This window comes from Aulonocara stuartgranti, assembly GCF_965226115.1.
Source record: "Aulonocara stuartgranti genome assembly, chromosome: 12".
NCBI lineage: Eukaryota > Metazoa > Chordata > Actinopteri > Cichliformes > Cichlidae > Aulonocara > Aulonocara stuartgranti.
Window position 1 is genome coordinate 29,600,936 of NC_138948.1, and position 144,179 is coordinate 29,745,114.

Consider the following 144,179-nt stretch of genomic DNA (forward strand, 5'->3'; position numbering starts at 1 on the left):
CTACTACTACTAATTCATCACATACCACAAATGTCAAGCATACGAAACAGAAGGCTTTAAAGTTACTTAAATACAGTACCTTTATTTAAAGTCACAATAAACATTGTACTTTTGAACTACACAGCGAGTACATAGTAATTCATTAATGTTGTACAATTTTCAGTGTTGACTCTGTGTGTCAGCAAAATAGATTTGAAATAAAACTATTTATACTGTGCACACTCTCAGCTTACATTTAAGGGGGCTGTTGAGAAAGTTTAGCCTATATATTGTGAAATGAAATACCAATTTAATTCAGAAGCTGTGTATGTGAGCCATTTCTTCATTATCTCTTCACACACACACACATATATATACATATATATATACACATACACATATACATACATATACATATATATATACATATATATATATATATGTATATATATATATACATTAGGGTTGCCAACTCCCTGAAAAATAAATAAGGGACACCTCGTGTCTTCACCCTTCCCAGTGTGGTAGCTCTTTTTTTTGTGTGTGAAATTATTTTTTAACCATTTGACTTGAATTTGATTTAAGCAGATGCATATTCTTTGTGATATGACCATATGGGAAACAAATGATCATTTAGCCATTTATTTTTAGCTCAAAATGACAACATTAACACAGTAAAACAGGTCTCTTTCTTAAACAGAAGCCTGTCATGCTTAGCTTTTGAGGATATAAGTAAATCTTTCTTTAAAAGAACTCTGTCCTGCTTAACTTAAAATTATATAAATTAATAGAAAACAATAGAACAAAATCATTCTTGTAACTGTGCACATTTAGTGCATTTAGTACAACTGGCTTCAGTTGAGGTATTATTTCAGCTTTTCTAAAGCTAATCAGGTTTGTAAACCCACTTGTTCCCATGATTACGCATCATAACTCATCATCATTATTCATCCATGTATTACTTTTATGTATTAGTGATCTATTTGTTGTAATCATCTATCCTTGCAGTTGTTTATTACACAAAATAAGTTATATTATCACACTTCTGGCCACATAGCGCTGATATTCACTGCACATGCCCATATTAACCTTAACCAGAGGGTTTAAACAACAAACCAGTGTTTACATACCATATCTGCTTCTGCCGTGGCCTGGTGGACAAGAAATTGGTTAAGGGTTCCCCGAGCTTTCACGCCCCTCATGTTCTTCATGTGCCCACCACTAGAAGCATGCCTATGGAAAAAGTGCGCCGGCACACAGTGCAGTGCGCTTTAAAGGTGTTATGGTGTATTTTCCCAGCCAGGTGTTTCCCTTTTCCCATTCCTCCCAGTACTTTTGCAGCCTATTTTTCTTTCTCTGAGCGAACAAACATTGCTGCTCTAATGCTGGGCTTACACTGTGCGATTTTTGGCCCATTTTGAGCCGATTTTTGAGTCGTGCGACCGATTTGGTGATCGGCCCGATTTTGGCCTTCATCGTGCATCGTGTAGTATACGTGGGGTAACGAGAAGCGATTAACACCTCGAGCAGCTCCCGATCATCAATCGCTCGTGAGCCGCTCACACTGCTCACGCGCAAACACGTAAACGTCGGTGAAAAAGACGGCGCAGCACGGCAGTGCAGCGTGTGATCTGGACACAAGTGATGGAGGCACAACTTGTAGAACTTTGGAAAGCTCATCCGAGCCTTTTCGATGTGGCATCACAAAATTATCACGACCACAACAACCGTGAAAATAGTTGGATCTACACTGCTGCTCATTCACAGCTGCCTGATAATGTTTTTCATTAGCAATTTAGCAAAGTTGATGGTGGTGGTGTGTCTGTGTGAGTGAAAGACAGAGAGAGAGAGAGCGACAGATTTTCTGTTATAACCTTCATGTTATGGAGGCACAGTGTGAGCACTCAGGTCGCATCAGAGCATCGGGCCGTATAGTGTGAGACCCTGCATCGTGACCTACCAACTTCTAACCCCTGCGAGTCAATCGTGCAGTTTGAGCAGGAGCTGAATAACGTGACTGAAAATCGCACAGTGTCTGCCCAGCTTTAGGTGTACTGTCGTCCGAGACTTGCACCGCAGTGTCGGCGTTTGTTTCCCTGTTGGCCATGCTTCTTGTTGTGGTCATCTGTTGTCTTCCGGTATTTTCTCCGTAAGCGACCTTTCATCGACCAATGAGATGAGCGGTAATCTGAATTGTCATACTCGAATTGTCATAAGTGTGCTGTCAGCTCATTGGTCACAAAGCAGGAGAGGGGCTGGGAATTATGCTTTCCAACAAAGCGTTAATTCCATTAACATTTATAGACTACTTTTGATTCTCACTGTATTACGGGACAAAGTGCGTCCCTTATTAGCTCAATACGGGACGTGTGCTTTTGTTTCTAAATACGGGACGATTCCGTATTTTAAGGGACGGTTGGCAACCCTAATATACATATATATACGTATATATACATATATATATATATATATATACATACATACAGTGGGGCAAAAAAGCATTTAGTCAGCCACCGATTGTGCAAGTCCCCCCACCTAAAATGATGAGAGAGGTCAGTAATTTGCACCAGAGGTACACTTCAACTGTGAGAGACAGAATGTGAAAAAAAAATCCATGAATCCACATGGTAGGATTTGTAAAGAATTTATTCGTAAATCAGGGTGGAAAATAAGTATTTGGTCAATAACAAAAATACAACTCAATACTTTGTAACATAACCTTTGTTGGCAATAACAGAGGTCAAACGTTTACTATAGGTCTTTACCAGGTTTGCACACACAGTAGCTGGTATTTTGGCCCATTCCTCCATGCAGATCTTCTCGAGAGCAGTGATGCTTTGGGGCTGTCGCCGAGCAACACGGACTTTCAACTCCCGCCACAGATTTTCTATGGGGTTGAGGTCTGGAGACTGGCTAGGCCACTCCAGGACTTTCAAATGCTTCTTACGGAGCCACTCCTTTGTTGCCCGGGCGGTGTGTTTTGGATCATTGTGATGTTGGAAGACCCAGCCTCGTTTCATCTTCAAAGTTCTCACTGATGGAAGGAGGTTTTGGCTCAAAATCTCACGATACATGGCCCCATTCATTCTGTCCTTAACACGGATCAGTCGTCCTGTCCCCTTGGCAGAAAAACAGCCCCATAGCATGATGTTTCCACCCCCATGCTTCACAGTAGGTATGGTGTTCTTGGGATGCAACTCAGTATTCTTCTTCCTCCAAACACGACGAGTTGAGTTTATACCAAAAAGTTCTACTTTGGTTTCATCTGACCACATGACATTCTCCCAATCCTCTGCTGTATCATCCATGTGCTCTCTGGCAAACTTCAGACGGGCCTGGACATGCACTGGCTTCAGCAGCGGAACACGTCTGGCACTGCGGGATTTGATTCCCTGCCGTTGTAGTGTGTTACTGATGGTGACCTTTGTTACTTTGGTCCCAGCTCTCTGCAGGTCATTCACCAGGTCCCCCCGTGTGGTTCTGGGATCTTTGCTCACCGTTCTCATGATCATTTTGACCCCACGGGATGAGATCTTGCGTGGAGCCCCAGATCGAGGGAGATTATCAGTGGCCTTGTATGTCTTCCATTTTCTGATGATTGCTCCCACAGTTGATTTTTTCACACTGTGATGGATGCATGCAACCACACAACTGAGATACTTAGGTAATATTCATGTGGTCTTTTGTCTTATGTTTACGTTATGCTCTAAAGCTTCTGTGATCATAAGTTAACTAATTTGATATTTTGAGTTACCTGTAATTAGTGATGGGACGTTCTGTATCGAGGCTTCGGAGCGTGTGTCGAGTAATGGAGGGGGCGTTTCCGCGAAGCGCGTATCGAGGCTTGCTTCATTTATGGGAGGAGCTGAAAATGATGACGTCCGAAGCCTCGCTGCCCGGCTGTACCACGTGACTGGTTCATGAAGTGGTTCGAACTTTGCCGCGAGCTATGACAGCGATATAAACCCCTCAGACTTCATTCAAAAATGTGGGTGTTTGATGGAGAGTTGCGGTTAGTGTGAGTTTGGAGACCGTTTGGAGGTTTATGAGAGTGAGGAGAGAAAGTCTGGAGAGAATGGAGCCAGCTAAGAAGAGGAGGATGTCCTCCCCTGTGAGGGAACATTTTGATCTTATTCCTCCCAACAAGGTATGTAAATTTCTACAGAAGATGTATTTTCATGATACTGATGGTGCAATACAATTTATGTTAAGCTGTCTTTACTTTTGTACAAGGTGAAGTGTTTGCTATGTGCCAGGGAGCTGGGATATAACAACAACACCTCATCCATGCTTAGGCACTACAGAGCTTTGCATGAGAATAAGGGGAACACCGATTGTGGAGCAAGACCAGGTGAGCCATCAAATGCCATGATAATATAGGATGCAGTAATGTTACTAAATGATATAACAATATTATACAACTGTTATAAGTTACGTGTGTGATATTTATATTTGTGCTTTGTCTTTATTGTCTTTCCTCAGGAGAACAATCTCAAATAGATGAAGACCTGGTCAGCATGGTGATTGAGGACTCACAGCCATTTAGCATTGTGGAGGACAAAGGATTCAAAAGACTTGTTAAATCATTAAATCCTAGCTATGTTCTCCCCACTAAAAAGGTCGTAAAAGCAGTGAAAATTTAGTTTTTACAGAATAAAATGTGAACAGGCAGGACTGAGGCTCAAAGCCTCAGTGTGTAGCTGTCCATACCTCAACGTTACAAAAGCACAACTACTGTCCACACCCGGTTGGGGTGTGGACAGTAGTTGTACCACACCTCACCTCACAGTAAATGATCATTTCCATTTCAAGCATTTCCAAATAATCATTTCCCATACTGCCACTATAAATATACACAGTATACTGCCATCACTACAATATACATGTTTTACACACTCCTTTTGTTGTTGACATTTACAGGCTGTGTGCAAAATGCCACACTCTTCAAATTCATGCCAGCTATTATTTTTACGTCCAGTAGGTGTCCTGCTAGAGCAAATGAAGCTTCATGAAGCTTCGCGTTGGGGTGAACCAATTGGATGAAAAGCTTCAGTGCTTCATGGGGCTTCATCTGCCCATCACTACCTGTAATGCATGACAGCACTAAGCTATAGCCCAAATGGTGGCATAGACTTTGCTTTGCATTGTTTGTTATTTTATATAGGTATATGTTATATTGATTATATTTCTGCTCTTTCTGAGTTACCTGACCTCCACTCCAGTCCTTCCTGGTTTGGCTGAAAGAGGAGGCTGAGGGTGGAGCTGGTTTAAATGCAGAAGCCAATAAAGTGGACTGAACCATCTATTGTGATCATGCAGGGGGAATGGGGTTCTTCTTGAATGATGGTTGGCTGTTATCTCTTTAGTTTTCACCTTTGGTGTATATAATGGTTTATTCATTTGCTATATAACTGGAGCTGTTTCTCATTTGGGCAGGTCAGTTTGTTGAGTTATGTTTTTGTTAAGTGACTTTTGAGTAGCGTTATGTTATGTTAACCTCTTTTACGGGCCCACTTGGTTCTTAAAAACTTTATTTTTGATATCTTGAATTTTTGTAATCATCTTGTCCTTTTTGGGGGTATAATAAAACCCATTTTTTGAAGATTACATTTGTGCCTGTGTGTTCCTGGCTGCTTGGATCATGACAATTGGTGGCAGCAGTGGGATACAGCCAGTTTAAAAAAAAAAAATACACACACAAAAAAGGTACAGTTTTTTTTTTCCCCCACTCCTTATTAAACCATGCAGAGAGGAGCAAGGAGTGTGAGAGTGGTCCGAGGAGATGTACCAAGCCAGCAAATGGGCTCAGAAGGACAAGTCGATGGAGGACAAGAGGAGAATGGAGCTTCTGGAGGGGTAGACAGCACTGAGGGCCAAGGTAAGGAGCCAACGATATCGGATCTGATCTCTCTTCTCCGTTCACATATGGGCCAGCAGGAGGCCAGAGAGGCTAAACAGACGGAGGAAAGTGCAAAGCAAGAACAACGTTTCAAAGCACTTCAACACCAGTTTCAGTTGTTACAGGTAGAAGTACAAGCCCGCACTTCTCCTGTGCCTGAAGGTCAGGCAGCTGAATCACCTGATCCAGAATCTCTAGATGATGACATTCTTCCTCAAGCTGGTCCCAGTATATCAGTTACTGGTTCATCAGGTCAGTCCCATTTTCTGGAGCCTAAGTTACAAAAACTCACCGACGAGGATGATATTGAACATTTTTTGATTACCTTCGAACGCATTGCAATGGCCTGTCGGTGGCAGAGACATGATTGGGTTTTTCATCTTGTATCGCTGCTTACGGGCAAAGCAAGAGGTGCATATGTACATATGGATGTTGATGATTCTTTGGATTATGACATGGTTAAGGCAGCTATTCTTTATAAATATGATATCAATCCTGAGACCTATAGGCAGAGATTTCGATCTCTTGATGTAAACCCTGCAGAAAGCCCTAAAGAGTTGTATGCACGGCTGAAGGAGCTTTATGTAAAATGGGTCCACCCTGAAGATAAAACCATTCAGGACATTGGGGAAATCATCATCCTTGAGCAATATTTACGAATGCTATCTCCTGAGTTGCAGGTGTGGATAAAAGAGCATAATTCACCCTCTGCTGCAGAGGCTGCAAAGCTGGCTGATGTTTTTGTGGCGGCACGGAAAAAGGGACAGCCTTGGAGCTTCATGGCTTGGAAAACGAAGGACAGCCGGAAATCACTCCCGCAAAGACCAGCTGCCAATGTGAGTAGGGCTTCATATAGCCACCCACCCAATGGGTCTTTGAAGTCCCCGGCCAAAACCTTGGTATGCTATCTTTGTGGAATGGAAGGTCATACAAAGCTCATGTGCCCTGAAAACTCAGCTAAATTAACCCAAATGTGCTTTGTGCCTCGAAACCATGATAACTCTGAGATAAAATTAGACAGAGGGTTAAAGATGACATCAGTTGAGATTAATGGGCACTAATTGATACAGGTAGCACACAGACTCTTGTACACAGACAGTTTGTCCGCTTAAATAGTATTAATATGACTGAAAAGATTCCTGTTTGTTGTGTTCATGGAGATGAAAAGCCTTATCCAACAGCGGACCTATACATCAAGGTGCAAGGACAGGTTTACCTCCTGAATATTGGGGTTGCTGATAATTTGCCATTCCCTGTTATATTAGGCCGAGATCTACCTGTGCTGTTTGACCTTTTGGATTATAGCCACACATGCAATGTTGCAGTAACTAGGGCTCAAGCTAAAGCTATGAAGCCAGCAGATGCCACTCAGACCCTTAGTGCTCTGCCATTTTATGAGGCAGAAGTAGAGACAGCACCCGGGAAGTTGCGCAAGTCCCGCATGGAGAGAAGGTGAGAGAAATTTCATCATACTATTGTGAAAGCATCTCCCGTCTGTGAGCCTGAAATGTCTTTGGACTTTAGAGTCCCAGCTAATATCACTGAGATGCAACACAATGATCCAGTATTAGCACCCTTTTTTCAGAAAGCTAAAAAGCAAGGACATGAGATGGAACCAGATATTAACAGCAGTGAGGATTTTTTTCTGAAAGATGGCATTCTTTATCGCCGGCAAAGATCACAGGTACAGCTGATGGTTCCTAGTGGAGTCAGGGAGGTGGTACTGAATTTGAGGCACTCTGTGCCGTGGGCAGGACATTTAGGGAAGCATAAAACCATGGCTCGCATTAGGAAGTATTTCCACTGGCCGGGCCTGCATGCTGACGTGACCCAATTTTGTAAAAGCTGCCCTCAGCGCCAAAAGACTTCCATCAAAACCCCCTCCAGAGCTCCATTTCAGCCTTTGCCAGTTATTAGCACCCCATTTGAACGGTTGGGGATGGATGTTGTCGGACCTGTTGAGAAAAGCAGGGCAGGAAACCGTTACATGCTGGTAATAACTGATTATGCCACAAAGTACCCTGAAGTTTTTCCTCTGAAATCTGTAAAGGCCAAGTCTGTGGCTTTTTGTCTGGTGCAATTTTTCTCAAGGGTGGGATTCCCTCGTGAGATTCTGACAGACCGTGGGACTAATTTTATGTCAACTTTATTAAAACAGGTCTATCAGCTTCTTGGCATCAAAGGGCTAAAGACTACTCCATTACCATCCTCAAACAGATGGCCTGACGGAGCGCTTTAACCAGACCCTGAAGCAGATGTTGCGCAAGTTTGTGAATGACACTGGTACTGACTGGGATCAGTGGCTGCCTTACCTCCTCTTTGCGTATAGAGAAGTACCCCAAGCTTCTACTGGCTTCTCACCTTTTGAACTGTTATATGGTCATGAAGTAAGGGGGCCCCTCTCTTTGCTGAAAGAAATGTGGGAGGGTGACCAGAGAGGGGCAGGGGCTACTAATGTCATTTCATATGTTATACAGATGAGGGAGCGACTTGAGAAGATGACTGAGCTTGCCCAAGCTCATATGGTAGCTGCCCAGCAACATCAGAAGGTCTGGTATGATCGGTCAGCTCGGGAGAGGTCATTTGAACCTGGACAAAAGGTACTTGTACTCCTTCCAAGTGATGACCGTAAGCTGTTAGCTAAATGGCAAGGACCTTTTCAGATTCAGCAGAAACTGGGAGCTACCACCTATCGGCTGGCAACTCCAGGTCACTCTCGCTCCAGTAGAGTTTTGCATGTAAATCTCCTGAAGGAGTGGGTGGAGAGGCCGAAGAGAGCAGAAGTTCTTTTGATAAGGGAGATTCATGAGGAGGAAGAGGTAGAGGAGCAGTATCTTCCTTCAGGTGTGCTCCAGCATTTGGATCTTAATCACCTTTCAGAAGAGAAACAGCTTCAGGTGAAAGAGTTATGCAGCTCTGGGGTGTTTCAGGAGAATCCTGGGAGGACGGATGTTATTGAACATGACATTGTATTAAAGGATGGAGCGTCTGTGAGACGTATGAGTTATAGGATTCCAGAGCGGCTGTTAACATCATTGAGGAAGGAGGTGGATTTAATGTTGTCTCTAGGGATCATTGAACCATCTAAGAGCGAGTGGTGCAACCCAGTGGTTTTGGTCCCAAAGAAGGATAGTAGCCTGCGGTTTTGTATTGATTTCAGGTACTTGAATGCCATCTCAAAGTTCGATTCATACCCTACACCTAGGGTTGATGATCTGATTGAGCGACTTGGCAAAGCCCAGTACCTGACGACTCTGGATCTCTGCAAAGGCTATTGGCAGGTGCCACTTACTGAACGCTCAAGGGAACTGACTGCCTTCTTGACACCATGGGGGCTATTCTAATTCACAGTCCTGCCTTTTGGTTTGCATGGAGCCCCTGCAACATTTCAGAGGCTGATGGATCGGGTACTGTGTGGTTTGTCAGAGTTCACGGCAGCATATCTGGACGATATTGTGATTTACAGCCAAACCTGGGAGGAGCACCTCAAACATCTAGAAAAGGTACTAGAGCGTCTCAGAGAAGCTGGGCTGACTGTTAATTCGTCAAAATGTGTTTTTGCCAAGGCTGAAACTGAATACCTGGGATTTGTCATAGGTAATGGGGTGATAAAACCACAAGTGAGCAAAATCAGTGCTATTGAATCCTGCAGTTTGCCACAGACAAGGAAACAACTTAGATCATTTCTTGGCATGGCAGGGTTCTACCACAGATTTATCCCTCATTTCTCTGCCAGGGCGTCTCCCCTCACTGATCTAACAGGTTCTAGGTGCCCTAACCAGATTCAGTGGACGGAGGAGGCTGAGGCAGCTTTCCAGGACATCAGGCAATCCCTCAGTAAGACACCAGTCTTGTATAGCCCAGATTTTGAGAAACCTTTTATTCTTCAAACTGATGCTTCTGATAGGGGTCTGGGGGCTGTTCTTCTACAGGGACCACCCAATGAGCGACACCCAGTGGCTTTCATTAGCCGCAAAATGTTCCCAAGAGAGATGAGATATTCAACGGTGGAAAAAGAGGCTTTAGCAATCAAGTGGGCACTTGATTCCCTCAAGTATTACCTCCTAAGCCAGGAATTTAAACTGGAAACTGACCACAAGGCGCTCCAGTGGTTGGAGAAAATGAAGGATACGAATGGACGAATCACCAGATGGTACCTTGCGATGCAGCCATTCCGTTTTACCATTCAGCATATTGCAGGCAAGAACAACTGCACAGCGGACTATCTCTCTTGCTGTTCCAGCTCACTGCCTAAGGGGGGGAGTGTGTGATGGATGCATGCAACCACACAACTGAGATACTTAGGTAATATTCATGTGGTCTTTTGTCTTATGTTTACGTTATGCTCTAAAGCTTCTGTGATCATAAGTTAACTAATTTGATATTTTGAGTTACCTGTAATGCATGACAGCACTAAGCTATAGCCCAAATGGTGGCATAGACTTTGCTTTGCATTGTTTGTTATTTTATATAGGTATATGTTATATTGATTATATTTCTGCTCTTTCTGAGTTACCTGACCTCCACTCCAGTCCTTCCTGGTTTGGCTGAAAGAGGAGGCTGAGGGTGGAGCTGGTTTAAATGCAGAAGCCAATAAAGTGGACTGAACCATCTATTGTGATCATGCAGGGGGAATGGGGTTCTTCTTGAATGATGGTTGGCTGTTATCTCTTTAGTTTTCACCTTTGGTGTATATAATGGTTTATTCATTTGCTATATAACTGGAGCTGTTTCTCATTTGGGCAGGTCAGTTTGTTGAGTTATGTTTTTGTTAAGTGACTTTTGAGTAGCGTTATGTTATGTTAACCTCTTTTACGGGCCCACTTGGTTCTTAAAAACTTTATTTTTGATATCTTGAATTTTTGTAATCATCTTGTCCTTTTTGGGGGTATAATAAAACCCATTTTTTGAAGATTACATTTGTGCCTGTGTGTTCCTGGCTGCTTAGATCATGACACACACCAAGCTGCTTGCCTATTGTAGATTCACTCTTCCCAGTCTGGTGCAGGTCTACAATACTTTTCCTGGTGTCCTTCGAAAGCTCTTTGGTCTTGGCCATGGCGGAGTTTGGAGTCTGACTGTTTGAGGCTGTGGACAGGTGTCTTTTATACAGATGATGAGTTCAAACAGGTGCCATTCATACAGGTAACGAGTGGGGGACAGAAAAGCTTCTTACATAAGACGTTACAGGTCTGTGAGAGCCAGAGATTTTCCTTGTTTGAGGTGACCAAATACTTATTTTCCACCCTAATTTATGAATAAATTCTTTACAAATCCTACCATGTTGATTCATGGATTTTTTTTTTCACATTCTGTCTCTCACAGTTGAAGCGTACCTCTGGTGCAAATTACTGACCTCTGTCATCATTTTAAGTGGGGGAACTTGCACAATCGGTGGCTGACTAAATACTTTTTTGCACCCCTGTATATGCAATACGAATAGGGGCGTAATTTCCAAGGTGGTTTAGGGGGGTTATGACCCACCCCAATAATTTGACCCAATCAATATAACCCTCCTCAATAAAATTATGAATTATCTTGCATAAATAGGCTGTTGGTTTTCTTTGCTCATTTCAGTTATTACCAGCAAAATAGTTGAAGTTGCATCTTCAAATTGAAAGTCATCTCACTGTCTAAAAATGTATGTATTTCATCAGGTGCAGCTGTTGAGTTTTTTCTGTTTACAAGTTCAGCATATGAACCAACTGTAGGCAACACCTGAAGGTATGTGACAGGTCTATGTGCAAGGACTTGTATTACTCCAGTATTTGATATGCATGGATCACTCTTCATAAGCAATACAAGTAGCTTTAATTTAGCTATGGTTCTCAGCTGATACAGTGTCCCTTCATAACACCACTAATTAGTCAAAAGTGAACAAAAAGACTAATAGAAAATAGTAAGATTTCCGGTTAGATTTCCACAGAAGGACTGCTGTTGCTGTGAGGTAACAGTACTAACCATCGTGCTGCATCTTGTTATTATTCTGGTGTAATATTTTTCATTCTTTGCATCACTGTCTCAGTCACATTTTGATCCCATGTAAATGAATTGCCTCAATTATTTTTCTGAAGTCTAGGTTTGCCTTGTATTTCTTTCATGCAGCTATCCCTGATTTAGTAGAGATCCCTTATCTGGTGGCTCACATTTCAAATTTTAAAACCATAACTGCTACACTTGCATCATAAAAAGGTCATATGGATTGATCACTGCATTTTTCCCAGATTAAAAAACATCATGTGTAAGAGTTTAGTTTGTCTTGTGTTGGTACACAGGTACACAGGAAACAAAGCAAAACATGGAGAACAGAAAGTCCCGTCATATAGGTTTTATTTTATTATTTAAAAAGCATATGTACAAAAATGTAAGAAGTTCAAGTCTAGACTATACATATGTTTATATATATATATTAATATATATTAATGTGTATATATATATATATATATATATATACACGCAAGGGGAACAAAAATTGCAGAGTAATCATAAAGAATATTGATTGTCTTGTATTTCCGGTGAGACTGAATGAGTCCTTTTAGTTCAACACCAGGTGTCACTTCTGCTGTGCAGTAGGAGTGCAGCGTGTTCGTCACGCAGTGTCTTATTTAGATTGCAGCAGTACTCTGACCAGCAGTCGTGGTGCTTACAGCTCCTTTCTTCCCTTGCCTGAAGAAACAAGTGAGATTATCAGTGACAAGCAACACAGACCTTTAGTTTGTCATCTTCACAGAGTTGTGCGTGCGTGTCATTCTGAATTTGGCTTACTTGTTGTGATTTTTTAGAATGTGTCGTCCAAGTGGGGACTCTGGATTCACACACTTCTTCATATCTGCTTTTGTGGTAACACTGAAAGATTTTTAAAAAGAGGTGTATTAGGAAGGAACTGGAGAACACAGCAGAATCATACCTCAGGTCATCTTGTGGACTCACATGATCTCTGTATGTGGACAGAAGATACTTGGGTAGTGTATCACTGGCTCAGTCTTGATGAGCTTTGGGCTGATCCTGCCAATGTAACTGTAACACTTGCATTTATTAGATTTGCTGGCTGGTTGTCCTGTGTAGGAAAAGACAAGAGCATTACCTGTTGATCAGCAGCCAAAATATCCATAAACAGGATGAAGGGGAAAAAAGAAACAAAGAAGGAAAAAAAATACGATTTTCACAGTACCTTGTGCACCTAGGATAAGCAGGCAGGCAACGAAGGCAGTGACTGAGTTCATAGTTGTGGCTGTAGGCAGATCCGCTGTTCACCGTTTCTGTCTTGAGTATGGCTCCTGATGCTGTGAAGCAGTAAGCAGCACGCTTATATACACTGCCTGCACAAAGTGGCCCCACCTCCAAGAGGTGTTTTGCAACATTAATTTCACTTTCCAGAATGCCTTTCACTTTCTTCTTCTTTTTCCCCTCTGCAAAGCCTGTTTCCGAGAATCGCAGCTATTGAAAAAATGCCTACAGAGGGAAATCTTTTAGGTACATAAATGACATTAATAAGACAGCTCATGACAAAAGCAACTATATATTAATTTAAACTGTTTTGTACACTGCTATCCCTTACACTTTAGCTATCACCATAAAGCTTCCAGTTGCATTTTTAATGTGAGATCTGATTTAAAAAATAAAAAAAAAACAGCAAAAATGATTTTCTCAGCTATGTAGATCTATGTGATTACGCTGACCTCTGACTGTGGCCTTCCACTTTGTCTGTTTAGGTTTTTTCTTTTTTCTCAAATGTTCTTGTTAGGCTTAAGGATTAAAGAAAACAAATATCCTGCAGAAAGGCTTTCCCCCCTGGTTTTTGTTTTTGGGAGCACTTATGCAAATATGTGATGTCTTGATAAATCAAGCAAATATTTGAAGTTTACACAGCACTATTCTCGCATGAAAATATCTTAAAAGTTTATTTTGTGACCCGGAAAGAGTAATATTTCAAACTCCGCCACTCTGTGTTCCTCCGCCACTGCCTCGTTTGAGTTTTGGACGAAATGGATTCTGGGATATTGCATTTTGTCATTTCGAGCTGATTGGAGACCAAAACAGCCAATCAGATTTTTTTTCATCCAAGTCTGTGATTGGCTGGTTTTGTGGCACAAATATAACGGTGTACAGAAAGAGTTGAGCGCGCACAGGCAGAAATATTGAGAGCACAAGTGCAAAAACTGAGTGACAGGGGCTGCTATTGTGTGTGTATGGATAATAGCAAACACAGAAATACATTTTTTGCACGCAGCAATGAATTTTGTTCACTCAAATTTAGCTTTTCTTCACTTAAAATAAATTTCTCCTCAAATTGCAACACTTACATGTGCAATTTATTTTACGTGGTGGTGTCTATGAACAAGATTGTAAAAGTTTCGAACTAACTCAATAAAAACACAGCAGTTCATGTCAGAAAGCCACTCCAGTTACAAAAATGTATTCACCAGACTGAGATTACCAAATGGTAAATGGACTGGTTCTTATATAGCATTTTTTTACTCTATCTGAACACTCATTCACACAAACACTTTTTTCTATGCTCTTTCATGCTACTACTACTAATTCATCACATACCACAAATGTCAAGCATACGAAACAGAAGGCTTTAAAGTCAGGGTACCTTTATTTAAAGTCACAATAAACATTGTACTTTTGAACTACACAGCGAGTACATAGTAATTCATTAATGTTGTACAATTTTCAGTGTTGACTCTGTGTGTCAGCAAAATAGATTTGAAATAAAACTATTTATACTGTGCACACTCTCAGCTTACATTTAAGGGGGCTGTTGAGAAAGTTTAGCCTATATATTGTGAAATGAAATATCAAGTTAATTCAGAAGCTGTGTATGTGAGCCATTTCTTCATTATCTCTTCATATATATATATATATATATATATATATATATATATATATATATATATATATATATATATATATATATATACACACATATATATATGTATATATATATACACACACATATATATGCAATACGAATAGGGGCGTAATTTCCAAGGTGGTTTAGGGGGGTTATGACCCACCCCAGTAATTAGACCCAATCAATATAACCCTCCTCAATAAAATTATGAATTATCTTGCATAAATAGGCTGTTGGTTTTCTTTGCTCATTTCAGTTATTACCAGCAAAATAGTTGAAGTTGCATCTTCAAATTGAAAGTCATCTCACTGTCTAAAAATGTATGTATTTCATCAGGTGCAACTGTTGAGTTTTTTCTGTTTACAAGTTCAGCATATGAACCAACTGTAGGCAACACCTGACGGTATGTGACAGCTCTATGTGCAAGGACTTGTATTACTCCAGTATTTGATATGCATGGATCACTCTTCGTAAGCAATACAAGTAGCTTTAATTTAGCTATGGTTCTCAGCTGATACAGTGTCCCTTCATAACACCACTAATTAGTCAAAAGTGAACAAAAAGACTAATAGAAAATAGTAAGATTTCCGGTTAGATTTTCACAGAAGGACTGCTGTTGCTGTGAGGTAACAGTACTAACCATCGTGCTGCATCTTGTTATTATTCTGGTGTAATATTTTTCATTCTTTGCATCACTGTCTCAGTCACATTTTGATCCCATGTAAATGAATTGCCTCAATTATTTTTCTGAAGTCTAGGTTTGCCTTGCCAATTGCAACACCTACAGCTGCAATTTATTTTACATGCGCTCAGAATAGTGGCACAAAAATAACGCCATACCACTCTGCCCAGCGCAGAGCACAGGGCTCGCGTGCGGAGTGAAGTGGGGGGAAAAGTGTGAGAGAGAGAAAAAAAAAAAACACGGCTCCTTATGGCTTACGTTGCTCACTTCAAAGAGTCGGCTCTAAGAGCCGTTTCGTTTGCGACCGACACATCACTAGTTTAAAGCATCTTGCCATGCGATTGCATTTGTCTCTAACCATCAGGAACCCTCACGTTAACTTTTATCGAGTGGAAAAATGTTAGCATTCATCCTGCAGCTTCACTGTTTATGTTATGCTAACATAGCTGTGTCCCTAGCGATCATGTAGCACAGCATTATATACCAGCTAGCCCAACTTCATTAACCCTACAAATGTCACTGCTGTTTAGTTTTCTGTCTTCATTTATGTTGGAAGTTATAGCAGAGCTGTACGTTTTAATAATTTCAGAAATCTTTCAGTGAGAACATGCTATATCATGCTAACTTCTGACTCTGTTAAATGTAATAAATTTTCATGGATGCCTGGATGTTAAACTTAATTGTTACACCTGGTAAAGCAGCAATGCTGTTCGTTTTATTAAAAATGAAAGAATTTAGACAGTTTTTAACTAGGGCTGTGCAATATGACCAAAATCTCACATCCTGATATAAGACATCTATCGTCCTGATAACGATATAAATCACAAAGATTTAACGTTTTCTGTAAATTCTGTGAATCTCGGGCACCTCGACTTGCGTGAAGTGTTTCCAGCTGGGCGTCATGTACCTGGAGTCGAGTGTTATAACCGATGCATTAAAGGATGCATTTTTAGACATGACTTGTAACAGTCGCCATTTTCTTTGTGAGTATTTATTACACAGCGTGCTGTGGGGAAAAGCCTGTTCTAATGTTTGAGTCCAAGGTTTATTTTTTAGCACTCTGCAGACTCTTTCACGCAATTCAGTTTAGTTTGAAAAGTCTCAACAGGATCTGGAGCTTTATTGTGAAAGGTTTATGTGGAAAATAAACAACCGGACACGTGATGGTTTTACCGTCATTGCTGCTCACGACAACGCATAAAAACCAGGCGCTTGTCTTTCCGTAGTGTGGTTATATAAAATATAAGAGAAAGAGAGAACTTTAAGAAATTAATATAGCCACTACAGTGACCATCAAAACGATGAAAAAATATTGCCATAAACAGTTTATTTTGCGACACCACGAAACAAACGATAGCGTAAAATGAAACGATAGACACTGTTATATCGTCATCCGATATATATCATTATATCGTACAAGCCTGTTTTTAACTCTCAGTGATGCCGCAGTGTTCGTTTGACTTTGGGACCTCAAGCTGACGGAGTTTTGGACCCAGATTTACGAGCACCTTAGTCCGGCAAATACGGCAATAACGACTGCCTGCTTGCACGTTCTACAAAAAAAAAAAAAGTGCTTTGGTGGGTATCTGACGGACAAACACCAAACCAGTTCCACACCACTGAAGTTGCACCATTTTTACAAACCAATTCTGTTTCATCCGTTTCACTCAACGTTCCGCTTTCCCTCTTCTCATTCTCCGTTGCTGCCATGCTTTTTCCGCAATGTGCATATGAAAACAAAGGCACTGCGCATGCGCATTTTACCCATATTCTATCGCATTATTTTATTTTCGTATCGTTGTCTAACATTGTACCGTGAATGATATAATATGGCCCAGCCCTACATGTACGTATTTAAAATAAAAATATGAGTAACTGTATTCCATTACAATTACCGTTAAAAAGGGTGGTATTCAGAATACAGTTACTTTGTTGAAATAAATGGATTACACGGTATTTTCCTGTTTCATGTTAGGCTAGGCTCTCTCTATTTTTGGTAATTCGACGCCGGTGGAAACCCAAACAAAACACACAATACGAGGCTCTAATGCATGTGTCTCAATCAGAGAGTGTTAGAGTGTTACAGGCAATAACCCTAAATTATGTAGCCTCATTGGCAGTGTAGTCCATGCTGCAGGGAGAATGGACTGCCATGTGAGCTCAAGGGAGGGAGAAAAAGGAGAGTCGAAAGAAAAGTACGAGTTGTCACCGACCACAAACGGTAGATGGAAACATGTAAATATAATAATAACCACTGCAGCCAAAAAGAGAGCCTGACGAGCCCAGTTGTAAGTAAGCTATTAAGACTCGACAGTACGCTGTGTTCGTTTTCCTCCGAAACGATAAATTCCGTTGGAGCAGCCTTTCAACGCCTCTCTCTTTCTCTCGTTAGCAAAGCTGACCCAGACAACAAAGTAAAGCTAGTTTTCGGCTACGAGCCCGACACGGAACCCGACGAATTAGCCAGAGGTCCCTTTACTACGGTTCGGAGCCGGGGACCTGTTTTATATACGCGCGGAATAGTTTTTTATACCAGAGTGCTGCAAAAACTGCAGCCTTACATAATGTCATCCCAACTGTTACTCATTTTATATTAAGATTTAAAAATCTAGTTGGTATTGGTATGGTATAGTTGAATACATTTTAAAAGTAACCTTCCCAACACTGGTCATGAAGTAACCTCTATGCTCAGTCACAACACAACTGTAATTTTGTCGCTTACTCGGCATGTTGTTTTCTAACTTCTGCTTCTGTGAAAATGACACTGACAATATATGTTGCAGCTTTTTTTTTTTTTTTAATTTTCAGTAGATTCCTCAATACAGCTAAAGAAGAGGAAATGAAATTGAAAGAAACATGCTGATGGAAAACCCCAGTCCCAGTAAACTCCGCAATGTACCTTAAAATACTAAAGTGGTGACGAAACATATATTCACATGTCATTAAATCAGATGTTTTCCAGGAAGAGTTGCTCCTGTAGTCTGAAGCTCACACTTCTAAAAATTATGACATCTGATTTGGATGCAAGTGTAGCTGTATTTGTAATTGAGGCATGTAAGTGTGCTATCACCTTGTATCTTTTTTTTTTTTTTTACCTTTTTCGCCAAACTATGAAAAAGAAATAATAAAATGTTATCTGGATTACAAAATGACAAAGCAACATTTTAATTACTTGCATGGGAGTGACCCTTGTCTAGAGCAGGACGATATAACCAAAAATATTTATCACAATATACATTTGAAAATTTGCGCTAACAATATGACTGACGATATAATTGACACTAGACAAAATGCTTTACAACTCCACAACTTTATTAGTGCAAAAAACCCCATCAATGTATTTTCACGTAAACAAGCAGCTGTTTTTTATGTGCATTAAAGTTATATAAAAATGTAACAGTGCAAATTCCTTGCTGACAGTTTAACCAAAAGGCATTTCCAGTGGAAATTGGCCGACATATCCTCAGCATATTCACATGTCATTAAATCAGATGTTTTCCCGGAAGAGTTTTGTTTTGTGGATATTATTATCCACAAAACTTAAAAAGAGGTTATACACACACAATACGGTAATATTATGTTGAAGCACAGTACGTATCACTCCGCGAGGCTCCTGCCTACGATAGCCGTAATGCTCCGACAATCCATCATGCGGTGCGGGTTCGTAGCTTAGCAAAGTCGTACTAAAACGTGACAGATTTTCCAGCGCCGTGTACCACATAAAATCATTTTGAGGTCAGTAAACACAACCAGAAGTCATACATAAGGCACACAGGATTATAAGGGGCACTGTCGATTTTCAGAAAAAACAAAGGATTGATTTTAAGTGTGCCGTATTTTCCAAACAACACGGTAATAACGACAGCCCGCTAGCATGCGCTACCAAAACTAGTGCTTTGTTGTGTATCTGACGGACGAAAGCTAAACCAGTTCCACACCACTGAAGTTTCAGCATTTTTACAAACCAATTCTGATTCATCAGTTTCATTCAACGATCCGCTTTCGCCCTTCTCATTCTCTGTTGCCGGCACACTTTTTCCGCCATGTGCATATGAAAACAAAGGCACTGCGCATGTGCGTTTTACCCATATTCTATCGCGATATTTCATTTTCTTATCGTTGCCCAACATTAGTAAAAGTAAGTAAGTATATAGCGGTTTTCACAGATAAAAATCACAAAGGAAATGAGAATATAAAAACAATATAACAGTAAATAAAACAATGTAAAACTATAAAAACAGCATAAGAAGAAATTAATCAAATGCTTTTCTAAATAAAAATGTCTTCAGCTGTTTCTTAAAAGAATCAATGGAGTCCGTGCAACGAAGAGACAGTGGGAGAGAATTCCACAACCGTGGTGCCACAACCTGAAAGGCCCGATCACCACAAGTTTTAAAACGAGTGCGCGGTACCACCAGCAGTCTCTGATCTAATGACCTTAAAGCCCGAGAAGATGCATGTGGTTTCAGCAGGTCAGATAAATATTGAGGAGCCTGACCATGTAGGGCCCTAAAGTTTAGAACTAAAATTTTAAAATGAAACCTAGGGCTGCTCGATTATGGCAAAAATGATAATCACGATTATTTTCACTGAAATTGAGATCACGATTATTTGACGATATTTATTTAACCCTTTAAGACCTACCATAGAACCAAGTCCGCCAGAGCTTTTTTTTTTTTTTTTAAATGTTGTAGTGCCATTTGTGGGAGCATTTTAAGTTGCTATACATCAATACAACTGTTATAGCCCATATTTTAAAAATGTGTATGTATTAAGTCCATAGTAACTACATTAATTGCAAAAAAGTGCAATAAACTACAAAAAAATTGAAAATCATTTTTGTTTTGTTTTTTTTACATATATTTCTACTTGGAGAAATTTAAGAGGTTTATCCCTCAAAACTTTAAATACAAAAAAGTTGCAAAAAATAGTTTACAACAACAGGAAATTTATTTTGAGTGTCTTCATAGTTTTATTTTTGGAGATACAGCAATTTTTATATACTGCAGGAAAAACAAAAAAACAATCCTATGATGCAAATTTGCAAAGCATGTGCATCAAAATAAACTATTTCCAGCAGCGCAATTCGAGTTCTAAGGCCTACAAGTAAAAAACTACATTTTCCGCGAAAATGACGTCACTTGCGATAGTTCGTGTTGATGTCTTTTTCAATGTGGGAAGTGTTAAGAACAGCTGATCAGATCGGCAAAGCGTGTTTCTGGAATATTATGTTTTTGTTCCTGCAAGCACTTTTTATGCAATTTTTGCAAAGCTATATGTGGAAGGAAACCGTGACCTAGGACAAGCTGAGGGCATAAGATGTAAATACAACTCCTCTGGTTTCATATGGAAAAAATTTTATTGTGCTAGCTTAGCGGTTCAGGTTCTACAGGGATTTAAAAATAGTTATACAAAACGAGCATGCTGCTCTGACCGGCTTTAAAGGGTTAACAATAACAATGTATTGAATAATGACTTTAAAAAATAATATAAAATAGTGTGCAAATACTGATAACAGTGCAAATGTTTGCAATATAAGAAATAAATGAAAAATGTAAACTTTGCAGTGTTGCTCTGTGGTGCAGCTACGACACCATAGCAAAGTTTACACACTGTGTCTACTTGATCCACGTCTGACTCCACGAACCCATAATGTTTCCACACCACTGAAGTTTTTTTTTTTGTTTTTTTTTTACCTCTCTTTTCAACCAACGGCAGTCCACTCCTCTCCAAATAACTTCTGCTTAGCTCTCCGAGCTTCCCTCGGGTCCTCTTAATTGTTGTGACGCGTGTTCGAAATGCAGAGCAGTGCGCTTGATTTGCCACACGGAGCAGCGCGAGAGTAAAGCATGAGGGAGGGGCTAATAATCGGCTCAGTCATTTTTAATGATCGTTGAAAGCCCAGATCGTAATCGTGATTAAAATTCGATTAATTGAGCAGCCCTAATGAAACCTAAAATTTACAGGCAACCAGTGAAGGGAGGCCAAGACTGGAGTGATATGCGATCTTCTTTTGGTGCCTGTTAAGAGACGTGCTGCAGCATTCTGCAGAGTCTGAAGACGATTTAAGGCTGATTTGTTAAAACAAGTAAAAAGGCCATTACAATAGTCTAAACGAGAAGAAATAAAAGCATGAATAATCATCTCAAGTTCAAGCTTTGATACCATTAGTCTGAGTTTAGAAATATTCCATAAATGATAAAAACAGTTTCAGACCAGCTGCTTAGAATGCTGCTCCAGCGACATCGAGCTGTCAAATATGACACCGAGGTTTCTAAGGCTTGATTTTACATAAGGGTCTAAGAAGCTGATATGCTGTCTAATTTCTGGGACCATGTGGTCTGGAGCAATAATTAGAGTTTCTGTTTTTTCAGAGTTTAGTTGGAGAAAATTGTCATATAACCATTTGTTGATTTCTGTCAGGCAATTACTTAAATTAGACAATTTATAAAACTCAGACATTTTGAAGGAACAGTATAGTTGGATGTCGTCAGCATAGAGATGATAGGAGATATATTTATAGCGCTTAATAATTTGGCCTAGGGGAAATACATAAAGTAAAAAGAGAATTGGACCCAGGATAGATCCCTGAGGTACCCCACACGGCAAAACTGTTGATTCTGATGTGACATGATTCATGCAACAGGGCTCTAGAGTGCGACCAATTTGGTCGCAAATATGACCAAATTTTTCAGTGGTGCGACTAAAAAAAAAAATTCGGTTGCACCTGTGCGACCAACTGTTCGGGTAGCAAAAAACAAAAAACAAAATCTGCAACCTTCCCTGTGGTCAACAACAGACACACATTATGCCCCTATCGTGGACTAAACCAATCAGAGATAGTAAGATAGAAGTGGGAGGTGAGTAGCTTGAATAAAGCGATATCAATTCATTAAATCCTGAATCGACTTTTAAATATAACTGTGTTTTGTGATTAAAGCTCACAAAACCACCTCTCTGATTGGCCGTGGTCCAGTTGAAAGTGCAGGTGGAAGTGGGAGGTGAGTAGCTTGAATAAAGCGATATCAATTCATTAAATCCTGAATCGACTTTTAAATATAACTGTGTTTTGTGATTAAAGCTCACAAAACCATTTCAACAACAACCAAACAGCAAATGAGAGCAGGTACACGGATTCCACACAAAGACGTAAACACAGAATGACTCGACACATCACAATCAACTTTGTCTTCCTCGGCTTTCTCACCCGACAGCCCGCAGACGGACACACTGTCGGAGCTTAGCGGTTCTGATGCGTCCGGTCCGCGCTGTGATTACGTCTTTTTGCGCTGATTCTGAGCTGCAGGTTTTGTCTCTCTCCAACCAAAATTCACCGAGCCAGCAGCAAAAGAAGCAGCAAAAGAAGCAGCAAACTGCGCTTCACATTTGATCAATGTCGTCATGAATTTTGCTGTTTTGCTTCCACGACTATTAAAATCACACTTCATGCACAGCTAGCGCTCTCTCTAACTCTCTCTGTACTTCAAGAACAGTTTCCGTCTCCAATCTCTGTTTTCTGTATTATTCATTCGCTTATTACCCACCAGTCTACCGTTGTTTACAGCACTGTAGGCTGCTGTCTTTTTCTTTTCTTTTTTTCACTTAAATGACCTCGGACGAGAAAGCCTATTTTTCTGTTGTTCAATACTGAAGAAATTTAAACTTTATATGCAGAACATTGTAGAATATTTTTAAGGTTATCTGCTATAAAAAGCCAGACCAGGAAAATCTCCTTCATGTTTTTCTGTGTTTTATTCTCAGTTACTTTCACACATAGACATCTGCTGTGATGTTCACAATTCTGATGAAGTCAGTACTGATAAATGATCAGAATTATAATATTTCTGACTGTCTGAGGCTAAGTTGAATCGAATCGGGACTTGAAAACCGGAATTGAATGGATTATAGAAAGCAGTGATGATACCCAGCCCTAGTGAGTAGCCTAGGCACGACAGAAGTGGATGTAGCTGTAATAGGAAAAGAACTATTGCTAACTTTTCTGTTAAATTAAGGCCTGATCCTTCTGAAATTCATAGCCAGTGCTCTGACACGGTGTCATCAATCTTTGAATGCTGAAAAAGCACAGTGTATCCAGAAAAACACATTATATTATATAAGTTATTATAAAATTTGTGTTCGCCTAACTTTTGTGCCGGTACGACTAACTTTTTTAAGTTAGGCGTACCGGTACGCCCATGGCAAAAAGTTAGTCTAGAGCCCTGTGCAAACAGTAAAAGATCTCTCAGACAGATATGATATAAACCATTTTAAAACAACACCAGTAATCCCAAACAAGTTCTCGAGTCTGTTTATCATGATACTGTGATCTACAGTGTCAAAAGCAGAGCTGAGATCCAACAGGATCAGCACTGTATATTCTCCAGAGTCTGCTGCCATCAAGATATCACTAGATACTCTAAGTAAGGCCGTTTCAGTGGAATGCAATTTACGAAAACCAGACTGGAAAGTGTCCATAACAGCATTTTTATCCAGGAAATAGTTAAGTTTTTCTAGTACTACTTTTTCTAAAATTTTTGATATAAAAGGCAATTTGGATATTGGCCTATAACTGTTAGGAAGAGATGGATCCAGCTGGGGTTTCTTTAATATTGGCTCAACAATAGCTTGTAAGCTGGGGACTCAGCCAGTATGAAGAGAAGTATTTATCATTTCCACAATACAGGGGCCAATTGAATCAAACACACTAGTGAAAAATGAAGATGGAGCAAAGCAGGCCTCTGATGTCTTGTAATGTAACAGGAGTAAAAGAGGACCAAGTATCAGAGGAGAGCAAGTTAAAAGTTTGATATTGAGAAGATGGAGAGATATTAGACCTGGTGGCAATGACCTTATTTCTGAAATAGTTCATAAACTCATTGCATTCGGACGTTGAGTGAACTGGTGCACAAGGAGCATCAGGAGAAACGATACTCTTAATTGTTTTAAACAAGAATTTAGGATCTTTCTTTTTTGAAGCTATGAGGTATGAAAAATACTCTGGCATTTTTCCACATGTCATTTAGCAAGAGGATAGATTCTTTAAGGTGTAACTTATAAACCTCAAGCTTGGAAGCCTTCCACAAACGTTCTAGCTTGCGACAGTATCTCCTGAAATTACGAATGTTTTCATTTAACCAAGGATGAGATTTCAAACGTAGGACAGTACTTTTTTTCAGAGGTGCCACCATGTCTAAAGTAGAATTACACTGGTTATTAAAGGATGAGACAAGAGAGTCCAAATCATTCTAAGTCATTTCAGCGTCAAACATGGCAGAGAACCTTTTGCCAGCGTTCTGGTTTATGATTCGCCTTTCAATCGTTATTTTGGGAGCCGGGGGATCCAAATAAAACGACAAGTTAAAATATATGCAGCTATGGTCACTCACATGGACATTTTCCACACGAATGTCATTTATATTTAAACCCAAGGAGAAAACAAGGTCCAATGTGTGACCCTTTACATGTGTAGGGCCAGAAACATGCTGCATAAAATTAAAAGACTCTGTGATAGTCATGAAGTCAGCAGCCATATTACAGGATGCATCATCAATATGAAGGTTAAAATCTCCCAAAATTACCACCTTCTCTAATTTAATAATGGATGATAGGAGGTCGTTAAATTCAGTTAAAAAGACTCCGGCAGGGCCAGGAGGTCGGTAGATTAAAATACAATAAAAGGTGCGCAAAGAGCCGACCTTGATCATCTGAAGTTCAAATGAAGTAAAAGAATCCAAGTTCATCAGTCTGCATGTGAATCTGTCCTGGTGCACAACAGCGAGACCTCCGCCACGTCCCGAAAGACGTCGAACAAATTTCCTTCAGATGTATATAATCCATGTTTTGTTGCCACATCTCAGTTAAACACAAGAAGTTGAGAGATTCCTTTATAAAAAGATCGTTTAAAATAAACGATTTGTGATTGAGCGAGTGTTGAGCAGGGCAAACCTGATTGAAGACGTTTGGTTGGTGCAGTCAACAGCTGACTGAAGTGGCACTCGAATTAAACACCTGTGCGCACCTCTACACCTGTTACGCCGGGCGGGGACTTCAGGGCTAGCAGAAGCTAATATCCATCAACTCTGCCATCAAAACTGTTTTGGTAGATCTCAGGTTTATAATAGCAGCACCATTAACGAGACTGGGACAGCTCTGTCTTAACGTAGCGACTCCGTTTATTGCCAAGCTGCAACAACAAATACACACGGCTCCACCACCAGAGGGTGCTGCATGAACCATTGAATTAGTCCTTACCATAACATCCCCCCTTCTGAGTACATTATAAACTATAATGTTTTCTGTATTAATCCACATTTATGTCAATACTGAAATCACTGCAACTTAACTTGTAGCTGGATACTCCAAGGCTGTTACATTAACTCAAATCTGTAACAAACATTTATTGCCTTAATTTATAACTATTATTTTATTTAACTGTGTGAACTTATTCAACTATGAAGGTGGGGTAGACAACCCAGTCCTTCAACTGAGTGAGGGGATTATTCTGCCCCGGGCTGGTCACTCAGGTGCTCGAGAGTACCTTCTACCTAAATCAAAGTCCTTAAGGTACCTCGGTGGGTTTCTGTCTCTTGTAGGATATCTTCTTTCAGTAGACTGCTGAACCTGGTTTGAAACAGGGCTGCTGCTGTTTTCTGGCAGGACAGGGATTTGTTGTTCAGTTGGTTCAGTCTTGGTCCCTTTTAGTGTGATGAGATGGCTCCTGTTTCGACGTAGAAGCCCCCTCGGGGTCTCAACAAGGTAAGACCGCGGCGTATCTGCTCTGCCTGATATAGTCCCATTTGTTTTCATGTCTGTGATCCAAACTTGATCTCCTGGGTGTAGTCCAGTGAGGTCTTGTGCTCTGTGTCTGTAATTGAACCATTTCCACTGTTTTTCTCTCTCCTTCCCTTCTCTCTCTCTCAGTTTAGTGATGTTTGTCCAGCCTGAGTTGAGGCAGGATGGAAGTATGGGAACTGTGGTACGAAGTTTCCTCCCCATCAGAAGCTCTGCAGGGCTATGTCCATTGGTAAGTGGTGTGGCGCGATATGCCATGAGAGCAAGATATGGGTCTCCTTCTTTCTGTAGAAGGCTCTTTACTGTTCTCACTGCTCTTTCAGCCTCACCATTGCTCTGAGGGAATCTCGGGCTGGAAGTGGTGTGGGCAAAGCCCCACTCTGAAGCAAACTTTTGGAAGTGTTCTGAGGAGAATTGTGGACCATTATCCGACCTTAACTCTGTTGGAATGCCGTGGCATGCGAATATGGACTTTAAGTGGTCAATCACTGCTGCTGATGTGGTAGAGGACAGCTTAGCTATTTCTATGTATCGTGAGAAATAGTCCACTGCAACCAAATACTGGCTGTTACTCCACTCAAAAATATCAGCACCAACTAACTCCCACGGCCATGTAGGAAACTCAGTTGGCATGAGTGTTTCTCTGGGTTGCTGTCTCACCTTTGCACATGTCTCACATTCTGCTACCAGCTGTTGTAGTTGAGAGCTCAGTCCTGGCCACCATACCAACTGCTTGGCTCGTTCCCTGGACTTTACAATGCCCTGGTGACCTGTGTGCAGTCGTGTCAAAACATCTTTCTGTAATATCTTTGGAATAACTATACGCATACCTTTTAGGAGAAGTTCATTTTCAACAGTCAGGTCCCCTGCATGCTGGTGGTATGGGAAACATGGACCTGGTATTTTGAGTTTGTCCGGCCAGCCGTTCCTGCAGTAGAGTTTGATTTGTTTCAGTGTTTCGTCTTTGTCTTGCTGCTCTCTTATTTGTTGTAGTCTCTCCTCTGTTGCAGGAAGACCTGAAATCACCTGATGTGCATACAGGTTCATTTCGTCTCTTAATGTCTCATCACAAACAGTTTTTTCTGGTGCTCTGGACAGCACGTCTGCAGTTGCGATGTGTTTGCCTGGGACATGTGAGATGGTGAAAGAGTACCGCATTAATCTCATTCTCAGTCTTTGTACTCATGGTGGCAGTTCGTCTAAGTTCTTGGAGCCCAAAAGTGGTACTAAAGGCTTGTGATCTGTCTCAACATGGAACTCAATGCCTATAAGAAAATCAGAGAATCGCTCGCATGCCCAGGTTATGGCTAACGCTTCCTTCTCTATTTGAGCATACCTTTGTTCTGTGGGGGTTAATGCTCTTGAAGCGAAGGCCACTGGCTTGGTTGTGTCATCCTCTTGTTTCTGAAGTAGCACCGCTCCTAGTCCATAGGAGGATGCATCAGCTGATACTGTTGTTTGTGCTTTGGGGTTGTAGAGTGCCAAGTTCGGTGGTTTACTCAGTTCTGCCTTAATGTTGTCAAACGCTGTTTGTTGAGCCTCACTCCAACACCAAATTTTTTTGGTACTGAGTAGTTCTCTCAACGGCTGTGTTTTCTCTGCTAAGTGGGGAAGGTACTTGCCTAGATGATTAACCATTCCTAGGAATCGTCTCACTCCACCCACATCGGTGGGTGCCTCCATGTTGCTGACCGCTTTCACTTTTTCTGGGTCTGCTTTGACTCCTGTAGTGTCAATGATCTGTCCGAGGAACTTGATTGAGGTCTTTGCAAACTGACACTTCTCACTTTTCAATGTCACCCCTGCTTTTGTGAGCCATTCGAGGACTGCAACCAGCCTCTTGTCGTGCTGGGTCTGTGTGTCAGCATAAACCAGAATGTCATCCATTTGGCAGACAACACCGTCCAGCCCTTCCAAAAGCTGAGACATTCGTTTTTGAAAATGCTCAGGGGCTGAGGATATGCCAAAACAGAGTCTATTGAAACAGTACCTTCCGAATGGTGTGATGAAGGTTGTGAGAAGAGCTGACTGCTTGGACAAAGGTATTTGCCAAAACCCTGAGTTAGCATCGAGTTTTGAGAACAACTTTGCGCCCTCTAGCTGTCCTAGGGTGTGCTCAACTGATGGCAACATGTGTCTTTCTCTTTTCACAGAATTGTTTAGTTTGGTCAAGTCCACGCACACACGCACTTCATCTCTGTTTGGTTTAGGTACTGGAACCATTCCTGCACACCAGTCAGTAGGCTGCTCTACTCTGGAGATTACACCTAACTCATACGAGCAAGGTCTCCTTTGACTTTGGGCAACAGGGGAAACGGGACCCTTCTTGGGGTTGACAGGGCAAATGGTTTAGCGTCTGCTTTAAGCTCAATTTTGTATTCCCCCTCCATTCGGCCTAACCCGCTGAATAGTTTTGGAAACTGCTGCTTTACTGCCTCTACCGAAGTGAGTGACACTGCTTCTACTCTGGCCACTAATCCAAGTGCTACACTTGCTAAGCGGCTAAGTAACCCTTGCGTCAGGTCTGCTACTGCATACACAGGCTGTACTGTAGTTTTGCTCGGAGTGCTCAGGTTAGCAGTAAATGTCCCTCTAACGGCTAGTGGAGACATTTCCGCCCCATACAGTTTCAGATCTGTGGGTTGCAGCTGTGGTTTTTGTGCTAGAGCATTGTACTCTTTTTCAGGCAATACGGTTACGTCCGCTCCTGTGTCAATTTTGAGCCAGCAGTCTACATTGTTAACTTTTATTTTAGTCAACCACGCATCCTCAGTTCTCTCTGAGGCTACTGTTCCCAAAAATGCTACCTCCCTTTCTTCACTGTCACCACCTGCTGCACGTATTTCTCCCACTGCCCCAGACCTGCACACTCTTGCATAGTGACCTTTCTTTTTACACTGATTGCAGAGTACCTCTTTGGCTGGGCACAGGTTCTTGCTGTGAAAGGGTGTCTTTCCACAGCGGTTGCATTGGCTTTTCACGTTCCTCTCTGTGGTTTGTGGCACAGTCCACGTCTCTTATCATTTCACTGTGCAGCGCCCCGTAGCCACAATGCTCAGCCAAGGCATATAGGGATGTAATAAACCCGTCTGCAGTCTCTCCTGCTTCTTGCTGCCTTTGGTTGAACTTTGCACGTTCAAAGATAACATTTCTTCTGACTACAAAGTGTGCCTCGAGTTTGTCTTTGAGAGTGTGGTACTCACTCGCCTCTTCTTCGGTCAGGTTCAACGAAGTGATCACGTCCTCAGCTTCATCGCCCATTGTATATATCAGAGTGTTAACCTGGTTTTCGTCCGATTGTAGCTCGAGTCCGGATGCTATCCTGAACCTCTCAAAGCGTCGGATCCATTTCGGCCACTCTTCTGGCTTTGAAAAGTCAAATTTCGGCGGCGGTGATACTTGGAAGGCTGCTGGCTCGGCTGTCATGCTGCTAGTCGCAAGATGCTAGTTAGCGTTTGCTAATTTGTTAGCTTAGCTCCTACTGTGGCTGTTAATGCAAACTTGCAGGGCGAGTTCTCTCCGGTGAGAAAGCTTCCGTTTTCGTGACGTTCTTCTTCCCTCTAGAGTACTTCTGACACCATGTTTTGGTAGATCTCAGGTTTATAATAGCAGCACCATTAACGAGACTGGGACAGCTCTGTCTTAACGTAGCGACTCCGTTTATTGCCAAGCTGCAACAACAAATACACATGGCACCACCACCAGAGGGTGCTGCATGAACCATTGAATTAGTCCTTACCACAACAAAAACGGCGGTCGAAGGAGGGACGCCAAGTGAACATGGGGCCATCAGACCATAGATTCCGAGCTGGGAACTGAAGTGTAGCGTCGGCACCAGGTGACAGTAGATAAATTGGTTGTAGGCACCGGGACTCTTCCCACATGCAAGAAGCTAATCTTCAGTACCTTCTCAGTCGAACCTGGACACCGGCCCTGGTTCCCCTACTTCTTCTTTTCTTCGTGTTAAATCCCACCGATATGTATTGTAACATGCAGTCAGGTGAGGAACACACAAAGGGTGGAGGGAAAAATTTCCTGTAACTGTCCCAGCTGTCACAGTAGCTCTCCATTGAATCTTTGATATACAACATCATGCCCCGATCATAAGTATTGGTGGCAGAGACAAAATCAAAACACAGGACGGTAAAAATAATCTTGCAAGTGACAATAGCGGCCAGTATAAAACTATACCAGCGAGCTGTAGCGGCACAAGTGGCAAAGCCAAACACAGGCGCCATCTTGTCCTTGTCAACATTATACCGGTATTACTGTGAATGGTATGATATGACCCAGCCTTACTCAGTGGAATTCCCTTTACTGATAACCTTTACTAAATATCTATAACCAATCTGAAATTATCCTGTTTTGTTTTGGGTTTTTTTCAATGTTGAAATTAAAATCTAGTAGCAGCCTTCTCATTTCTTTGTGTTTTGTGCTGTGTTTTACAGGCCCACAGAGGAGGACAGCTCCGAGGCAGATGAGGGACGGGTCCCAGGACGGTCCATCGACGGTGGAGCTGGCCATCCTGGTGTCCCTGAAAAGGCAACACCAGTCTCCAATGGAGCATTTCCTCCTCAGCCTTGTTCCTGCTCTGGAGAGCAGCTGGTCCTTTTTATTCCTGTCTCTCTGTAAATACTTATATTTTATATATTTATGTTTAATGTTTTTCTGTGTGAGAATTTTAATATTATTTCAAATAAATTTTTATAATGACTAATGTCTCAGTTCTACTACACAGCAAATGTTGGCACACGACTTGACACATGCAGAATTTATTTCATATTATACTAATGACAATATATACTAATACAGTGGGATGCAAAAGTTTGGGCAATCTTGTTAATAGTCATTATTTTCCTGTATAAATCGTTGGTTGTTACAATAAAAAATGTCATAAAAATAAAGCTGCTTTACAAGAATAGCCCACCCCCACCACTGGCCTGCATGTTTGTGGTAATAACAGCTTCCAGTACAACATAACTCAGTCCTAGGGCGAGAGGCGGGGTCGCAAGGTGGTTGGTGCCTGCCGTGGTGGTAATCCCCGAACCAAATGGTGGACACCAGAGGTGAAGGGAGCCACCAGGCTGAAGAAGGAGTCCTATCGGGCTTGGTTAGCCTGTGGGACTCCGGAGGCAGCCAACAGGTATCGACAGGCCAAGCGGAATGCGGCTCGGGCAGTGGCTGAAGCAAAAACTCGGGTGTGGGAGGAGTTCGGAGAGGCCATGGAAAAAGACTTTCGGACTGCCTCGAAGAGATTCTGGCAAACTGTCAGGCATCTCAGGAGGGGAAAGCGGTGCTCTACCTGCACTGTGTATAGTGCTGGCGGAGCGCTGCTGACGTCGACTAAGAAAATTGTCAGGCAGTGGAAGGAATACTTCGAGGACCTCCTTAATCCCACTGACACGTCTTCCGAGGAAGAAGCAGAGTCTGGGGATGAGGGGAATGACCCGCCAATTTCCGGGGGCGAGGTCACTGAGGCAGTTAAACAACTGCTTGGTGGCAGAGCCCCTGGTGTTGATGAGGTCCGGCCCCGAGTTCCTGAAGGCTCTGGACGTTGTAGGGCTGTCCTGGTTGACACGCCTCTGCAATGTTGTGTGGAGATCAGCAGCAGTACCTGTGGACTGGCAGACCAGGGTGGTGGTCCCCATCTTTTAGAAGGGGGACTGGAGGGTGTGTTCCAACTACAGGGGAATCACACTCCTCAGCCTCCCTGGGAAAGTCTATGCCAAGGTGCTGGAAAGGAGAGTTCGTCCGCTAGTCGAACCTCAGATACAGGAGGAACAATGCAGTTTTCGTCCTGGTCGCGGAACACTGGACCAGCTCTTTATCCTCTCGAGGATACTTGAGGGTGCATGGGAGTTTCCCCAACCAGTCTACATGTGTTTTGTGGACTTGGAGAAGTCCACAAAACACATTCGACCCAATCCACAATCGACCGTGTCCCTCGGGGTGTCCTGTGGGAGGTGTTGCAGGAGTATGGGGTGTCTGGCTCATTGCTATGGGCCATTCAATCCCTATACAATCGTTGCAAGAGCTTGGTTCACATTGCCGGCAATAAGTCGGACTCGTTCCCAGTGGGTGATGGGCTCCGCCAGGGCTGCCCTTTGTCTCCGGTTCTGTTCATAATTTTTATGGACAGGATTTCTAGGCGCAGCCAAGTGACGGAGGGCTTTCGCTTTGGTGGCCTCAGAATCTCATCTCTGATTTTTGCGGATGATGTGGTTCTGTTGGCTTCATCGGGTGTGGGCCTCCAGCTCGAACTGGAACGGTTCGCAGCCGAGTGTGAAGCAGCGGGAATGAGGATCAGCACCTCCAAATCTGAGGCCATGGTTCTCATCCGGAAAAGGGTGGAGTGCCCACTCCGGGTCGGGATGAGTTCCTGCCCCAAGTGGAGGAGTTCAAGTATCTCGGGGTCTTGTTCGCGAGTGATGGGAGAAGGGAGCCGGAGATCGACAGATGGATTGGGGCTGCAGCTGCAGTAATGCAGACGCTGCACCGGTCCGTCGTGGTGAAGAGGGAGCTGAGTGTAAAAGCGAAGCTCTCAATTTACCGGTCGATCTACGTCCCTACCCTCACCTATGGCCACGAGCTGTGGGTAGTGACCGAAAGAACGAGATCGCGGATACAAGCGGCAGAAATGAGCTTCCTCCAAAGGGTGGCTGGCCTCTCCCTTAGAGATAGGGTGAGAAGTTCGGCCATCCGGGAGGGGCTCAGAGTAGAGCCGCTGCTGCTCCACATCGAAAGGAGCCAGCTGAGGTGGTTCGGGCATCTGACAAGGATGTCCCCTGGGCACCTCCTGGGTGAGGTGTTCCAGGCATGTCCCACTGGGAGGAGGCCCCGGGGCAGACCCAGGACACACTGGAGAGATTATATCTCTCAGCTGGCCCGGGAACGCCTTGGCGTTCCCCTGGAAAAGCTGGAGGAGGTGGCCGGGGAGAGGGAGGTCTGGGCCTCTTTGCTTAGGCTGCTGCCCCCGCGACCCGGCCTCGGATAAAGCGGATGAAGATGGATGGATGGAGTAATAATTTTGAAAAATCTATACACATAAAACATACACACGTCGTCCACCCCAGCTGTAAAACTCAGAAACTAGTCTTACTTGTTATCATCTATCGTCCACCTGGGCCTTACACAGAGTTTCTGTCTGATTTCTCAGACTTTATATCTAATTTAGTTCTGAGCTCAGATAAAATAATTATTGTGGGTGATTTTAACATCCATGTAGATGCTAAAAATGACAGCCTCAACATGGCATTTAATCTGTTATTAGACTCAATTGGTTTCTCTCAAAATGTAAAAGAACCCACCCACCACTTTAATCACACTCTAGATCTTGTTTTAACATATGGCGTAGAAACTGAACATTTAACAGTGTTTCCTGAAAACCCTCTCCTGTCTGATCATTTCCTGATAACATTTACATTTACAATAATTGATTACACAGCGGTGGAGAGTAGACTTTATCAAAGTAGATGTCTTTCTGAAAGCGCTGTAACTAAGTTTAAGAATATAATCCACCCACTGTTATCATCTTCAATGCCCTGTACCAACATAGAGCAGAGCAGCTATCTGAACGCTACCCCAACAGAAGTTGATTATCTTGTTAATAATTTCACCTCCTCACTACGTACAACTCTGGATACTGTAGCTCCTGTGAAAACTAAGGTCTCTAATCAGAAGTACCTGACTCCGTGGTATAATTCTCAAACACGTACCCTAAAGCAGATGACTCGTAATCTGGAGAGGAAATGGCGTGTCACAAATTTAGAGGATCATCATTTAGCCTGGAGAAATAGTTTGCTGCTTTATAAGAAAGCCCTCCACAAAGCCAGAACATCTTACTATTCATCACTGATTGAAGAAAATAAGAACAACCCCAGGTTTCTCTTCAGCACTGTAGCCAGGCTGACAAAAAGGCAGAGCTCTTTTGAGCCAACAATCCCTTTAACGTTAACTAGTAATGACTTCATGAACTTCTTCACAAATAAAATGTTTATCATTAGAGAAAAAATTACCAGTAATCATCCCACAGATGTAATATTATCTACAGCTACTCTTAGTACCGTTGATGTTAAGTTAGACTCTTTTTCTCTAATTGATCTTTCTGAGTTAACTTTAATAATTACTTCCTCCAAACCATCAACGTGTCTTTTAGACCCCATTCCTACAAAACTGCTCAAAGAAGTCCTGCCATTAATTAATTCTTCGATCTTAAATATGATCAACCTATCTCTAATGATCGGCTATGTACCACAGGCCTTCAAGCTAGCTGTAGTTAAACCTTTACTCAAAAAGCCATCTCTAGACCCAGCAGTCTTAGCTAATTATAGGCCAATCTCCAACCTTCCTTTCATATCAAAAATCCTTGAAAGAGTAGTTGTCAAACAGCTAACAGATCATCTGCAGAGGAATGGTTTATTTGAAGAGTTTCAATCAGGTTTCAGAGCTCATCACAGCACAGAAACAGCTTTAGTGAAGGTTACAAATGATCTTCTTATGGCCTCTGACAGTGGACTCATCTCTGTGCTTGTCCTGCTAGACCTTAGTGCAGCATTCGATACTGTCGACCATAATATCCTATTAGAGCGATTAGAACATGCTGTAGGTATTACAGGTACTGCACTGCAGTGGTTTGTATCATATCTATCTAATAGACTCCAATTTGTTCATGTAAATGGAGAGTCCTCTTCACACACTGAGGTTAATTATGGAGTTCCACAGGGTTCAGTGCTAGGACCAATTCTGTTTACATTATACATGCTTTCCTTAGGCAGTATCATTAGAAGACATAGCATAAATTTTCACTGCTATGCAGATGACACCCAGCTCTATCTGTCCATGAAGCCAGATAACACACACCAATTAGTTAAACTGCAGGAATGTCTTAAAGACATAAAGACCTGGATGGCCGCTAACTTTCTGCTTCTTAATTCATATAAAACTGAGGTTATTGTACTCGGCCCTGAAAAGCCTAGAAATATGGTATCTAACCAGATTCTTACTCTGGATGGCATTACCTTGGCCTCCAGTAACGCTGTGAGGAACCTTGGAGTCATTTTTGACCAGGACATGTCCTTCAATGCACATATTAAACAAATATGTAAGACTGCGTTCTTCCATTTGCGCAACGTCTCTAAAATTAGAAATATCCTGTCTCAGAGTGACGCTGAAAAACTAGTTCATGCATTTATTACTTCCAGGCTGGACTACTGTAATTCATTATTATCAGGATGTCCAAAAAACTCACTGAAAAGCCTTCAGCTAATCCAAAATGCTGCAGCAAGAGTCCTGACAGGGACTAGAAAGAGAGAGCATATTTCTCCTGTTTTGGCTTCCCTTCATTGGCTTCCTGTTAAATCCAGAATTGAATTCAAAATCCTGCTTCTCACATACAAGGTCTTAAATAATCAGGCCCCATCTTATCTTAATGACCTTGTAGTACCATATCACCCTATTAGAGCACTTCGCTCTCGCTCTGCAGGCCTACTTGTTGTTCCCTGAGTATTTAAAAGTAGAATGGGAGGGAGAGCCTTCAGTTTTCAGGCCCCTCTTCTGTGGAACCAGCTTCCAGTTTGGATTCAGGAGACAGACACTATCTCTACTTTCAAGATTAGGCTTAAAACTTTCCTTTTTGCTAAAGCATATAGTTAGGGCTGGACCAGGTGACCCTGAATCCTCCCTTAGTTATGCTGCAATAGACATAGGCTGCCGGGGGATTCCCATGATGCATTGAGTTTTTCCTTTCCAGTCACCTTTCTCGCTCACTATGTATTAACAGACCTCTCTGCATTGAATCATATCTGTTATTAACCTCTGTCTCTCTTCCACAGCATGTCTTTTATCCTGTCTTCCTTCTCTCACCCCAACCGGTCGCAGCAGATGGCCCCGCCCCTCCCTGAGCCTGGTTCTGCCGGAGGTTTCTTCCTGTTAAAAGGGAGTTGTTCCTTCCCACTGTTGCCAAAGTGCTTGCTCATAGGGGGTCATATGATTGTTGGGTTTTTCTCTGTATCTATGAAGCGCCTTGAGGCGACTTATGTTGTGATTTGGCACTATATAAATAAAATTGAATTGAATTGAATTGAACACGCACATGCACATAGTGTGACATTGTACAACTTTTTTCAGAATACTGTATAGCAACAGGTTTTCATCATGGTGCTGATCCAGAATCATTCCCTTACTGTTTATTCCTAGTCATATAGTATGAGTACTGAGAATTTTTTAAAGTAATAAATATAAAATAATTTATTTATAATGATTCAGTTTGTTTCAAACAGGGAAGGGGTCCCATTTCACTGCAGGTAACATGTACGTGTAACACCGCAAGTGACAATTAAAGGCATAATCAATCAATAATCATCAAAATCTTATTAAATGTTTAAACTGTAGAGATACAATAATTTGGGTGATGTAAAATCAGCATTTTGTTATATTTGAAATATAAATCTAACAATCTTTTTCTTAATGTATTTTCTTTAAAACACAATGCGTTTTTTTCTATCATGATTATAATAATCCACAATTATGTGGATATGCATATTAGATAGTGTTAAGTGAAATATAACCCCTCCAAAAGGCAGGCTGTAACTTACTTTAAAACTAAATAAACCGGTGGACTGAGCTACAGACTCATGACACCCTTACCCAGTTAGCTAACAGCTATGACCAGCACTACTGTTGCACACACAGTACACTCATTTGTTTCAAAGTGGAATTATCACTCAGTTTGTATTTTCCCAGATTAAAGAAAACTTTAAAACTCTTTTTAAATCCTAAAAAATATATGTGTAAGAGTTTAGTTTGTCTTATGTTGATACACTGGAAACAAAGCAAGACACAAAGAACAGAAAGTCCCATCACATGAGTTTTATTTTGGTATTTATTTAAAAAACATATGTACAAAAATGTAAAAAAAGTTCAAGTCCAGACTATATAGACATACACACACATGGGAACAAAACTGGCAAAGTAACCAAAAAGAATATTGGCTGTCTTGTATTTGCTGTGAGTTCTTCTAGTTCAACAACCATGTGTCACGAGTGCAGCTTGTAGGTTGTGCAGTGTATTGTTTAAATCGCAGCAGTACTCTGACCAGCAGTCGTGATCTTTACAGCTCCATTCCTCCCTTGCCTGAAGAAACAAGTGAGATTATCAGTGACAAGCAACACAGACCTTTAGTTTGTCATCTTCACACAGAGTTGTGCGTGCGTGTCATTCTGACTTACTTTTTTTAGTAAGTTTTAGTAAGTACGATTTTTTAGAATGTGTCGTCCAAGTGGGGACTCTGGACTCACACACCTCTTCATATCTGCTTTTGTGGTAACACTGAAAGATTTTTTAAAAAGAGGTGTATTAGAAAGGAGCTGGAGAACACAGCAGAATCATGCCTCAGATGATCTTGTGGACTCACATGATTTCTGTATGTGGACAGAAGATACTTGGGTAGTGTATCACTGGCTCAGCCTTGATGAGCTTTGGGCTGATCCTGCCAATGTAACTGTAACACTTGCATTTATTAGATTTGCTGGCTGGTTGTCCTGTGTAGGAAAAGACAAGAGCATTACCCGTTGATCAGCAGCCAAAATATCCATAAACAGGATGAAGGGGAAAAAAAGAAACAAAGAAGGAAAAAAAAAATTTTTTTTCACAGTACCTTGTGCACCTAGGATAAGCAGGCAGGCAATGAAGGCAGTGACTGAGTTCATAGTTGTGGCTGTATGGCAGATCCGCTGTTCACCGTTTCTGTCTTGAGTATGGCTCCTGATGCTGTGAAGTAAGCAGCACGCTGCCTGCACAAGTGGTCCCACCCCCAAGAGGTGTTTTGCAACATTAATTTCACTTTCCAGAATGCTTTCACTTTCTTCTTCTTCTTCTTTTTCCCCTCTACAAAGCCCATTTCCCAGAATCATAGACTTCACCCATAGCTTTGGAACAACAAAAGAAAACAACAACAGGTGCCTCAGGGCACTGTTCTTTCTGATATTGTCCAAACAGAGGTCAATGAGGAAAATAAATTATAACTTGTTATACTGAAAATTGAATTGTTTGCACACAGCAAAAGAGGGCTTTTCCACATTTCTAAGTGCATGGTGGGATTCCAAGCATAAACTTGCACAAACCTGTTGAGCTCTCCCTGACTTTCTCACTTAGGTAACTTTAATGTTAAGGGAAAAGGTTTTATGATTGTATGTGTTTATGTTGTACTTTTTAATACAATTGTTATTTTAAAAGACTGAAGGCAGACACTAAAAAGGTTACAAACAGATTGCAAGCAACACAGGCCAGATGGATGGTAACAGTATATAGTTTGACTGAGTTAGTGATTGGGTGAGGAAGGTAATCGTGGTAGGACAGCTCAGATCAATTCAATTTTATTTTATTTAAGTAGTACCAAATCAAAATTATTCAAGGTGCTTTCTATTATAAAGAAAGCACAATAATATAATTTATTATTGTATATACAATAATAAATGATATTATTAAATAATAATAAATATGAGAATATAATAAAGAAAGCAGAGAAAACCCGAACAATCATGACTCCCTTTCCGCAAGCCCTTTAAAATGAGTCCAGTTATGAGCAACTGAAATGACAATTGTTTTTAAGAGAGAGAATCTTTGAGTATAAATGAGCTGTGCATTTAATTGCTGATGGACAACATGCATGTTCCATAAAGCATGTGTAACTGACATACAAAGTCTAATCATGACTTATAGTGGGTAGTCAAGAATAGACATTGTTTTATAAATGCCCACCATTAAAGGACAGGGTATTTTAATGTATTAAATAGCTGTTAAAATGTTTCTTTAATTTTGTTAAAATCAACTTATTACTCCATGCTAACAGTATATGCACTTTTCTTCATTCATTCAAATATTGTATAATGTTTCCACTTGTATACTGTATACAAACCCACACAGTCTCTAGTTAGCTAGGAAACTACAAGAATGCTAAGTCACAACTTTACATTCACATAGATTACATCCCAGAGCAATTGCTTTTGTATTGTCAGTATGTGTCCCCATTTCAAATTATCACCAGTGATTTCTGTGGAAAAGTGATGTGAAACTCAAACAGACTGACGAAAACACCGTGCCAAATGTTTCAGTTAAACTCTGAATGAACTCGATGAAAGTAGGGCCTTGTGTTTTGGAAAAAATCAAGTTGGATCCACACATCCGAGTGCATCCAAAAAAAATAAAAATAAATAAATAAATAAAAATTTCATGTAAATTGAGAAATGAGAAGAAAATTTGCAGATTATGAAGAATTTGTAGCATGCTATTTATTTCAAAAGTAGGATGTCATGCCATATAGAAGGCACTATGGCAGAACTAAATGAACATGTCATAAATCCAGTTGAGCTTTCACAACTTCAAATCATTGCAAGTCTAGGTTTCTACGCAAGCAGTGTGACTAAACTAGTAAGAGTTTCACACATGGAAGTCTAAAGCCATTACTAGTGTAGTATTGTAATGTAATGTGTATTGTATTGTAATGTGTATGTGTTTGTCCCCATAGGGAAATAGTTCCTCTGCATTTAACCCATTCACCCAGTGAAGCGGTGGGCAGCCACCAATGCAGCGCCCGGGGAGCAGTGTGTAGGGACGGTACCTAGCTCTGGGGTACCCTAAGGGTAGCCGTTCAGTGGAGTCGAACCCCCGACCTTCCGATCATGGGGCCACCACTCTACCTACTGAGCTATCCCTTTAATTGGTATAAAATAAATAAGGTATATATTTTTAACGAATGCCTAGAAAAAAAGTCCTAATTACTACTGAATTTTGTATGTACAAAGACCATTGGACCTCAGTATTTACACTCTTTCTAACACAGATATATGAAGGATGAAGGGACTATGCAGTTGAAACTCCACGTGTGCACCTGTGGACAGCCTGACCATCTGTTGAAGGTAACGGACTAACATGGCTAATGCTAGCATCTCTTTTAAGATCATCTTGGCTTAGAAAAATAGCCAGCAGTACTAGCTAGTTAAAATCCAGAGAGAGAGAGCAATGACCACCGATCAAGATCAACCAGTTTCTTTTCTGGCAGCTGTTGTAATAACAAAGTTTGCATTCTTTGAAAACTGCTGGGTCATGTATGATTTGTCTGAGAACATGTGTCATCTCATGAGCCAGCATTTAATATCCAAGACTAATAGGAGGTTGTATTGTATTCTCACCTAAGCTGCGAGGAAGAATATTCAAACTGCAGTGGATTAATGAAAAAGCACCAACTGTTAAAGGCTGGCAAAGAGGAGCATTACACTCAAAAACAGACCAATTCTTTAAGGTCTGTGAACCATACGTGAATCATGTATAACCCGATGTCTCTAATATTTTACTACAAGGATTTCCTTGAGTGTTCGAACTGCATACTATTGGAACCACAGGTATTGTATTGTTAAGATGGATCTGAGCTGGTGTTGTGTGTTTGGTTTTCGGTTTGTTTGTTCCTTTTTTTTGTTTTTCATTGCTGTGAATTTTACACCATATCATATTATGTAATTATGGGTTGTTTGTGAAAATAAATGACTAAAAATATTGTTAAAAAAAGAGAGTTGGAGATGGGGAGGAGGTGGGTTACACAAAGGGGTCTGCAAAGGAGAATGACAGATGCGCAGTGAGATTTAAAGTATGCAGTGTAGGGTAATTTCCAATAAACCAAGTTCAAAAAGGGCGATCGTGGTTCAAGAATTGGCAGTTTGTCTTGTAATCGGAAGGTTGCTGGACAGTCTCGCTCATTGTGTCCTTGGGCCAGACACTTCACCTACCGCCTACTGGTGATGGCTAGAGGGGCCGATAGCGCGATATGGCAGCCTCGCTTCTGTCAGTCTGCCCCAGGACAGCTATGGGTACCACTGTAGCTTACCTCCACCAGTGTGAATGTGAGAGTGAATGAATAGAGATTGAAAATGTGACATCATTCAGGGGTAAAACCACAAAGGATTCTGGGAACTCGTGGCAAGAGGTACTAGCGCACGCAGGCTTTCAATTGAAATTACATTACACAGCGATAAAAAGAAAAAAAATGGCAAGAAGCTGTTGTATTATTAACTGCAATAGCCGGTCGCATGACAGCCACGGGAAGCTGACGGGTAAAGAGATCGGTTGTTATTGGATTACGTCGTTGAAGAGAAATTGTTCAAGCCATGTTTCCGAAGTAACAAAGAGGCGACTGGATTGCAGCCATTCGAAGACCAAATATAACATCCCAGAACACTCCAGCTCATATGTTAGTCTGCTCCAAGCATTTCCACAAAGGTGTTTTGTAGTAGTTAATACATCATTTTTCTTAACATAATTGGTGATATAGGTTACAAGCAAGTCTGGCGCTGAACAGAAATTGTCACGCTATGCTCCTTTGTTTATTGTGCATAAATAGTGAATTGTCCTGACACAATATTGTGTTTCACTTCTGTTATTACCATGGTACATTGACAAAAACATACTTTTATTCACAGGATAAAACAGGTTTTTTTTGTATCACTAATTGCCCAGTACGATTACAGCATACAATATTATTGTCACTGCTACATTTCTGTAATGCGAACCAGAAATTATTTCCACTACTAATTAATTGCCGTTGAGCTTAACACCTGAAAAGCCCTGGGGACCTTTTACCGTTAATGTCCTGGTGATTACTTATGTCTCCGTCTCGTTTTGGTCTATTGGCCTTAGAGTTGTAATTTTTTTATTTGTCCACCGGGTGGCGCCCTTGCTCCACATTTGACCCCGGGCTGGAAAACAGCGGACTGCCGTAACAGACCTGCGGGAAACAAAGCCTCATTTCCGGCGTGCAGCAGCGGCTTCGCCCGCTGATCTGGCGGGACCATTTTCGGTCCCTAGGACCATGAGAGGGTGCTTTTTTTTTTTTAGTCAACAGGAAATGACGTATTTTTTGTCACGTGGTATCGAACGTGTGTGCTGGAAAAAGGAGTCCCCGGTCATCGTGCCCCGGTCATCGTCGCGACTTACCCCGGGAACATGCACTTTTTTCGGCCTAGAGGAGGAGCATTTGCCGTCTGGAGACCATTTTCTGGTCCTGAAAAAAAAAAAAAAAAGGCGATCGAAATGACTGTTGGTGCCAATCTTTAGTCCATCTAAAGGCCTAATTATAATAACAATTGAATATTACCTCAAATGTTTTTTTTGGAAAATATTCAAGTTTTATGTTTTTTGGGGCAAAAAAAGCAGTGCGCTCATGTGACGAAACCGGGATATAAAGGGTTAAAATCTGCGAAATGTAATTAAAACTTGACATGAATATTTCAAGGAGAAGTAGGTCTAAAAGATTGGCTAATTTAAAGTGGAATAAAATATTAATATATAAAATTTTTATAGCACTTTTTTGGGTGTGGTCGATTAGGACCGATAGTGTGTGCATTTTATGAAATGCGCTCCTGCAAAAAAAATAAAAGGCGATCGAAATGACTGTTGGTGCCAATCTTTAGTCCATCCAAAGGCCTAATTATAATAACAAACGAATATTACTTCAAATGTTTTTTTTTTTAAATATTAAGTTTTTTTGTTTTTTGGGCCTAAAAAAACAGGGCGCTCATGTAATAAACCTGGGATTTAAAGGGTTAAAACAACGAAAATGTAATTAAAACTTTATATGAATATTTCAGGGAGAAGTAGTTTTAAAAGACTGACCAATTTAAAGTGGAAAAAAATATGAATATATAATCTTTTTATTGCACTTTTTGGGGGGTGGACGTTTTGGTCCATTAGGGCCTTTAGAGGGTGCATTTTTTAAGGGCCTACCAAGGGTCCTATTAATAAACGGTTAACGAATGTGTATTTATGAAGACTATTTGTGAGACTGGTAAACTTGTGATATGTACAATGGTCTTTCGTTCTACATGGTGCATTTCAAGGTCCTGTACCCATCCGTCGGCTTGTTGCAGTGACCTGAAGTTACTAAACTTCATGAGTGTATGCACTCACTCCAAGAACCGTATAATTATAAATATGAGCGTGGTGAAAGTTGGGCAGCACGCTAACGTATTTTGTCCACTCTGTGTGCTCGTAAGGGTCAAACCCTTTCACTCCTTTGATTTTTTTCCATTATGATTGCCCATTCCACAGAACAGAGTTCACAATTCATCCATCCATCCATTCGCTTCTGCTTATCCTTTTCAGGGTCGCGGGGGGCGCTGGAGCCTATCCCAGCTGTCATAGCGCGAAAGGCGGGGTACACCCTGGACAGGTCGCCAGTCTGTCGCAGGGCTAACACATAGGGACAGACAACCATTCACACTCACATTCACACCTAGTGACAATTTGGATTAATCAATTAACCTATCCCCACAAGCTGCATGTCTTTGGACGGTGGGAGGAAGCCGGAGTACCCGGAGAGAACCCACGCAAACACGGGGAGAACATGCAAACTCCACACAGAAAGACCCCGGCCTGATGGTGGAATTGAACTCAGGACCTTCTTGCTGTGCGGCAACAGTGCTAACCACCGTGCCACCCAGAGTTCACAATTCTGTCTGATATTGGGCCACCATTGTGTTGCTTTGAACTTACTTATTTGGGATGAAAAAATTGTTATGTTTTTTTGTTAAATAAATAATTTTCATCAATAAACTTTCCTTGTTTAAACATGTGCCATGGTGTGGTCTTTCTTTGCTTGTAGCTTCTTGGTGTTGTTAAATACAATAGATAAAAAATACATATAATATACATATAATAATGTACAACACATTATGGAGTATACTTCTGCTGTGAGGTCCTGCCTCCTTGTACTTATGCAATTAACTGGACAATCAGTGGACAGGTATGTTTATAAATAATATTATATTAGGCCAATTTTCTTATACATATTTTTGACCAGGGGGTAGAATTGATTGTGAACTGGAAAGGAAAAATGCTCACCACAAAACACTCCACAAATCCCGCAAATGATGGACTTCTTTATAAACTACTGAATCAAGCAGTTAAAAATTCTTCTAAAAGTTCTAAATGAAGCTTCAGATGTCACTGATCAAGTGACTGTGGAAAAACCTCCAAAGCCTCAAAGGAGTGCTTCTGAAGCAGTATGTTGGGGGGGGGGGGGGGGGGGGGGGGGTTGACACAGGCGTCAGCTTCAAGCAGGCCATCACTCTTTGCTCCAGATAGCAAGTCTATCCTTGCAAATAGGTTCAACAGGAGACACAGTTAACCTGTACAGCAATAGCAAATAAATATCTACTCTATACCTAAATGAACACCAGATCTCATCACAAGTGTCCAACACTAAATAATCTGCAGCTACAAACACCCCCACACAACACTGTTTTGCCAAAACTCCAGCAACAAACCAACAAAGCTGGAATAAATTTATGAGTGTCAATCACAGTAGCACAGCAAAAGGTTCCTACAAACAACAATGACATCCACATTAACCAAAGTGTCCAAGACGCCAAACAAAGATGGAACCAAGCTATGACAAAGCTCACAGCAAATCAAAGCAGTTAATGGGGTCTACAAAGCTACCTGACCAAACTACCAAGCTGTTAGAATGCCTGCATCTTAAGGATAAAGGACACTCTTTCGAGGATGCCAATGTTCACATTTTGGACAGAGAGGACAGATGGTTTGAAAGAGGAGTGAAAGAAGCCATCTATGTCCATTGTGAGCGACCATCTTTGAACAGAGGCAGGGATTTACGACACCAACTCTCTGCCATCTATAATCCAGTTTTGAGATCCCTTCCCAGACGCCTTAACGCCCACTCACATCCTGGGCCATCTGACCTCAGGAATTCGCATGATAAGGTGGGGCCAGGTTTCACAATGAACACACCCGAAACTCTGGCTGATTGGGACCCACACCCAGTTTCACACCTTGGCTCAGGCGATTAGAGGATCATCAGGGGGTCCTTTTCTCCCTCTGTGGGGGGATTCTCCCACTAGGTTTATATCTGGGACTCTCCACCATTTGACCTTAGAACTGAAGAAGCTTCTCGGATAAGAGGTGAAACGTCTTCAAGCAACTTAAAGAAGTCCAGACGCTTTTCTTTGCAAGCTCCTTTGTTTTGAACTTTTTATTACATTATATCTACTAAGTTTGATCCCTTTCCTCTTCCATTGGCTAACATTCTTTCCCTTTTCCCTCAGTGAAATAGCAATGGGCCAGACACCCCATACTCCCACAGCACCTCCCACAGGACACCCTGAGGTGTCCAGACGCTTTTCTTTGCAAGCTCCTTTGACTAGGATAACCTGGATGACTGAGAACCTTCACAGACATATTCAAAACATATAGTTTATTTATGATGTTTCACTTAGTGATGGTGACATGGCAACAGATTGAGATATAAGGTATCAAGAAAGTTTCAACCCAATAAGATGAAGAAAATGCATATGGAATTATTATAGTAAATAAGCAACACGTGAAGGTAAGATGTGCAGTGGAATTGTTAGATTTTCCTCTTAGGGGGAAAGAAGTTGAATTAGGTGCAAGTATTCTCTTCAATAAAGTTAATGTCCACAGGGCATGGTCCAGTGCTATTTTGCTAACACAGGTGTACAAGTGTGTGCAGTGGCGGTCCTAGCCTGTTTGGCGCCCTGGACGTCTGGTGTTTTCGTGTTTGTTGGTTTGTTTTGATTATTATTAGATGCTGCTCCAACCAGCCAGAGAATCCCCCGCCGCCCCGGCCTCTCCTCCCCGTGCCGGAAGCAGCAGGAGGGCGCCCTTACCCCCAGCAAATGGGCGATAGAAAACCGATCGGTGCCTGTGCCATTCCCTGGCTGACGTCGGGGCAGCATGAGTTCAAGCATTTTTTTCTTTTTTGCCGATGCCCGTGATGCCACCCCTCACCACGATGCCGCCCCGGTAGGGTTGCCAACTCCCTGAAAAATAAATAAGGGACACCTCGTGGCCAGGGCCGGGCGACCCAGTTGTCTTCACCCTTCCCAGTGTGGTGAATTTTCTAGCTCTTTTTTTGTGTGTGAAATTATTTTTTTTAACCCTTTGACTTGAATTTGATTTAAGTAGATGTGTATTCTTTGTGATATGAACACATGTGAAACAAATGATCATTTAGCCATTTATTTTTAGCTCAAAATGACAACATTAACACATAAAACAGGTCTCTTTCTTAAACAGAAGCCTGTCATGCTTAACTTTTGAGAATATAAGTAAATCTTTCTTTAAAAGAACTCTGTCCTGCTTAACTTAAAATAATAGAAAACAATAGAAAGAAAAATATTCTTGTAACAGTGCACATTTAGTGCATTTAGTACAATTGGCTTCAGTTGAGGTATTATTTCAGCTTTTCTAATGCTAATCAGCTGCTCCCGTTTGAAAACCCGCTTGTTCCCATGATTACGCATCTTAACTCATCATCATTATTCATCTATGTATTACTTTTATGTATTAGTCATCTATTTGTTGTAATCATCCATCCTTGCAGTCGTTTATTACACAAAATAAATTATATTATCACACTTCTGGCCACATAGCGCTGATATTCACTGCACATGCCCATATTAACTTTTTCCAGCCAGGTGTTTTCCTTTTCCCATTCTTCCCTTTCTCTGAGGGGAACAAACATTGCTGCTCTGACGCTGGGCTCACACTGTGCGGTTTTAGGCCCATTTTGAGCCGATTTTTGAGTGATCGGACCGATTTTGGCCTTCATCGTGTAGTATACGTGGGGTAACGAGAAGTGATTAACACCTCACGACCAGCTCCCGATCATCAATCGCTCGTGAAGGTGTCACCACAGGCGCTCACACTGCTCGCGCGCAAACACGTAAACGCCGTGAAAAAGACGGAGCAGCACGGCTGTGCAGCGTGTGATCTGGACACAAGCGATGGAGGCACAACTTGTAGAACTTTGAAAAGCTCATCCGAGCCTTTTCGATGTGGCCTCACAAAATTATCACGACCACAACAACCGTGAAAATAGTTGGATCTACATCGCTGCTAAATCACAGCTGCCTGATCATGTTTTTCATTAGCAATTTAGCAAAGTTGATGGTGGTGGTGTGTCTGTGTGAGTGAGAGACAGAGAGAGCGAGCGACAGATTTTCTGTTATAACCTTAATTTTATGGACGCACAGTGTGAGCACTCAGGTCGCATCAGAGCATCGGGCGGTATAGTGTGAGACCTGCATCGTGACCTACCAACTTCTAACCCCTGCGAGTCAATCGTGCAGTTTGAGCAGGAGCTGAATAACGCGACTGAAAAAATCGCACAGTGTCTGCCCAGCTTTAGGTGTACTGTCGTCCGAGACTTGCACCGCAGTGACGGCGTTTGTTTCCCTGTTGGCCATGCTTCTTGTTGTGGTCATCTGTTGTCTTCCGGTATTTTCTCCGTAAGCGACCTTTCCTCGACCAATGAGATGAGCGGTAATCTGAATTGTCATACTCGAATAGCTAGGTTTCATTTGACGTAGACGTGACGTCGACGTAAAGCGCGAAATTTGACTGGCGGTCGGAAGTGAAAAAGATAAGCGCAAAATCACAGACAGACAGTACGCAAAATGCCTATGTCCTGTTGTGTTTACGGATGCTCCAGTAGGTCGACCAGAGAAACTGATAAACGGTATTTTAGGGTACCAAAAATAGCCCAACGAAGAGGAGAAAAATGGAAAATTCTAACCGAAAAACGTAGGAAAAATGGATTTTAAATTTACGTTTACAGTCGGGAGGAGCAGAGTCTGCCAATGCCCGTGTCTGCAGCGACCACTTCGTCAGAGGTAACGTTATGTTTGCAAACGAACTTATTAGCATTAGGTTGTCGTTAAATTCTCGTTTACTTAGTGCTTTTAAGTTAGTAGTCTAATATTGACTTGATTGGGACTATAGGCTGCCCAAGTGCTTTGGATGACGAAGAGTCGGAGGACTGGGCTCCGACGGTCAATCTCGGCTACGAACGAAAACCCAGATCGGAATCAGTTTTCAAACGAGAGAAAAGAATGAAGCTTAAGGCAGAACAGCATCGATGTGCAGAGGCGATTTTGGATATGCAACAGACGGCTGAGAATGGTTTACCTTGAAACAAACAACTGTCACTCTAACGAAGTCCTAAGGATGTGGCATGTTTGTTGACGTTAAAGCCGCTACCGCTAACTGTTAGCGTGTTTAAGATAAAGCAATATAAGAACTCACCCTTGCAAACACCAAACTGTATCCATCACGGAGACGTTTTGTTCCAAGGTTGTGGACCCACCCGCTGACAAAAAAATTGTACGCCTCCAGACTCTTGAAAGCTTTCATTTGCTGCCTAGTGTAGTAAGAAGTCTGGAGGACCAAGTAGTTGGTGATATCCACAGCCTCGATAGTAGGCAAATCCTTTACTTCTGTGGTGTATTCGGACATTTTCAAAGAATACGGATCACGTCCGATATATTTTTTTAACTATCTGTTTATATCTCTCCCGAGAAACGGGGTCTAAAGTTGCACAATAGCTGCTCTCCTGACTCTCCACAGTGTCCTCCATGTTTACTTCCGCCCTCCACTCAAAAATCGCGCTGCCTCCGCACGTCATCACAACCACGTGACCGCAACCCAACTATTGTCATAAGTGTGCTGTCAGCTCATTGGTCACAAAGCAGGAGAGGGGCTGGGAATTATGTTTTCAAACAAAGCGTTAATTCCATAAACATTTATAGACTACTTTTGATTCTCACTGTATTACGGGACAAAGTGCGTCCCTTATTAGCTCAATACGGGACGTGTACTTTTGTTTCTAAATACGGGACGATTCCGTATTTTAAGGGACGGTTGGCAACCCTACGCCCCGGGCAACCGCCCGTGTCGCCCGTATCTAAAACCGCTATTGAGTGTGTGCTCTGGATTCAGGAACAGAAGTATAGATCTTTACTCCTCCATTCAACAATTGGTATGCCGATTACATCGAGAGGGAGAGGTCCCCGTAGTCTGCAAGCCAGTGAAGTAACCATTCCAAGCCAGAAGATGGCGCTTGTCAAAGGTGTCTGGCACTCATGCTATGAAACGGTGTACTCTTGCAAGAGTGCAAGAGGCATACGCTTGTTTTTCTTTTGTTCTTCTGTGAACCACAGTGGAGACATGGATGTTAGTGTAAATTCCTATTGTACCGTGTTGGATAAAACAAGCCAATCTAAATTCCTTTGTTACACTCGCAGGAAAGACGGAATGCTTAGTGTCTGGTGAGTCAGATGTTGTTATTAGCCGGAGTTCATTTGAAATTAAATCTTTTTTATTCGGAAAAATACGTTTGTACTTGGACATAAGCTAGGAAATGGAAGTATTAGTAGTTTGTTGATGTTACGGCCTTTCCCCCGGTGGTATAAAATTTAGTTTTGACTGACAGTGAAAGTCTGACGGTGAGCGCATTAGTTTAGGCACACATGCGCACTAAAACATCGTGTGCTGTAGTCTGACAGATGCTGCAAATGTCTGGAGTGTGGAGTACACTAAGGACAGTCTGAAGCACCTTGTAAGTATTCTGGGTTTCTTCTCATTCACTCAGTATACTGTCATAATTTCTGTCTTCCCTGTGTGTTCAGGGGCAGCGGTTTGCCTTAAAATCTACAGAGGATTATGTCTTAAAACTCAGGTGAGACCACACTCAACTCCTGCATGCATCACTTCTTGCATGGAACTATAAAAAGCTGTGGTCAGGTAAGTGAGGCTGAATATATCTCTATTTTCCTCAGGGCATCCTGCAATAGTGGAGATGTGTCTGTTTCCGTGCATGAGGTTGGTGCAGAGCTGCGTTTGGGATCCAGTCCAGGAGACCTGAGTGTAACTCTGTCCAGACTGGAAGGTCCACAGGCCACAGACAAGTTGAGGGAGCTGCTGTTCACGATGGCTGACAGCCTCACACAGCTTGACAGTGAATTCACTTTGTAGTTGTGACTCATTTTATGCAGAATTAAAACTAACTTCCTTTTAGATCAGTACTGACTGTAACATGTCCCCTCACAGGTGGCCCCTCAAGTGGACCCCCCTCAGCCAGTCCAGTGAAAAACCAAAGACGGCCCACAGGTATACATTTGTGAAATGGCTCTTGGCTTCAAATAACCATTGGCCATCTCCAATACCAAGGATTCAAAATCTAAATGTGATGTCACACTGGCTGTGGCCAACTTTTCTATACAACCTAATGGATGTTTGCTCATAAATGATTCCATTGATGCATGCTTTCAGTCAGGAATGTAAAGCAGGACACTCTGCAGGTTAGAAACATGATTAAACCACAACAGAAGCTTCCCGTATGTGTAATCCAGTATGGTTATGGTAGCTGAAGTTGCCTTGGATCAGGAGATGCTGCTCTTCATTTTCATGTGTAAAATTAAATTACAAGAGGCTGTACAACAGATCATGTTGTGATCTGTTGTGAAATCCATAATAATTTTTTGCTGCAACCAAAATACCTGGGAAATGTCAAATGGGTATATCTTTTGTAAAGACAATGGAAATTACCAGAAGGAAAGTAAGATTTTGGGGCTACAGGTGTACCTGTTAATAGTGGATCATATTGGAAGTTTCCCTTGTTCTCCATCATGAATAAGAAAAGCTTTATTCATCCCAAAGGAAAACTCATATGATGAGGAAGAAGTAAGGGGAAAAAAATAAAACAAAACCACATAAACGATGGTTGCCGTGGACATCTGTAAACAGTTTCAAACACTCAGTTTGACTGTACTACAAATATTTATTCGCCATTATGCCTTGACTGGAGTAGTTGTTCTGCATGTTTTGTGAAACTGGCCCACTGGTACAGAACCCCAACACATAGATGTGGTTCTGCAAGTGTGGACTACCAGTCACAATAAACTTTAATCTTGAAAGAGGCTCAAATTTTCTTTTAACATCATAATAAATTTGCATTTATTTTCAGCTGTAATGCAATCTCTTCTAAATATATTAAAACTGTTTTAAGTGATTTTAAAATGGGATTTTCTTAGTGTTGGGTAATTTTGAGGTAAGTACTGAATACAATAATGATCTTATATCCGGTGCTTATATGTACATTGAAGTATTCCATCTTTTTCAGTAAAAGGAGACATGTAAATTTCATGCTTAAAAAGGTAATTGGGCAATTAAACGTTTTCATTAATGCAAAACTGTTCTCCTTTAGAGTTTGAGCCCTGGCAGCAGCAGAGCAGCGCTCCAGCAATGACCATGAAGAGAAGACTTCCGGGGTCCTCGCTCATCAACCCTGGGGTTAAAAAGTATGGTGTCTCTTACAGGACTTCAATAGAGCAGTGATGCTACTGATGTGAGTGAAATAAAGCTACTGTCCATGTGTGTTTGCAGAAAGCAGCAAGCGACTGGCGTTGCCTTTGATGATGCAGATGAAGACTGATCTTCCTCCTTGTACTCATAGTCCTGCTGCGCAGCCAGAGATGAATGATCTTTTAATCCACTAACAGAACATGAAAACCTCAGTGCATATTTATGGGATCAAAGCTTAAACTTTAACTGCTTTTTATTAAACAATGACTTTTAATGCTATATAATGGTTGTCTCCAATAAATGATTGAATGATAATTTGTAATAAAATGACATAAGAAACACATTTGCACACTTTTATTTCCCCCCCTCCCCTCCCTTTTTCAGGACTTGTTCTTATATTGTGCTTTTCTACTCTGAGAACAGCACTTTACACAACTTGCCTTATTCTCACAAGCACTTGTTTTGCTGTGCAAGTGCTTCTAGCATTCACACTCAAATGCATTGGAGAGCAACTTGGGGTTAGTATCATGCCCAAAGGATGGAGATAGGGGGTCAAACTAGTGATGGGCAGATGAAGCCCCATGAAGCACTGAAGCTTTTCATCCAATTGGTTCACCCCAACGCGAAGCTTCATGAAGCTTCATTTGCTCTAGCAGGACACCTACTGGACGTAAAAATAATAGCTGGCATGAATTTGAAGAGTGTGGCATTTTGCACACAGCCTGTAAATGTCAACAACAAAAGGAGTGTGTAAAACATGTATATTGTAGTGATGGCAGTATACTGTGTATATTTATAGTGGCAGTATGGGAAATGATTATTTGGAAATGCTTGAAATGGAAATGATCATTTACTGTGAGGTGAGGTGTGGTTGGGGTGTGGACAGTGGTTGTGCTTTTGTAACGTTGAGGTATGGACAGCTACACACTGAGGCTTCACATTTTATTCTGTAAAAACTAAATTTTCACTGCTTTTATGACCTTTTTAGTGGGGAGAACATAGCTAGGATTTAATGATTTAACAAATCTTTTGAATCCTTTGTCCTCCACAATGCTAAATGGCTGGGAGTCCTCAATCACCATGCTAACCAGGTCTTCATCTATTTGAGATTGTTCTCCTGAGGAAAGACAATAAAGACAAAGCACAAATATAAATAGCACACACGTAACTTATAACAGTTGTATAATATTGTTATATCATTTAGTAACATTACTGCATCCTATATTATCATTGCATTTGATGGCTCACCTGGTCTTGCTCCACGATCGGTGTCCCCCTTATTCTCATGCAAAGCTCTGTAGTGCCTAAGCATGGATGTTGTTGTTATATCCCAGCTCCCTGGCACAAAGCAAACACTTCACCTTGTACAAAAGTCAAGACAGCTCAACATAAATTGTATTGCACCATCAGTATCATGAAAATACATCTTCTGTAGAAATACCTTGTTGGGAGGAATAAGATCAAAATGTTCCCACACAGGGGAGGACATCCTCCTCTCCTTAGCTGGCTCCATTCTCTCCTGACTTTCTCTCCTCACTCTCATAAACCTCCAAACTGTCTCCAAACTCTCACTAACCGCAACTCTCCATCAAACACCCACATTTTTGAATGAAGTCTGAGGGGTTTATATCGCTGTCATATCTCGCGGTAAAGTTCGAACCACTTCATGAACCAGTCACGTGGTACAGCCGGGCAGCGAGGCTTCGGACGTCATCATTTTCAGCTCCTCCCATAAATGAAGCAAGCCTCGATACGCGCTTCGCGGAAACGCCCCCTCCATTACTCGACACACGCTCCGAAGCCTCGATACAGAACGTCCCATCACTAGGTCAAACCACCAGCCTTCAATTTAATAGGTGATCTGCTCTACTTCCTGAGCTACTGCCAGCCAAAATATGGCCTGTATTTGTATAGCGCTTTACATATCCACCCATTTACACACTGGTGATGGCAAGCTACATTGTAGCCACAGCCACCCTGGGGCGCACTGAGAAGCGAGGCTGCCGGACACTGCCGTCACCGGGCCCTCTGACCACCACCAGTAGGCAACGGGTGAAGTGTCTTGCCCAAGGACACAACGACCGAGACTATCCAAGCCGGGGCTCAAACCAGCAACCTTCTGATTACAAGGCGAACTCCCAACTCTTGAGCCACGATCGCCCCCGAGCTGCTTTCTTGTCCACTTTGTTTGATAAGATGTAGCATTCAACTCTATTTAAGTTACTGCTGTTTGTGCTAGGTGTTATCTAGGGAGGAAAGTTCCCAGTAGATGTCCTATTGATGTAGGGGTTAGGATGTAGATGTTCCCCACAGCTGTCAGACTCCTGAACTCTGCCTCCTGACATCTGACCCACGTTAAACTCATGGACTGAACATACACACACCCACAATGGACAACTGTACCCTCAAACACAATAATAACATGGACTGAACCACCACTCACAACCACTAGCACTTTATATAGCCTCTTGTTGAAATCTCCCAATTCTTTGAATCTTTGGGCTGAAAGAAGGACAATACTCGGTGTATCAATGCTCAATCAACAATCATTTATTTCCATACAATTCAACAGTCAGAGCATTACAACGTCCGGACGGGAGAGATGCTACCAGAGGGTCAGGCACATGTCTCTAAATGGTGACGGGTTGCTCAGCTTTTTATAGTCTCTAGTGGCCCCCAGCTAGTCGTAAAAGCCAAAACATCACATTTTTTCTCTGTTACAGCGCCTAAGTTATGACCTCGGCAGTTGTTTCTCTGCTTTCTGTAAGGTGGGGGTGTGGAATGTGGTCTATCTATCTCCCCTGTCTTTAGACACAGAGTCTCCTGCTTACAACCTTCTCTTCATGATTCAACAATTAAGCATGTCAAGAAAACAGTGTAACACATTCCCAGCAGATCAAGGATACAGAGTGATGCACATTTATCTAATGAACTAATATGTGAATATGTTCTGTTAACTCAAAAGTATAATGAGAACTAAACTACATACAGCTCACACACTCTATATTAAAGGGTATAATGTGATCTACAGCAGTATTCTAATTCAACTACTTTGATTACATATATAAGGTAACATATAATAACAGAATAATCTAATAATTCCCCCTTTTGATCTCTGAAAGAGATCACTTACAACATGCACTCCAGGGTCGCAAGGTCCAAGTTTTCTTGATCCTGAGGCCCTCTGTCCCCCTTTAACGGGTGGACCATATGTGGGATGACCTCTGTGTTCACGCAGTTCAGATGCAAGCAAAGTTAGATTTACAACCATAACAGCAGTTACAGATGACTCTCCCATCACTCCCCAATTCTCCCACAGCTTTATTTTGGTGCTCCAGTTTTCCACTCCCATTTTAATGCCACCTTATACCTTTCAAATGTACTTAGACTAGAACCTCTGTCTAAGGAGCTTTTAACCTTTATTTTTATTGCTGCAGCTACCAGTGTCTTCCAGTTGGGTGATTCTCAGCTTCTTTCTTCGACCTCCGGGGTTAGACCACCCTTTAGTCATTGCACAGTTCTGGGGATTATTCTGCCCCGATTTCAAACAAGGATCTGTGTGTTTTGGGTTCACCGGCGTGTCCCCCTTTTTGCCAAGAGCCTCTCGAACCTCGTTGGTCTGGTGTTCCTGGTTTTCGCCAACCCCTTCATGGTTATTGCTGTGTTTGTGGGATCCATCTTCTCCAGGAGCCCAAACGTCATGACACTTGACCCCAGTTGCTGTCTCGGCTGTCCCTACATCGGTCTCTGCTGTGAAGGGTCCTCACATCTCCGTGTCCCCGTCTGGTGTCTGTTCCTTTCTCTGCAAGAGACAGAAAACCAAAACACCTCTCTCCCTAGCCTTGATAATCTAATATTGTTATCCATTGTTGTTCTAATGATTCAAATTTGGTTTAAAATATTATGTTCAGGACCTATTCTAATCATAATCTATGTGTGTGTAAAAGAAATCAAAAATTAGTGAACCCTTTCTAAGTCTAACACATTATAAGCTTAAGTTTTACCATAGCTAAATTATTAAACACAGAAATAACGTCATAAGATGTTCATAAAACCATTGTTTGATGCTCGGACTCAACTTCCCCCTTTTTGACACACTCCCATGTGTCAATTCATTGGAGCTAGACAATTAAAAGAGAAGGTTGGTGACATCATATCTCAGAAAATATCAGAAATTCTTCTCTCGAGTACCGTTGCTCCAGCCTTGTCATCCCTGAGGATCTTCGATCCCGAAAATGTCCCTTCTCCTCATGTAATAAAGTCTGTCATCCTTCCATGCCCTGGTAACTGGTCCATCCAGAGCTGTAACATTTTGAAATGTACATACAACAAGCCAAACCACACCTTGGTCACACCAACCCTTTTCTGCCCTGAAGATGTCCAACACCATCTTAGTCTGGACCAGGGTTGTAATAGTTTTGCAATTTTCATCAGTTTTAATCAGTTTTTACCAATTGTTTGCTAGTTTAGTTTAGTTTTTATTTTCTGAAAATCCTTAGTTTCAATTTAGTTTTGTTTGTGTTTTGCAAAAATTAAGTGTAACAAAATCCCAGTTCCATCATATCAGTCATGCTCTTCTGGTTATCCTTGGGTGTTGAGACTAATAACTATTAACTCTTGCCGCACCGAGTGGTCCTAATTTTGGTTCAAGTGAATTGATAACCTTTTGAAGGCGATTGTTTCACACCTTTATTTAGATGTCCCAGTCCTGTTGTCTCGGGATACATCACGCTGCCTTATCTGGGGTTAGCTGTTTTCTGGGGATGCGGGTTGAGTGGGTGAGCTCTTCAAGGAGGGGGAGTGTGCTCCCCCTGATGAGGTCTTCTAGGTAAGCTAGGTTAACCTTCTTGTGTGGGCTTTTCAAGTGCACTTTAAGGTTAGTGGGACTTTTAGTTTTATAAATGTCCCTCATGACCCCCTGATGACCCAGTATTTAATTTTTGCACACTGTAGTACACATTTTAGTTTTTGCTTGTAGCTCGCATACTCTACTTGCCACTCCTCTAATTCCTGATGTTTCTTAGAGAGGGCAACAGTACCTTTAACATTATATCACATGTGTGGGGGTGTGGCCTTGCCAATTGTTTTGCCCACCTTTTCAAAATGGCTGGCGTGCCCACAAGCACATTTCATGGAAAAAGAAAGGTAATCTTGATATTTGCATTTAAAATGTTTTGTTAAACTCAGATTTTTATTTTATTCTTTTTGCAAGTACCCCTCCTCGGTGGCGAGAAACTGTTAGTGTGGTCAAGTGGGTGCTCTAGAAACAAACGCTCAGGACAGAACAGTTATCAGTCATGTACTTCCTACAAATTTTGCATATGTTTTATTCCATATTGATCCTCTGAGTGTAATGGTACATTTTAATTTGAATTTATCCAAACTAAACACAATATTTTCTTTATTTACTTTGCTCTTGTTCTTTTGCAGTACCACATCCTATCAAATGTCCCTGTCGATTATATTCTACATTTAATAACTTACTATTTCAAGTGAGAACCTAAATCATGTGGACCAATGTTTATTATTGCATATCTCTATTCTGAATGTGGCCAGTCATTCATAGGTATTGTTCAATTTTGGCGATTTTCCTCTATAAAATTTAATTGACTTTTTACAGTGGCCTGCTATGGTTAATAGTAACACATTCCAGTCATGAGTGGTATAAAAAGTCTTCTCCACTGTAGCATTTGGCATTCCCAATAATATAACATGATACCTTACTCAAAACACAGTTTTCTTAATGCAAACATCGGTAACTCAAAATCAGCAACCACAGTGTTAAGTCTGCAGTTCATACTTATGTGAAGCAATCCTTTTAGACTCAGAACTTCTCAGTGTTCCCTATAAGTGAATTTCTCCCAAGCCAATTACAATCATGGAGAAGCACACTTTGCAACTGTTTTTGTAAGAATATTTCATAGCGCTTTAAATTTCAATCTTTCAGGCCTGGTTTAAAGAGCTGATTGTTAAATCATAAACTCACAAAATATCAACATATCACCACCGGTGGATCACACCTCTCAGATGTTTTTTTCTCCAGTGCACTGTAACAAACACGAAAACAGACATAACCAACAAAATACTACTAAAATAACACAAACTAGGGCCCGTTGCAGACATGTCCAAGCATAAAACTATCCCTCTCTCGCTTACGAGAAAGAACACAAGCCAAAGCTCACTGATAAAATCAAGCTAGCGCTAAACAAAACCAAACAATCAACCAGAAATTCACAGGAACATTTTGCTTCCTGCCGGGACAATATTGTGTGGGAATGAGAATCTCAGGTGCCGTAACACCTTTTGTTCCTCCTTGAATTAAAACTCAATCACAGAAAATGCCGTACTCCAACCTAAACTTACACTATTAATTCATCATTTTCACTCTGTGCCACTGTTCCTCATCAGGGCTGTGTGAAGCACAGCAAAGAATTCAGTCAAGGCCTTGAGCCATAAACAGACATCACGCACAGACATTGTTTTCATAACCAAACCGTTTTAGAGCTTATTCCTAAAATCTACATAAATGCCTTCTAGGTGACATATAACACATTCTAAGTAATCAATGGCTCCTCATAAAAATTATGCATTGGGATGTTTGTGTGCAGCATTTTGCATATCAGCATAAGCAAAGCATTCTTCATTGCATCAGCGTGTGTGTGTGTATGTGGATCACTTCTCAGTGAATCAGCATTCCAATGTGTGTGTGTGTATGTGTGTATATGTGTGTGTGTGTCATTTCTCACTCACTCAACGAGTGCACGTGTTCATGTGTGTATTTCACTTCATTCTGAATCTGTGTGTTTGGAGACGTGTGTGTGTGTGTGTGTGTGTGTGTGTGTTTGTTTCTCTTCATTCTGAGTCAGTGCATGTAGATGTGTGTGTTTGTGTGGGTGTTTGTGTTCATCACTTTCCTGTTCTGGTGTTCTGGGTAAACCACGGCCTGAAGCATGCCCTGGGGTCCTGCCCCCCTCCTTTTTCAGTTTGTTTGCGACCATTGCTGCTGCTGCTCAAAATTCAGTCCGTCCTGGTTCTGACCCCAATTGGGGCAGTCCTTTCTCCAGTGTCGATGTTCACCGCAGGTGAAACCTGCATCTTCTTCTGTGTTTTTGTCCATTCTGAGGTGCCTTCTGTCCTCAGTTACTCCTCTTGTCTCGGTCACGCCCTTTTTCGCCACCCGATCATCCGTGTTGGTCCATCACTGTCCTGCACAGTGTGAATGCAAAGTTATCAAGGTCAGCATTCTTTCGCTCGGCCTTACTTTTCATTCGGGCTTGGCGGGCGTCTCTTTACAGCTCTGTCAGCTGACGCAGTCTGGGAATTTTCCCCCGTGTAGTGAAACGGGCCTTAGGTTTAGTGCTCTCCGTCTCGGCTGCATGAGATCACATTCCTGCAGGTCTGTTGACATTCTCAGGTCGTTGTTGTGGGTCCAGCTGTTGCAGCATTTGGTCAGTGTCACGTATGGGGGAGAGCAGGAGTCCAGTCAGCCTCGGCTTTCAGGGCCGGCAAAGCAGCCTGTAATTAAATATGTATAGAAAAAACAAAAACAAAACAAAACAAAAACAAACAAAAAACAAAAACAAACGAACAGGAAAATGTTGTTGTGTTGGCTGTGTTATTCAGAGGGGAGGCAATGGGGCCAGGCCCTGTGTCAGCCTTCTCTCCCCCTTTTTTTGTTTTTTGTCTCCCGATATAATCAACTCCTAACCCACCAAGTTGACAGGACAACACCGGTATATGTTAAAATTCTTAAGATCATGTTTAAAAGCCCAAAAAAGGAACTTTCTTTCATTCAGTAATCACTTTTATTAATCAATCAACAGAAAACATGTCACAATTTGAATCTTTTAACCACTAAATTTGTTGCGTCTTGCCTGGTTGGTTAGACCAGTGTTCCTTTTTTTTTTTTTTTTTTTTAGTTAAATTGTTGTCCTGCAACCCAGAGGGTTTTTTTGTCAGTAATGTATAGACTTCATCATTTAAGTATGTTAATTTTTCTTTAACCTTGCTGGAAAATCTTCACGTGTTCATGAGTGTAAGCTGTTTCTTCATTGCGTGTATGTGCATTTGTATAAAAGCAGGTTAATTTTATCTTTTCTCAAACTAGGCGTTACCTTAAAAGGAGCCTTTCTCTCAGATTTCTCTGCTTGTGTGTGTTTTTGTTTCACCTTTTTGTTGTGATGCTCCGGACGCCTTCCCAACCTCCACAAGTCCGTTGGCCCCAATTTTATGTGTTAAAACTTCTCTTAATTTCTCCTCTAATTCTCTCCTCGCTGCTGTCTTTTTCACAGCTGCTGATTCGTGCTGGGTGTGGTTCCCATTACCTATAATTTTGCTTCGGCCGCTGTGCTTGTGGGGGCAGTTGGTCCAGGTCCGCAGCTTCCTGTATTAACACACTAAGAGATTTATTTAATTTCATTTTCATCACTGTTAAACAGATAAGCAGGCAACACGCCTACCTTGACAGCGTAAACTGTACGCCAGTCTCCCAACACATTCCTCTCTCTACTCCTCCATAATTCTCCACTGCACACCTCTTACTATCTCTCCTTTTTATTTTTATTACACCACAGAGTAATACACCCAATTATGCCCGTCTATCTCCATGTGGCTCCAAATTCCCTCTTTATTTTAATTTCACACTCGTCAGGGGACAGGCACACAACAATTTCAACCACTGAAACGAGGAATTCAACCTTTTTATATTTCTTTACTAATCTAGACTCAACGTTTGTTCGCAAAATGTGTCTTGTTCTAGTCCGGAAATAAATGTGAACCCGTGATTACACGGCCGTTCCAGTGTTATTTCCGTAGCTATGCGGGGGCCCTCACCTCCCCAAGTCACCACCTCGGCACCCGGACGACGCCGGTCCTGGCCACGCGTCCACGGACAGGAGGGTCGCCACTCCTAGGGCAAAGTTCCACAGGTACACTAGGCATCAACCTTTGATCCTAAAATGTGTATTTGCTCTAATGTCCTCCTAATCAAACACATCAACCGTCACTGTCACTGTGTTCAGACTTCACACACACAAAAAGCACACTCAGCGCGCGCCTCACCCACAGCCAGAGCGCGCCTTACACACACAGCGCGTTTCACCATCAGTGAGACACACAGAGAGCGCTCCTCATCAGCAGAAATTTGCACAGAAACCTCTGAGCTCAACTATTAGATCTTCTGAAGCACACTGCACCATAGACCAAAATACCCCTTTCTCTGCGCTTATGACCGCCACAACGGGGCAAAGTCGCATCATAAAAGTGATGCTTGCATCCCCGAAGTTATACCCGACATCATAAACCAGGTTTTGCTCTATGTACTTCTTGGCAAGTAAAATTTTACTTTGTTTTATGACCGCAGCCCTTAAAAAAAAAAAAAACTCGACTGACGCCACAAACCACCGTCAAGCCTCTGTTCAATGTACTAAAATTAGCACCAACCACTACTGCACTTCACGGCCGCACCACCGGAACACGGCCGTATCATAAACCAAACCTACGGACGTGTTTCGCTCTCGCGTTGCCAGCGTTCAACCGCACCGTGAAGCCAGCATCTGCTTTTCCTTAAATCAACTTCTATTTCATAGCCGGCAAGAGCCAGGACGTAACCGACACCATAAACAAACTTCAAACCTCGACTTCAATGTACTGAACTAATGGCCGCGTCTTCAGAATAAATTCTAATTTATTATTGCTACAGAAGCCAGTATTAGACAAAATTAAATGTGGAAGGTAAAGTGGCTGCAACTAGTCCAACGTAGTATGTTATTAGTATCTCGGTAGAAGCAGATTACTGCAACTAGTCCAACGTAGTATGTTATTAGTATCTCGGTAGAAGCAGATTACTGCAACTAGTCCAACGTAGTATGTTATTAGTATCTCGGTAGAAGCAGTTTATTTAACACACTGGAATTCAGCCTCAACTTATGTTGTTAGTATCTTGCGCCAAAAACCAGACACCGACAAATTTACTGTGAAAATACATGTGACTCAGCGAACAGATTAATTTGGAAAGCCCAATATGCACATTTGGTATTTATAATACAACAGGCTGTGCTTACCTTTTTATTTTTGGACCGGTCCTCTGTTCACCTCGCCTCACGATCTCACCAAAGGTCAAATCTGCACCTCCTCAGCACACCAAAGATCCGGGTCACACGGCACCAAGTTGTTGAAATCTCCCAATTCTTTGAATCTTTGGGCTGAAGGAAGGACAATACTCGGTGTATCAATGCTCAATCAACAATCATTTATTTCCATACAATTCAACAGTCAGAGCATTACAACGTCCGGACGGGAGAGATGCTACCAGAGGGTCAGGCACATGTCTCTAAATGGTGACGGGTTGCTCAGCTTTTTATAGTCTCTAGTGGCCCCCAGCTAGTCGTAAAAGCCAAAACATCACATTTTTTCTCTGTTACAGCGCCTAAGTTATGACCTCGGCAGTTGTTTCTCTGCTTTCTGTAAGGTGGGGGTGTGGAATGTGGTCTATCTATCTCCCCTGTCTTTAGACACAGAGTCTCCTGCTTACAACCTTCTCTTCATGATTCAACAATTAAGCATGTCAAGAAAACAGTGTAACACATTCCCAGCAGATCAAGGATACAGAGTGATGCACATTTATCTAATGAACTAATATGTGAATATGTTCTGTTAACTCAAAAGTATAATGAGAACTAAACTACATACAGCTCACACACTCTATATTAAAGGGTATAATGTGATCTACAGCAGTATTCTAATTCAACTACTTTGATTACATATATAAGGTAACATATAATAACAGAATAATCTAATACTCTGTAGAAACTATCTACACCCTCACTTATCTTAACTGCACTACTGTATAGCTCTGTGTAAATAATCATTCTGTACATTCGATAATCTTTAATCCTACAACTGTTTACAACTTGCATAGTTCCCATTTCTGTATAGCTGTATATCCCAGATTCTGTAAAGTTATTTATTTCATATTCTGTATAGTTTTTCATATTTATATCCTGTTCATATCCTGTACATAGCTTGTACTCACTACAGCCTGTACATACTTATAGTTATAGAATATTCACAACATACTTCATACCGTGTACATTATAACATACCATAATAGACCCATTTCTGTAATATACTCATATCTATATTATTGCTAATATATATTGTAATATATCTATATCACTAAAGCACTTCTGGATGGATGCAAACTGCATTTCGTTGCCCTGTACCTGTGCATGTGCAATGACAATAAAGTTGAATTCTATTCTATTGAATTCTATTCTATTGAGAGTGCTGTAACTAAGATTAAGAATATAATTAATTCATTGTTATTATCTTTGTGGAGAGCAAGCTACCTGAACTACTCCCACAGAAATAGATTGTCTTTTTAAATAGGATTTACACTGCATATTACTCTGGATAAGGTCGCTCTCCTGAAAAAGCCTTAAATCTGAAGTACTTGACATCCTGGAAATAACTCTCTAATGCACATCTTAAAGCAGATGATGTGTAAGCTGCAGAGGAAACGACATCTTGCTGATTTAGAAGATTTCCATTTAGCCTCAAAAAAATAGTTTTTAGCATTAACAAAAAATCCATCACTTGACCCAGGTGTCCTACGTACAGTTATGTACAACATAACAGTGTATTAAAAACAGAGGAAAAGGTCCATGTTGTGCTATGCAAATTCACTCTCAAATGAAATCATGAACAATTATTTTTCTTTATTTTTACTAAAAATGAAGAAAAAGAATATTAGGTTGTTCAAAAAAAAAAAGTGTGTATTTTCATTTACAAACTGGAATATTTACAGTCAACTAGCATTTGACACCTTCAAACAGAAGTTGCAGCCCAGGCTAACTGGACCACATTCCACAGATTTTCTGTATTCTTGGGTTTTGCGTCAAAAACAGAATTTTTGAGGTCACACCACAAATTTTCAATCAGATTGAGGTCCAGGGATTGGGCTGGGCTCTTTTTGGTCTGCAACCAGGATGTTACCTGCTTGCTGGTGTGTTTGGGGTCATTGTTCTGCTGAAACACCCATTTTAGGGGCATTTCTTTCTCTGCGTAAGGCAAAAAACAAAACAAACCAACAAATTATATTTAGTTTGAAAAATATGTTAAAAGTTTCGATCAAGTACCTAAAAATACTCTTCCAGTATTTTTAGGTACTGAAACTGGTCCATGGTGCCTGTTATGTGATAAATGGACCCAACTCCAAAGTATGCGAAACATCCCCAAACCATTATGCTTGCACCTCCTTGTTTTACGGTCTTCACTGTGTACTGTGGCTTGTATTCAGTGTTTGGGGGTCGTCTCACAAACTGTCTGCAATCTTCAGACCCAATAAGAACAATCTTGCTTTCATCAGTCCATAGAATATTGTGCCACTTCTCTTTGGGCCAGTCAATGTGTTCTTTGGCAAACTGTAACCTTTTCAATACTTTTTACGAGGTTTCTTGGAAATAATTTGGCTTCACATAGGCATCCTCTCCTCTGATTGTTAAAGTACTCACAGGTAAATGGAGATCTATATATCTTCCTTGATCTCTCTGGAGCTGATCACTGGATGCTTCTTTGCCATTCTTGTTATTCTATCATCTAGGCAGATGGTAGTATTCCTTTTTCTTTCCCATTTCAAAACATTTGAAATCTTTTTAGCTGAGCAGCCAATTATTTCCCCCTCTCCAATCAACTTTTGATTAAAGTTCTTTCTCCCCCAGTGCAATGTCTGGAACAACTCATTTTACTCACTGAGCAAGGGCTAAAACCAGCAGGTACAACAGCTGCTGCCTTCCTTCCTTAAATAAGGGCCTTAATTGACACCCATTTCTTCACAGATTGAATGACCTGAAATCCACACTGCTATTAATTTGAACACACCCCTTTCACTGAATCAGTCAATTACCCCCAATTAGCAGAATGCGTCTCATGTGTGTTAAGTCTGTTGGTTGGCTACACCTAGTCATGAATTTGTTCCCATGTTGTATCATCATTTTGCCAAAAGCAGTACTTAAACACATTAGTAATGTAAGACTGCTATAATTTTATTCTGTAATTATACCTTCCTTTTATGTGAAAAATTCTTCAAAGAGGAAAATCTGCAGTGAAATAGTTTAAATGAAGATCAAGTAATTAAACTACATGTAAAATAAACTTTTTCACAATTGTTTTGGAGAATGCTGATTAAATAATGACAAAATGTTAGCCTGTTTACAATGCCAGTAGCAGTTTATAAAAAGTTAAAATTAATATTGAGATGAATTTAGTTAATCTCATTGGTGCAGCCTGGTTCTGCTGGAGGTTTCTTCCTTTTAAAAGGGAGTTTTTCTTCTTTCGCCAAAAGCATTTCCTCATAGGGGTGGTGTTTTCTCTGTACAATACTCTGTAGTATTGTAGGGCCTTTTCCCAACAATATAAAGTGCCTTTAGGTGATTGTTGTTGTGGTGGCTTTAAGTGTGAATAATAGATAAAAAGTGCATAGAATAAAGTCATGTGTCTTTTAGGTGCTTAGTAACAATGACAAATGGTTCTAGTTCTTATATAGTGTTTTTTTTAACTTTACCTGACCACTCAAAGCACTTAACAAAATGGGAAAAAATGATTTAAAAAAAAACCCAAAACATTTGTTGTGTATTTATGGGGCGATCGTGGGCTCAAGACTTGGTAGTTCATGTTGTAATCGGAAGGTTGCCGGTTCGAGCCCTGGCTCCGACAGTCTCGGTCGTTGTGTCCTTGGGCAAGACACTTCACCCGTTGCCTACTGGTGGTGGTGGTCAGAGGGCCAGGTGGCGCTATTATCCGGCAGCCTCGCCTCTGTCAGTGCGCCCCAGGGCAGCTGTGGCTACAATGTAGCTTGCCATCACCAGTGTGTGAATGTGTGTGTGAATGGGTGGATGACTGAAAGTAGTGTAAAGTGCTTTGGGTTCAACAGAGACTAAGTAAAGCGCTACACAAATACAGGCCATTTACCATATTTAGATTCATTATCAGAAGAAAACCAGTTCATGTAATGACATGCAAAAGGACAATATACACACAGAAACTATACAAAATAAGCAGCTAGGGCAGCCATTTTATCTTTAGGTTTTTTAGCATTCCCACGACGTCCACGTCCACGTCCACGTCCTCCTCTTCTCCCACCCCCACCACGGTACATGGAATGCCGCATGGTGGCATGCTTGAGCTCCACCAAATCCTGAAACACTGGATCACAAAAAACACAGCCAGTGTGTTGGGTCTCACTGGCAGGAAGAGGAGTGCGAGTCTTGTTAAAGTCCACTGCAACTAGAGAGGCATCACAGACATCACAGCTCTCCTGAGCAACCTGAGAAAAAAGCATTAACAAAAATAAATAAATCAAGGAACTGGGGTACTGTTTCATACTTTCTTCGGTTTCAGTAATGCTATAGATCAAAGATGCTTGTATGGAAAAAACTGAAACAGTTTGACCTCTCTGTGAGGAGGTTACATGCTCTCTGTACTTACAATGGGCTTTCTCCCACAGACAAACAACATGGGTATTATGAAATGACGATTCTACCTTGGCATTAGGTGAGGATGCAACGGCAATAAAGAGTGTAAGTGCATAGAATGAAGTGCTGTATGAATATGTGAGAAAGGTTGAACGTTACTGTAGTATAGAGTGTGGTCAGTTTGAAAACATCTATACATGCCAGTCCATAATAGACAATAATAAAGTAAGACAATAGGTAGGTAAGACAATTTTCTTACCTGCACTTTGTGTGCATGTTCAAAGAAGTGCACCACCACATTGCATTTATTACAGGCCATCCTCCACTTTGGACCAGATGTGGGGTCCAACACTAAAACTCCACTATCACACTCCACACATTGTCCAATGCCCAACGAGTTGAGAGCGTGCTGACATGATGGATGGGTACATTCATTGCATCCCATACCTGAGAAAAGCAGACAGCGCCACAGTGTCAGAGGGGCCCATGAGACCAGAAAGCACAAAGAAACAGGGTCGCTTTTCCTAAGACAGTAGTGGGTGTATTGTATGTATTGTGTTGTGTGTATTGAGCTCCTTCAATTATTCATTCATTACACAGTCAACTTCAGTTCCAATGAAGGGATAACCAGCATGTAAATATCTTGTAGTTTCCTCACTTTCTCTCAGTCTCCCTTTGATTCTGTGGTTTCATTGGAGCATGCTAGAAGAGTTGACACACTGTCCTCAAACATGCCTAAAACATTGATTAACTATTTAACACAGCAATCTTACAGAGGCAGCTGTTGTTAAGACAGTGTTGGTACAATCTTAGAAATATCATATGTCTGAGATTTTAGGGCCAAGTACAATAACCTCAGTTTTATGTGACTTTAGAAGAAGAAAATTAGAGATCATACAGGTCTTTATGTCTTTAAGACAATCCTACAGTCTAATTGGTGAGTGTTATCTGGCTTCATGGATAGATAATATAAGTGTAATGTGCTTGAGTTCAGCTGAACCACCCCCAGACCCACCTCAAGAAGAGGACCAGGGCACAGTATGCTTAAATAGAACTAGGCAGTAATCCTACTACTATAGTACAGATCACCTAGTTTAAGTACTCTGGAATAGAGCAGGGCGATATGACCAAAAATATTTATCACAATATACATTTGAAAATTTGCGATAACGATATAATTGACACTAGACAAAATACTTTACAACTCCACAACTTTATTAGTGCAAAAAAACCCAAACAAACCATCAATGTATTTTCACTTAAACAAGCAGCTGCTTTTTATGTGCATTAAAGTTAAAGGCATTTTCAGTGGAAATTGGCCGACAAATCCTCAGCATAACCATATATAATATCCACAAAACTTAAAAAGAGGTTATACACACACAATCCGGTAGTATTATGTTGAAGCACAGTACGTATCACTCCGTGAGGCTCCTGACCACAGTAGCCGTAATACTCCTACAATCCATCAAGCGGTGCGGCTTCGTAGCTTAGCAAAGTCGTGCTAAAACATTTGACAGATTTTCGAGCGCCGTGTACCACATACAATCGTTTCGAGGTCAGTAAACACAACCAGAATTCATACATAAGGCACACGGGATTATAAGGGGCACTATTGATTTTCAGAAAAATCAAAGGATTGATTTTAAGTGTGCCGTATTTTCTAAAAAAAAACAAACCCACGGGAATAACAACGGCCCGCTAGCATGCTCTACCAAAAATAGTGCTTTGTCGTGTATCTGACAAAAGCTTAACCATTTCCACACCACTGGAGTTGCAGCATTTTTACAAACCAATTCTGGTTCATCCGTTTCATTCAACGATCCGCTTTCGCCCTTCTCATTCTCTGTCACCGCCATGCTTTTCCCGCCATGTGCGTATGAAAACAAAGGTACTGCGCATGCACGTTTTACCCATATTCTATCGCGATATTTCATTTCCTTATCGTTGCCCAACAGTATACAGGTATTACCGTGAACAGTATGATATGGCCCAGCCCTACTCTGGACCTCCATCTTCAAAAAGGTATTTCTGCGAAATGAAACACTCTTACAAACTACTTTCCGCTGCTCACAAGGGGCTGCCACAGCAGGTGGCTCTGCATGTTTTATTTGCCACATTTTTAACATGGATGCCCTTCCTAACACCCCCAGGATCGAACCGATAAGCTCTTGCATTTTTAGGTGAATGTGTAAATACCGTGAACAAAGGTTTAAAAAATACTATTAAAAAACTTTCAGAGCTCAGTTGATTTCAGCGCAAATGCAAGTGGAAGTATAATTGATAAGCAGAATCAATGGGCAAGCAGACTGAAATAATGGGAACCAGTTCTCTACAACATCTGGTTCTTAGTTCCCTAACCTTCACTGTGGCTCCCTGATGCCCCGTCTTTCTCGGCTTTTTTGACCATACCTGATTGACCATGCTAACCTTTTAGTGTTAAAAGAAAGAAGCAACTCTGTATTTTTGAATTGTTTAAAGTTGAGCATTGTCCATCTTGATTAAATGATTTTCAGGTTGAATGTAGCTCAGGTCAGGTCTTCCACTGATCGGAAGGATGGTGGTTTGATCCCTGGCTCCCCCAGTCTGCCTGCCAAATATCCTTGGACAAGATACTAACCCCAAGTTGCTCTCCGATGCTGCATGAATGTTACCTAGGAAGCACTTAATGTATAGAAGTATAGAAGTGCTTGTGTGAATAGGTGTATGTGGCATGTTGTATAAAGCTCTGTGAGTGCTCCAGGAGAGTAGAAAAGTGTTATATAAAAGAATCAGTCCAGTACCAGAAAATTATATTACGGATTAGTTTGATTCTTAGAGGGTTTCAAGGCTCATGCTAGTTAACTATAGTTGGTGGGCAGTGGTTAACATAACATTCCCATTCTGCCTTACCTTTCTTCATGTCCCTGAATGGCGGGTTGCTGAAGCAGTAGGGGCACAGGGGGTAGCTCTTTCCCCGCGCCCCTGAAGTCCAAAGCACAAGCTCAAAGTCATCCAGTGGACACCGGAGCTCCTTGTAAAGCTTGATGGCTCCATTCTGGGGAAGACTATAGGTCTCGTCACAGTGAGAGCAGTGGAGTCTGCTGGGCTTGGCCTGCATGCACATGTTTGCTTCATTTCATTTAAGAATCACTCACTGCCACTCATGGGCAGTTACACATTTTACCATAAAGTGGCTAAAGGCCACTTCAGATCAATATCATCACCAAGTCTGAAAACACACATCTATGTCTTCGCCGCTTCAAGCTATATTATATATATATAAAAAAATAAAAAAAAAACACCCAGCACGCCCCTGCGGGCGGTTTATCCTTCAAGCTCGGGTCCTCTACCAGAGGCCTGGGAGCTTGAGGGTCCTGCGCAGTATCTTAGCTGTTCCCAGGACTGCGCTCTTCTGGACAGAGATCTCCGATGTTATTCCCGGGATCTGCTGGAGCCACTCGCCTAGCTTGGGAGTCACCGCACCTAGTGCTCCTATTCATGTAGCCCCTTCCGCCGGGGTTACTTGCGTAGTAGCATTCCAACAACGCCCTGTTTTCGTCTCTTGCCCACCGATGCCTTCTTGTTCCAGTAGCCCACTTTTCGTCAGGGTGCCCTGGTTCCTCAACACCTGACGCGGACCTTGTTGATCCGGGCGACGTCCGAGCCGGCATGCCTTCATATTTATCTGTCTCGCTCATGTCTGCGGTAGGCTTGCTTAGCATAGGGGGTCTAGCCTTAGGACCCTTACTGGATACAGACGCCCCAGGCAGGAATTGAACTTGCGATCCTCATTCATATATATATATATATATTCATATATATATATTCATATACACATATACATACATACACATATATATATATATATATATATATATATATATATATATATATATATATATATATATATATATATATATATATATACATACATATATATATATATACATATATATATACATATATATACACATACATATATATACATATACATATATATACATATACATATACATATATATACATATACATATATATACATATATATACATATACATATATATACATATATATACATATACATATATATACATATATATATATATATATATATATATATATATATATATATATATATATATATATATATATATATATATATATATATGAGTCCTCTTCAGTCTTGTGTGGAACATACAGATCAAGTATTGAATGACTCTAGTGTGTAAGAAATAACACCATCAACACAAAGCAGCAGCCTCTGTGCAGTGCACAATGATAACATTGATCATACGTTTCAGTATAAAAGCTGCTTAACTGTTGTGCACCATGTTTACTGCCCTATGAAAAATAGAATTATACCAATGTGTCCTGATGTGTGTTTTTTCCCCCAACAGTAAAAGTAAAAGACACACTAAAGGCATTTTCTAAACTCCAAAGAAGACAAAAATACAAAAACCAAATTTTGTTCACTTGCTCGTTCCTGGAGAAAAAAAGCTAATGAAGACCACTGTGTTGGTACATTGCTCATATATCTCATATAGTGATAATTAGCAGAACTGCAGCTTCATGATTCATTCATGAACTTAAAAGTCCTTCCATCATCGGACAGAGATGGTAATAAAGGAAGCACATGAGCTTAATTCTCAAGGCCACAGTGAGTGGTCCACACAGGATAAATAAATGGTCATTTATTACTTTAAATGACAAAAGCACAGAGGGTAAACTCACGTGTCTAAATCCCAGCCATGTGGCTGTGATTTAGAATTGCAATGGTTAATTTCTTAGATGATTCAAAAATGCCACAATATATCAAAAAAGGCAGAATTTCCAAAGTCCTTGTCCTTAAACCCAGACAATAATATTTTAGGCTGTGAATCATGTTGAAAGAATTTGAACTGCAGAGAAATTTTTGCATTTTACATCTACAGATCTTGAGCACTATAGTGTTAGGATTTTCTTTTACAATCATGCTCCAACAGTCTTGATAATTCAATCTGTCTTCAAATGCTTCAGACGGGGTTTAGTGGCTTTGACTGCTCACCTGGATATACTTCATGAAGCGGTGGCATTTGCCACAGCGGGACAGCGGCTTACCAGTAGCAGCAATGGGAGAAAAGGAGACCTCCATCAACTCATCCATGTCTGGAAAAAATAACACACAAAGTCTGAGCTTCAGCTGCATACAAGAAACTGGAACCTGCAGTGTGCTTTAATAATATGTCTCCTCTGCATTCACAGGTCACATGTTTCTTGTTGATGTAAAACTGTAATTACAGCACTGTTACCCAGTCCCTGCCATGTTCGACCCATTTAGCAGAAACCAGCCTGTTTAAAGCTCTGAGATCTTTTCCATCTGACTTAAAACAGTTTTAATGGCACAGTTTTCTTACTCAAAGATTCAATGTGAGGTCACTAGCCACTTCACCATTTCCTCAGATTAGCAAACAACCTGTTCTGAGCCACAGCTACCAATAATAATCCCAATAATAATAATCAATAATCCCTTTAAGGAACTTGTGACACTGCGTTCCTGTGGTTTCACTGGACTTACTGGTAATGGAGTCAACAAAGTAGTGAAACTTCCTCTTGAAGATATCCAGGGCGTGCTGTAGGACCTGATGGTAGTTGGCCTTACCCTGCGCAATAAGGTTAAGCTGCTTTTCTACAGCACTGCGTATAGTGGGAAGCACCAGTTCTGCATCTGAGAAAAACACAATTAAATTTGCATTAATAATAATCTTGTATTTTATTAGCTCTATAAACCACTCTGTCTGGTCCTATATCCTGCAGGTATTTGGTTATATTCAAGTACCTGCATTAGTTGCCATAGCATCCAAAGATAAATCAGTTATGTTCCAGAAACCCTCCACTACTGACCAAGCACAAATTCATTACAAGAGTAAGAGAATACAAAGGTAACTTAAGCAAATGACCTATCTTGTAGTAGCCATGTACCAGGACTATGCCTAAGTTGGTTGGTTTCAGCTTGCGTCCACTCTCAACTGTCACATAGTTCCTCTGGCAGATGTTATTGATGTGGACTGGGATACTAGCATCAGTTCCTGGGGGGAGGACAAAGACCAACATCTATAAGACTGTTTTCAGAATTTACAGCCAAAGAACTGCTGTCATGCATTAAGTCCTCAAAGGTTGTCCTCAAAGATATAATAAACATGTGTAATGAGCAGAAAGATTAATGAATCATCCATGCAATAGAGATGACAGACTGGGTGACTGGCATCTGCAATCCGTTTCTGCCTTGCTTCCCAAATACCACACAATTAAAATATGACCAGACATGAAGTGATAACCCACAGCAGGTCCATTTCCTGGACACAGACCAGCTTTCCATCTAAGCGAACAGCTGAGTTTAAATTAAGCAATGTGCACAGGCAGCTTGTTGCTTCCATCCATCCATCCATCCATCTTCATCCGCTTTGTCCGGGGCCGGGTCGCGGGGGCAGCAGCCTAAGCAAAGAGGCCCAGACCTCCCTCTCCCCGGCCACCTCCTCCAGCTTGTCCGGGGGAATACCAAAGCGTTCCCAGGCCAGCCGAGAGATATAATCTCTCCAGCGTGTCCTGGGTCTGCCCCGGGGCCTCCTCCCGGTGGGACATGCCTGGAACACCTCACCCAGGAGGCGCCCAGGGGGCATCCTTGTCAGATGCCCGAACCACCTCAGCTGGCTCCTTTCGATGTGGAGCAGCAGCTGCTCTACTCTGAGCCCCTCCCGAATGGCCGAACTTCTCACCCTATCTCTAAGGGAGAGGCCAGCCACCCTTCGGAGGAAGCTCATTTCTGCCGCTTGTATCCGCAATCTCGTTCTTTCGGTCACTACCCACAGCTCGTGGCCATAGGTGAGGGTAGGGACGTAGATCGACCGGTAAATTGAGAGCTTCGCTTTTATACTCAGCTCCCTCTTCACCACGACGGACCGGTGCAGCGTCCGCATTACTGCAGCTGCAGCCCCAATCCGTCTGTCGATCTCCGGCTCCCTTCTCCCATCACTCGCGAACAAGACCCCGAGATACTTGAACTCCAGCTTGTTGCTTAAATTATTTAAAAAGTATTTAAGTATACCAATGCCATGTTTCTCCATGAGGGTGATGAGTTCAGCCTCAGTCAGGTAGTCTGGTGGGCTGGTTTGCTTTTCTATCAGCTTGATCTCATCTACTGAGAAAGTGTCTCCAGGCTCACATACTGGTATGGACTCTTCCAGAGGGATGCCCTGCCATGGCATTACAGTCGTGTAACCTGAAAACAAAATGCACATTTAGCAAGGATTAGCTTGCTGCAGGCGTGGTAATTCTTTAATGTTCACAAATCTCTTCACTACGGGTGGGTGATATAAACGATATACGATAGAAACGATATAAATTTGGCCAACGATATCGGTACCGCGATAGCGCATGATGATGATGTCATCAAGCTGCTACAGCTGCGATGCTTCCGACCAAAACAGTAGTTGTAGCAACCACTATCATCTACAAATTATGCCGGGGGACAGTCATAGCAAAGAGATGAAGCACTTTTTGAAATATGGGGAAAGCTAAAAACTGTGCTTCCTCCACTTCCGTAACATTGATTCATTAATGTTGAATTCTCTCGCAGCTGTTTTATTCCCATATTGTTGCAGTATATTAATAACTAACCTTGTATTGTGGATAAATAATCTCAGTTCTTCTCCTGACTGAAGTTTGCCCCATGTATAGCATCCTGCTATGCGATTGCATTTGTCCCTGACCACCAGAATCCGTCACGTTAACATTTATTGAGTAGGAAAAAAAGTTAATAAATGTTAACGTGGGAAAAAAAGTTGGCGTTCATCCTCCAGCTTCACTGTGCTAATATTATGCTAATATAGCTGTGTCACTAGCAATCACGTAGCACAACATTATATACCAGGCAGTCCAACTTCAGTAACCCTGCAAACGCCCTTGCTGTTTAGTTTTCTGTCTTCATTTATGTCGGAAGTGGTAGCAGAGCTGTACGTTTTAACTAGTTTCAAAAGTCTCTCAGTCAGAACATGGTATGTTATGTTTAGCTGTAAACTAGCGAGCTAACTTCCTGTTAACTTCTAACTCCGTTAAATTTAATAAATTCTGTTTTCATGGATGCATGGATGTTAAACTTAATTGTTACACCTGGTAAAGCAGCAACGCTGATGATTTTATTAAAGATTAAAGAATTTAGACCGTGTTTAACTCTCAGTGTTCGTTTGACTTAGGGACCTGAAGAGACGGAGTTTTGGACCCAGATTACTCCGCGAAGCTCCTCACTACGGCAGCCGTAATGCTCTGACAATCCATCAAGCAATGCGGCTTACCAAAGTTGTACTAAAACATTTTTTAACAGATTTCTGCACGCCAAAATCGATTCGAGGTCAGTAAGCACAACCAGAATTCATACATAAGGCACACTCTCAATTTTTGAGAAAATTAAAGGATTTTAAGTGTGCCTTACAGTGTTGGTCAAGTTACTTGAAAAAAGTAATCAGTAACTAATTACTGATTACTTCCCCAAAAAGTAATCCCGTTACTTTACTGATTACTTATTTTCAAAAGTAATTAATTACTTAGTCACTTTTTAAAAACCCGATTTACAACCTGAATAGGTGATAAAGCGATAGATCTTTCAGCCCAATTCTACTTTTTCTGCATAATCCATCATACAAAATGTAATCAAATGGAAAAGTCTCTTTTTTTTAAACTTGTTTTTATCAGTTTTAATCTTTTAACTTTATGCATCAAGCGAAAAATTTAATTATATGCACCATTCTCTGACTTGAAGAAATTAGTTTAACATTTAAACCTATTTTCTGCACATTCCAGCACATAAAATAAAAATTTTTTGTCAAAGGAGCTTGCAAAGAAAAGCGTCTGGACTTCTTTAAGTTGCTTGAAGATGTTTCACCTCTCATCCGAGAAGCTTCTTCAGTTCTAAGGTCAAATGGTGGAGAGTCCCAGATATAAACCTAGTGGGAGTAACCCCCCCCCACAGAGGGAGAAAAGGACCCCCTGATGATCCTCTAATCGCCTGAGCCAAGGTGTGAAACTGGGCGTGGGTCCCAATTAGAGATGGACCGATCCGATATTACGTATCGGTATCGGTCCGATACTGACCTAAATTACTGGATCGGATATCGGAGAAAAATAAAAAATGTAATCCGATCCATTAAATATCACGAAAGCACCTCACAAAACTTGCAACACGCTGTAACTCACCTCAGAACGTTAGCACGTCGGAGCAGTATGCATCACGTGATAGAGCGGCTGTGGCATGCGGGACCTGTCGGTGGTCTGGATAGCATTTGGAGCTTCGCTAGCAACCCGGCATTTCATCTCCGACAAAGTTATCCCCGAGAGAAGTAAAGCAAGTGTGTAAGTCCATCTCTGAATGTCTGTCTGTAAAGCATTCCTGCGTTAAGCTTAACGAGCGACTGCCTCTCGCTCTCCGGCTGCTACTTCAATCATGAAACTGCTTAATGATCAGCTGATCGGCTTTTCTGTCGCGACTCTTGTTTGTCTCTTGTTTGCTTTTGGCCCACTTTGCACCAGACAGAGGAAACCAGCGACTAAACAACAGCAGCACGTTTAAGCTTGATCAGCTGTTGTTAGAATTTATTTATTATTACTTTCTACTCCAGGATCTTTTTCTACAGCTGACGCTGGTAACTGTGCAGGGGCGGATCTAGCAAAGTTTAGCCAGGGGGGCCGATAGGGCATTAACAGGGAAAAGGGGGCACAAAGACATACTTTTCTTTCTTATTCTCATTTAAAATGTCGAGCTTTTAATTATTTAATATTTATCTGAATCTTACACCCAAAGTTTTAATCTGATGTAAAATGTATAGAAGTCCATTCTTGTATATAGTAACTGTTAAGTCTAATATACCCTAGTAAGCTATAGTACTTTTTCCTTTGGGAAGGTACCATCTGTGCAGTCTGCAATTTTGTTGAAGAAAGATGTTGAATCTATTTAATATTTCTTGAAAAAGAATTGATTTCTGTGTATTTTTTTTTTCACACTGCATCAAATTAAGGTTGATTACGTCGATTAAGCATCATGAGGTGGAGCGTGAGGGGTGGTTCCCTATTTTTTATTTATTTATTTTTGTTGTTGCTGGGAGTTGGAACCCTATTAGTTAGGTTGCTTAATATTTATGCTAAGTACTCTTTAAAATACCAGAATAGGGAGGATGGTGTAGGTTTAAGTTTATTAGATTGATCAGTATTGCTGAACTATGAATTTTTTTTTTTTTGCATACAGGTATAACAGAATAGCTTTGGTGTAGTTGTTGTTTTAAACTTGAGTATGAACTTATACAAAATGCAGCAAGATATTTAAAAAACAGTTTTGTTGATTAAAAAAACACTATATCGGATTCATATCGGTATCGGCAGATATCCAAATTTATGATATCGGTATCGGACATAAAAAAGTGGTATTGTGCCATCTCTAGTCCCAATCAGCCAGAGTTTCGGGTGAGCTCATTGTGAAACCTGGCCCCATCTTATCATGCGAATTCCTGAGGTCAGCTGGCCCAGGATGTAAGTGGGCGTTAAGGCGTCTGGGAAGGGATCTCAAAACTGGATTATAGATGGCAGAGAGTTGGTGTCGTAAACCCCCGCCTCTGTTCAAAGATGGTCGCTCACAGTGGACATAGATGGCTTCTTTCACTCCTCTTTCAAACCATCTGTCCTCTCTGTCCAAAATGTGAACATTGGCATCCTCGAAAGAGGATTTTAGCTTCTCGCAACTTAAAGAAGTCCAGACGCTTTTCTTTGCAAGCTCCTTTGACTACGATGACCTGGATGACTGAGAACCTTCACAGACAACATTTTTTTGTGTTTACACTTTCAAATAGATGCAAGTAAAACACAGCAGAAAATAAATAAAATCAAAGACTCAGCGGTCCTTTTGCTCTATTTTCACCTGTAAAGCAGGAGTGGGGTTGGCGGAGGTTTGCCCTGGTGCAGGTGTGCCGCAGTGGTCAGTTGAAGAATCCGCGAGTTTCTCTGTGAATTTCCCATTACGTCGTTGCACACTCGGTGCTTGTTTAGGGGTTTTTTTTGCTGTAAAAAGAAGTTTTCTTCCCACGCACAATGGACGCAAATGTTTTTGTCACTTTTTATGGAATCAAACTCAAAATAAGGTCAGTACTTCCACGCTTTAAATGCTGCATGCTCATACTCTCTCCCGCACTCGATATATTATCCATTGTTGATCTGCACACAGCTGTTGTCACGAACGTCGCACTCGCTTACGTCATTGTCATGAGACATTCTCGCAAAAAAATAAATAAAAAAATCACGGTTTAAGTAACGCAGTGTTCCTACAGGGAAGTAACGGTAATCTAATTACCGTTTTTGCAATAGTAATCCCTTACTTTACTCGTTACTTGAAAAAAGTAATCAGATTACAGTAACGTGTTACGTGTTACTGCCCATCTCTGGTGCCTTAAAGTGTGGAAAATACGTTATACAGAAGAAAAGAATATATCGCGATATATATCGTTACCGCACATGCTTCAAATTATACCGCGATATGGATTTTAGGCCATATTGCCAGCCCTACTCTGCACTGAAGATCTAAGCCATAATCTGATTGTTATACAAGTCAGAGGAGTAGACAAATAGATCCTTTCTTAATGTAAAGATCTATTAAGGTTTGATCTTCCCAAGACATGTTTAAAGGAAGTGTACACAACATTAACAAAAAACATTTCTGCAGGATTCTTGTCACTCATCATATCAGCAAAGCGACTAGACTATGGGGGAACAAAGTACTGCTCTGCAAAAAGAACACTCAAGCCTGAGATGCATAGACTCATGTAAATTTTTCTTCCACATGACTGCACGTTTAAATGATAAAAATTTTGTTGGAAGAAAGGGAAATACTGTTGCAGTTTGGGCCTGTTTTCCTGCATCTGGGTAAGAAGTATGGGTGAGACTATGTTTAATGAAGCAGTAAATTCTTAATCAAGCAGCTCTAAAGCACAATGTCAGGCCATCGTTCACGGACTCAGAAAGCTGATTAAGGACTCACTACTGACATTATTTGCAGCTGTATTCTAAAATAGTTATGAAGAACCACAAAATATAGACAGGTGTCAAATCCTAAAAACTCCATCTGAATAGTGCCACCATGTGGTCTGTATCTTGTCTACACCAAAAGGGCATACAATCACAGAGTCTGGCTATAAGCAAAGTTTATGATGTCATAAGGCACCTTTGACAGCTACATAGTCACAAGCAATTACTCCATACACTAAGCAAACAATGATGTTAATACAATGCAATGGTTTACTGCAGGTAAGTACTGCAAAATTCTGCAAAACAATCATCTATGTTTACCTGGTGATATAAGGGTTCTTCCACTACATGAGAAAGCCTCTGTGCCAATGCTGAACTCTATAGTGGTTTGTAGGTACTTGCAGTCTTGACTTACAGTGGCAATAAAATGCCGGGTAATGTACTCATATAGCCGCCAGCCATCACTTCCTGTGGGAAGAAAAGAACACATTTGGGTATACATAGTTATTGATGTACTATTCTAATATTCTACAGTGTAATAACTTCACACTGTTAGATGTTGGGTTATTCAATTTCAAATACTTTTTAGAATAGTGTGTCTTGTGCCATATTAGCACAGTAATGTATTGACAGAGCAGTGCAATTAAAACAAGTGACCAGAGTAGTATACACAGTAGTGAAGCAGCATGATCAGTCTAGCAGCATGTAACATAAAAATGAATCAGATACGATATGAAATATGACCATGAAAGTTCTGTGACAAGAATACAATATAAGGTCCTGTTTCAGTCACTTATGGATACTGTGAGGGGAGTGGGGGCACATTCTGATTTAGGACCAGAGGACAGAAGCTACTAGAGTCTCGTGATTTTTGCCCCCATGGTGCGGAACCTTCTGCCTCATTGCAGAAGTTGAAACAGTTTGTTACTGGGATGGGACGAGTCCTTTAATATACCTGTTTCAGTACCACATGGAAGCTCCTGTCAAGCATCATGGTGGCTAAGATGAAAAGGCACATGGCTCAGTACGTGAGTAGGACACAGAAAGGAAACACCAGAGGGGCAAAACACCAGCTCCTGGTAGAAAGAGCAGTTGCCTGAGACTGTAAGACCAGACTGACCAACCTGTGCACTACCTGGATTGACTACAAGAAAGCCTATGACTCAGTGCCTTCCACATGGATCTTGGAATGCCTAGAAATATACAAGATCAACAGGACCCTAAGATTCATCAGCGATTCAACAGGGACAACTTCAAATCAATAGCACAAGTCACCACCAAGTCCGGGATGTACCAAGGAGGTGCCTTGTCCCCACTGTTGTTCTGCATAACCTTGAACCCCCTCAGCCAGATCATTAACAAGACTGGCTTCTTCTGTCTGCCACGCTGGGGCCTGTCCTTCAATAATGGTTTCTCTTATTGCTCCCCTTCATTCTTGGGTTTCTGCTGTCTGTGGTATTCACCAAGCACATGATCAGCTGTGACCATTGTCAATAAGACAATGTGTCATTCACACCTGGCATCGATGGAGGCATTCATGGAGAGGAGGTGACTAATGAACGAAGAGGAGCAAGAAGTGAAACCATTATCGACGGACAGGCCCCTGCATGGTATGTACCACTGGCAGACAGAAGAAGTGGCTGATATTGAAAAATCCTACTGACACCTGGAGAAAGCTAAACTGAAACACAGAGGCACTAATGGTGGCAGCACAGTACACAATACAGCACAACTTAAAAGTGAAGCACGAAGTCGATAGAGGCTGGGGTCTACCACAGCAAGCAAGATGCCAGGTGCAGGCTGTGCAAAGATGCCTCTGAGACAATCACATAACAGCAGGGTCTAATATGCTAGCAGGTAGGGAATAGTGTGTATGTATATATTGAAAATAAAAATTCCTGTTTAATTAATTAATTTTTTAAAGGATAGCTGACCCACTTTCAGGACATTTTTTCACACAGTTATTGATTTTACTATGCCTGTTGCTCATTTTTGTTGAATATTTGTAACATCTAATCTTAATAGTAACAGTTTGTAAAAAGAACTGAGTTCATCTTATTGGTGCTACCATCTACCAGTTAGTCATGCAGTGGCCCTGTGGGAAAATTAATTGCCCACCCCTGTGCTAGAGAGAATTTAAGAGTTCAAGTTAAATGGACTGATTCTTACATATAGCACTCCCCCAGAGCATTCAAAGCCATTTTTATACAACATTTCACCCACTCAAACAAGCACTTTCTTCTACTCTTTAAGTGCTTTCTATCAAAACATGCACACATTCATACTCTGTCAGATGCATCAGAGAGCAACTTGGGGCATGCAGACTGGGTCAAACCACCAAACTTAAGATTAGCAAGTGATCTGCTCTATCAACTGAACTACAGCCAACTGTGTGAAGTTTTCAACTACTATCATTTGTGAGATTTTAGAGCACCTAATGCTTCTAAATGATGACAAGCTTTGTGCACAGGTTGCTTTTGAAATCTGTTGACTCGCCTCAATAAAAATGCCCAAACCATCATTAATTTGTGACAAATTGCTTTTTTAAACCAAATTCACAAATTCCACAACAAAGGATATTTTTTATTTTAACTATAATAATATTTTAACTATAATAACCATCAGACATCCTAACATGTTATATATAGGGCTTTGAATATTCAAACTCTTTATTAACCTAACATTTCCTAGATTGACTAACAGAAAATATGTCTACAATATTGCTCATTGCTCCTTGAAGGCATGCCCTATATAAATAGAGGTGTATCATAAAAAGAGGTGATATTGTTCAGTTATTTGCCTGTATTGCTCACCTAGTTCTGCTTCCGTGGCAGCACACATGGGAGTAATAGGTGGATGATCTCCAGCATCAGTGCCCTTCCTGGGTTGGTTTATTCCAGTTGAAAGCAGAGCTTTTACCTGATGAAAAATTAAAAAAACCTTTTATCATTTTCAATCACATTAATTTCTAAGTGGCTCTTTCTTTGTACTACTGTAGGATTGCCTTGATGTGACTGTTGTTGCGATTTGGGGTTGTGTGAATAGAATTGAATTGAACTGAATTGAATGAATCACTTTATGTATACACATATGAGCAGCCTTGAATGAATGTACTCACCTCTTCTACCCAGAAGGGGTTGTTGGTCTGCTGCTTCAGTGTTCCCTTCAGGTCGAAGTTTGCTGGGTAGTGGGTCGTCTCGGTACGTGGGTAGCTGATGTAGCCCTGTGTATATAGGCGCTCAGCAATCTGCATAGTATGCTGGGGACCCATGCCTGAAACATAATATCACATCCTTTATCACATCCTTTTTCTCTTTAATTCTTTCACATTTTTTCTTCCAGCAGACAGAGTACACCGATGAGGAAGGCTGGATGTGATTGGCTGCAAACTGGACACACTTGAAACTATGGCATAGAGGCTGTCACTAAACAAACTCTTATCCATCTATGTATAACCCAGATCACCATCTGCACCATTTACTGGACAGGCAGTGGAGCATCTTCTCTAACAGACTCATTCACCTGTGCTGCCACAAGGGCACACCCAGCAGTCTTTCATGCCACATATAATAAGTACAAAGAAATACATCATCTAACAGAGAAATGCATTGAGATATCTTATGTCACATAAGTAATGGGTGTGATGGTCAAACTCATTAAACATTAAAACAATAGAAAACCTGAGTCCATTCCTGTGAATATAAATTCCATTCAAAAGACTTTTTATGATAAGTTTAGATATAAGGTAAGAATAGAACAGAAGATACTCTCCAGTAAGTGACTGTTCCTCTCGATCGCAAAGGATAAAGTGTAAGGTGGGTTTTCCAGTACATGACCCTTACCTTTCATTGAAACAATATTAAAAGTACAAGGATCAAATATAAAGACAGTATCATTTTATTTTTGCAAACATAATAATCAAAGATCAGAACAACTGTCAGTGTTATAGCAGCCATATTCACAACCCGAATTCCGAAGAAGTTGGGACGCTGTGTAAAGCGGCGATTGGCAATAACAGTTTTATTTATAAAGCACATTTGATTACAATTTAACTCACGGTGCGTAACACAGTAGCTAAAAATAGTGGATACCCCTCAGCCTCCTAGTAGATACACCAAGGATATCCTATTCCGATCACTCAAAATACTTTACACTACACCACATATCCATAAAACACATCCTGCATCAACACATGTATCAATTTAGAATCACCAGGGAACCAAACGTGTTCAATTATATTTGAGTCAGTTTCATCTAATCAAGCTTAACATTCTTAGTTCAAACTTCATAAAGATTAAACAAACCAAAACAAGAAAAAAAAACTATTGTTTTTCCTATCCATGACTCATGAAAAACCACAAACCCATCCCCTCAGTGTATTTGTATGCTCAGGAGAAATGACAGCTCATGAAAAAGTAAATATAAATAGCTGTAAATGTAAATATACATATGTAAATACCTAAGGCAGAACTAGCCACTCTCAACATCTCCACTGTGTTTAAGGCTTGAGGCCTCTGCTTGGTCTTCTCCTTCTTACTCACCAACTCCACCTGTGAGAGAGAGCAGACACCTGCTTAAGCAAGCTGACCTAAATTTATTATAATTCAGATTGACTGGAAAATGTTTTATAAAGCAGACGTTTGTCTTTGTAGTTAATTTAATATTTGGTGAAACAGGAAACGGAATAATAATCATGACCTTCATAATGTCAGACAGCACATGTACAATAAAAAAATATTATCTACAAACCACAAAGTCTGGTTTTTGCACTCACCTGCGCATCCCTGGATGTTTTCGCCAGGTTGACAAACATTTGACCCACCTCTCTGTCAAAGACCCTAACTCTGTTCCAGTCCAGTGTCAGTGGACTCTCCTTTCCTTTAAAAACCTGAACAAAGCACATCATTTCTGTCAATACCGCACAGCAGAAAGGAATCTTTGACAGTGTGGCAGGAAACTGAGGTCATGGTTTACCTTTGCCTGGATGACCCAGTAAGTCTCTGGTTTAAAGGACTGGATCTTGTCATGGCGTTCCACACAGAAGCCAAGTGTTGGGGTCTGGCACGGACCAAAGGAGATTAACGAAGAGTCTAGATTGCCATATTTCCCTTGAAAATACTTTGTTTGGAACCTGAAAATTAGTTTAGTCAAGAAAAAAACCTTAAATGAACAGTATAAATATCTTTGATCAGCTGTAATCAACCATGTTTTCAAAGATTCTGGAATTTCATAAACCTCTGACCAGATGAACTAAGCTTTGGATGGAGGTGAAATCACACAAAAACAGTGCTCTGTGGCATTTTGAGTTTGGGACCCCCTTTTTTTTTTTTTTTTTTAAATTAGTGCAGTTTGAAAGTGTGGTATTTAACTAACCTTCCTCTTCTGCTTGATTAATCACACAATTCTGAGCTTACGTGAGAAATCAAAGTCAAAGTCAAAGTAAACTTTATTGTCATCTCTGCTACATACAGTACAGTATATAGAGAGATGAGACAATAAGGCTCCAGTATCACCAGGGTATTTATTTGAATTGTAATTTTGAAACCTTCTACATCAGTAGACAGCTGTGTGTGGGTGAAGAGAGCAGTGTACCGGGTGAAGGCACAGCCAATACGCAGATCCAGCTCTTGCCGTGCATCTACTGACAGAGCTTCATTGTGATTGGGCTCTCCAAGGCGGTTCATAGCATTCCAGATGTCAGTGTCAGTAATGGAGCTGAATTTGGCACGGTAAACACTCCTGGCACTTCCCTTATTCATCACTGGCTGAATGGCATCCAGCACCTTGAAGAGAATTACAGGTGAGGCAGAACACAGAAACAAACAGCACAAAAAGATCAAGAACACGAACAGGACAAAACTAGAAAGAGCACACAAAATTAAATGACAGCAGCTTGAGCATGTACCAGGTCACTAAAGGATGACTGTAGGCCATCTGATACAGCTACAACTATAAGTTTTATCAAAAAGTTTGAAAGCCTTATGTTAATAGAGAGTACTAATAAGAAACAGATGTGGTGACCAGCATTACCTCGAAACATATGTTCTCTCCTTCTTTGTCACAGTCCAACCACAAAACCACACAGTCACTGCCTCTGGCTTCAACCTGACATGATACCACAAACTTACGGTTAACAATGCAGTGCAGTGAAAACATATTTGCACCCTCCCAAATTTGTTAGTATGCTGTGCAACTGTGACACGTTTCAAATCTTCAAAAGAATTATATTAGAAAGAGAAAACCTGAAATAAATACAAAGTGCAGTTTTAAAATGATGATTTCATTTATTAAGGGAACAAAATCTATCAAATATACCTGGCCCCTTTGTTGATAGTGAATTAAATGTGATTAACTACATTTTGGAAAGCTGAGTTTAATTTGATTAGCCAGATAGCCTGATTAGTGCCAGATCTACTGAATCAAGAGATCTTTTAAATAAAACCAAGTAGGCTAAAAGATCTCAAAAAGCAACACATAATGGGGTTTTTTGTATTGTGGCACCCAGAAACAAAGTCATTTCTCAGGCTCTGGGACTCAAGTGAACCACGGTGAGAGCTATTATCCACACATAGAAAAAAACCTACAACTGAACTCCAACTCCAAAACTTCAAAAGTATTGCTCAGTTGGGTTATTCCGCAGGACAATGATCCAAAACCATTCAAGGCACTTTACATTAGGGAAAGACACTACATCAAGATCGATAACATAATAATACACCAGCAAGTCTACATCTGAACAGCTAAAAAAAAAAAAAAAGCCAAATAGGTTTTGGAGTGACTAATCAAAGTCCAGACTCTAATCTGATTAAAATAAGAAATCACATAACAACTAGTACCGATGTATTGTAAAGCCAATTAATGGGTCAACCTACCTGAAGAAACTTGACCATATTGAGTTTAGGGTTGGCCTCCTTCTTTTCAGTAGGAGCTTTACTAAAGAGTTCTGCAGGGTCTACTTTGTCCCAGTTGTTATATTTCCCTGGAAAATAAAGAAAAAGTGCAACATCCTTCACATTCACTACACTATTGCTGTGGACCGATATCAGCCATACAGTTCATATCACTTGATCACTGCAGTGTACTACAATACAATGACTGACACTTTTTTTTTATACAATGGTGCTTCACAGAAAATAACCCCTTCATCATCTGACACCAATAAGTTGTGGCGTTTTGAACTGTATTATTTTATAAAACTGTCCCTAATAATCTGTTTTAATTACTCCTCCCATGTAAAATTAGGAGGTGAAAAAAAAAACAGTGAAAATTTAGATCAAGGCTGAGCAAGACCTAACATGGAGGATACCCACCAATAAAATCGAGACTCATCACATGCCCACAAACAGAAGTCATCTTAAAGTGTACAGTTTGGCCCTGGAAAATGCCGGTGTATTCGTGCACTGAGCATGCGCCATTGAGCCCCTTGCGACTTGTACAGTTTCCTAAAGAAAAAGGAGAGCAAATTAGGCATGAAAAAGGCTACACGGTTATCTTATTATAATTACAAACAGATAAGGTCATTCAAAACATTTCAATGTTCATGTTAAAAAACCAGAAGCCTTAATACAAATTTAACAGCTCAAACAGCAGATGAATTTTAATTGACAGGTCAACACCTACACCTTCATTTTGCTGCTCCTTTTATGGAGATCCCATCTCATCCTATCTCTAGCATCCTCCTCTGTCACACCAACTCTCTGCATGTCCTCCACGACCCTGCATTCCGTTTTCTTCTATGGGCTTGGAGAGTTTGGAGGTATGGTCTTCACTCCAGACTGTATAGGAATTTCAAGACCATACCTCCAAACTCTCCAAGATCTTGTCCACCTGCTCCCTACTCTCACTACAGATCACAACGTGTTTGCAAACATCACAGTCCACAGACACTTCTGTCTGAGCTCATCTGTCAGTCTGTCCATCATCACTGCAAACAAGAAGTGGCTCAGAGCACTTCTCTGATGTAATCACCAATCTGCCCTCATGCATATCTTGCACCACCCTAACCACCCTCTTGACATCCTGATGTATTAGTTTGGGGTCTTTATGGTGTAAGGTCTACCTTACAACATAAAGTGCCTTGAGGTGACTGTTGTTGTGACTGGGTGCTGTATAAATAAAACTGAACTGAATTAATAAATGACTTGTTTTGCTTTTTTTTTTTTTCTACTGAGCATTTTACATTTAGAAATCAATTTAAAAATGAACTTCTGAATCACGGTCAAAAACTTTACAGAAAAGTTACTTCACTTTTTTGTTCTCTCATACTGTAGTCTAATTGCTGATGAGTCATAGAAGCAGCCATTAGCACGAGGCCAAAGTGGTCGTGAGCAAGCGTCCTCTCCCTGCTTACATGAAATTTCTGGTACAGGCTGATGTCCTTATGAATAAAATGACTCTCTCAAGGCTGAATTATAATGACAGTACGCAAACTATTATGACAGTAACTAATATATTCCCCACCCCCTACACAGACACAGCTACCCCAGCCTCTTTGAGGTGAACAACCCAATCAACAATGCACACAAGCAGAAATCCAGCCAAGAACAGGGCACATATATAGAGGTAGGTCCAGAAACAGTTCACAGATCGACTCCAAGCCAAAGAACAGAGTGACCACCAAAGAAAGGCAAAGAAGCTCCACTGCACCTAACTCCAGCCAAACAGTCAAGCCATGGAACAGCTCCAGGTAAGTATGCTGCCTTTTTGGTTTTTAGTAATGCCGACTGACATACAGCAACGTTAAACTCAGATGGGCTTTAAGGAACACACTAGTAGATTTATGGATGTTTTCACATCTTTCAACTCTATTTAATTCAATCTGCAGGTTAGTAAAATTAAACAACATTCATTTTCTATTAGAGCTGGATATCGTCACAGATTTCTATAACTGAATTGATTTGATTTTGACTCAGACAGTCAGAAATATTATAATTCTTATTACTTATCAGTACATATCCATATTTTTATATATGTATAAAAACAAAGCTGACAATTGTAAGACTTTAGAGGTGCAAGCATCACAGCAGATGCCTTTTTATCAAAGTGACTGAGGATAAAACACAGAAAAAAATAAAGTAGATTTTCTTGGCCTGGCTTTTATAGCAGATAACCCTTAAAAAGATTCTGCAGTAGTTAAAAAACTGAAGAAAACCACAAGTCAGTATATGAACATTACCCAATGCTGCTGAAGTGAAAATCAGAGCAAAGTTACAGAGGTTTTATAAGAGAAATAGCCAAGTGTTTTGCAATCTAAGCATATTTTGTAAAAGCTTAAATTTCTTTGGTATTGAACCGCAGAAATTAGGCTCTCTTATCGGAGGTCGGTTTGGGAAAAAAAAATAAAAAATGGCGGGTGACAGCGTGCAATCAACAGTATACTGGTGCGTAAAAAGCAAGCAAATAATGCAGAAAACAGAGATTATTGATGGTAAACTGGTCTCTTGAGCACACTGTGAGAGAGCAGTGAAAATGTTTTTCAAACATGAAGCGTACTTTTGCTCTTCTTTTGCTGCTGGTTCAAACTGGCAGCTTCTGAATGTGTGAGATGTCAGCTTTCAGCACCCCACTGCATGTCCGCAGACATGAATGAGCTGTGCTTTGTGTTTACATCTGTTTACCTGCTCTCAATTGCTGTTTTAGCCGTTTGGTGGTTGTTGAAATAGTTTTGTGAGGTTTAACCTGAGATTCTGGCGTTTCTGGCAAAATACATTTATATTTAAAAATCGATATTGCATTATTCAAACTAAAATCGATTTGAATTAGAAAATCAATTTTTAAAATCCCACCCCTATTTTCTACATACTTACTTTATTAGACATCTATAGCGGTGTTCAAATATCTGCATATCCTGACTGCACAAGTTAAGTGTATGAATCTATTACAAAAAGAAAAACATTTGTATGCTGAACCCACTACAGCATTTCTGTGAGTCCATTTTTTAAAGACCAGTACAGGAATGTTATTCACCTGACTGGCAATATCTACCAGTAGCTCAGAATAAGTAATTTGTACAATAGGAAGAGGTTATGCCAGATTTCCTAATATAATAGTAATTAAAAGCTGGGTCTCTGATAATGTAGGGAGTGTTGTTCAAGTAAAGTAAGTCAGTAAAAAAGAAAAGAGCAACCCTGTAACATCGCTGTATGTGATCAATCTTGAGAGCCAGACAATGTAAGAGAGAGAACCACAACAACCCACCATGAACAGGCACAGTGAAGTGGTGGTGAGGAAATCTTTTAACAGGCAGGAGTTTAACAACTCCTGGCAGAACAAGGCTCAGTGTGGGACCCATTTACCTTCTGTGGACAAATTAGATAAAGGACCCAGTCACACCTGATGAACTGAACAGGGTGACCTTATCTACTTCAAACCAACTTCCAAAATTATGTCAAGGCAAAAGTAGCGCTGCGTGTTTTTTAACTTAGAGGTGACAGAATATTTGACACCTGTATAATATTTTTCCTTAAGAAATATGAGCGTGGCTTCCGCTAAAATCTTTAATAATTGTAAGAAGCCAAAACTTACAAAGTAGGACAGGAAGTCTAAAGTCAAAAACTATCCCATCATAGGAGACCAGTATTACATTTGCCACCTTTAGAAGGTATAGAAACCTTGGTGATGTGTCTGGGTTCACCGATTAGAAACTCATCAATCCATCAAAACATAAACTCGCTGACTGTGTGTTCAGCAGCTGCGTGTCTTTCTGCTGTGTCTGCTGGCCCTTCATCAGTGCGTGGCCCTGTCACTGAGCAGCCAGTGTGTGGACGAATCTTTCTGCACGTACAGCCTGCAGGACTACCACAGCCAGCTGGTCAACCTGCCCACCCGCATCAACGAGCGCAGCATTGCGACCTGGAGCTACGTGTAAGTGCTGGAACCTGCAACGCAAACTCTTATGCTGATTCTGCTTGGCTGAGAGAATGTTGAATGGGATGGGTCTATCCAGCAGTGTTAAGTCTAGTACTAAGAAAAAGCATCTCTCCATATTGGAACTTTACAAATTAGCAGAAAAAGCTGCGGGAGTCCTTCATTAAAGCACAAACTTTGCGAAGAAAAGCAACTTTTGTAGCTTTTTGTTTCTCTGTTTGTTTTACACAGAGAAAAATCTCCAGTATGTCTGCAGAAGTTGAGGCTTTCGTAACATTTTTCAGATCGAAAGTGAAATAATACAAACTATTGTATTAATTAAATATCTTAATTTTTATAATTAAAATATATATTTTTTTAAAAACTCCACACTTTTCACAAGCCAATGAGCCATTACACTCTGAGCCATGAGCTGAGGGTTGTTAGGTTAGACAGTAATTAATATTAATAAAAATGTCTACACCACCATAACATCTGTTTTCAGCAGCACAACAACATTCCTCCAATTAACATCGGAAAGCCTTCCAAGAAGACAGAGTAAAGGTAGATTTCTTATGCCTTAGTATATTGTATATTTTATTTTATTTGACTTTGACCTTTGTCTGTACTTGAGACTATTTACATATTTTTACATTTAAGATTATGGTTTCTTAAAAAAAAATGGAAACCAATGAGTAGTTCATTCTTAAAGACCTGTGTTTTTTTCTAATTTGAATATTTATTAATGCTCATTAATAACAAAAAAAAAGTTATTCTTATGTGATTAATCAATGGAATAATCGATAGATTACTCGAATATCCGATAGCTGCAGCCCTACAAATTAGAGCTCTGGATCTTTAAACTCGATCCATTTAATAATAAAACTCACTGGCTCACAGCCTAATACGGGAGACGTGGACATCCCTCTTGTTTGTTGCAGATCAAGGTGTAACTAGAGAATGCATTTCCTGAAGAAAATGCAGTGTGAATGCTGACAGCTGAATGGTTTGAGCTGAAATGTAATAATTGCTGAATATTTAGTTTAAAAAATCTTGAATGAGCTGAAATACATTGAATCATTCACCTGAAAGCAAAAGTGCAAAACTGTTGAAAGCTGAAGTTCACACAGAAGAAGTTTCAAAGTTGGAAAGTACCTGAACGTCTTTAAAGTTAAATTAGAAAAAGCTGATTAATGACAAAAGAAAATTTAGCATCAGAAAACTTCTGAATGAATAATGAAGTCCGGTATTCCTTAAATCACTAGAAGAGTGGAATTACGTATTTTAAATGTCTAAACTCAAGAATAACAAATGAAAAAAAAAAAAAAAGCTGCAAAAAAGCTGTTGCATGCGTATGTCTGTGAGTCTGAGTTACTGATGCTCAATGGGGAAACAAAGACATTAGACAAGGTTAAAAAACTTAACACCTTCCTACTCTTCCAGGGATGCTGATGCTATTTTCTGGAGAACTGATTGGCCAGTAGGTGGTGATTTCTAATCTGGAATTTAACCTGCTCCAGAGCAGGTTAGATTCACAGCATGAGTTACCATGGTGAATTACCTCAGTAAGAAGTGAACCACCTTTGTAGTACAGAAAATCCAGATAAGCCCAAATCCAGATTCACAGTATAGGCCTACTCTTCATCTCTCACCAGGGAAAACATCGACTTGAACCGGGTGCCTCAGGTCATCCATGAGGCCAGCTGCCACACCGGCCACTCCTGCAGGGGACTCGACAGTGAATTTGGTTTAGAGACCATCCCCGTATCCCTGAGGATGCCAGTCCTCAAAAAGAACCCCAGCTGCTTCCCCTCAGCCAGCTACTCTCTGGAGTTTGAGCTCATCACTGTGGCATGTATATGTGCCATCTCCAGACACAGCTGAACACAACAGAGCATGCTATGGTCAACTTGGGCCACTGGAAAACTTCACCAACATCCACTGTTTAGACAAAGTATAGTTTTCACATCAATTTTACTGAGAAATAGCCCATTTCACTCATTGTGCTTGTTTTCCAGAAGACACTGAAAAGGTTATCAGTTATTACACACCTGTTAACAGCTCATTAAAGCAATCTGAGACACTTTATATTATACGGTGTCAATTCTGTGTCCATGTGTAGTGTTTTGACAGCCTTGTTATCACAACACTTTTGTTTAATTCGAGATCCAGTCTAAGAGTGTCTAAAAAAAGAGAGTACTGCTTTAACTATTGTATATAATATGTCATTTAGCAGTACAGGCAAACACAGGAAACAAACCAACAAGTCCAACACTGGAATCATCATTTGGATTACTCTAATTAAGACAAGCAGGCCAGCCAGGCTTATATATGCTGAGTGCCCAGATTTAAAAAATCCTTGTATTCTGAAAAAACAAAGAAAGAAACAACAAAAACAAAACAAAAACCAATCAAACGGCAAAAAGTCAGCCGATCAAAGCTAATCAATTTCATTTCGGCTCCACCATACTTCCACTGCGTGCTGATCGACACAGCTTTTACTCTGTACCCACCTTTAGAAAGGATTTTGGCAATGGCCTGAGCCAAGGACGGCTTCTCCGCTACCATCAGCACACTTCTCATGATGAGCAGTTTCCCTCAGCTGTCGCTTACTGTCCCAATCTTGTCAAAAGGAAACACTGACCTGTGCTATGCTTATCACCGGCTAACAGGCTGTGTGAGAAACTACTGCAGTGGCCATGGCGCGTTCTACCATACGAGATCTACTTCCGGGTGAACGTCATGGCCTTTGCCTCCCATTTAATTAGTTTTAATGATTTGATTTTCTTTATCGTCTTCTCTGCTATTATTATTATTATTATTAAAAATTGGTAGTGACAAATAAGGTGACAAATTAAATACAGACTCGTAGCTCAGCTAACTCAACAAAACTAACAAAAATATATGCGTGAGGAGCGTAACATAATTTGAAAAGAAGCTTACCAAATGGACAAACCCAAAAATCTGAAAGAAAATTTTTATTTTCAGGTAACGCTGTCGTTTTCTTCCGTAATCTAGAGGTTTTAGATTTTGTTTAGGTTAAAGTGAATTTAAAAAACAAAAGAGACAAAAAAAGCTATCATATCTTTTTGTCTTTTCTTAATGCCGCGTTGTCGTTCTTGCGACAATAAAATGGCACGACTGTGTGTGTGTGTGTCTGTGTGTGTCAATCAAAATTTGGACACAAGATGGCGGTAGACGACACGAAATAACCGGGTACGTCAGTCATTTTCTTCTACCCAAAGTGAGAAAACAGATCATCTCAGCAGAGCAGGTGTTTGTTTTTCTAAGAGTTTTACGTATATCTTTGTGTTTGGTTGGTTGTTTTTATTTACGTGTTTATTGTACTGATGAAGACCAGCCATGTGAATAATGGCAGCCTGGATTCTGTTAGGCCGAAAGCAAACAGTGACAATGATCAGAATAAGAAACAAAGATGTCATGCTGTCACTTCTATGATCCACCTTTTTTTTTCTTTAAACACTGCTACACAGCTGTGTGTACATCCATCCATCTAGTACATAGTGTTCTTTGAGAACTGCGTGGGCCACTGGGGCAAAAGGGCAAGAGCTAGAAAAGATGCAGGGAACTGAGGGTGTGGAAGCTGGTCTTCTCTTCATCTTTGGGGAAGGTGATGGGATGCTGACCCCAGGCAGATGGTGATGAAAGAATTGTGTGTGTTGTTTCATTCACCCCCTCCGCTACACTTCAAACTAAGTCATCAATTAAATGCATCCTTACAACCGTTCCCTCCATGCTGCCCATTGAATAGGCAGATCTTCTGGGCTCAGTCTGTGGCTCTACCATTTTCTCTTAAAGACAGTGTTGCTAACCAATAACACTTATCTGGTTATTAAACTGGCTATGTTTTTATTCTAATATTCAGAACAGTCTTTGAGGATTCTGGAAAGAAGTCTTTTTAACCTTTTATAATTTCCAAATATCTCTTGTGTATATTTTGGGAAAACAGTTTGTTACCTCTGTGCCATAAATTTTACTATGAGAAGCTACACACCTCCCTCTCCCAAGCCACCTCCTCCAGTTTGTCCGGGGGGACACAAAGGCATTCCTAGGCCAGCTGAGAGATATAACCTCTCCAGCATTTTCTGGGTCTGCTTCAGGGCCTCCTCCCAGTGGGACATGCCCGGGAGACCTCACTCAGGAGGTGCCCAGGAGGCATCCTTGTCAAATGCCTGAACCACCTCAACTGGCTCCTTTCGATGTGAAGGAGCAGCAGCTCTACTCTGAGCCCCTCCCGGATGACCAAACTTCTAGCCCTATCTCTAAGGGAGAGGCCAGCCAGCCTTCGGAGGAAGCTTTTTCCACTGCTTGTATTCGCAGTGTAGTTCTTCAGACACTACCCAAAGCTTGTGACCATAGATGAGGGTAGAGACAAAAATTGACCGATAAATTGAGAGCTTCACTTTTATACTCAGCTCTATCTTCACCACTATGGACCTGTACAGTGTCAGCATCACTGCAGCCACAGCACCAATTGGTCTGTTGATCTCCTGCTCCCTTCTCCTGTCACTTGTGAACAAGACCCCAAGATACTTAAACTCCTCCACTTAGGGCAGGGACTCGTCCCTGAGTGGGCACTCCACCCTTCTTCTTCTTGAGCATCAGATTTCTAGGTGCTGATTGTCATTCCCACCGCTTCACCCTCGGCTGCAAACTATTCCAGTGCAAGCTGGAGGCCATCACCCAATGAGGCCAACAGAACCACATCATCTGCGAAAAGCAGAGATAAGATTCTGAGACCACATAAGTGAAAGCCTTCCACCACTTAGCTGTGCCTAGAAATTCTGTCCATAAAAATTACAAACAGAATTGGTACAAAGGGCAGCCCTGGCGGAGCCCATCACGCACGAGGAATGAGTCTGACTTATTGCCGGCTATGCGGACAAACTCTTGCAACAGTTCTATAAGGATCGAATGGCCCGTAGCAATGGGCCCCATACTCCCGGAGCAACCCGCAGTACACCCAGGGGGACACAGTTGAATGGCTTCTGCAAGTCCACAAAACACATGTAGACTGGTTGGGCAAACTCCCATTCACCCTCAAATTTTCTTGACAGGATAAAGAGCTGGTCCAGTGTTCCACGACCCGGACAAAAACTGCATTGTTCCTCCTTTATCCAAGGTTCGACTAACAGACGAACTCTCCTTTCCAGCACCCTGGCATAGACTTTCCCAGGGGGGCTTAGGAGTGTGATCCCTGAACACAACTTCCAGTCCCATTTCTTAAAGATGTGAACCACCGCCCCGGTCTGCCAATCCAGAGGTACCGCTTCATGTTTCATTGCAATTTTGTAGAGGCATGTCAACCAAAATAGCTCAGGGTGAACCTCATCCACCCCAGGGGTTCTGCCACCAAGGAGTGCCTTGGTGGCAGAACCCCTGCCTTAGTGACCTCACCTCAGCCAAGTTGTCCCCCTCGTCTCCAGTCTCTGTTTCCTACGAGGAAGACTTGCCAGTGGGATTAAGGAGGTCGTCGAAGTATTCATTCCACCGCCTGACAATGTTCTCAGTCAAAGTAAGCAGCGCTCCACCCACACGACACACAGGGCAGGTAGAGCACCACTTTCTCCTAAGTAGCCTGACAGTTTACCAGAATCTCTTTGAGGCAATCTGCAAATCCTTTTCCAGGGGTTACCACCACGACAGGCACCAACCACTTTGCAGCTGCAGCTCAGTGTAGCTGCTTTGGCAATGGAAGTGCTGAACATGATCCATTTGGACTTAATCTCCACAGTCTCCCTTAGGGACTCCCTATTAACAGGACAAGCCTCTGTCAGAACCAGGCTCAGGAAGGGGTGGCCATCTGCTACAACTGCCTGGGGTGAGTGGAGGAAGACGAGATGAAGACATACTGTGGAAGAGAGCCAGAGATTATTAAGAATTAATGATTAATTGCAGATAGGTGTACATATAGTGCGTGACAAAGGTCAGTGAAGACAAAACAGTCAGTGTATCATGGGAAGCCCTCAGAAGGCTTCCCTTCTAAAGGGGCAGGTAAAATGCATACTATTGTATAATACCAATTATGTAAGTGTTCTGATAAAAAATTATTTAATTATCTTTGTTTTGATGATATATAGTTCCAATATCTAAAATTTAAGAAAATACAATACTGGTATTTTTGTCATTTGCCTCTTGAATGGGCCATCAACTGTACATAAGCCCAGAATGATCACTTAATAATCCGGTCAAAATTATCACCAGTAGTAGAAGATTCCTTTAAAACTATGAAGTAGATGGCCCAGAGTAACATGTAACACGTTAAAAAAAAACAAAAAAAACCAAAATAATTATTCCAAGTATTGAGCCTTGGGGGACACCACATACGAGATAGATTAGTCCTTTTTCATCAGTACCTACTCAAGTCAGCTTGGTTCGACTTGAGTCGACTCAGTTTTTAGGGTGGTAGTATTTAATTAAGTAGTAATTAGGTGGTAGTACCTGGTATCAGGTACTTTTTTTAGTACCTACTCAGCTTAGGTTCCAAGCAACCTGAGGCGATACAAAAATGTATACAAAATACTCCAATCTCTGTTTGTTTAATACATCTCTACAGAGATTTAAATACGTAAATGTGGCTTGAGTTACACATAAATGATTTTGCTACAATTGCCTGTAGTTTTGGGACAGGCACTTGGGATAGACTAACTTGTGTAATCCTGTGGGTGGGTCGTTGGTGTTCACAGATATTATGGTTTTATATTTTGTTATTGTTTTTAGTATTAATTTCATTTCAAAGTTTTATTTTCAGTTTAGTCTTAGTTTTGAAAATGTGTATGCTCATTTCAATTTAATTTTTGTTGTTTGAAAAGTATTTCACTTTGAGTTTTGATTAGCTTTGTGATGTTTTCAGCCACAAGATTTATGACGTTTACAACAGGCTTTACGGTGCAAATGCTTTGTTACAGGGACATGCTAGACTCAGTAAATATATTAACCAAATGATGATACGTATTTTATTTGTTTGTTTCACATTTGGTTTTTATTTTTATTCTACTAAGGCTTGTGACTACATAATCTTAACTCAGTTATGAAGCAATATTGTGAATGTTGCCAATTTTGTAAAAGCTCAGCAATCTGAGCACTGCACACAACACTGCTTAAGAGCATAGAGCTTAATATTGCCCCTTTTACTGTTCAGGTTTCCGATGGTCTTTGTGTCCCTCCTGGTTTTCTTCCTCACATCTTCACTGCTTAACCAAAAGAGCTGCTGAATGTACATTAGCCTGCGCTGCTCCTCCCTCTCTCTATACCATTAGAATAGCTGTTGCAGGCTGTGTTGCTATGGTGACATACTCCCCTTTTCCTCTCCAATGTCGGATCCATTTGGAATGGTGCTCCGATAGCAAGTTCAAATCTGGGGCTGTAGAATAGAAATATTGTGGTATTGATCCCATGCAGAAAGAACTGGGAAGCATTTCAAAACTGGTGCAGTGCAGACAGATGAACATTGATGTCAATGCAACATATACACGAGATCTCATGTGTACCCATAAGGCTCTTTACAGCAAATAGGGAAAATGTACATCAGATAAATTTTATTTATATAGCATCAAATCCCAAGAGGCACTGTAAGGTAAAGACCCTAAAATAATACAGAGGAAACCCCTAACCCTAATCCCAACAATCAGATGACCCCCTTTTGAGCATACTTTGCAAGAATGGGAAGGAAAAAGTCAGAGAGGAGGAAACAGGAATGGGAGGAAGACAGGATGAAGACACGCTATGGAAGAGAGCCAGAGATTAATAATACCCAACGACTGAATTCAGATTGGTCTATGTGGTAAAAACACATAGTTGGGGAAAAATGTTAAAACAGTGAATGAATATGAACTTGTTCACGTTACCACATTCACAAAATCTTCAGAAAATCAGTGTGAGGGACCAAGCAGCCAAGGCATAGGGGACACAGGGAAAAAAATGTCTTCAAAAAGGGTTTTTTCTGTTCTATTTTAACCCTCAAAAAAGTTCAAAAGAGAAAATTCAAAAACATAATTAGCTGGCCCATAAAAGAGGTCAATTAAATATAACTTTACAAAAAGTAATGTCCAGAAACTTAAATAAAGTGGACACAACTCACAAACTGACCTAATTAGGGTAGCTTTTATAGTGGTTTGTCCGCCGCACTATGAAGTCTGGGATATGTTGGGCCATGGAGGATACACGGACCCATCCTTAAAATACAGGGACGCATTTGAGGGCCGCATTTCGAGCAGCCTTTGAATTGGGACAGCCTTTGTCGCGTTGCTGTGATGTAATCGGCCTTAAAAATCGGCCTTTAAGGCTGCAGACCCTGAATTGGGATACAGCCATAGACTCTTGGATGTGTCCAACAGATTGACAGGTGGTGGGATATGGTGTATACTGGTGCAGTAAACTTAGAGTTTAAAACTTGTGATTTTAATACACCATGTTTCTAAGATGTTTGTACTGTCAAGTGAATCTAAAAGAAGGAAATTCGAGGTCATACAAGTTATTATGTCTTTAAGACATTCCAGTAGTTTAATTAATTGGTGTGTGTGTCATTTGACTTCATTGACAGATAAGGCTGGGTATCATCTGCATAAAAATGAAAACGTATGTACTGTGCCTTCTAATAATACTACCCTCAGGGAGCATGTATGAAGTACAGGTCCCAGTACAGGACCCTGTTGAACTCCATAATTAACCTTAGTGTGTGAAGAGGACTGTTTACGTGGAAAAGATTTGGAGTCTATCAGACAAATACAATTAAAACCACGGGAGCTCAGTACCTTTAAAACCACATGACTTTCTGATCCTCCTCCTTTTACACATTGAAATCTAGAGCAATGTCTGAACATATTTTCTTTAAAACTATGAAATATTAAAGCCTGAAATTACCATCAGAATGAATTAGAATGGGATTTGTACAGCTTGTGGTATATATATATATACCACAAGCTGTACAAATCCCATATATATATATATATATATATGTGTGTGTGTGTGTGTGTGTGTGTGTGTGTGTGTGTGTGTGTGTGGCACAAATTAGAAGAATTCATCATTTGATAATTTTATGCTTTATATGCAACAATTGTACCTTTTTTTTTTAAAGCAAATAGGATATGGTTCAGCTGAAAATGTTTTACCTGGGATTAGAGTGACCCACATCTTGAAAATGAAATAATCCACTTATTTAACTATTTTCTGATTTATAATTAGAGTGCCATCTGGAAAATGCAGTATATTGCTTCAATTGTACCAGACAATCTACCAATATCTTTGTTTTTGTGATATTTATCTATTTTCTCAGTTGAATGAAAATGACACTTTCTTCATTTTTGTGACTAAGAATTTCATGCTAAAAAGCATTCCCCATGATTTATTTTGTAAAATTGTGTAATTCAACTATATACCATTCAGAAAATGTCACTATTTGTCTTGTGGAAGTTGCAATTTTTTATATTGAAAAGCCAATTTAGGAATATTTAATAGCAAATGGCCTGTATTTATATAGCGCTTTACTAGTCCCTAAGGACCCCAAAGCGCTTTACATATCCAGTCATCCACCCATTCACACACTGGTGATGGCAAGCTACATTGTAGCCACAGCCACCCTGGGGCGCACTGACAGAGGCGAGGCTGCCGGACACTGGCGCCACCGGGCCCTCTGACCACCACCAGTAGGCAACGGGTGAAGTGTCTTGCCCAAGGACACAACGACCGAGACTGTCTATATATATATATATATATATATATATATATTAGGGGTGCAACGGTACTCGTATCGATATTGAACCGTTCGATACAGTGCTTTCGGTTGGCTACGCATATGTATCGAACAATACAAAAATGTTTATTTGTTTTATCAACTTTTCTTCTGACGATGCTGTCCGTGTTGAGAACTCAGTGGATCTGCGCTCGACAGTGCAGTCTAGGGGGAGTAGTCGAACGCAGATCCACTGAGCGCAGCACAAGCTAGCAAGACAGAAGCTCGTTGCAACATGGCAAATTGAACCTCCCCCACCCTCATTCAGATCTGGCGTTTGGAATTATTTTCCAAACGCCGTCCAGCCCCACGCACGGGGCAGTCCACGGTAGCTTGTTAACGGAGATTTGCCGTGTTGTGGCATTAACCTCATTTCAGATTAACGCTGACAGCACTAGTGGGAACACAATGAATATGACTGCACATTTACGCCGACATCATCCTAGTGCAAAGACAGGTGGAAGCAGACAAAAACAACAAGCACGCATGCTACAAACTTTACCCAAGTCATTTAGACAGCCGTTAGCACATGATTCTCCTTATGGGGACCTGATATGTTTAATATGCTGCTGAGAATATAGCCCAGAAGAAGCGTATAGTATAGCTTTTATTTTGGAAAGAGACATTTCTCTGTAATAAACTCTCTTTTCCAAAGATGAGTGATTTCTCGATCAGATAGATTTATTTTTTTCTTACTTTGTTGTTTCAGCAACATTAAATTTAAAAACGGTACTTTTGAGTTAAAATATATATATATAATTTTAATAAATGACAAATTAAAAAACCATGAACATTTTTTTGTATCGAAAAAATATTGAACCATGACACCAAAGTATCGAACTGAACCGTGAATTTTGTGTATATATAAGGGGTATGATCGATGTGGCGGTTCCAAATGGCAGCAGCATCAGAGAAAAGGAACACGAGAAGCTGGAGAAATACCAAGGGCTCAGAGAGGAGCTCGAGAGGATGTGGAGGGTGAAGGTAACGCTGGTCCCCGTGGTAATCGGAGCACTAGGTGCGGTGACTCCCAAGCTAGGCGAGTGGCTCCAGCAGATCCCGGGAACAACATCGGAGATCTCTTTAAAAGTATTCGGCCCCCTTGAACTTTTCAACATTTTGTCACATTACAGCCACAAACATGAATAAATTTTAATGGAATTCCACGTGAAAGACCACTACAAAGTGGTGTACACTTGAGAAGTGGAACGAAAATCATACATGATTCCAAACATTTTTTACAAATAAATAACTGAAAAGTGGGGTGTGCGTAATTATTCAGCCCCCTGAGTCAATACTTTGTAGAACCACCTTTTGCTGCAATTACAGCTGCCAGTCTTTTAGGGCAGTGGTCCCCAACCTTTTTTGCGCCACGGACCCGATTTATGCCCAACAATATTTTCACGGACTGGCCTTTAAGGTGTGGCGGATAAATACAACAAAATAAAACTAGTACTGGTACCGAAAAAAAGATTTATTCATAACACACGTGAAAAGACCCAGGAAAACCGAGTTAACGATAAAAACGATAACAAAATAGCGCTGAAAAACGATAAAAACCCTGAAAACCATACATTTCACACCTGAGCCTCAACTCTTGCGGCCCGGCACCAAACGACTCACGGACCGGTACCGGTCCGAGGCCCGGGGGTTGGGGACCACTGTTTTAGGGTATGTCTCTACCAGCTTTGCACATCTAGAGACTGAAATCCTTGCCCATTCTTCTTTACAAAACAGCTCCAGCTCAGTCAGATTAGATGGACAGTGTTTGTGAACAGCAGTTTTCAGATCTTGCCACAGATTCTTGATTGGATTTAGATCTGGACTTTGACTGGGCCATTCTAACACATGGATATGTTTTGTTTTGAACCATTCCATTGTTGCCCTGGCTTTATGTTTAGGGTCATTGTCCTGCTAGAAGGTGAACATCCGCCCCAGTCTCAAGTCTTTTGCAGACTCCAAGAGGTTTTCTTCCAAGATTGCCCTGTATTTGGCTCCATCCATCTTCCCATTAACTCTGACCAGCTTCCCTATCCCTGCTGAAGAGAAGCACCCCCAGAGCATGGGGTTAGGTATGATTTTTGTTCCACTTCTCAAGAAGTGTACACCACTTTGTATTGGTCTTCCATGTGGGATTCCAATAAAATTGATTCATGTTTGTGGCTGTGTGTGAAAGCAAATGTGGAAAACTTCAAGGGGGCTGAATACTTTTGCAAGCCACTGTATTATCATGCTATTTGCAACTACATGAATGTACTATTCCTGTGTGATTTATTACTATTACTGAAGGTTCCTCGCCATACCAATCTGAACTAGATATTTAAATCTTAATATAGCGATTGCAGCGATTTCGTATAGAAAACTATTCCGCGAGTATATAAAACAAGTCCGCGGGACCTCTGGCTAATACATCGGGTTCCGTGTCGGGCTCGTAACTGAAAACTAGCCTTACTTTGTTGTCTGGGTCAACTTTGCTAGCGAGAGACAGAGAGAGGCTTGAAAGGCTGCTCCAGCGGAGCTTATTGTTTCGGAGGAAAACACGAACACAGTGTACAGTCGAGTCTTAATAGCTTACTTACAACTGGGCTCGTCAGGCACTCTTTTTGGCTGGAGTGGTTATTATTATATTTACATGCTTCTATGTCCCCTTTCTGCTCAGTGACAGCTCGTACTTTTCGACTCTCCTTTTTCTCACTCCCTGGCGCTAACAGAAACATAAGGGGCATGGCAGTCCATTCTCCCTCCAGCACGGATTACACTGCCCATGAGGCTACATTCTTTAGGGCTATGCCTGTAACACTCTGCCTATTGCCTTCATATTAAATTATTTTTTTTAAATATTTCTTCACGTCATTATGTGGGCCGCATGTTTGGGTTTCCACTGGTGTGGAATTACCAAAAATAGAGAGTAGGGATGGGTATTGATAAGATTTTAACGATTCCGATTCCATTTTCGATTCTGTTTAACGATTCGATTCCTTATCGATTCTCTTATCGATTCTTTTTTTTAAAAAAGGAGAACACTAAAGTCGATTAGCTTAGAACTTTGTTTTATATCTTCTCTTTGAACAAGATAGAAATTTAGGAGTAACATGGCCTTACAAACCCAACAGTGAGATCTTAAGAGATTCACAGCCTACGGCTCTTCAATGGGGTGTCACAGGGTCCCCAGGAAAAAAAATGTATATGTAAAATAATAAAATAAATATTCTCCTGTAGCAATAACAAAGTTTAACATAAATTATTCTGTAGCAATTACACAAGAATATCCAGTAATGTCCCTGCCTACAATTAAACATATTCACTTACCAAAGTGAAATCGGGGGCATCTGCTGTGGCAAATGGGTGCAAGCCTTTGACCACAAACTTAGACACTGCTGGGTGACATTCGTCTATCCTGGCCTGAAAGGAGACGCTACCGGTAGACTGCAGCGAGAACTGCCAGCATCTGAGCCAGCCAGACTCTGTCTCTCTCATCATGGTTATCTAAATGCAACGCACAGTAATAGCAGGTTTTGTAATAAGGTAAATCGCGCTAACATAATATGCAATGCTAATTGATTAGTTACCTGCAGTATTAACGGGAGAGGACGTGGAAACGCTACCGCTGCTGCTGGGCTGAGCTTCGCTAGTCCGGAGCGGATCAAAAACACGACATTCGTTGAAAGCAATCGCGTGTTTTTTGAGCAAATGCTTTTGCATATTCGTAGTGTTTCCTCCCTTTGATGAAATCTCTACTTTGCAAGTATTGCACGTTGCCCTGTTGTCATCCTTTCTCATAAAGTGTAACCAAACTTTTGAGCGTTTGTGCCGCTCAGGCGCCGTGTTTCCTACTGGGTAAAAGACGCTACTCAACGTGATGACGTCATTCGGGGCGACTGGAATCGATAAGGGAATCGTTTTTAAAAGTGGCAAACGATTCCAAGGAATTGAAACAGTGGGAACCGGTTCTCAACAAGAACCGGTTTTCGATACCCATCCCTAATAGAGAGGGCATAGCCTAACATATGAAACAGGAGGAGACCACCGTGTAATCCATTTATTTCAACAAAGTAACTGTATTCTGAATACCACCCTTTAAAACGGTAACTGTAACGGAATGCTCATATTTGTATTTTAAATATGTAACGGCAGTACATGTATTCTGTTACTCCCCAACACGGACAAAAGGGACAAGATAGGAAAGAGCAGAAAGGAGAGCCGGAAGGGGGGCGCCCGATCTGGCTTCCCACACCTACCCGCCGGATCGGGCTGTAAGCTCTACCTCCCCACTGCCTCCCAGAAAAGAGAAGAAGAGCAGAAGGAAGAAGAGTTGAATATTTTCTTTTCTTTCACAGTTAGCTGACTGCCTTAGCTACCCAAGTGATGTCAGTCCTTTTTAACCATAGCCAGTGACTGGTCCTCTCAGCAGTGTTAGCTAATTTTCTTATAGCCTGCCGTTGCACCTGTCCTCTGATCCCAATCTCTCTAAGCAGTTTTGCTGTTGTACTGGCAACAAAGCAGCCTCTGTCCTCTGCCTCAGCTGCCAAGTTGGCATACCGCAGCTTCTTACGCTCTAATGTTTCCTCAATTGCTTCCTCCTGTGGTACCGTCAGCTCAATGACATGCGCATGTTTTTGGGAGTTATACCAAAGGACGAGGTCTGGTCGTGGTCGCAGAGTAGTTGTTACAATCTCTGTGGGAAAAATTAGCCTCTGATCCAAGTCCACTTGCATCTGCCAATCCCAAAGGACAAGGTCCTCCCATGGTACCGTCAGCTCAATGACGTACACAAGTTTTGGGGAGTTAGACCAAAGGACGAGGTCTGGTCGCAGAGCAGTTGTTACGATCTGTGAGTCCATGACCACTTTAATTCACAATAAACTAGAGCCTTCCTTAATACTTTCATGCTGATTTACCCATGTTTATTATGCCAAAAGTAAACTATACCAAGATGGTATCATGCAGTACATTTAAAATGTATAAACATTTTAATTTAAATGGCACCCTCTTCCCACACTTCTGTTTAATGTCACTCCAGATCAAACCAAATATAAGTTACAGTTCACAAATAAAGAAGCACTATTTTGTTATGCTTTACTGTTTATTGTGTTGATTTTCTATTCTTATTTGCTCTTAAATCTTTAATAGCTTATGTCTCATGAAACCTAGTTACTGAACTACACTGAAATTTGTTACTGCACAATACACATAGTACACACCTGTAAACCTCTATTTATACTTTCTATTCAGTTTAAAGAATTATTTTCAGCAACTTATAGCTCATTTCTTTTTCTTTTTTTTGCATAAGACATGTTTCTTTCTTGTTCTTTTTATAAACCATCACTGGAAGTTAAAGTATTTTCCTCAATCACTAGACCTGGTGAAGTCTGATTGTTTCTGTGGGATCTTCACTGTATTAACCATGGTTCTCCCTACTTCTCAGACTCCCCAGTGTCATCCAGCCTGCTCATCAGCCATCTACTGACCGCCACTGATACTTTCATCATCCTTCATGACCAAGTACCTAGCTGCTTGCCCACTGCCTTCCAAGCCCCATTCCCTGTTCTTTCACATGCTTTCCTGTTATCCTTCATTCACCTCTAAAGACTTAGTTTTAAAATACAAATAAATGTAAACATAAATCTACAACAACATCTGTCATCAGAGGGAAGATAATCTAAAGCCTTACTTTTGCATTGCTCTTGTACATTTAGTCCACAGTTACTTTACAATATCTGTTTCATTTTATGAAATAAGATGAGTGACAAATTAAAGGTGTTGAGCCACCACATTCTGCCAGTACAGATTCAGTGAGCCTTACAAATAATTTTGTAATTCTCTGGAACTCCGTTGGAGGAATGATATACCGTTCTTCCAAAATATATTCATTTGGTCTTTTGATTATGGTAATGGAGAGCGCTGTCCTGCTGTCTATTGTAAATAAATAATAGTAGTAACAAATAAACTATTCAAAAACCTCAGTTAAAGAAAACAATCTCAAGCAGCTAACACGTGATATGCATATATACTACATTATTTTGGACACTTTTTTTGAGTTTTTACACATTTTTTTTAAAAATATATTTTATTCCAGTTTTGAATGCAGGACTTTAACATTTTTTATGTTCTTTTAATTTCACTGTCTACAAAAAAATAAGTGCACATAATGTCATGGGATTTTCACGTTTGTGAAATGTATTCGTATTTGCTCAGCTACATTTAGCTAAGGGCTCGAGTTACTGTTACATCTTCACTGACCATGATAAGTACCCGAACAGTAATCCATAATTCCTGTGTGCTATGAGAATGTAGGATTTTTGGCTTCTGAAAATTCTTTTCCGGAGTCTTGGCAATCAGAGGAGTGACATTAAAAAGTAATTTTATTAATTTAACGATTTCTTCCTACAAAACACATAAGCTGGCTGAAAACCAGACTGAATCCTGTAATCACTTCAGATAGGAAACAAATGTCCACTACATAAAGCCTGATGACAAACAAATACTGTTCAAAATGTGTGCTCATGCTGAATTAAAGATTACATACATGCAGTACTTTTAGTGGAGAAAAATGAGTGAAGGACAAATAAGACATGGTACAGATGAAAACAATTTAGTTCAATCAAAGTCCTACTGAGTTTAGGTTTTTTTTGTAATAGAATATATTAGTTAGTCCTTTTTTTGCAGTCCCATGATAAGGGAGCAAATGCGATCTTCAGGGTGCAGCTTGATTGATTGATTGATTGATTGGTAATTTATTTCAACATGTGAACAATATACAAGTACATTTAGAAAAGAAATGAGAGAAAAAAAATATACTATACAAATTACATACAAAAAAACATTCTGATTAATTTACATGTTGAAAGGGAGTGGGAAGAAGTATACACTTATTTAATCCCACCCCTGTCCCATAAATTATCAGTGAATATTTAGTCAGCTTCCTTACTGATATAATTTGTAATAAAAATAGTGAACAGATTTCTGATATACTATATACTATAATATCACATCATGAATTTTTTGTTTGTTTGTTTTTAAATAGAGACATTCACTTAATTTAAATATTTTCCTTTTCTTTATAGATCGAGAAGATCATATTTTTATAACTCTTTTTGAACAGTTTTATGTTTGGACATTGCTTTAATTCCATATTCAGTTTGTTCCATAGTTTCACTCCTTGAACAGAAACACAAAAGCCTTTTCTTGTAGTACGTACCTTCATTGTTTTGAAGTTACAAAAACCCCTTAAATTATAACTTCCTTCTTTCAAAAAAAACATACTCTGAATATTACCTGGCAGTTCTTTATTTTTTGCTTTGAATAGAATTTGTGCTGTTTGGAATTTCACTATATCGTCAATTTTCAATATTTCAGACTGCAAAAATAGTGAGTTTGTATGTTCCCTATAACCTGCATTGTGGATGATTCGAATTGCTTTCTTTTGAAGAGTAAAAAGTGAATGTAATGTGGTTTTATAGTTATTGCCCCAGACCTCTGCACAATAGCTTAAGTATGGTGAAACCAGTGAACAGTAGAGAATATGAAGTGATGTTCTGTCGAATACCTGTTTTGCCTTGTTTAGTACTGCAATGCTTCGTGATACTTTGGAATGAATATATCTTACGTGAGCTCTCCAGTTAAGTTTTTCATCTATTATTACCCCCAGAAATTTATTTTCACTGACTTTTTCAATATCAACACCATTTATTTGAATCTTTGCATTAGTATTTAAACTACTATTTCCAAATAACATAAGTTTAGATTTATTCAAATTTAATGATAATTTGTTTTTATCAAGCCAGAACTTCACTTTACTTATTTCATTAGTCATATCCTCCAATAAATTCTGCAGATCATCACCAGAGCAAAAAATGTTTGTATCGTCAGCAAAGAGAACCACTTTTAATACTTTGGACACTTTACAGATGTCGTTAATGTACAAGTTGAAGAATTTTGGACCCAAAACTGACCCTTGGGGTACACCACAAGCAATGTCCATACATAAGGAGCAACCACCATTTATTTTCACAAACTGCTTTCTGTCACTTAAATAACTCCGGACCCAATCTAAAACTACCCCTCTGACACCATAACGTTCCAGTTTTCTTATTAATATATCATGATCTATAGTGTCAAATGCCTTTGTCAAGTCTATGAATAACCCAGCCACATATTGCTTTTTGTCTATGGAATTTGTGATGTATTCTATTGAATCTAATAGTGCCGATGATGTTGATCTGCTTGATCGGAATCCGTACTGACTCTCAGTGAGTAGTTTATGTTTATCTATAAATTTTTCCAGTCTGTTTTTAAACAGTTTTTCAAGAACTTTTGAGAATTGAGGTAGTAAAGAGACAGGCCTGTAGTTTGTGAAATGGTGTTTGTTTCCAGATTTGTATAGAGGTATAACTTTTGCTATTTTCATTCTGTCTGGAAATCGACCAGTTTGAAATGATAAATTACAGATGTATGTAAATGGTTTTATAATAGCCTCAATGACTCTTTTAACCACTATCATATCAATATCATTACAATCCAAAGATTTGTGATTTTTACATTTTTTGACAATTTCAAGAACTTCATTTTCATCAACGGCTGTGAGAAACATAGAATATGGATTTCTGTCAATCAGTGTATCGGGTTTTTCCTGTGCTTTCCCAGGATGAGTGATTGTTCTTGCTAAATTTGGTCCAGCAGTTACAAAGAATTCATTGAGACTATTTGCCACAACATCCATATTGTATTCTTCATGGTCATTACAAATGAAATACTTGGGATAGTTCTTTTGTCCAGTCCCACATTTTATAACACTGTTCAGGATTTCCCATAATCTTTTATTATTATTTCTATTTATATCTAATTGCTTCTTATAGTATTCCTTTTTACTAAATCTAAGTATATTAGTTAACCTATTTTTATATCTTTTGTATCTGATTTCAGCATCTTTAGTTCTCGTTCTTAAGAACTCTCTGTATAGAGCATTTTTCTTTATACATGCATTTTGCAGACCTTTTGTTATCCATGGACAGTCCATATATTTCTGTTTCCTACTATATTGCTTTATTGGACAGTTGGTATTGTACAGTAATGTAAATATTCTAAGGAATTTATTATAAGCACTATTAACGTCCTGTTCCTGATATACTTCACCCCAGTTTTCCTTCAATAAATCTTTTTTAAATGCATTCATTCTTTCTTCTGTTCTTACTTGTCTGTACTCTTTTTTACTGTCCATTTTATTGATCTTGTAATTCCTATCATAGATTGTAAAAATTGGAAGATGGTCACTTATGTCGTTAATCAGGAGTCCACTTACAGTCTTATTTTCAATGTCATTTGCAAAAATGTTGTCTATGAGAGTTGCACAATGTGATGTAATCCTGGTAGGTCTAGTAATTTTAGGGAATAGATTCATACAGTGCATTGTGTTTATAAATTCCTCAGTGGTTTTATGTTTATTTGGGTTTAGCAAATCAATATTGAAGTCTCCACAAATGAAAACTTTTTTGTGAGCTATTTCAATAAATGTTTCTTCTATCCAGTCTTTAAATGTCTCAATACTACTACCTGGAGCTCTGTATATACAGCTAATGATTACATTTTTACTTTTTTCTTTACAAATTTCAACTGTAATACATTCTAGTACATTATCAATCACCATCGTCATCTTTTCCACCACATTAAATTTCAAGGATTTGTCCACATACAAGGCCACTCCTCCTCCTCCTTTGTTTCGCCTAGTTATAAATGTGAATTCATAACCCTCCAGTTCAAAGTCTGTTCCTTTTTCCATATTGATCCAAGTTTCTGATAAGGCAATGACACTAAATGGATGTGAAAACTGGTTAAGATATTCTTTGATATGACTAAAATTAGCATAGAGACTTCTACAGTTAAAGTGGATAATTGATAATTTATTCTCAGTTTTAATCCTCTGATTGTAGTCTTTATTTGTATAGTAGCAGCAATTGTTATTGTTAGATGAGAAAAAGTTGTTGTCTGGATCTATTTCATGCTTCACAATGACATAACTGCTAAACAATTACCACAAATAAACTAAGATGTACTGTCACAGTATATCTGAAGCAGCAGCTGTTGTGATTTGGAGCTATATAAATAAAATGGAGTCAACAATTTGTGAGATGATTCATTTCAATCAAGAATCATTTGCTCTGCTTTATTCTTTAACTCATTGACACAGGCAATATTAACAATATTGCTCTCACTCATCATTTCTTTCTCCCCCCCCCCAAACACCAGAAGATTCAATAAAATGAAATTAATTAATAGACCATTTATTTAGTGCTGGTGGGCCTGAAATACACTGTGTTGGACATGCAGGCCTCGGAGAAACTGTTCCCCCAAAACAATTATTTGTGGTGTTTGAGAGAACAACCAGGGACAGAGAGGTGTTCATTTCAAAGAGTTAACCCTACACAACCTCTGTGATTAAGTCCTGGAAGCGGCTGTGAGAGGAGAGTCCGGAAAAAACGAATGACGTTTGATTTATTTATCTACAGAGGTTCCAAACAGCAGGCCTAACATCAGAAAAATATCTAAATAATTTGGAGCAGCCTCCTGGCGCGTTGAATTTCGTTAAAGATAATTGTCCCGGACACGCTGACACTAAAATCCCCCGCTGAGGAAGCTGCATAGGAATTATTTTTGACCTTTTATGGTTTCATTCATTGCGCTAATCCTTGTCAACTCCATTAGTTTGGCCTGTCCTTGACTAAATGGAGCTCCGGTTGATCTAAACTGGTTAGGTCAGTACTCAGCTTCTTCCAACATGTGTGGTCCAGCAGTTCCCCGCTTTAACCCTTTCACTGGTGGCGTGTGCTGCGGCTCCGTCAGGAAGTCTGTTTTCTTTTCTCTCGCTTTAACACAACACGCGGACGAAAACTACTCCAGTTGGTTAATAACTGTGCGACATTAAAGGTGCCGGTGCTGGCTGTGCCAAGTGCCTCGAGAAACCATGAAGCGTAGGAAGAGCATTCGAATCCCGACGTTGCTTTAGCTTTCCACTCCGCCGGAAAACATAGTTCCTCAGCAGTACACGGTTCACGTTGGCATGTTGCTATGGTTACGAACTCCTATACGTCTGTAACAAAACTAGAATGTACACAGCGCGGACTGATATGTGTGCGTGGGGAGTGGGGTTGCATTTAGGTCCTTGTAAATTGACGCTGTGTTCACGTAATTTAGGATTTTTATTGTAAAAACGCCGCAGAAATGTTGTAGTAGGAACTGTGAAAATTGACACCATTAACAAAGAGTGGTTTAGGTTTGTTGAAGGTTTATTGATATTTATTTCAGGAGAATAGGGCTGAGCCAGTCACGAACAGAGATTAACAAATGCGGGATATCATGTATTCGAGTATTCGGCCATTTTACTATTTAAAAACTCCGATTGCTGGCTTGTCTGATTATACCTGTGATTATTCCTCTTCAGCGAATGAAAGTTTAACCTATTACCAAATTACTAAGTACAAAGCTGGAAGTAACAGTATGTTTTTGTAGATCTATTTTCAAAACACAAACCCTCATAAATCCTTACACAATTTTCTCCTCTGCTCTGTTCAGAAATATTAGTCAGGACTCAGACTATATGTATTATTGTAGAATATAAAGCGCCTTGAGGCGACTGTTGTTATAATTCGGCGGTGTATAAATAAAACTGAATTAAATGGACTGGCTCCTGCTTTTTCTAGGCTCCTGTATTTCCTACCTTTCGTTACAACGTGAATGCAGCATGGTGTTACCACGATTAGGCTACAGTCCTCGGAATGCCAGGAGGCCAAACCCCGCCCCTCGCGAAATTTTTTTTATTCAGAACACACCCCTGCGCGACTGCATGGAGGGGGGGAGGGGGGGATTTGGGGCACAGGATGTTTGAACTATTTTATTCACAGATGTAGTAGTATACGGATGATTATCAGGACCCATAGAACATACAAAAAAAACCCGTGAATGTTTTTGATTCCCTGTTCTGCATACAACCATATCAAACAACATGGTCTGCTGGTCTGCACATGTTTTCATAATCAGAGATTTTGTTGGGGTTTTTTTTTTTTTAATTTAATTTTTTTTTTTTTTACCAGTGTTGTGGACAACAAACAGTGGCATAGTCTAGAAGTCAAATGATGTTCACTCTCCTCTCATTAATAAAAATTTAATAATAAACACAGCAACTACACAGGATCAGGTATGATGTACTGTTGCCTCTTTAAATAGAACCTAGGTTAAAGTTGTCATAGCTCCGTCACTAGAGCATCAAAATGAATGACACTTTGTAAAGTTACACTCATTTTGTACCCTCAAGTATGAAATGAATGAAATTTCTGTTTTTTCTCTTAGAAATTAATTGTTTTCTACATTTATATATAAAAAATCAACTGATGCGTTAAATTATACATTATAACCTTGCTATCTTCTTTCCTAAATCTTTATTTATTTCTGTACCCCTACAGTTGTTTTGTGACCCAATTCAGGTGCAGTAACTATGGAACTATTGCTTTTTTTTTTTACTCAACTTATGCTATTTACACAATAATGCATCAGTCTCAGCATTTTGATTTACACACAAACACACACATAAAAATTATTTTCATGCTGAATAACCTACAGGCCCTGAAGACAAGTTTCTCCACTATAATTAAATTCTTTAATTAAAGGTGTAAGAGACCATGCTCAAATGAATTAATTGTTTAATAAGACCAAAGTTATAAATAAACACACTTTTTTCCCCAGAGTAATTAGTTTATACCACAAAACCCAATTTTCAGCTTTTCATGTATTTTGCACCTGGGATTTTTGCAGAGTTGAAATGCTCATGTGCCTGTCTCTAAACACTTTGGGTTAGCTTCTGTTGGGTTGTAAATAAAATAGATGTGACAGTCAACAACAAAAGGTTCAGACATTGTTCATAGTGCATGTTTGAGGTACATTTTTCATTAAATAATGAACACAATTCAGTGGGCTCCATAGAAGATATAAACAAAGTATTGATCCTATTGTGCTAGTATGAGTCTGATTGCAATAGCAGCATACTGCTTTACACAAAGCACTAAGAGTTACAGAGAATGAGGTCATGTTGACCCAGAAATCAGAAAATCAGATAAATGAACCACAAATACAACAACCTTGCCAGTGTCTTCAAACTAACCTATGATGACAAAAACTAACCGGGTTATTGTCATGTCATGGCAGCAGATATACATTGACTTATGACTATCATAACACAGAAAACAGCAGAACCCTCAAACACCAGCACACAGAACACCCAAATGAAAGAGCACATCCAGATATCTGTAATGATAAACATGAAACGATACTTGGTTTCTCACTTTCTCTTACAGTATTTTAAGATATTTCTTAAATGTTCGCTAACTGTTTTTTCCAAGCATTAATACTCTTGTTGTGTTACATCAGTCCCAGAGCCAGCATTTATGGTCATATTTAAGCACTTGGTCACAAAATACAATCTTATACTACTCTCTCATAAAAAGTATGCTGCTTTTATTTTATGCTACTATGTGAAAGTTCAAGATTCCAAACACTATAACGTACCTACACTGAGCATCATTACACCTAGCTGCAAAGCTAAAATGCTGCATATTTATAAACACAGAATTATAAAATTACAGCTATATAGATTTCAAATACTAGCCATATTTTTCCATTTGCCTTAAGTAGCAATTTGCAATGCAAGCTTTTTATTTTATTAAATCTATTTTATTAAAGTAATAGACACAATTGACATGAGTCATTTATAGATTTTCAGCATAAAAGCAACAAAGTAAATCAGAAAACTTGTTTTATGGAAAAGGTTTAGTGTGTTATTTTAATCAGTCCAAAAGGATTAATTTTCCTTTTTGTATTATAGCAGTAAAGTGCAATGGAATACACACATACAAATACAATAAATACTACCGCTAAATATTGCATTTGTAAGTAGGAAAAAGCATGGGACATAAATCACAAAAGTCGCAATGCAAAAATATTCTAATGGAATCCCTTTAAATAATAATGATCCACACATCAGCATGTCTGACTGCCTTCACAATGGCTTTTTGTTCTGACTCTGCTGCAGGCTTAATTCTTAGGATCTAAGTGTCTTACTCGAAGTCACCTGAGCAGCAGTGAGATGGCTACTGTAAGTCTGAGTTAGGACAGCTCGTCACTACCTCTGTGGGCTTTCACATGCAGATGTGACTTTTTGAAACGCTTGGATTCATGAGTTGATGAAATCACACCTTTTCCATGTTGCAGGCTTGCATTTCCACATGACTAAGCAAACATTGCCTACGTTGTTTTCCTGACAGAGCCAGAGTTGTGTCCTGCTGCTACTGCCCCTGACTGATCACATGATCTGTACATGGGCGGAGCTAGAACACACATGGGGGCTGATGAATTCTTGCAACTGTGATTGGCTCAGAGTCACAATGTGACACATTGATGCCTGGCAGTCAATACTGTTAAGGGATTTTCTTTTTCTTGAAGGCCACAAAAGCACAAATGCTCAGTGGGACAGCATGTACTTTGTATGGAGACGAAGCCAGACTGCAGTCAGCCTGATGCCACACCAACACAGGATTATGAAATTGTGACGCGGATTTTTTGAACATGAAAATACAACTCTCGCTCTCATGCTAAAGTCTTCCCCGGTAAAGTGTTGGATAAAAACTTTTTGTCTTAGTTTAGGACCTGTCCCTGTCTGGGAGATCTGGCTGTGTGTGTGTGAAGCTTGTCTGCAGCCCTCAGAAGAAATGTCACATGTGATTAAAAGAACGGCTTTCCAACACGTTGTTACATCAGCCAGTTTGATTAAAGATACTCTATCAACACCAGGCTGGATGAACAGCTCTGTTACACCACACTAATGAATTATAAAAAGAAAATCAACTCACAAGAGATAATGCTCCGTTTGGCTCCATTGGATGCACTGAAATCAAGTTGTTGTTGTTGTTGTTGTTGGTTTTAAGGTAAGTCCCATGAGAGCGGGCTGATATGTATGGTTCTTGTCTTTTATCCTTCAGCAGCACTGTTGGCAAAGAAAAAGGTGAGCTGTTATTTAGGATGCTGCCAGTTCTTTTATTTCCTATGAAAATGAAGGGCAGGGATCCCTTCAGAGTGTGGCAACCTTTCATTAAAGTAAGCTTGGCCTAAATCTTTCTGTGACTGCAAAAGTGTTTTTGGAAAACTCTTTGTGCTGTTACAGATCTATGAAAACTGAACAGTTCCCGAAACATAACTCCTGTTATTTCTGTCATCTTGTGTCCAGCAGCTACTTTCACTGCTGAGAAGACTCTGAAACCCCTCACAGAGATGCATTCAGGAAGTGGAGCTATTTGAGCTGCTGACGTGCTTATTTTACACAGAAATGTTGAAAAATACTCACTGAGCTAAAACCAGAGCACATTACCACACGGAATATCTGTAACTTTGTGCCATCTGTTGTACAATGTTTAGTAAAAGCTAAACTGACAAACACGGGCCATGCACCCAGAGCAAACTGCTGCTTATCTGCTCAGATTTTTATCACCATATTTTTAATGTGACTCCAAGCAGCTCAACACTTAATGACTTTAGTGCTGAACAGCTATTCTGGCATATGTCTTCTCAGTTTTTCAGTCAGAACACTATTCCATCTTTAAAAAAATATGCTTTACATGTTTCTCATTTCATATTCCTCTCACATTCACTCTGGTGTTTGTTATTTGGTATTCTTTCTTTGTTATTTGTGTATTTTTAGATTTTCTTTTTAGATTTAGATTTTCCCCCCAGTTTAATTACAAGTGAAATTTCAGTTCTGTGGCCATGAGGATGGTTTGGCCATACACTTTGTGTTTCATCAAATAGGAAACTGTACAGATTTAACGATGCATTATATTCATCACAAAGAAATTCACTCGCAGCCAGAATTTGAGAGTGAGGCTCACAGCTGGAGGTTGTTTGTGGATATTTTTCCAAGGAACAAAGAAAAACAAGAAAACACAAGTTTGAACTTTGATTTGAACACAGCCCAGATGTGTGTGGACCCGAACGGCGGTCGTCACCACTAAATATGGGCATGGAACTTCCTGCGAACCCACACACCTCCCAGACTGTCAAGCAGAGACGAAAGTGAGTGCGCGTTTCTCACATACCATCTACCGCACGTCATGGCACACAGATCCGTGCAGAAAAGAAAGGCAGTGTCATATTTATAATGCGTGACTTATGTGTCACAGTCCGGGATCACATTGGTTTAAAGTGACAGGAAGTGGGAAACACCGGCTTGCAATTCATCATGAGAAAATATCGACGGGCACGTGTTCTCGCCGTGATATTTAGCGCAAGGCAGCACCGTCCCAGCACTGGTCCCTGTACGGAGGCGGGTCTTTTCCTCCGGACAATGGCATTATTTGGGCTCCATTGGTCAGGAATGGCACATTTCACAGGCTGTTGCCCTCCTCCGAGCGTCGACACAGCGCCTCCAGTGAGCCCAGCCGCCTTTAACCTTTTCCCACCCCAACCGTTACCCGCCCACACCACACCGACACATGCTACCGGGACCGGTGCAGCCATACGTGTCTGTGCCCACCGAGGGTCTGGGAACCAGTTATGTCCACGCTGCAGGAATACACATTCCACACTTCCTCGGCTGTTATTGCACCCGCATGTGTTTGAAGTGAGGGTGGTCCCGCTGCGAACACCATACTCTAGTCCACCGTCAGCTGCCATTTTCTGGGACACTGATGGAACAAGTTGCTGACTGCGGCTCTAAGTCGTCATTCCTCGCAAGCACCATAACACGATGTAGCACCTCACAGGCGGGTAATGAAAAATTTGTGAATGAATAAGAGAATTTGTGCTCATTGTTAAAATTAAACTATACAATGACGTTCCATTGGTATGTGACCAATCCCGAAAGTGATGAGATAATATTTCCACCAATAAGAACACAGGCACAGAAACGTACCAATTGGAAGCTGGCATGCAAATAAGGAATTTGTCTCGGCAAGAGCTGAATGTCAACTAGTCAAAGATGGAGTCCGGATCTGGGAGGCCGTGAGGTTGCCAATGGACGAAACAGCCTTGTTTTAACCGAGGAGCCGTTACGCCGGTGGAAACGGATGTGTGCGTGGGAGATAGATGGTGACGGCTCGGACGGTTTTCCCACTGAAGTGCTTCAACTTGGTTCCGTTGTGCTTCTTCAGTGTGTTAAGGACCGGCCCTGCCTCCGTCAGGTACCGTTGTCTGCGGGGGGAGAGAATCCAGCCACTGCTGCAGGCGGGGTAGCGTGGAGCTCGCAAACAGACGTGGATGTCGGTGGGTGTGATTGGCCGTGGAGAGGTTTCACCGCCTCTCCTAGCTTAAAACTGTCGAGCACTTATTGTACGTTTGTGTGCGTGTGTATGAGAGGGGGGAGGCGTAGATTGCGGGCAAAGTGAGAACACGCGTCTTAGAGAGCGTGATTAACAGGCGGGTGCAAGTAATCTTTGCCAACGGAGATATGAAAACTAAGTAGTTACTATCACTGGAGCTAGTCTGCAGCCTTCAGAAGAGCTACGGGGACACCCGGTAGTTCGCCACGGCTGTCAGCGGGGCCCAGCCCGGCTGCAAAGCAACCGTTAGTGCGAGTCCAGTTGAAGTTGTAGTAGTAGAATGCTTCAATACACACCTCGAACTTTAGAACGACCGAAGCTTCGCGCAAATTTTTCCAGACAAGTTTGTGGATGACTGGGCTTTGGTTATGCGGCAGACAACATGCAGGAACTGAAGAAACGTGTGTGAGATGGATATAGATGTATATCACACAAATTACACACAGGACGGAATGTCCTGTGTGTAATTTTATTTTGGTTTTCTTATTTTGGTTAAAATATGTTAAGAGACGTCGTTGCGTTTTTGCCGTTAACCTGACATGTAGCGTTTCTTTGGGGGCGTTTAAGTTTTTCAGCAGCAGAAGTAGAGCCGCGTGTGTTAGCTCGCGCTGCTGCTGAAGCTCTCGTTAGTTGGCGCGTGACGCGATGTGAGAGTTCAGACGGGAAAGCGAGCTTCTTCAGCTGATTGTAAACTTGTTTCAACAGTGAAAATAACAAGCCCCCTTCCCTCCCTCCACTCACAAGCCCCGCCCCTCTGTTTCCTAAACGAGGAGGGTTTCAAATGGCCACTTTGGCTAAAGGGCCAGGAATAGTAGGTATTAAATGAAGGTTTGTGGTATTGTATCGCGGAATTTGCTCTTTGCCCTATATACATCTTCTCCACCCTCGTTTCCTCCAAGCGAAGTCCGCGTGCTGCCGCGTGCAGCGTCTTGCAGCTTTTAATGTTGACCGGAACAAATGACAGGAAAGCTGCACGCATGAAACCAGCATCAGCAAATGCTGTGCTGCCATCAGTTCTGTGTTACACAGGACCCAGCGTAACAATGTCTCTCCAATTTGCATAGATTATATGCTTTCCTCCTTAGGCCTGTGTGTTTTCCGCTGTATAACCGCACGCTATTGTAAAAAGCCTGCTTGCTTTTTGCACGGCCGCGTTTGCAACCTGTTAATCCCGATAGCCGTGTGGAGGCTCGCGCTGAGCCACTGGCCTGTCTCCATAGTTTAGGAAGGCTGGAGCTGATGGCTTGTATGCGGGCTGTTCAATGGAGACCGCACGGACCGTGTTGTCCAAAGCCCTTTTTCTGTTGTACTACTGTGAAATCAGATGAGCAGTGCAATATTAAAAGGGCATTGGCTGACACCCCCACCACACGCACGCACACACCCCATCCCCCTTACACTTGTCGGTCCCCTTTTCGCGTTCGTCCAAATCTTAGATGTAACAGGACATAATGTTAGCTTTAAGGTGACTGGAGTGCTAGTTGTAAAGCTACGGCTGTGTCACAGTTTAAACTGCCCCGTCTTTACTGTGTGTGTGTGTGTGTGTGTGTGTGTGTGCGTGCGTGCGTGCGCGCGCGCGCAGAGGTCAGCTGCTTTGACGATGTTGCACTACTGTATCATCGCGGAAGCAGTGCAATAGTATTGTCATAGCATTCGGCCTTCGCCCTCCACTCCCAGCAGCGGGGAGACGGATGCCGACAAACGGAGGAAAATAGCGAACAAACATTTCCGCGAGCAGCCATAACTTACGCTCCAGCATAGTAGTTCCATGTTTGCTCGGTCCCTCAGTGAACTGTGAGGCTCAATGGAATAAAGCCTGTAATCAATTTTTCTTTATCACTTACAGTGATACAGTGAATTTCCAGTGAGAGATGAAATGCGTTTTATTTAAATTCCTAAGTAGCACGTAATGACTTTAAGTTTTACACATTTTTTTTAAAATAAAAGAGTCCCCTGGCTTAACGATGAATTTAGTCTTTTGTTTTTCTTGAGCTAAAAAAAAGTTGTATTTAGGAAAGTCCCTTAAGAACCCCTGCAGGTCCCCAGGGGGCAATTTGGGAGCCAGTGGCGAAGTTCAGAGGTTATTATGACAGGAAGAGTGTGTGGCTTTCCTATTCAACATGCTGCCTTATTTCTTCAGAGCCATCCAGGGCTTCTCTCCTGGACCCCGCCTCTTTACAAAAAAAAAAAGAGAACATTTTGTTCACAGGCTGCCTCAGTCTGCATTCACACCAGCTGTTCATACTAAGTAACTTTTTTTTAGGTCAACTGAGCCAACTTTTCTCACGTTTTGTTAGGAGTGAACTGTGCTTCCATGATGCGCCATTGTATGAAATCAGACTGAACTGAGACCCTCCTGGGTCAGCAGATAATCACAGGAGGGAGTGACTAAAATCACGGAAGAAGGGGAAACTGTTTTATTTGTAAAAGTCATATGATATTTACAGCACAGTCTCTAAACTCAGTGTGTGTGAAAGTCAGTCCGGCTCATTTAATGACACTGAGATGATTGAGAGATGGTGATAATGAAAATGCAACAACTTTTTCTAATGCAGTGTGTGCTTATATTAGCACAAACCCTTTTCTTAAGTCCTGTAGACCTGGTCTTTCCAAAATGTATGAATTAACCTTAAAGATTTTAATGTGTAAGAAATGTGCTTAGTCTTGATTTATGTCCAGTCATCCAACTTTTTTGGGTTGTGTACTTTGTTTTTGTTTTTTTGTTGTTGTTATGTTTTTTTATTTGTTGTTGCTGTTGTTTGTTTTGTTTGTTTGTTTTTTTTAAAATAACTGTCTGCAGTTTGTGTGGCTTTACGGTATGTGCACGTTTTCCTGGCGAAAATGTTAGGTTTTTTTTTTTTGTTTTTTTTTTTAAAGAGTAACTGTGTATGTCTTTGCTGTAAACATGCAAGTCTGTAGGTTAACGCTGCACGCTTTTTCTTAGTTCCTCAGAGTGTGAGTGGTGCAGTGCAGCGCTCCCTTTTTTTTTTTTTTTTTTTTTCCCTCTTTCTCTTTCAATTGGCTTTTCAAAGCATAATTTAAGTGTGCAGGCTTGAAAAAGTCACGGTGTGGGTGGCATGGGGGGTAAGTTTCCTATTTGAGGCAAGTCAGGGTGGGGGTGGTGGGCCTTGTTAAGGAATGTTGAGGGCAGGGCCACTCTGGTTGGGCGCAGGGGGTTGGAGTGTGAGAGAGAGAGAGAGAGAGAGAGAGAGACTTGCCTGTAGCTTTACTTAGCCAATTTTGCAAGTGACTGTGGAATTTGCTGCTTGTTGTCTGGCTCAAGGGGGAAGTGTTGTAGTGAGGTGTATACTGGAGATATTGTTTGCAGTCGTGTCTTTAGCTGCTTGTTCAGTCTCTTGTGTCTAATAATGTAATGAGAAGACTGAAAAACGAGAAACTATTAGTGTTGGGAAGGCCTGTTATTGTACCACTGGTGGATATCATGGTAATTATTAGTGGAGATTCACCCTTCTAGTTTTATGTAAATATGGCTAATGTTTAGGGTAGCATGGTTGTTAGCACTGTTGCCTCACAGTTCAATTCTACCATCAGGCCGGGGTCTTTCTGTGTGGAGTTTGCATGTTCTCCCCATGTTTCCATGGGTTTTCTCTGAGCTTCCTCCTAAAGTCTAAAGATATGCAGTGAGTGGGGTTAAGTTAACTGGTCACTCCAAATTGCCCATGGGTGTGAAGACGAGGTAATTATTAAAAAAATAAATAAAAATAAAAAGCAGGATATGCATGTCATAGTAGTCCCTTGTTTTTAATGAACAATGTTACAGCAGCAGCTTTTGTCATTTTGTCCAAATGGAAATAGTAAAAGCTTCAATCAGCCAATTGTGTGCTGTCACAAATGCCAAAGTACAGTGGGAGAGGTTGGATGGCCAGCATGCAGACGCTTGCTGCTGTGATGGTGATGACAGGCAAATATCAGAGCAGACTGGCTCCATGTGAAATGCAGCCTATAGGGACGCTTCAAGCAGGAGAGAGTTATTCTGCAGCTTCTGTTAATGTGTCTCCTGACTGACCAGCTATATCTAGCCCCTCAAGCACAGCAGCAAGTAGATCCAGGTGTAAACGCACCTTAACCACCTCCAGAGGTGAGACATCCAGTTAAAAAGTCAATGTGTAAATGCTTCAAGGAGGCCACAGGAAGTTGCTGCACACAAACACATCCTGGTAGTGTTGTTCTCAGTTTCCATTTTATTTGCTGCAAATATGAATCAAATGTGTATAAACAAAGCACTTAGCATGATGAGCAAATAAAACAGATGGAGCTGGACTGGGAATCAACCCCAACCTGTTCATATGTTATGCTGTGAATAAATTCAGTTTAAATGCAGTTTGCAGTTGATTAGATCAATTATTCAACTGCTTCATTTGTGAAAGAAAATTAACCATGGTAGTAGTATTATTATTATTATTGTTGTTGCGTGAAGGGGGTTATGGAGTAGATCAACGACGTGGTCAGGACCCTGACTATTTCTTGAGCACAAAGTGGGAGAGAAGAAGAGTGGAATTAAATTCATCTGTTGTCTCGAATGTCTTTGGTTTTATTGAATGTCACTGAAAATGATGTAGTCTGCCTAACATGCTTTCTGTTACCAAAAAAAGAGGGAGCGAGAGAGAGGTCATTGAAAGGACCAACAAAGATATTTATTCATCATGCAGTGAATAAGCTGGAAGCCCTTTAAACACACTAACCTAAAATGGAATAAATCATATTTATAAAACGGGGAAAATAAAGCCATTGGAAAACACTACAACACCCCTTTTTCAAGAAGATGTGAATTAAATTTTTCTGCAAAGAGTCCAACATTTGAAAACTCCCTGTGAAAAAATAAACTCTTTCAACTTACTTAAATTAGTATACAGTCTGTCTGAAAAAAATGTGATTGCTTTACTAGTTCAAAATTCTCTAAACATTTCTAAAATGTGAAAGAAGAGTTAAGTTAACGAATGTGTGTAAGCTAAGTTCTATAAATTGAAGAAATTAAATTGAAATTCTTTCACACTTGTTTTCCTTTTTTCCATTTAAAAAAAAAAAAAAAAAAGGTTCCTCAGTTAACAGGGAGCCCTTACAGCCATTACTCGGTTGAAAGATGACATGAGTCTGCTCCCAGTTACACTAGGATATAACAATGCAGTCTTACAGTTTTGGAAATCTAGAAAAATAGTTTAGAAATACTCCATTTCTCATGTGCATGTTCCCCAAAATTATTTTTCTTTTGTCCAGCCTCATGTCACCAATTTCATTTCAAAAAAACATACAACTCTAGTGTTTATAAATAAAAATAAATGAAATGAAAAGTATACACCAGTTGCTGAACTTCTATGAAAATAACAATTTTGGAAACCTGGCCTGTTATTCTTGTACTGCTGGTCCTAATGCGAATGCAAGTTGAAAGGTCCGAGTTCTTTTGTCAGTAGTCAGTACTGTATAAATTATGATTTAAAAAAACAAACAAAACAACAACAAAAAACATGTCTGTCGCTTTGGATGAAGAGTGCAATACAATTCTGCACACCAAGCATCCACTTACCTTTATTCAACTTCTAAAATAAAAATTTGACAATCGTAATGCAAACAGGAAGCAGAAAATTGTACAGAGACTGAATGAGACACACACACACACACACACACACACACACACACACACACCCACACATATAAATATCTTGGAGAGGACAAAGAGCTTGTTCAGCATCCCATGATTAGAACTAAAACTGCATCGTTCCTCCTGAATCTGAGGTTTGATGGGCTCTTGTGTCCGTTAACCTGATGTGGACATTAGCAGGGAAGCTGAGCAGTGTGGTCTTCCTGTAGTTGGAGCACACCCTCCAGTCCTTCCTCTTAAACCACCTTAATCTGCCAGTCGAAAGGCATTGAATGTTGCCTAACAGAATCTTTTCGAGGCCAACCAAAAGTCTCGTTCCATGCCCTCACCAAATGCCTCCCACACGTATTGATTTTTTTTTTTTTTTTTGGCTTTAGCTACTTCCATCTACCAATTTTCTTTGGGAGAACCTACCAGGAGCAAAGGCCTCTAACAACACGGCCATGGAGGGGTGGTTTGTCAAAAATATCCTTGTATCATTTTCCCACAGCTTATCACTGATGGGTGTGGCAGCTAGTTGTAGGAGTGTTGTCTATTATTATTATTATTATTATTATTATTATTATTATTATTGTTGTTGTTATTGTTTTGGTAACACTCTTTTTGATACAAAGAAGAACTATCTTCACTTTTTAAATTGGCTTTATTTATTTTAAATCAGACTTTTATACCTGTCTGGCACTTGTTGGCTTTGTGAATAATAGTGATTTGAGGTTTGGTAGCCAGCCCTTTCGCTCCATTAACGCTTGTTTTGACACATCATTTAGAGCAAAAATGTATTATTTTAAAAATGTGTGTGTGACATTTGTATCAAAGAACAGATTTACATTTTTTTTAAGTATTCATGTGGGGATGACCATTTATAGCCACTTCAGACTTTTTCGTTCTCTCATTTGTTATGTAATAAGTCATAAGATGATGATGATAATCATTTTATTAAGGTTTCCGAGTTAAACATAGAACAGTGAAAATGGGAATAATTTCATTGTATAACTACATACACATAACTGATTTTTCCACTTTATATTTTTTAATTGTCAGTTTAAAAACCAAAAACTTATATTAGAATATAAAAACTACTATGTTGGGTATAAAACAAGGTTTGAGTTCAGTATATTGTTTGCCACTTCTTTTAAAGTTCTGTTTTCCTTGTTGCGACCTCTTAATGTCATTTTTCCTTTTTTGACTTTCAAAAAAAAGTACATTTCTTGATCACCTGTGAAACAAATTGATTTTTGTTTTATTGACTTTTGCAAATTTGTATATTAAACTGTGAGGGCTAGAAATGAACTTAAATACAAAAGTTCATCATAAAACTGTTTTCAGTAAGTGGTGTGTTCTGAAAATAAGCCCATTAAAAATGATTTTCTCCTGTGAAACCATGCATTTCTGGATTACTTTCAGCATAGTGATATTTTCAAATCATTCCCTAGAAGTCAGATTATGGCAGCTTCCACTGGTCCGTCTGCCATTTTACCATGGACCTCAAATAGAAAACACACAAACTTGTCTTTTAAACTGATCTGACATTCATGTTGAGCTTTTTTTTTTTTTTTTTTTTTTTTTTCCTGTTTTTTTTTTTTCTGGTTTTTCTGGGGGGTTTTCTGGTGTCGTGATTGCCGTTCTCCAGCTACGGCTCAGTGGTTTTCATTTTAAGTGTCCAGTTTCCAAAGCCAGGTCTTCTTATCCGGTAAGTAGTGCACTTCACTTCAAAAAACGAGGAAAAAAAAAAAAGACGAATGAAATTTTGTGTTCCTTAGGGGACGTAACGTGTCCTCTTTGTGTGTGCCAGCACAAAGCACATTGACAACATTAGTAGTGCATTGGTCATTACCTGCTCTGCTCCTCCCTGGAAGTTCCTCCAGTCCTCTAAATCTCACTGTTTTGATGCACTGGAGGAATCCAGCAAACATCATAGAGGCAAAGGTGCTAACCAGAAGCATTCACAGCCAACTTGACATGCACAAGAAGGACCTAAGCCACATTTATTTATTTATTGATTTTTAATGGGACCATTCATAAGTAGTAGACAGCAGAAACAAATAACAGGAGAAAGGTATACAATCAAGATAAATATCTAAAACAAAAAACACATTCACAGTGGTCTCTCTTTAGTGTGGCTGCTTCTAATAATGTGGTGATTCTAACAAAAATCACGAGCATTCCCTCGTTGCTAAATGTAATTGTGAAGTTCAATTAGATTATGTCGTCCACTGCAGGCGGGCAATAGTTGTTGGGGTGTTTTTTTTTGTTTTGTTTTTTTAAATGTATTTAATTTTCATCTGAATAGTCCACGATGCTCTACCATTTTTAATTAAACCAAGTCAGAATTGGCCACGGAGTCATCAGGAGGTATGGGACATTGTCTATTTATGTGATATGAGAGCGAGCTGTAAAATAATTTTCATTTGCATTTTTTTTTTCTCTGTAGCATCTCAAATAGATAATTACTACTTGGTTTGATTTTAAATTGTTCACTTTTTGTTTTGCTTCAGAGTGATAGTTTTAGCAAGAATAAAAGAAACCAAAGATTTTGTTTTGCAAGATTTCAAGTTAATGTGAACACATGCATTGGTCTGTTGTCTTACTAAACCTTGTATTCCTAACTTTGAGTGTGAAAGCATTTAGGCTGCAGAGTCAGATGCTCCTCTCACCTCACACTGACAGAAGAATGGTGTGTCACCTTGCAGACAAGCCCCTATCAGTATTGCCTCTGCTTTCACTAGAGTTAACAGAGTAGTGCAATATTGCTTATAGGGTCTTGGCTTTGAGGGATGGTCTTCCTCTGCCCTCAGGTTTGTTACTCTGTCAGTGTGCAGCTGGTGCTCTTGCTCCTTCCATTCCTTTACACTGCTGCAGGTCTCACTTACGTTAAATATGCAGTGTAATGCACGCTTTGAGGATTGTCAGGATTGTAGCCTTGCAGTAACGGAAGTCAGCGTTACTGCTACTGAAGGTGTTTCAAAGCATGTTGGATGAAAGAGCAGTCTGCCTGCTCTCCAGTGAATTTGTTGTTTTAAAGTGTCAATCTCTTGTTGGTAAACTGGGAGCCGTAACCCTCATCCAGCCGACTGAGTCCACACAGACCCCTGATCTATTTTTTTGTTCATATCTCACATGTGTTGTTTTTTGTTTTGTTTTTGTCATTCCAAACTTTGCCAGTCATTGTTTTTTATTTCTGCTTCGTTAATTGCTTTTAAATATACGAATGTTCAAAAAACAACTCTACCTACAATATTTAATGTTAATAAATCGAACTATTCATTCAGTTTCTGTTTGTCACGGGTTCTAAATTAAAGTGTCATACAATATCAAGAGGGGTAAGAGTACTTTTGTCAATCTTTTTAAAGAAGAAAAACTCATCTTGCATGGGGAGCTTCCCACAGTGGAAGTTATCAAAACAGTTGCAATGTCAGCAGATCTACTTGAGGCAGACAGATGTCCTGGCCATGCCACAAATGAAAAGGAGAGGTGATACGTTAAAATTGCAAGCCCCGATTGGATCCTGGGAGTGAGGAAACCTCCAGCTGCCTAACACTCAGTTGGAAAATCTCCTTGGAAAAGGTCTTATCCTTAAGAAAAACACAGGAAGGTCACACCTGTTTGCTGCTCTGGTCACAGCCAGTCTAAGCATAGCATGAGGAAAATTTGTGTGCTGCAACTGTCTGTAGTTTGTTTTAGCTTTAGCTGTTTATATTTCTTTGCGTTCCCTATGTCACAATATAGATTTCCAGCAAAGGGCCCATCTTATCTTAATGACCTTATCGTATCGTATCACCCCATTAGAGCATTTTGCTCTCGCACTGCAGGCATACTTGTTTTTCCTAGAGTATTTAAAAGTAGAATGGGAGGCAAAGCCTTCAGTTTTCAGGCCCTTCTTCTATGGAATCAGACAGACACTATCTCCACTTTTAAGATAAGGCTTCTCACTTTCGCCAAAGAGCTTGCTCATAGGGGGTCATATGATTGTTGGGTGTTTTCTGTATGTATTACTGTAGGGTCTACCTTACAATAGGTTGCCTCAATGCCTTGACACAACTGATGTTGTGATTAGGTGCTGTATAAATTTATAAAAAAAAAAAGAATTCCAGCAACTGTTCTTTGCCACTGCTTTCCTATGTGAAAGACTTTAGTCATAAATTTTATGCAGAGTAGTTCTAGACCCAGTCAATCGATGAAGAGTCTATACTCAATGGCCTCAGGATCACATCTGGGATCTGCAGTCCGAGATTGAAGTGTTCTCTTGGGGAGATATGGTACTATATAGTCTTTAAGATAAGATGGGACCTGATTATTCAATACCTTGCATGTAAGGAGGATTTTAAATTTTAGACTGAATAGAGAGAAATATGCTCTTTCTTTCTAGTCCCTGTCTTTATACTAGATGCAGCATTTTGGATCAACGGAAGGCTTTTCAGGGAGTTTTTAGGACATACCGATAATAACGAATTATAGTAGTCCAGCCTAGAAGTAATAAATGCATGAACTAGTTTTTCAGCATCACTCAGAGACAGGATGTTTCTAATTTTAAAGATATTGTGCAACATCTGAGACCTTACCATGGACAAATCCACAGAAATAAGATGTCATAGCATTGTGTGAGTGTGGATGCAGTAACCTTTAAGAGGGTTGTTACAAAACCTGGACAAAAATAACACTGTAGATATGTTGAATGTTTATATTTTGGCATGAACTGACCCTTTAAATATCAGACTGATAAAAGGCTCTTGAGAGAAGAAATATCTCATCAGTGACTGAAATCATTGCTGTGCTCACTGATTGGGTTGAAATGGATACAAATGAAGCAGGTCTTGTGGACACTGCCACTCCATTCTAAACTCTGAGGCTTGTTGCTGACACTCATCAGTGCACGTATGAAAGCGTTCTGCTCCTACACGATTCTCACTTGGCAAGAGTACATTTCCCCTGTTATGCTTGTATGTGCAGTTACACGTGTCCTCAGCTTTTTGCTGCAGTATTTTGTGAATGTTTAGGTCTCTGGTAGCACAACACAAAGGCTAAAGTTAGTTCATGATGTGTGCACAGGAGATTTACTCACAGCCTGATGAAGAGGAAATCCTCCTCTTCACTTTGCCCTTTGGCTTTCGGCATGGCAGCGACAGGATGCTCTCTGCTTGACACTCTTTCCCTGTTGCACTACTGTGGGAGATGCAGCAAGCAGTGCAATAATGAAAGGGCATCAGTCAGCTGAGCCTGACATCCTGCCCTAAGGTGGGCCCCTGAGCAAGGCAAACACACTAGTAACTCAGTGTATCCTTACTTTCATTAGGACCGTTACTTAAAAAAAAAAAAAAAAGAAGCTGAATCAAATGATTGTGTTTAATTCCAAGCTGCGATGATGATACTGATTGATGATGAAATTCAGAAAGAATGTGAAATGGGATAGAAAAACATTTGATTGGTTGGTGAACAGTGTAACATGTTGGCACGTGGATGTGGTAGGTTTCTCTGGTTATTGCAATAAAAGTCCTGTTGAGAAAATGTAACCGTTTTGTTCTGTGTGTAGAAAACTGGGCTACTTTGGCAACGACACATCCAACAGCATGTCATACAACTTATGTGCTGTGTTGTTTCAGTCCTGTTGTTAAGCCACAGAAAATGTTATTACTTTACTAAAGCAGACAGATTGTTAAAATATCCCATGGCTACAAATGTACAGGAAAAAACAAAATCATTCTGAAATTATAACATCTGTGAAATGCAATGAAAAACAGATTTATTTATTTTTTTGTTATAGACAAACCAAAATATATCAAAGACGGCTGTTTACCCAGTGTTCTCCAATCCAATTCTAATTTGAAATTGGAATCCTCAGTTAAAAAGGACTTGTGATTTTATCCCAGAGTTATGTATCAGAAGCACCTGTGGAGACATAGGTGAGAATCTGGCCTGTTCACAAGAGCCTGGTGCATGATGTGATGTTATTTATTTATTTGGAACCACAAATCTAAGGACCAGTGTTTGGGATCTTGCTGGTTACAACCTTAGTAACTCATAACTTTATGTGGCCGTGACCATTTACTGCTGCCGTCTTAGACCTCATAATTTCTGGGAAGTTTTGTCTGACTTTAGCACATTTTGACATTTCTCTCAGAAAATGCTGTATTTTTTTTTCCTCAGAGCATTGTCCCACTCCTTAATTTTTTTTTAATTTACAAAAATAATGGTAGATCACTGCCACAGAAAGCTTACCCAATAGTTACTGCTAAAGCTAATTTAAATTTGTTTTTTGATTTTAAAGTATAGTTATGATTAAAAAAAGAAGAAGGGAAAAAAAGCTTTACATGCGTCTCCAGAGTTGAGCTAATAACAAAAGAACTATCTTCAACTAAAAGGGAACAAAATTTTCTGGCACAACTTCACCTACTCCTAGATCTGATGATGTGAAAACTCCAGTGACACTTAAAGTATTGGGGAACAAATTTATTAGGTGAGCAACGCATTTTGGCTTGTGGCCTTCATCAAGGCTATTGCAAAAATACCAAACAGTTTGTATTTAAATAAAAGTTATATCAACCTGTTTGCATTTTTCTGTGTAATTTTGAGTATGAATTACTTTTGGACATGTGGGTAATTCCCTCTCCCCCCCACTCCCCCTTTTTAATCTGTAGTGGTTCAGTCCAGAACCTATTTGGGCTGTGTCCTAGCCAATTAACCATTCCACCTGCTAATTGATTAGCTTGTTTATTTGTGAATTGTTTTTTTTCTGTTTCCTGTTCTTTTTTTTTTACGAGTTTCTTTTTTTTTCTTTTTTTTTTAATTTAATAAAACCGGATTTGGTTTCCTGCGTTATAAAGGAAGCCATGATGTAGAAACCACGCTGTTTTATCTTCAGCCATGATGCTTCTGTGAAACACTGGAGGCACACAGGCCAGCTACTGCAACACACTGCACTTCCTTCTCATAGGTGGGTGGTCACATTTGTATTTCCTCTGCACTGCCTGCTGGGATTCATGCGAGGAGAGACTGGGAATCTCTGCATCCCCACTCCACTCAAACGTACGCTGTGCTTCTTAACAGTCCTCACTCCTGCTGGTTAAAGAATTTCCTTAAAGACAACGGTCCATATTAACGGGTCAAAACTAAGAGGTTTTGACAAAAATGGAACGATTTAATGCGTGTGTTTATGTGGCTGATATCCATGACTCCTGACGTCTGCAACTATGCTGAGCTCTGATACCGGCGCAAAGGCACGAGCTGCATGCTGCTGAGCCAGACCCTCTTTGCCTTTTATGGCACTTTAGCACCACATGCTGGACACGGAAAAGAACCGCAGTAGCTGGCAGCGCAGAGCCATTTTTCATTAGGGTGAAGCTAACCCTAACAGGGTACGTTCCAAAAGCATTTCCTACCTACTATCCGGTCGTTAAGTCTGACGTCACTAGCCGTGTCTGGGCCTAAACTCCGCTGCCGGTCCATATATCAAACGATCACTATGGCATTACTGAGAGTTGAAAAACTGTCTAAAGTCTTTCATCTTTAATAAAATGATCGGCGTTCTGCTCTACCAGGTGTAACAAATTGAGTTTAACATCCAGGCATCCATGAAAACGGAATTTATGACACATTTAACGGAGTTAGAAGTTAGCAGGAAGTTAGCTCGCTAGCTTCTATCTAAATACAATATAGCATGTCCTGAATGCGGGGTTTTGGAAACAAATTAAAACATACAGCTCTGTTATCACTTCCAACATAAATGAAGACCGAAAACTAAACAGCAGTGACGTTTGTAGGGTTACTGAAGTTTGGGTAGCTGGTATATAATGATGTGCTACGTGACCGCTAGCGACACAGCTATGTTAGCATAATATAAACAAGCTAACTTTTTTTCCACTCGATAAAAGTTAACGTGAGTGTTCTCAGTGGTCAGGAACAAATGTAATCGCATGGCAGGATGCTGTAAAAGGACCAAACTTCAGCCAGGAGAACAACTGAGATGATCGATCCACAATACGGGGTTAGTCATTCATATACTCGGGGTATGGCTCAGTTGGGAAGTGCATCTGTAACTGGAAGGTCGCCGGTTCGATCCCCGGGCTCTCTGTCCTGGTCGTTGTGTCCTTGGGCAAGACACTTACCCTACTACCTACTGGTGTTGGCCAGAGGGGCCGATGGCGCGATATGGCAGCCTCGCTTCTGTTAGTCTGCCCCAGGGCAATTGTGGCTACAACCGTAGCTTGCCTCCACCACTGTATGAATGCAAGAGTGAATGAATAGTGGCATTGTAAAGCGCTTTGGGTGCCTTGAAAAGCGCTATATAAATCCAATCCATTATTATTATTATACTGCTGCATGGGCTGGGCTGTAGTTACATCCTAAGGTTTTAAAAACTGAGCTTAAATAAATGATTAGCGGTAATAAAAGTCGAGGGAGGTCAACAGTGATCACTGACTGTTTTAGGAGCTTTTTCCCCCCCCGCTTTCCTCAGATATTTTTATTAAAGTTTCTGCATCCATTTTTACAAAAGACAAATTGAACAATGTGCCGTTTTCTTTTTGAAGAACATAAAACAATATGAAACATACACTCCCACCTCATAATTATAGGAGTACCAGTGGGTGTACAAAAAGAAAAAAGAAAGGGTCCAATCTAATAATACGAATAGTAAACCCTGGAGTACAAGATAACAGTTCCTGAGTGTACAAGAGAGATGTGGAGAGTTTCAGTGTTTTAGGAGCTTTTTGAGATTAAATAGAAGAAAATACAAAACATTAAACGCAGACTACTTAGGCCCGGAAGTAGGATTCGTCACGTCATCACTTAACGACCGGATTCCTGACCTTGGTGACTTTTTCACCTAAAATTCAGTAGGAGAAAAATCTAATGACTTAGGAAAAGAGAAGAGCCGTGTGTTGAGAATTGGAACGACACTCGTAAACCCAATATGACGCTGTGTTGAAACTACAATGTGCAGAAGATAGACCACAAAACGTGCATCTCACTTGTAAACGTTTTTGTTTGTTTTTTTAATAACCTGTCCTGGGCCCTGTTTCAGGAAGCCGGTTTGGAAAACTCAGAGTGAAAAACGACACTCACGGTTGAGTAACCCCGAACTGTCCAACTCGGAATATTCCGTTTCAGAAAGGCTGATAACAATTAGTTCAGTCAACGCGGAGTTGCTTTAACCCCAAGTGAAGCGCGCGGACGAGGATACATAAAGCCCTGATAAGCGGAGCACAGATTAAGCGAGTCACCATGGAGACGGAGGGAAAGAAGGCGCGGTCAATGTATCTTACAGTGCTTGAGGCCGAAATTCTGATGGCAGCATATGCCGATAACATGCAAATTCCGCGGAAAAAAGTAACACAGCCACAGCTGCAAAAGCATGCATGGCAAAACATAGCCAACAGAGTCAATGCGTGAGTGTTAATATAAACATTGATCTAGGGATTTCCACCCATTTAACACGTTATTTTATCATATGTTATTTTATTTGTTATTTTATACACTTTATTTTGTGATGTGATGTGAGCGCAGGTGCAACCCAACAGGCCCCAAACGTGCCTGGCAGCAAGTAAAAATGAAATATAAAAATATAGTCCAAACAGGTAAGGTGTAATTGTATTATGAGCCATACTGCTTGGTCTGTTTGTCCCATGTAAATCAATTGCAGTTAGAGGCTACATTAATTTTCTTTCTGTAAGCACTTATTGAAATTATCTGAGCACATTACAAGTACATATTTGCTTACTCTGTATGCTCAAATGTGGCCCGTTATAGCCAACAGAAAAAAAGCGGAGGCCCGAAAAACAGGTGGGGGTCCTCCACCACCACCACTCACAGAGGCTGAGCAGTTGGCCCTCAGCCAAAACAGTGGGCGCCCTGTGGCCGAAGGCATCTCTGCGGGGACATCCTCTGAGGCAATAACCCCGCAAGACACAAGTGCCTACATAAGGGGTAAATTCAAAATATTACATGATGTGCATACATCCTTTCTTCACAGTCACCTTTGCAGTGCTACTCATTCATTTGATAAACTCTTTACCATAATGGATTATTTTGTAGTGAAGTTATTTTCCGACTGATCTTGCCTTCCCTCAGCCTTGGTTGTCTTTGAGAGCATAATGACAATGAAGTGTAAGGTGCTTGGTATGTTTGTTAATTGCCATTTGGTCCCTTGTAAGTTATAAGTGACCTGTATAAACCTCATATTCTATCAGTTGATGGTGATGGTGTACTGCATCTGGTGCAGCCTCCTGTTGAGCCAGACCAACATGCAGTTGTGAGTAATACTCCACAGATTATATGAGTTTACAGTAGAACAGCAATGTTGTCTATTTCTTTACTACAGGAAAATAATGAAGAAACATTGACAGCTGTTAAGGAGGAGGAAGCAACAGAGACACTTTATGAGGTTTACATCTTTTAATACTTTGTGTACAGGAAATACAGGCGACCAATAAAGCCAGTTGAACAAAAAATCTGTTTATTCTTCTTTCAACATGTTGAGGTGATGGGTCAAAAGAAATGATTGTGACATATGGTGTCTCTGACTGCTCTTCCATCTTGTATGTCCGTGGGAGGGTCAGGATGTTCATGGTTTGGATCACTGCTGATGTTTGGTTCAGAAGGACAGTGTTCTCCTCTAATTGTGGCAATGTTGTGAAGAATCACACATGCCACAATAATGTCACATGCCCTTTCTGGGGTGACCCTGAGTCTTTGCAGGCACTGGAACCGGGCCTTAAGCATTCCGATAGTCATTTCAATTCTGGCTCTTGTCCTGCAATTAGCCAGATTATATCGCTGCTGTGGGCCCGGTTCAGGGTCAGGGTAAGGGGTAAGCAAATAGGGTAAACATGGATACCCCCTATCACCAAGCAAGTAGCCAGTGAACTCTCCTAAGACAGAAGGGTACACTTCAGTTCAAATGTCCCTGAAGCAATTGGTCTTTATATATTTTAAAGTATTCTCAACTCACCATGTCCAAATTTTGTGCTCAGTGTACATTCACGGAATATTTGTGAGTCATGGACAGAGCCTGGCCACTTGGCTTCCACATTTGTGATAATGTTGGCAGCATCACATATGATCTTCACAGTGCAGAGAACACAAATTAGCATCCATTACTATAATGAAATAATTTGTTAGTTTGACATGCTACAGGGAACTATGTACCTGTACATTAATGCTGTGGAAAGACTTCCTGTTCACATAGTCTCCTTCATTTACTGAAGGAGCAATGATTGGAATGTGAGTGCCATCTGTACAGCCAATCACGCCTGGGAACCCTGAAAATAAATGTGCAATTTAAGTAGTAGTCCAAGTATCACCACATCATACATTAAGTTTTGGTCATCCTGATACCTGCAATTTTGTGGCATCCCTCTTTGATAAATCTTGTGGGTCTGTGACCGGGGAACACCACAGACGAGTACAGGAGACGTTTCAGTGCAACTGTAACATTCCTGACTGCCCGACAGACGGTAGCCTTGGAAACGTGCTCAGCGTCACCAATATTATACAGAAAGCTCCCGTTTGCAAGAAACCGAAGTGCAATACAAATAATATGCAATGAACTGAGAGCATGTCCGCGATGTGTCACATGCGTAATATATGGCCTGAGGATGTTATCCAAATAAATTATAGATTGTGCTGAGAAACGGTAACGTTCGCACAGAAAATCATCAGGAAATGATAAAATGTCCAAACGCGCTCTGATCACTCTCTCCCGGCGGAGAGCTCTGCGGAGAATTTGGGCTTCACGATCTACTGGCTCTTCAAGGAAGTGGCACGCCATGTCCGACACTTCCTACTGTCAGGTTTCCGACAAAGGGGCGGAGACAGTCAGGGTTAGTTGTAGTAAACCTGCTAGGGGGCAGGTTAGCTTCACGGAGTGTGTCGTCATAGTGACTCACTCAGGCTTCAGCTGAACTCGCTTTGTGAAACCGAAAACCCAGAGTTTTCGTTAACTCAGGGTATACTTACTCAGTTTTTCCACTAAACCGGCTTCCTGAAACAGGGCCCTGTTATTTCAATGGCAGAATCATGGTCTGAGTGCTTTGAGCGCTGTAGACCATCTGTACCTTCCTCTTGCTAACGGTTTTGTTTATTTTTAGTATTCACGTTGTTAACGACAATACAAATGTATGTGCTCAAACAAAAACAAATAAAAGTGTTAAACCAACTTCCCCTTATCACTTAGCCCACACAATAAACAAGGAATCAAGGACATGTATAACCATAGCTACAGTGATAGATATAATTCAGATACAATTGGGCAGATTTATATATACTGTCAGTCATCAACTTTATCAGCTTCATATTCTTCCAAAAGCAGTTTTCGAAAGATCTTTATGAACTGAATAATGCTTGAACATTGCTGTAGGTCCACAGGAAAACTGTTCCACAGTTGTACCCCACAAATGGTATTACCTTTAGTATTACCATTTTAACCCTTGTCCGTGCTTAAGAGTCTTCAAATTTAATTTTCCCCTCAAATCATAGTCCCCTTCTCTGTCAAAAAACATCCTTTGTACATTTCCTGGTAACATATTGTATCTGGCTTTGTACATAATTTTTGCAGTTTTATATTTTATAAGATCCATAAACTTCAGGATTTTTAATTTCTAGAACATGTTCAAAAAATGTTAGTGTGGTCTCTAAATCCTGCTTTAGTAATCATCTTGATTGCTTTTTTCAAAATTTTACATAATGGTTGAAGTCAAGGGCGTAGATTTGGCATGGACGGAAGGGACATGTCCCCACCAATATCCAGTGATTATTGAATTGTCCCCACCAATAATTTGATCTCTTCGAGTAAAGAAAAAAAAAATAGAAAGAAAAAAAAAAGATCTGTCAACGTCTCATTCACCTAGCGGTGCAGAAAGAGTTACGCTCTCTACTGGAGTCCTACCTCATGTGACAAATATGGCCAATGTTATTGGCTGTGCCTTTCAGGGAGCTCTGTTTAGTTTTAGCAGCGGCAAGCCTGCGCTGAGAGTACCCGGAGGAGGAGAGGAGGATGGCAGCAAAAAGAAGAACCTGGATATAAGAAAGTATTTTTCAAAGAAACCTGTAAGTCACTTAAAGTCAAGTTCACTCATAAAATGTGTCCGTCATAATAACGTTACAGGCAATGCTAGGCTTTGGCCCACATCAGTCTAAAATTGTATGTAACCATAAATAACGTGTTTTGGAAACTAACTGCACATCAGGCAGCACTATTAGTTATCTCAGTCTCCTAGCATTTCTAATTTTGATTGAAACTGTCAGAAAAAACGGCAGCCTTGAACAAGCCAGGATATTAGTTTACAGAGGCTGTTAAAATTACAGGGAGTGCAGAATTATTAGGCAAATTAGTATTTTGTCCGCATCATCCTCTTCATGCATGTTGTCTTACTCCAAGCTGTATAGGCTCGAAAGCCTACTACCAATTAAGCATATTAGGTGATGTGCATCGCTGTAATGAGAAGGGGTGTGGTCTAATGACATCAACACCCTATATCAGGTGTGCATAATTATTAGGCAACGCCCTTTCCTTTGGCAAAATGGGTCAAAAGAAGGACTTGACAGGCTCAGAAAAGTCAAAAATAGTGAGATATCTTGCAGAGGGATGCAGCAGTCTCAAAATTGCACAGCTTCTGAAGCGTGATCATCGAACAATCAAGCGTTTCATTCAAAATAGTCAACAGGGTCGCAAGAAGCGTGTGGAAAAACCAAGGTGCAAAATAACTGCCCATGAACTGAGAAAAGTCAAGCGTGCAGCTGCCAAAATGCCACTTGCCACCAGTTTGGCCATATTTCAGAGCTGCAACATCACTGGAGTGCCCAAAAGCACAAGGTGTGCAATACTCAGAGATGTCTGTGAAGGTTCTCAGTCATCCAGGTCATCGTAGTCAAAGGAGCTTGCAAAGAAAAGCGTCTGGACTTCTTTAAGTTGCTTGAAGACGTTTCACCTCTCATCCGAGAAGCTTCTTCAGTTCTAAGGTCAAATGGTGGAGAGTCCCAGATATAAACCTAGTGGGAGTAACCCCCACAGAGGGAGAAAAGGACCCCCTGATGATCCTCTAATCGCCTGAGCCAAGGTGTGAAACTGGGTGTGGGTCCCAATCAGCCAGAGTTTCGGGTGTGTTCATTGTGAAACCTGGCCCCACCTTATCATGCGAATTCCTGAGGTCAGCTGGCCCAGGATGTGAGTGGGCGTTAAGGCGTCTGGGAAGGGATCTCAAAACTGGATTATAGATGGCAGAGAGTTGGTGTCGTAAACCCCTGCCTCTGTTCAAAGATGGTCGCTCACAGTGGACATAGATGGCTTCTTTCACTCCTCTTTCAAACCATCTGTCCTCTCTGTCCAAAATGTGAACATTGGCATCCTCGAAAGAGTGTCCTTTATCCTTAAGATGCAGATGGACTGCTGAGTCTTGTCCTGTGGAGGTGGCTCTTCTGTGTTGTGCCATGCGCTTGTGAAGTGGCTGTTTGGTCTCTCCAATGTAGAGGTCTGGGCATTCCTCGCTGCACTGTACAGCATACACCACATTGTTAAGTCTGTGTTTTGGCGTTTTGTCTTTTGGGTGAACCAGTTTTTGTCTGAGCGTGTTGCTGGGTCTGAAATACACCGGGATGTCGTGGCTGATTGGGACCCACACCCAGTTTCACACCTTGGCTCAGGCGATTAGAGGATCATCAGGGGGTCCTTTTGTCCCTCTGTGGGGGTTACTCCCACTAGGTTTATATCTGGGACTCTCCACCATTTGACCTTAGAACTGAAGAAGCTTCTCGGATGAGAGGTGAAACGTCTTCAAGCAACTTAAAGAAGTCCAGATGCTTTTCTTTGCAAGCTCCTTTGAATACTCAGAGACATGGCCAAGGTAAGAAAGGCTGAAAGACGACCACCACTGAACAAGACACACAAGCTGAAACGTCAAGACTGGGCCAAGAAATATCTCAAGACTGGTTTTTCTAAGGTTTTATGGACTGATGAAATGAGAGTGAGTCTTGATGGGCCAGATGGATGGGCCCGTGGCTGGATTGGTAAAGGGCAGAGAGCTCCAGTCCGACTCAGACGCCAGCAAGGTGGAGGTGGAGTTTGGGCTGGTTTGGGCTGGTATCATCAAAGATGAGCTTGTGGGGCCTTTTCGGGTTGAGGATGGAGTCAAGCTCAACTCCCAGTCCTACTGCCAGTTTCTGGAAGACACCTTCTTCAAGCAGTGGTACAGGAAGAGGTCTGCATCCTTCAAGAAAAACATGATTTTCATGCAGGACAATGCTCCATCACACGCGTCCAAGTACTCCACAGCGTGGCTGGCAAGAAAGGGTATAAAAGAAGAAAAACTAATGACATGGCCACCTTGTTCACCTGATCTGAACCCCATTGAGAACCTGTGGTCCATCATCAAATGTGAGATTTACAAGGAGGGAAAACAGTACACCTCTCTGAACAGTGTCTAGGAGGCTGTGGTTGCTGCTGCACGCAATGTTGATGGTGAACAGATCAAAACACTGACAGAATCCATGGATGGCAGGCTTTTGAGTGTCCTTGCAAAGAAAGGTGGCTATATTGGTTGCTGATTTGTTTTTGTTTTGTTTTTGAATGTCAGAAATGTATATTTGTGAATGTGGAGATGTTATATTGGTTTCACTGGTAAAAATAAATAATTGAAATGGGTATATATTTGTTTTTTGTTAAGTTGCCTAATAATTATGCACAGTAATAGTCACCTGCACACACAGATATCCCCCTAAAATAGCTAAAACTAAAAACAAACTAAAAACTACTTCCAAAAACATTCAGCTTTGATATTAATGAGTTTTTTGGGTTCATTGAGAACATGGTTGTTGTTCCATAATAAAATTATTCCTCAAAAATACAACTTGCCTAATAATTCTGCACTCCCTGTATATGTCCAACATTAAAATGTTGGTGACACAATAATTTCATCCTAACGGCACTGACATATTTATGACAGCATGTTTGCACTGAAGCACCGTAGCAATTTCCTAATGTTGTAAACCTGCTCAACATTTGGCAATAAACCCCATTCTGATTCTGATTCTGATTCTGATATTCATGTGGTTAGTTTTTGAGACAAAATATCATGAGGTAGTCATGATTTTGCAAATATAATTGACAGAAACACTGAAGCAGCTACACATTTTATTCTTATTGTCATGTATGTCCTATTTGTCAGGTGACAGAAGAACCAACACAAAGCTCAGAGAGCAATGGTGATACAAGATCACAGGTGAAACTGGATGATGACTTGGTGGTTCATTACTGTATTTGAAGCTATTTTTGTATGATACCTGATTTATATGGAATATGGCTGAAGTAAAATAAAGTCTAAAATACTTAGTCATTTGTTTAATAGTAGTTTAACATGATATAATTCACATATAGAACTATGAATTGTAATTTTAAATGGTTTAAAAACATGTAGAAAAGCATATGTAGGCAAGTATATTTCTCCCTTTTTCTTTTTTCTTTTTTTTTTTATCAAGAAGCAAAGACAAAAAGGAAAAAAAAAAGAAAAAAAAGAAACGGGGCAGGGTTTGGTGGTTGAATCATTCGTCCTCACCAATGCCAAAACCAAATCTACGCCCTTGGTTGAAGTGAAGTTTTGTATGTATTTCCCAAGACTTCCACACAGTATTCCAAATATGGCAATATTATTAGGTGGTGTTTCTCTGGTGTGGTGTCATGGGTTTGCTTCCTTTTTCAGCACAGGTAGGATGTTGGCATACCAGCGGTACATCAGACGTCATTTGATGGAGCGTTTTTTAGGAGCAGTGTGACAGACGTCTGGTGTTGGAATATTGTCGCCTCCCTGACTGCCGTCAACTGCTTGCCTGTCAGCTGCTGGTGAAGCCGTATTTCCGGGATCACTACAGAGATCAACTTCATCTTTACCTCTGCATCCTGCGTGCGCTGATTTCCCCATTCACTCTGAGTTCGTGTCAGCTCCCTTCCCTGGTTTCCCTCAGTTTATTTGTCACTGTACACAACCTCTCACCCTGTGTAAATAATCCGGGCCTTGTAAATAAAGAGCACTCTGCATTCCCTGCGTTTCTGTGTGTTCTGCCATAGAGTCCGCTCGTTCAGCCTAACAGAAGATTCCGACCATTCTATGGACTCTGCAGAGCGCACACATCGGGTTCCTAGTGACGAGCTCCAGAGACACGAGGAATCTCTGTTGAGCTTGACCCATCAGTTCCGTGAGTCAGAACAATAGGCTGGTCGGGTTAATGATACCCTGATGGCTATTCAGGAAACACTAGCCCGACTCATTCCTCCCTTGACTACCGGTCCTTCGCCCCCTCCACCCGAACCAGAATGCCGGTTCGACTCACGACCCTGCTCCTCCGGCCCTAGTACCATTTACGGGGAATGCCCACTGTTGCTCAACCTTCACTCCATCCCGCTCCGGTCCAAGCATGGTCGCCTCCTGGGAATAATGCTGAGGAACCGATGCAGTTGGGTGGTATGAGACTTGCCCCCGAAGAGCGTCAGAGACTATGTTTGCGGCTATGCTTGTATTGTGGTCAGTCAGGCCACTTTGTATCTACCTACCAGCTTCGGTTAAAGGGCGAGGCCCATCAGTAACTAGTGGGTGGCACCTTTTCTTGGTCTCAGGTTCCCCACATGCAGCTCTCCGCTATCTTGTATAAATACACCAAGACCTACTCTACTCGAGCTCTTTTAGACTCTGAGGCTGAACAGAACTTGATCAACAACGGTCTGGTACAACACTGGTATTGAAACAGGGCTTCTAAAGGTCCCCGTTTTGGTTATTGCCGTCAATGGTCAGACCCTGCCGTTGGTCACCCATGAAACGGAACCTTTCTCATTAATTCTCTTGGGCAATCATCCTAAATTTCTCCGGTTTTTTGTTTTCGCGTCCCCTGACTCCCCCGTCGTCTTGGGTTATCCTTGGTTCGAGTGCCACAATCCTCATATCAACTGGGCCACCCGTCGTATAGAGAGTTGGAGTAGCCATTGTTTGTCACATTGTTTACAGTCTGCTTTACCTCCTTCGGTGGCCAGTGGTCCCGAATTGACACAAGAAGATTTGGACCTGTCGTCTGTGCCGGAGGTGTACCATGATCTGAGGCCAGTTTTCAGCAAACGTTGCACTCTGCCTCTGCCTCCTCACCGGCCGTATGACTGTTCTATTGAACTGTTGCCAGAGCTGTGCAATCTCTCTGGGCCGGAGAGGGCTGCCATGGAAGCGTATATTACAGAGTCACTGGAGGCAGGCTTGATTCGGCCATCCTCTTCACCCGTGGCTGGGGGTTTCTTTTTTGTAGGGAAAAAGGACGGATCCCTCAGACCTTGTGTTGACTGACGCGGACTTAATAACATCACTGTAAGGAATAAATATGCCCTTCCACTAATTTCTTCCGCCTTTGCCCCGTTACAGAAAGCGATTGTTTTCACTAAGTTGGACCTTGGACTGACCAATGCGCCTGCAGTGTTTCAGGCTCTGATCAATGATGTGTTGCAGGACTTTTTGAACCGCTTCGTCTTTGCATATCTGGACGACATTCTAATTTTTTCCAGATCACTAGATGACCGCGTACAGCAGGTGCGCTGTGTGTTACAGTGGTTTCTGGAAAATAAGCTCTTTGTGAAAGCTGAGTTATGTGTCTTCCATGCCGAGTCAGTGTCCTTTTTGGGTTACATACTAGAAAAGGGACAGTGGCTTTGAGCTGACCCCTGTAAGCCATTGTGAGTTGGCCGACCTCTTCCACACACAAGCAATTACAGAGGTTTCTGGGATTCGCTAATTTTTATCAGCGGTTCATTAAGAATTTCAGTTGCGTTGTGCTTCCGCTCACTAGTTTGACATCCCCACTCGTGGTTTTCAGTGGACACCGGAAACCGAACAAGCTTTTTCACGACTTAAGGAGCTATTTTGCTCCGCTTCCGTCCTCACCCACCCCGATGTGTCCAGGCAGTTTGTTGTTGAAGCTGACGCTTCAGATGCGGGCGCAGGAGCTGTGCTGTCTCAAATTTCGCCGGACGATGTGCGCTTTCTTTCTCTCCGCGGTTTAGTTCTGCCAAGAGAAATTACGGCGTCGGTAACTGCAAAATTCCAGCTCTTAAGTTGGTCTTGGAGGAGTTGCACCACTGGCTCGAGGGAGCAGAACATCTGTTTGTGATTTGGACCGATCATAGGAATCTCGTCTACATTCGAAGCGTGAAGCGGCTTAATTCCAGGCAAACCAGGTGGCAGTTGTTCTTTAGCCGCTTTAACTTTATGATTTCCTTCCGTCTGGGCTCCCATAACATGAAGGCAGATGCGTTGTTGCGCCAATTCTCCTCGGAAGCTGAGGCCTCGGACGTGGGCACAATTGTTCCCCCTCCTGTTTGGTGGGGGCCTTGGTATGGGAAATCAGGGATCGGGACCTCCGGGTAAGCTATTTGTTCCATCCACCGTGCGCCCGTGTGTCCTGCATTGGCTGCACACTGCGCACTTCGCCTGTCACCCTGGCATTCGTCATATGGTGTCTTTGTTGAAACTGTCCTTTTGATGGCCTTTGTTGGAGGGGGATGCACATGAGTATGTTGTGCGCGTTCTAAAAGCAGTCACCAGGCGACTTCTAGGCTTTTGCCCTTGGTCACTTTGAACTTTGTCATGGGGCTGCCGCGTTCCTCTGGTCACTTGGTCATCCTTACCATCGTGGACAGATTCTCTAAGGCTGACCATTTTGTTCCCTTGCCTAAAGTCCCTTCTGTCTTTGAGACTGCTCTCTTACTTGTTGATGACGGCCTCAGTTTGTGTCGTGCGTGGAAGCGGGTTTTGCACAGCTTTGGGGTGGGAGTGAGCCTCTCCTTGGGCTATCACTCACAGTCTAATGAGCAAACTGAGAGGACAAACCAACAACTGGAATCCGTGCTCTGCTGTTTGGTTTCGGTTAATCCTGCTTCCAGGACCAACTGCACCGCAGCAGCAGGATTTGGCGCCAGACCAAGGTGGCGATGCTTCAGACTACAACACAAGCTTGCTGTACGGCAGATTGGAGGAGATCTCCCACTCCTCTATACACCGTGGGACAAAAGGTGTGGCTGTCCTCTGCAACTGTTCCTTTGAAATGTATTTCTAGAAAGCTGACACACTGTTTTCTGGGTCCTTTCACAATTCAATGCATCATTAATCCTGTATGTGTCAGACTGCAACTGCCCGCTTCCATGAGGACAATCCGTTTCTCCTTCTCTGCATTCTGATTGTGAAGCGACCTTCTCTCCTCGACATCTCAATGACAATCGTGCATCCACCCCAAGAGAGGGAAGAGGGCAGCTCCAGACGGCGGTCCCATAACCCAAGGTCAAGAGTACCAGAGAGTCAGATGCAGTAGGCAGCCGACCCCAGCAGAGGTGAGGCCAGCCACCTCAGCCCCAGACAAACAACCAGTGGGGAGTGGCACGGAGGGGAACCCCCACCCACAATAACAATGTCCCAAAGGGACCAAGTCTCAGCAAACCTCAGACCAAGGCCTAACCATACATGCACGCACGCGCACACATTCACAGCCACCCAAACATCTGAAGTGCAGACAAAAAGATGCCCCCAGAGCCAGCAGTGACTCTGGAATGCAGCCAACTCCTAACCCAGACATGGTGCAAGAAACAGGGGTGTAGGAAGATCCTCCAGCTTCCCTGCCCTCTCAGTGTTAAAAGTGGCTTGTTTGTCATATAAACAAGAATGGCCTGTGGCAAATAAGCCTTTATTATAACGACTCGAATTATAAAAAACAAGGAAAACGTAGGGTCAGATTTACTAATGTTTGCAGCAGCCGAAAGAGTTCTTTTAACGTTAAAATGCTGCTGGATTTACTGACGAGGCACAGCGTCAGTTTGTGGCTGACAGTTGTGAACAGGAATAATTTGCAGCTGGCCTTCTGACTTATGTATTTGTTTTACTTTCAGGAGGAGAATATTTAAATGTGAATTAAAGTCTTTTTCAGCACACATCTAATGCTGAAAAAAAATCCTGCCCATTATGGTTGTTATAGCTGGTATTTGGAGTTTATTTTTAGAATCGACACTTTGCATGGATGCTCAAAGCTGTGAGTTAAGCGCCAAAACTTTGGCTGTCCTAAAACTCTTCATTCAGTCCTCATGTTGAGTGTTTAGAGGTAAGCCCCAGTTATTGTTCCTCAATAAAACAGGTATTTTATTGAAACAGAGCAGAAATTACTTGAAATTAGCTTTGTTTTTGCCTCAGCAGTGTGCACACAGTGGGCAAATTCTTTCTATTGAATCTGTGATGAATAGAATTGGTACTTTCTTATATTTTACTGTTATGATCCAGTGAAACTCCTTTCTGCCTTCCTGTGAACTGTTTCTATGGCTGCAGTAAAATTTCTTTCCATCCATCACTTAACCCAGCTGAACTGCACTGAAGTAAAAATAAACAAAAAAAAACAATTGTTTTTGCTTGCCTGTCCAGCAGGACAGCAGAATTGTTGTCTAAAGGCCAAAAATGCCCAACAGATTTACTTTCCCAAGTGGACCCATATAGCATTTGCAAAATGGTTCCCTTTATAGCCATATTTTATTAGATTAGATCTTTACTAGGATGTTTTATTTTCAGTTATAACAATCACAATGGACAAGACCATGGGACGGAAATGAAAAAAGAAGAAAGAAAGAGAAGTTGGGAAGAAAGTTAACAGAAACACCGCTTCAGTCCCTGCTGGGGGGGAAAAAAACAACCAACACAGCAGAAAAACCACAGAAACAACTGACATATGCATTAACAGTAAATAATTAATTTAGCTAACAGTAAATAACAAATATTAAATGTTATTAAACAGCACACAGTGCTAATAATACAATATATGTTTGGAGGCAGTCAATCAAGATAGAGTGTGATAGTGTATGTTTGTACATTTGTGCGTGGGATTGTGCTTGTCTTCCATGATTTCTCCATGTAAGTATCTAATAATGTGTATGTATTAATTAGGACCTTAGGGGCACTTCTCTTCTGGCGACCTGCAGCAGGCATTTTTTTGTGTTTTCTAACTTAGTTTTCAACCAAATTTTTAACTTTGTGAGGGAACGGATTGCTTCCCTGATTTGTTTCTCATGCCTGGTCAAGAACAAACTTTGAAAAGCCTTGAGGTTTCAAGGAAACATGGGAAGAAAGGCAGTGCGTGTCAGCGTCTAAGAAAACCTTGGAGGAAGAGTCGTGTTACTCTGCCTTCTATGATTCTGACTACCACTTCCCCATCATTTTTTATTGATGAGAGAGGGGCAGCTAATCTCTTTAGACACACTAAGATTAAGAGTCCTGGACCTCACAACATTTCTGGGCAGTTACTGAAAACTTGTGCTGATCAGTCGAGTGGGATTTTTCCATCATATTTTTTCACTTTCTCTAGAGTTACAGACAGTATCTAAGATTAGAAAACAGGCTGTCATTGTTCCAGGTAAGGTACTGAATAATTTTATTTCTTGATCCTAGTTTGATCAGTTGGCTTTTTGACAAATAGGTCGCAATGCGTAAAAGTGAACAGTGTTCTTTCTGATGTACTCTCCTCTCCTCCCCAGGGCTGCTCATCTCCTATTAAAGCTGCTGATATTGAGATTGTAGAGAGTTACAAGTATTCAGGGGTTGTTCTTGACCACAAACTGTGTTTTGAGCCTCGTGTTGATACCACTACCAAAAAAGTTCAGCAAAGACTGTTCTTTTTAAGGAAAATTAGGTCTTTTAAAGAACGTTTTATTGAATCTATTATTTCTTTCTGTATCGCTGCTTGGTTTGGTAACATGACTCTGAAGA

General features: G+C 40.9%; 5 protein-coding genes across 11 annotated transcripts; 2 read left to right on the top strand and 3 right to left on the bottom strand.

The window, feature by feature from the left end:
* Positions 1-12,191: 12,191 nt before the first annotated feature.
* Positions 12,192-21,351, bottom strand: LOC309719066 (C-X-C motif chemokine 10-like). The gene is made up of 5 exons (XM_082554878.1): positions 21,117-21,351; positions 13,050-13,161; positions 12,809-12,935; positions 12,644-12,724; positions 12,192-12,544 (listed from the first exon to the last, which is right to left on the bottom strand). The coding sequence occupies exons 2-5, from the start codon at positions 13,099-13,101 to the stop codon at positions 12,484-12,486; spliced, it is 321 nt and encodes a 106-aa protein (XP_082411004.1). The 5' UTR covers positions 13,102-13,161; positions 21,117-21,351; the 3' UTR covers positions 12,192-12,483.
* A 15,711-nt stretch (positions 21,352-37,062) lies between these two features.
* On the bottom strand, positions 37,063-48,677 carry LOC309719263 (uncharacterized protein). The gene is made up of 5 exons (XM_082555256.1): positions 48,322-48,677; positions 37,865-38,000; positions 37,622-37,748; positions 37,437-37,536; positions 37,063-37,341 (listed from the first exon to the last, which is right to left on the bottom strand). Exons 1-4 carry the CDS (start codon positions 48,529-48,531, stop codon positions 37,452-37,454), a joined length of 558 nt encoding a protein of 185 aa, XP_082411382.1. The 5' UTR covers positions 48,532-48,677; the 3' UTR covers positions 37,063-37,341; positions 37,437-37,451.
* Positions 48,678-48,950: 273 nt separating this feature from the next.
* paxx (PAXX non-homologous end joining factor) lies at positions 48,951-51,719 on the top strand. Its single transcript, XM_082555253.1, has 7 exons — positions 48,951-49,343; positions 49,573-49,633; positions 49,704-49,753; positions 49,854-50,032; positions 50,125-50,184; positions 51,281-51,374; positions 51,460-51,719. The coding sequence occupies exons 1-7, from the start codon at positions 49,057-49,059 to the stop codon at positions 51,506-51,508; spliced, it is 780 nt and encodes a 259-aa protein (XP_082411379.1). The 5' UTR covers positions 48,951-49,056; the 3' UTR covers positions 51,509-51,719.
* Positions 51,720-53,906: 2,187 nt separating this feature from the next.
* On the bottom strand, positions 53,907-117,123 carry top3b (DNA topoisomerase III beta). 7 transcript variants are annotated; one of them, XM_082555247.1, is made up of 20 exons: positions 115,409-117,123; positions 113,355-113,488; positions 94,131-94,584; positions 85,178-85,309; positions 84,740-84,846; positions 83,898-83,972; positions 83,460-83,650; positions 82,842-82,998; positions 82,642-82,755; positions 82,327-82,417; positions 80,986-81,140; positions 80,681-80,786; positions 78,189-78,335; positions 72,913-73,086; positions 71,768-71,896; positions 71,386-71,535; positions 70,876-70,976; positions 68,742-68,943; positions 66,109-66,296; positions 59,660-65,701 (listed from the first exon to the last, which is right to left on the bottom strand). In XM_082555247.1, exons 4-20 carry the CDS (start codon positions 85,218-85,220, stop codon positions 65,420-65,422), a joined length of 2,412 nt encoding a protein of 803 aa, XP_082411373.1. In that variant the 5' UTR covers positions 85,221-85,309; positions 94,131-94,584; positions 113,355-113,488; positions 115,409-117,123; the 3' UTR covers positions 59,660-65,419. The 7 variants fall into 7 exon arrangements, 4 of the variants coding, with proteins under 4 accessions (XP_082411373.1, XP_082411372.1, XP_082411371.1 ...); XR_014280178.1 differs by lacking the exons at positions 94,131-94,584; positions 113,355-113,488; positions 115,409-117,123 and adding exons at positions 53,907-58,893; positions 91,226-91,470 and having other exon boundaries at positions 63,891-65,701; XR_014280179.1 differs by lacking the exons at positions 94,131-94,584; positions 113,355-113,488; positions 115,409-117,123 and adding exons at positions 53,907-58,893; positions 91,226-91,470 and having other exon boundaries at positions 61,440-65,701.
* On the top strand, positions 86,539-91,219 carry LOC309719501 (uncharacterized protein; the record flags this gene model as incomplete). Its single annotated transcript, XM_082555665.1, has 3 exons — positions 86,539-86,553; positions 88,549-88,730; positions 90,368-91,219. 3 exons carry the CDS (start codon positions 86,539-86,541, stop codon positions 90,594-90,596), a joined length of 426 nt encoding a protein of 141 aa, XP_082411791.1. The 3' UTR covers positions 90,597-91,219.
* Positions 117,124-144,179: the final 27,056 nt, after the last annotated feature.

Bases quoted from the DNA above. Each gene is read 5' to 3' on its own strand.
- LOC309719066 (XM_082554878.1), bottom strand. From the start codon at position 13,101: ATGAACTCAGTCACTGCCTTCGTTGCCTGCCTGCTTATCCTAGGTGCA. The intron at 12,936-13,049 runs GTACTGTGAAAA...TTTCCTACACAG, and splicing joins GCTTATCCTAGGTGCACAAG to GACAACCAGCCAGCAAATCT. The intron at 12,545-12,643 runs GTAAGCCAAATT...TTGTTTCTTCAG, and splicing joins ATTCTAAAAAATCACAACAA to GCAAGGGAAGAAAGGAGCTG.
- LOC309719263 (XM_082555256.1), bottom strand. From the start codon at position 48,531: ATGTCCGAATACACCACAGAAGTAAAGGATTTGCCTACTATCGAGGCT. The intron at 38,001-48,321 runs GTGAGTTCTTAT...CCACTTGTGCAG, and splicing joins ACAGTTTGGTGTTTGCAAGG to GCAGCGTGCTGCTTACTTCA. The intron at 37,749-37,864 runs GTACTGTGAAAA...TTTCCTACACAG, and splicing joins GCTTATCCTAGGTGCACAAG to GACAACCAGCCAGCAAATCT.
- paxx (XM_082555253.1), top strand. From the start codon at position 49,057: ATGCCGATTACATCGAGAGGGAGAGGTCCCCGTAGTCTGCAAGCCAGT. The intron at 49,634-49,703 runs GTAAGTATTCTG...CTGTGTGTTCAG, and splicing joins AGGACAGTCTGAAGCACCTT to GGGCAGCGGTTTGCCTTAAA. The intron at 50,185-51,280 runs GTATACATTTGT...GTTCTCCTTTAG, and splicing joins AAACCAAAGACGGCCCACAG to AGTTTGAGCCCTGGCAGCAG.
- top3b (XM_082555245.1), bottom strand. From the start codon at position 91,295: ATGAGAAGTGTGCTGATGGTAGCGGAGAAGCCGTCCTTGGCTCAGGCC. The intron at 83,973-84,739 runs GTAGGTTGACCC...GTATCATGTCAG, and splicing joins ATATGGTCAAGTTTCTTCAG to GTTGAAGCCAGAGGCAGTGA. The intron at 83,651-83,897 runs GTAATGCTGGTC...ATTCTCTTCAAG, and splicing joins GAGAGAACATATGTTTCGAG to GTGCTGGATGCCATTCAGCC.